The sequence below is a fragment of the Malaclemys terrapin genome, chromosome 1, assembly GCF_027887155.1.
Source record: "Malaclemys terrapin pileata isolate rMalTer1 chromosome 1, rMalTer1.hap1, whole genome shotgun sequence".
Taxonomy (NCBI): Eukaryota; Metazoa; Chordata; order Testudines; family Emydidae; genus Malaclemys; species Malaclemys terrapin.
The window spans coordinates 341,522,591-341,638,704 of record NC_071505.1 but is presented as its reverse complement, the minus strand read 5'-3'; the positions used below and the strand labels follow the sequence as shown (position 1 = coordinate 341,638,704).

The 116,114-nt window shown below is 45.2% G+C and overlaps 1 protein-coding gene across 2 annotated transcripts; it reads left to right on the top strand.

Moving 5' to 3' along the window:
- Positions 1-14,470: 14,470 nt before the first annotated feature.
- On the top strand, positions 14,471-115,700 carry RAB6A (RAB6A, member RAS oncogene family). Of its 2 annotated transcripts, none has more exons than XM_054015875.1 (8): positions 14,471-14,782; positions 79,642-79,700; positions 86,961-87,014; positions 88,952-89,057; positions 91,420-91,531; positions 93,298-93,391; positions 107,502-107,568; positions 112,399-115,700. In XM_054015875.1, the coding sequence occupies exons 1-8, from the start codon at positions 14,713-14,715 to the stop codon at positions 112,461-112,463; spliced, it is 627 nt and encodes a 208-aa protein (XP_053871850.1). In that variant the 5' UTR covers positions 14,471-14,712; the 3' UTR covers positions 112,464-115,700. The 2 variants fall into 2 exon arrangements, with proteins under 2 accessions (XP_053871850.1, XP_053871849.1); XM_054015874.1 differs by lacking the exon at positions 88,952-89,057 and adding an exon at positions 88,781-88,886.
- Positions 115,701-116,114: the final 414 nt, after the last annotated feature.

Sequence of the window (116,114 nt, the reverse complement as noted above, 5' to 3'; positions counted from 1 at the left end):
ATATGCTGCATTTATTTTGTTCCTCCTGACTAACAGGGACTGCTCCTGATTCTAATTTGACATTGCACTGTACTTTGATCTAGCTACATTGTCCCCAAGCAGGACCCCTAAGACAAACGACAGCTTGTTGGAGACCTCTAAAACAGTTCAAGCAATGAATGTTGTTCGTTCCAGGCATGTCTGAGCCACCACTAACATTCCCAGACAGGAGGGCTTAAAAACTTTGAAGCACGGAAATAAAAGTCATGCTTGAGAACAGATTGCTGTAGTTAAGAACATAAGAACAGCCTTACTGGGTCAGACCAAAGGTCCATCTAGCCCAGTATCCTGTCTTCCGAGAGTGGTCATTGCCAGGTGCTTCAGAGGGAATGAATAGAACAGGTAATCATCAAGTGATCCATACCCTGTTGCCCATTTTCAGCTTCTGGCAAAACTGAGACTAGGATCACCATCCCGGCCCATCCTGGCTAATAGCTATTGATGGACCTATCCTCCATTAATTAATCTAGTTCTTTTTTGAACTCTGTTATAGTCTTGGCCTTCACAACATCCTCTGGCAAGGAGTTCCACAGGTTGACTGTGCGTTGTGTGAAAAAATACTTCTTTTTGTTTGTTTTAAACCTACTGCCTATTAATCTCATTTGGTGACCCCCTATTTCTTCTGTTATGAGAAGGAGTAAATAACACTTCCTTATTTACTTTCTCCACACCAGTCATGGTTTTATAGTCCTATATCATATCCCCATCTTAGTCGTCTCTTTTCCAAGCTGAAACGTCCCAGTCTTTTTAATTTCTTCTCATATGGAAGCTGTTCCATACCCCTAATCATTTTTTTGCCCTTTTCTGAACCTTTTCCAATTCCCATGTGTCTTTTTTGAGATGGGGCGACCATATCTGCATGCAGTGTTCAAGATGTGTGAGTACCATGGATTTATTTAGAGGCAATATGATATTTTCTGTCTTATCTATCCCTTTCCGAATGATTCCCAACATTCTGTTCACTTTTTTGACTGCCGCTGCACATTGGATGTTTTCAGAGAATTATCCACAATGACTCCAAGATCTCTTTGTTGATGGGAATTTATATATCATGCCATTGTCAGATAAGGCATTACCTGGCATTCTGGCTGATTCCAACACCCAGAATGTAGGAAGTAGAAATGAGGCATTAAAATCAATCCAGATTTGGGCAGTACTAGTGCAATCATTGTCAAGTGTATTAGAATGATTCTTTACCCCCACTCTCTAAATGATGTTCAGTCTCATAATGTCTCTGTTAAAGTATGTTCCATCTACAGATCTTAGCTTTTTCTATGGCACATACTGTACATATTAAGGCCAAAAGGGGCCATGAGATCGTCCAGTCTGACATTCTATGGCCTGTGATACAGAGGAAGCCAGACAGTTACTCTTGTACTGAGACCAATAACTTGCAGCTAAAGCGTATCTTCCAGAAAGGCATTCAGTCTTGATTTGGGACTTCAAGAGATGGAGAATCCACCACTTCCCTTGGCATTTTTTTCCCAGCAGTTAATCATCTGCACTGTAACTAAATTGTGCCTTGTTTCTCAGTTGAATTTGTCTGGCTTCAGTTTCTAGTCATGGGTTTTTGTTATTCCTTCCGCCACTGGATTAAAGAGTCCCAGGGCTGGTCTACACTGGGGAGTGGGGGTTCGATGTAAGATATGCAACTTCAGCTATGGGAATAGCGTAGCTGAAGTCGATATATCTTATTTCGACTTACCTCGGGTCCTCACGGCGCAGGATCAACGGCTGCGACTCCCCCGTCGACTCCGCTACCACTGCTCGCCCTGGTGGAGTTCCGGAGTCGACGGGAGCGCGTTCGGGGATCAATATATTGCGTCTAGATGAGACGCAATATATCGATCCCTGATAGATTGATTATTACTCGCTGATTCGGTGGGTAGTCTGGACGTACCCCCAGTTAGTGGCCAGGTCACCGTAGTATCTTCTCAAGTTGTAAGTCTTTTGGTTGTGTGTGTACACGCAGTGCCTAGCCCAGTAGAGTTCTGGCCTGTGATTGGCAATACAAATAATAAGAATACGCACAGAAAAGCAGCAAAGTTCTTGTATAGCCATCTTCCTTCTCAGTTACAACCCCCCTCCCATGCACTCAAAAACAGAATCGTTTCCTGTCTTTCCCAGACTCCCTGTTGCACAGCTATGGAGACAGCCCCTGGCTATGCCATGCAGAAGTTGTTACTTGCCACAGAAAGTCATATTGCTCCACCACAACGCCAGCCTCAGCCACTTACTTGTCTGCTCTTTACACAAATGTCATTGCACTTATTCTGTGCCATCCCTCACCTTCCCTGAACTCAGGGCCGGCCTTAGGGAAAGTGGCACCCTGGGTGAACTTGTATTTTGGTGCCTTGCTGCCTCCCTGGACTCCACACCCACCCCATCCCATTGCCCCTGGATCTTACTGCCTCTCACAACCCCCCTCATCTCCCTACGCCCCTGCCAGCCCCCCTCTGGCCCCTGCTGCCTCCCCATCACCCCTGAGCCCCGCTGCCTTCCCCCACATTGCCCCAAGCTCCCTTCCATGGCCTTGCACTCCAGGCTTGCCCTGCTCCTTGCCCCTTGATCACATCGTCCCCATGAGCACACTGTCCTGGGCAGTCACCCGCTTTGCCCACCCATAAGGCCGGCCCTGCCTGAACTGATCCATAAGGCTGCTACCCTGCCAGTTCTTTTGAGAGCCACCTCTACCAGGATGCCATAAAAAAACAGCCGTCATATGATGGTTGGGCTGAGATGCAGTTGGGGAAAGTCTGTAACAGGAGTCGGCAACCTTTCAGAAGTGGTGTGCAAAAAAAGCAAACATGATTCTGGGATGTATTAACAGGTGTGTTGTGAGCAAGACACAAGAAGTCATTCTTCCGCTCTACTCTGCTCTGGTTAGGCCTCAGCTGGAGTATTGTGTCCAGTTCTGGGCGCCGCATTTTAAAAAAGATGTGGAGAAATTGGAAAGGGTCCAGAGAAGAGCAACAAGAATGATTAAAGGTCTTGAGAACATGACCTATGATGGAAGGCTGAAAGAATTGGGTTTGTTTAGTTTGGAAAAGAGAAGACTGAGAAGGGACATGATAGCAGTTTTCAGGTATTTAAAAGGGTGTCATAAGGAGGAGGGAGAAAACTTGTTCACCTTAGCCTCTAAGGATAGAACAAGCAGCAATGGGTTTAAACTGCATCAAGGGAGGTCTAGGTTGGACATTAGGAAAAAGTTCCTAACCGTCAGGGTAGTTAAACACTGGAATAAATTGCCTAGGGAGGTTGTGGAATCTCCATCTCTGGAGATATTTAAGAGTAGGTTAGATAAATGTCTATCAGGAATGGTCTAGACAGTATTTGGTCCTGCCATGCGGGCAGGGGACTGGACTCGATGACCTCTCGAGGTCCCTTCCAGTCCTAGAATCTATGAATCTATGATTCTTCATTTATTCACTCTAATTTAAGGTGTCACGTGCCAGTAATACATTTTAATGTTTTTAGAAGGTCTCTTTCTATAAGTCTATAATATATAACTAAACTACACCTCTACCCCGATATAACGCTGTCCTCGAGAGCCAAAAAATCTTACCGCATTATATGTGAAAGTTCGTTATATCGAACTTGCTTTGATCCGCCGGAGTGCGCAGCACTCCCCCTCCCCGCCCCCCGCGTTATATCCGAATTAGTGTTATATCGGGTCTCGCTATATCGGGGTAGAGCTGTATTGTTGTATTTAAAGTAAATAAGGTTTTTAAAATGTTTAAGAAGCTTCGTTTAAAATTAAATTAAAATGCTGAGCCCTCCGGATCAGTGGCCAGGACCCGGGCAGTGTGAGTGCCACTGAAAATCAGCTCGCATGCCACCTTCGGCACATGTGCCATAGGTTGCCTACCCCTGGTCTATAATTTCCTTATTGATTCATCTCATTACAAACCAGAATAAAAGCCAGTGAACACACAAATGTATGTGTATAAAACAGTAAAGCTTGGCCGGCATTGTTCTCTCCCACCCTTCGAATGTCATTGGATTAGGTGCTAAGGAGACAAAAAAGTCTATTGAAGTCAATGGAAAGACTCCCATTGACTTCAAAGGGGTTTGGATCAGGCCCATATACCCTCTACCCCGATATAACGCTGTCCTTGGGAGCCAAAAAACCTTACCGCGTTATAGGTGAAGCCGCGTTATATTGAACTTGCTTTGATCCGCCGGAGTGCACAGCCCCGCCCCCCCGGAGCGCTGCTTTACCGCGCTATATCCAAATTCGTGTTATATCGGGTTGCGTTATATCGGGGTAGAGGTGTATGTTGAAAGCTTTTTGGGGCAGGCAATAGATCTTCCTATTTATTTGTACAGTAGCCAGCACAATGGCATGCTGATCCTCATCAAGACCCTGGGACACAACAATCGATCAATCGTTATTAATAATAAAAACACGCTGGCCCCAGTTCTCCCAATACAAGACACAAAACTCGCTCTGAAGTCCATGGGATCCAATGAGTGAAGAATCAGGGTCAATATCGGCAAATAAGCAAATTAAAAATAAAGAAAATCTGTTCACTTAAAATGACGTTAAATCCATTGAAAACAGACTTTTAGCTGCCCGGATTCCCCAGCCCCCATCAGAGGAATAAAGTACACAAGACAAATGGCATTAAGATACTGCACAAGCAGGGAGAGATGGAGGCACTCCACCAGTGCCAAGTACAAAGGAAAATGAGAACGCTGGCTCCTGTCCTATTAAAACTTATCTAAGATTAATCACTTTAATAAAGTTCCATTTCCCCCTCAGTTCACTAGCAGCTCAAGGCCTGAAAGAGCCCCTCAGAGAGGTAGTTAGTCATGTCAGAGGCATACAATTCCAATAATCAAAAATAGGATCTACAGTCTTCAGAACACCTTCTAATACTGCTCCTAAATGATGGGCTTTGGTAGTGGTGAGATCTGACTGAGAAAATGCTCAGAGCGGAAAGGTTCATTGTACCTTTCTCGCTCATCAAGCATGTGACAGGAAAGAGAGGAAACAGAATCATGAAGCTCAAAGGAGATTCACAATTGGTGCTGACCCACTCGAAGGGGAGAAAAACGTGTCTACCCACGAGTCAGACACCTGACCACACAGACAACCTGTGTGATTTACGAACTCAGTGGGTCTAGTCGTGGGCACAGGAAGAGAGAGGGTTTTTCTCTACGTTGCTAGTCAAAGAGCAAGTGAAGTGGTTTTGGATGATGTCCCTTTAACAGGAGAAAGGATGGGATGCTGGGCTCATATGGTTCTGGGGCAGCTGAGAGCAGTGGCAGTGAGCAGGCAGCTGAAGAGGAGATGACCTTTGGGGGTGGGTAGTTGAGAAGCAGCCAGTGGATAAGAGAATTGGGAGGGGATGGCTGGGAGTGTGAGTTGGCCCCTGGATTGGGAGTGGTGGCTCAGAATGACAGTTGGGAATCATGGTGGCATCTGGGAGTTAGGAATGCCAGTCTGTTTGGTGTATTTATTATTTAAGTGCTCCCATCAAACAGTCTTCTCTGGGGGCATGAACAGAGTTCTTTAAAAATAATACTAAAAAAAAAAAAGACACTCCACACACTGATTGCAATATTTGTTGAGCCATGTCAACTAGATTAAGGCCAGGTCTACACTACAAAGGTACATCAGTAGAGTTACGTCTCGCAGGGGCGTGAGCAACATAGTTATACTGACCTACCCCTGGTGTAGATGTAACCCACTCAGCTCCTGGGTGTGGTGTTCTGTCCCCTCTAGTGGCACCGAGACCACTTAGAGATTAATGAGGCTGCTACAGCCTTAGCTAAGAGCCACGTGGCTTTTAGCTCATGCATTTAGCTCCAGAAATCCCAGGTTCGATTCTGCTTGCCAACGACTGTGGTCTGTCGGTGTTACATAGACAACGCTACGGCAACAGGAGAGCCTCTCCCATTGACATCTCTCATTGGCGTAGTAGCGTCTTCACTATAATGCTGCAGCCGCACAGGTATAACTACGCGGCACTGTCGGTGTGGACGAGCCCTTAGATAGATATGCTCAAAAATAAATGTACAAAAATGGGTACACCTCCGACATAAAAGCTGTAGTGCCTAAAAGTGCTCTCAGATTTTGGGTGCCACGAGTTCCCGATGGCCAGCTCAAAACTCCTGATTAGCAGAGATGCTGAGGGCTCACTTTTCTAGCTGACGCCAGTAGGAGGTACAGTTGCTTGGCACCCTTGAAAAATCAAGCTCAAACTGTCTCAGATTGGGCCTCCAAAACTGGAGGTACCTTAAACTGGTGGACAAGTTCAACAGTGTTGGCTTCAGAGGACACAGTTAGAGGGCCCTCCATTGAAAATGTCCTTCCAGGAGCCCGTAGAGATTTCAAATCTAGATAATGTTAACAAGAACATATCAGCTAATTTGAATGTACACAAGGGTGCAGGGCATAGGATGGAAGCAAGGGCTGGAATGGGGCTGACTGGGATTACACCTGAGAGCAGGGAGTTGGAATTAGGCCGCTGGTGACTGGGAATGATAGCAATCAGGCAGAAGGGAGTGAGCAAAAGGAAGACAGAAGACGATGTAGTGAGAGCAACAAGTCCCTCATGAAGAGCAGAGAAACGGCCTAATCAGGGAAGAAAGGTTGAGCTGGGAAATAAAGATGATAAAAGTGACCCAAAGAAAGCTTCTGATGCCAGTTTAAGGCTTGGTCCTAATTTCTAAAGGAGTTTATGGATCAAGTCCCAGCTGCATTTCAGTCTATGAACCACTGTGCCAGCTGTGCTTCTCTGGGACAACACAGATAGCAAAGCCCAGGACAAAGCACGTGAGAGCTGGAGACAAAGCATTCTGGGTCTAGGGGATCCAGCTATGGAACAAACTTCCAGAGACAGCCAGGAAAATCTAGAGTCTGTCAGTCTTCAGGAAATGCTGCAAAATCTTCCTCTTTGAAAAAGCCTTTCCACCATCAGAATTACAGAACACTGATCACTGCCACCCCGCCACCCCCCAACCAACCAAAACAGGAAATTCATAACATCTAAAAAAATTAACCGATCACCCCACCCCAAGCAGAGTTTTGGCCCCCACAAGGGAGAAGTGCCAGCGATTCCAGGAAGTCTACCAGGGACTCTGCTATTACTATTGATTTTCCAGGGGTGGGGTTAAGCTATGATGCTGATCGGCAGAAGTACAAGAACAAACGAACTCTGCTCAGAAAGGTGAATGATGTCCTGGGCCCATCTCGCTGCACTGAGAGGCGTGAAGCGCTGGAAGAGCTTCTTTGGACTTTGTTTCTATGGTAAAACAGTTTCTTTCCACTGCTGTTGAATAGCATTGTATTTTGTAAATGGCAATTCAGGTAAATAGGTTCAGGGGAAGCGCTGAGCCATTGCAGCCAGACGCTGTGGGCCTCCGTAGAGAAGCAGGGGTTCGGCATCATCCATCTTTAGTGACACTGAGATCAGGCCTCCTGTGAGCTCTCCAGGAAGTGTTGTGCCATCCCCACCGCTGCAGGAATGTTCAAAGGTGCCAGAGTCACTCCGCTGGCATGGCCCTTCATCGCGGTTGGAGGCTGCAGTGGTGCAGAGAGGCTCTAGCCTCTCCTCCACTGGGAGGCCTGCAGCTGGCTAGCTGCACCCAAAAGGCAGGTGATGTTGGCTTGCAAGGAGGCATGACCAAACAGAGGCAGGGGACGTGCTGATTCAGGGCAGTCCCGCAGCAGCTTCTGCTAGCGAGAATCCTATGAAGCCCCCGGTGGAACTTAAAGCTGCCCCCACAGTTGTGGTGAAAAGCTACCTTTTGGCACAATCTGTATCCTCCAGCACTAGGAAAAGCAAATCCAGCCCTCAGGTTCTAATACCGCCATTATATAAACAGGCATGTCAATTGGTCAGGAAATGTGAGTTCAAAGTCACGTAACTTGTGCCGTAGTGGGGCCATCTGCCTCCTGAGCGCCCCCATGTGGCAGAAGTCACATCAATCTGTGGTGCCCTGCTACCAATGTCCCCCCCATCAAGGCCCCTTAATAACTCACAGTCCACAGGTCATTACAACATTCCTCGGTGCTATTTAATGAGTCCTTACACACTGGCCCTCCAAACCCCGTTTCGGTCACTCTCTCCCCTTCTTCCCAGAGCTAGGTCCCCATTCAATGTCTCGCCAGCTTTACCTGGGTCAAGCTCAGCCATCTGGTTCCAGCTGCCAGGCCCAAACCCTTTTCTCAATCAATCTCAAACGATACATATAAAATGATGGGGTCTAAATTAGCTGTTACCACTCAAGAAAGAGATCTTGGAGTCATTGTGGATAGTTCTCTGAAAACATCCACTCAATGTGCAGCGGCAGTCAAAAAAGCGAACAGAATGTTGGGCATCATTAAGAAAGGGATAGATAATAAGACAGAAAATATCATATTGCCTCTATATAAATCCATGGTACGCCCACATCTTGAATACTCCGTGCAGATGTGGTCGCCCCATCTCAAAAAAGATACATGGGAATTGGAAAAGGTTCAGAAAAGGGCAACAAAAATGATCAGGGGCATGGAACCGCTTCTGTATGAGGAGGATTAATAAAATTGGGACTTTGGGGCTTGGAAAAGAGATGACTAAGGGGAGATATGATAGAGGTCTATAAAATCATGACTGGTGTGGAGAAAGTCAATAAGGAAGTGTTATTTACTCCTACTCATTACACACGAACTAGTGGTCACCAAATGAAATTAATAGGCAGCAGCTTTCAAACAAACAAAAGGAAGTATTTCTTCACACAATGCAGAGTCAACCTGTGGAACTCCTTGCCAGAGGATGTTGTGAAGGCCAAGACTATAACATGGTTCAAAAAAGAACTAGATAAATTCATGGAGGAGAGGTCCATCAATGGCTATTATCCAGGATGGGCAGGGATGATATCCCTAGGCTCTGTTTGCCAGAAGCTGGGAATGGGTGACAGGGGGTGGATCACTTGATGATTACCGTTCTGTTCGTTCCCTCTGGGGCACCTGGCATTGGCCACTGTCGGAAGACAGGATTCTGGGCTAGATGGACCTTTGGTCTGACCCAGTATGGTCATTCTTATATTCTAATCAGAGCTGGCTAGCCCTGGCCCTTAAGGGGCAAGCCACCCCTTACGTGCGCCAGTCTGGCATTTACTTGGTGTGCAATACAAGCATAAATTATACCCCTTTATTGGCATTCTGTGAAAATACAGCCCTAATATAAGGGAATGCAGCTCCCACTAAAGTTAATGGAAATTGCGTCTGCTTCTGCCAGGCCTCTGTTTGCTACCTGGGGATTTGCAGGAGATGCAGAAGTAAGTTAAAATAAGGGGACTGCTTTATATTACACCTTCCTGCCAGCTATTTTCTGCCAACATCCCATTTTCCTCCCTCTCAGCATGTAAATCACACTCATTTTGCACACTCCCTGAATTCCGGAAGTCACACCCCGTAGCCACTTACGCCCACCTACACCTGTTGGCAATTTACGGCTGATTTATGTTACCGCTCAATTTCTGTAGGAGATTTGGGGGATTTGCACTTTCTGACTACAGGCTGAGTGTGACTGAATTTGCTCTTGTATCTAATCTAGATGGCAAGGACCCAATTCTGCCCAAAGATGTGTGGATATAATAATAATAATAATTAATAAGCAATAGCAATAATCCCTAGCTTTTATTGAGTGCTTTTCATTAGTAGTGCTCATTTTCCCATTTTACAGATGGGGAAACTGAGGCACAGAGAGGAGCAGTGGTTTGCCCAAGGTCACCCAGCTGGCCAGTGACAGAGCCAAGAATAGAACAAAGGTATTTTGAGTCCCCATCCAGTGCTCTATCCACTAGGCCATACTGTGAATGCCATTGATTTTGCTGGGACTTTTGCCTATGTTTCTGAGGGCAGGTTTGTTATTTCCAGCCTCCGTTGATCATTTTCTGCCACGTTTGTGCACTGCTGGTGCTCAGTAAATAAGGGATAGTAATGAAAGTGGTACATTTTCTCAGGCTAAATAAAACCACCATGGTAGATCACCGCTTCAAAGAAAGCCACTTGTTTGACAGACTCTGGCTGACCAAGGGTGGCAAGCATTAATGAATAAGGAAGATATAAACCTTTGCAAAGGGGGCAAAAAATGGATCCTGATTTTTGGCCCTGCTTTGCATCACCCACCTGCACGAAACAGCCATAGAGCTGTTTTTCATGGCCCCTGGAGAATTCCCCATGCATGGGGACATCCTTGTATGGCTTGGTGACCTTTTCAGCATCTAGCATAGGGATGTGGCCAGGGAAAAGAGAACATGGCCCAGTGGTCTCTATTCTCTGGCTGCTGGAATGGCCCCTTGCTCTAATTTAGGCAGGGACCAACTCTGTGGCTGGATTTCCCTCTGGCTCAAGGGAACACAAAGGTCGCTGAAAGCCACAATTGTGCATACCCTTGCTGATCTGCACCAAGTACAGCTTGTCCTCTGGACTATACGCTGGGCATCCTCCAAAGGATCAGTTTGGCTGGCAGTCTGGAAAATTCTAATTCCCTCCAGGGTTCAAAGAAAGACAGGAAGGACAAGATTTTAAATGTCTTGTTAAAACAGATTGCACTGAAGCCAAAATGGGTGAGATTTTGCAGGTCTGGAGCTGGAGCTTGGGGAGGGGAGGATGGCAGAGGAAAAAGCTGTATGAGAAGAGAGCGCTGCAAATGCCTTATCTTTACCGGGAGCAGCAGCAGCTGTCTAAAAGCCTGTAGAAGCCAAAGCAGCAGTGACAGATTGTTTTATAAGAATCTGGAGCTAGTCCAAAGTAATTATAGTTCCAAAGTCCAGATCCACCTCGATGGCTATTTCTGAGAGTACAATACAAATGAACACCTTTCAGGAGAAAAAAAATATACCCGCTGCTCAGTTTAGATGCCATGGGGAATTTTTTTTTAATAGCAGGAGTTTTGATAGGCTGTACCTTTTCCTTTAGGTTTCCCGTGCGGGGTGTGTGGGGGGCTGCCAAGCTGTGACAATGTGAGAGATTTCAATCATTCATGACTCAGTTTTTTAAATGGCTCATTGGGACACGGTGCCAGTGCTTTCATCATCAGCGGGATGAGAGACAACGAGGAGGCAGGTAGGAGTGCGAAATTGCTGCTGCAGCTTTTTGGGTGCAAGAGGAAGAGGAAACTTGAAGAGCTGGGGTTCCCTTTTAGCATAAAGGAGGAGGGGGATCATTTGACACAGTCATTGTCAGAGGAAAAAAAGTGTGTTTGAAGCCCAGGAGCGGGTGCCAGGAACTCCTGGCTCCTAATCCACCAGGCTCTCACACTGACTCACTGAGGCCATGACTGCACTACAAACTTTGGTTGATGCAAATTACTTTGCCGTACAGCTGCCAAAGTTTGTGTATTGACCAGGCACACGCAGACTTGACTGCTTGCATTGGTGTTGCACGTAGTCACCAGGAGTGCTTGTGCTGATGCAAATTGCGGTGTGCCATGGGTAGGTATCCCAGTGTGCCATATGCTACCATCTGGTGCCAGGCCTTTTGGGAAATTTTTGCAATGTGTTGTGGGATAGAAATGGCTCTCCCAGGGATCTAAGGGTCAAGTTCCCAGCATGCACCTTTCTCCATCCCATAATGCCATCCGTATCCCATTGGAGGTGCACAGAACACAGACAGGATTGGTTCCCATATGGTTACAGAACTGCAGTAAAGTGAAACAATTTTCAGCTTGTGTGATTGGAGGATATCTGGATGCACATTTAGGGTTACCATACGTCTGTTTTTTCCCGGACATGTCCGGCTTTTCGGCAATCAAACCCCCATCCGGGGGGAATTGCCAAAAAGCCAAACATGTACGGGAAAATGCCGGCTGGGCACTTTCCCTCCCGCGGCGGCTCTGCTCCTCCCCTGACTCTTCGGCTCTGTTTAAGAGCCGAGCACTACGGGCTTTGGGCAGCCCCCATGCCTCTGGACCCTGCGCCACCGGAGCCCAGCAGCAGAAGTGCCCAGCCGGGGGCGCAGGGTCCCGAGGCATAAGGGCTGCCCGAAGGCCAAGTGCTACCGGCTTCACGGTTTGCCGGGCAGCCTCCAGACCCAGCGCCCCCGGCTGGGCGCTTCCCGTCCCGGGCTCCAGCTGCGCTGGGGAAGCGCCAGCTGGGGGCGCAGGGTCTGGGGACTGCCTGGCAAACCGTGAAGCCGGTAGCGCTCGGGCAGCCCTTTTCGCGTGGCTGTGAGTGGGAGGGAGGAGGGGCGGAGTTAGGGCGGGGTTGTGGCGGGGAAGGGGCGGAGTTGTGGCGGGGCTGGGGGTGGGAAATGGGCGGGGCCAGGGCCCCGTGGAGGGTCCTCTTTTTTTATTTGTTAAATATGGTAACCTTATGCACATTATAAGACTGTCCTACATAAATGAGAAAAAGTTGAGGTGCCTTTATTATTCTTTTGTTCCATTCTTTGTTTCTATGGGGAATGCACTATCACGGTCTTCCTTTTAAGCAAATAAAACTAAAACTTAAAAAAAAAAAAAAAAAGCAATGGCTGTTGAAAATAGCAATTCCAGTCCTAATAACCACTCGGAAGCATTTCTTGCTCAATTTATTCTACTTTTTCTACAGCAAGTTACAGTGGATCAGTATATTTGATTTGGGGGAAATGAAGTAACAGCCGCCCAAATTGAGCTTGAGCACTCCTGAATTTTGAGGGTGTTCAAATCTGGAAGGCAGGTGCTAGATTCCCTTTCTGAATATTAGCTACATCTGGAAAGGAAAAGTCAATTTCTGCTTCCATGGCTCAGAAGTGGAAATCCTCCTAAGTGCCTGGTACGGTATCTAAAGCTGCCCAGGTCCAGAGCCTCCCCTCCCTTACTTTTCATTTTAAATTCTAGTGGGATCCACGTACCTCCCTTGGTAGGCTTCAGATAGAGAGGTGCACCGTCCATTTAATCCCCCCAATTCCTTCTTTGGGGGAGAGCCCAGGGCTGGGGCGGCAGGAGGTGCGGGGGGGGAGGGAAGAGCTCAGGGCTGGGGTGGCAGGAGGGTGCAGGTGGGGGCCAGAGCTGGGGTGGCAGGGGGTGTGGGGCGGGGGAAGAGCCCAGGGCTGGGGCGGCAGGAGTTGCTGGTGCGGGGAGAGCTACTTTCTTCTTCCGCAGCAATTCGGCGGCAGGTCCTTCCCTCCGAGAGGGACAGGGACCCACCGCTGAATTGCCGCTGAAGAGCCCATCATGCCCCCCCTTCCCTTTGGCTGCCCCAAGCACCTGCTTGCTCAGCTGGTGCCTGGAGCCGGCCCTGGGGATAGCGATGTCTCTCAGGGGTGTGAAAAATCCACATTCCTTAGAGATGCTGACCTAACCCCTGGTGTAGACAGCGCTAGGTTGACAGAAGAATTTTTCCATTGACCTAGCTACTGAGGTGGATTAATACGGCCATGAGAGAACCCCTCCTGTGGCTGTAGGGAGTGTTTATGTTGACATGGTCCAGCATGGCAACATTTTCAGTGTACACATACCCTAAGGAAAACCCACCCCAGAATATTCCATAGCCCAGGGCCTAGGACACTTTCCTGCAATATGAGAGACCCAAATTCAAATCTCTTCTTCATATCAGGCAGCGAGGGGAATTAAACTTGTGTTTCCCATGCCCCATGGGCTAAAAGTTACAAGGTTGGTAACAGCTGAACGTCTTTGTCTGGCTGTGTTGTAAACGGTGTTTAAAAATTACAAGTTGAAACGATCTGGCAAATTCATGTCAAATTTACTGTGGGAGCTTCAGGCTCAGGTGCAGCTCCATCCTTCCTAGTCTCTCCCTGTAACACATGACAATCTAGTCTCCTGTGGGCTGTAATACTTTGGTCTCATTTCGGTTGATAGGTTTAGTGTGCAGGTGCTGGCTGTTGGCCTGTGATATGTAGGAGGTCAGACTAGATGATCTGCTGGGCCTTTCTGGCCTTAAACTCTATGGCTCTAAATTCACTATTAACAAACAACCTATTTGTCCGAAAAATGTGCCTCCCTCTACTGCTGAGGGGCTCTTTTTATTAGCAATGGGGCGGATACAGCTCTTCCTTCTCAAGGGCATAGCACCAGATGACTCAAAAGATTTTCGGTGGCAGAGCTTCCCAACCCAGCAAACCTTGACAGCAGCCAGCTGCTCGGCTCCCACATCCCCACCCAGGAACCACCACTGCAGCTGGCAGCTGGCAGCAGCAGCTGAGTTGGTCAGCAGTGAATTAGTTAACAGCCTTGATTGGGGTCTGCCCTCGTTAGGTTTCAGGGTTAACGCCTGGTCGAAGGGCGGGAGGGAGCTCGCCACCCCCAGATCCTATAGCGCTCCACCCGGCCTGCGGCGGCGCCAGGCCTCTCCGCCCCGCCCCTCTTCCCTCCGGCCCCGCCCTCTGCTCGCGCTGCCACACTCCGCATGGCCCCCGCCGCGCGCCGCGCCCTGCCCCCTGATTGGGCGGCGCGGGCGTGCGGGCGCGCGCCCGTGTGGGGGCGGGGCGGGCGCGGCGCGCGCCGAGTCCCGGCTCGAGAGCAGCAGGCTCGGTTGCGCTGTGCGTTGCGAGCGGTTGCGCCGCGCTCTCCCCCTTGGTAACCGGAGTGCGGGCGGAGGGGCGGCGGGGACTGTCCGCCGCTGCCAGCAGCCCCGGGGCCCCTGCCTGGCTCCAGCCTCCCGGCCGCCGAGCGCGCGATCGCGGGTCCCGCCGCGGGGAGCGGAGCGGAGCGAGCGCGGGGCGGCGGCGGCGGCTCCATCATGTCGACGGGCGGCGACTTCGGCAACCCGCTGCGGAAATTCAAGCTGGTTTTCCTGGGCGAGCAGAGCGGTGAGTGACCCGGGGCCGGAGCAGAGACCCCCGTGACCCCCCCCCGCCCGCCACTCCCCGGCTCGGCAGCGGGGCCCCGCTGAGCCTCCCACGGGCCCCGGCCTCTCCCTCGGCGGCGGGGCGGCCGCCCCCCAGGGTCCATCGGGCTCTGTCCTCGCCCCCGGGGAGCTGAGCCCCCCTGCCCTGGAGCCGTGGCGGGGGAGCAGCCCCTCGCTGTCGGCCGGGGAGGGCTTCTCGCTCTGCCCGGTGGGGCCCAGAGCCGGGCCCAGCCCAGCGGGGGAGGGACCCTCCTCCTGGGGCGATTGTCATCGTGTTCGGAGAACGACGGGTTGGGAAACTGCTGCGGGAAGCCGCCCTCTGTCCCCACCTCTCTGTGCATTGATTCATTTCCCCCCGTTGAAATGGGGTTGCTTTCTCAGGATGCAGCTGAATGATGCTTGACTGTGATCTTTACCTTTAATGTTCTAAATTCAGCCTCTCTCTTCTCCCCCCCCCCCCCACTCCTCCAAAAAAAATCAACTGGTGTTTGCTCCAGTGGGGTCAAGAGGGGGAAATGAGAATGGCCAGTACTCCTCTGAATGTATTTTAATTACTATCTATCTGGTAATGGGAGGAAGAGATATCAAATAGTGCAGTTGTGATAGAAGCAGCTGTTGATTTCATATGACCTGGGTTTGGTTGGTTTCCTGGGGAGGGTGGAAACAGAGACTGGTAATTCTGTTAAATGGTGGATTTTTTGGGGGAAACTGTGAATTACATTCTAGCAAAGCGTTTCTAACACCTTAAATATTTAATCTAGCAAATGAGAATTCCCTCCCCCTCTTTGATGGAAGAAATCTGAATGCCTGCTTCCTTCTCAGCAAAAGGCCCTCGCTATCTCACCAGTGCAGAGCAAAAACCTGATTTCACTTCCTTGGGAGTGGATTGCTTTATTGAAATATATTGTGTGCATTTGTAAGATGTACTATAATGAGACAGTTTGATTAAAGGGGAGCAAAAACATTTAGTCTCTTCTGTCCCTGGGTGGGGTGGAGTTTGTATCTGCTGCCACAGCCAGCACTAATGCGGTTTGACATCTGCCTGGAAAGGGATGCTAATCCTTTTACCTTCTCTGAAATGACTTACATTTTGGTGTCGCTTCAGTCTACTTTAAACTGTCTTGGTGGTGGTGGGGGACTTCTGTTAAAGCAAATCAAGTCATATACACGGGCAGTGCTCTGCTTCTTTCCTTTGTTGGGAGAGAGCTCCTTTCCATATTATGCTCATGGGGTGAACATATGCCTAACTTGTATATCTTTTTGGGTAAGTAGCCTAATACATAGGGTGACCACATGTCCCTATAAAATTGGGACAGTCCTGATTTTTGGGTCTTTTTCTTATATAGGCTCCTATTACCCTCCACCCCCGTCCCGATTTTTCACATTTGCTATTTGGTCACTCTACTAATACAGAAAGTGAGGTGCTGTCTGGACAGCCATTTTATGAGAATTTCAGGAGAGAGTTGTGTGTAAAGACACTGGTCATACCAAGTAAGTATTGATAAAAATGAGTTAAAAGTGCTTGCTGCACACCCCTGGGATGCTGCTGCTGCCTGTTTTATGGTGTTGCTGATATTTAGTTTGGAAGAAGCCTTTTAGTGTGGGTCTCAAAGGAAGATTTTTAGCTTCTAGTACTGCTTATTACATCTCGGTAGGTATCTTTCTTAGTTGACAAATGAATTTCTCACATATTTCAGTTCTATCCAACATACTGCAGACCGCCTAGTGTCTAAATCTTCCAATCCTGTTCATTTTTGTGCTTGAGCTAATCATATTTGTACCAGAAAGGTTTACATGATTCCCATTGATAATACCACATGCATATTTTGGGGGTAGGGGGGAAAGGAGATGATCGTGAGTACAGTGTAGCAGAATGCTACCAACTAACATACACTTCTGACGTACATGATTAAATGAGGTCCTCATGTACAGTGGAAAAATCACTACTTTTTCCATGCTGTCAAAGTGAGGTTTAGACAGCTCCACGCCATCTTGAGGTAATTGTGTATGAATTATTTTTTTAGTAGCCTATGTTTGACTCTTCAAGCACTCTATGTAATGGTAAGTAGATAAAAGTGCCCATAGTGATGTTCTTCTGTGCAATGAAGATAATGCACATGCATCTTTCATTATGCAGTGGCTCAGTGCTGTGAATTTTAATACTGGATTTTGCCACCATTTAGCTCATTCTCCTTGTCCTTTTGGGGTTGGTGAGTGAAGGTGCAGAGAAATCTAGAAACAAATGGACCCTTGTAGAATAACAGTATTTACAAATCAAGCATCTGTTTAAAACCACTGCAACTGGAATATCTTTTTCACTTCCTGTTTAGCTAAATCATTGTCTGCCTTGTTGGAAGGCCATAATTAAAGGTATCCTCCTGCTGCTCAGAGGAGAACAGAATGCTGCTTTTGCATTGTTTTCTTTCAGTCACTTCAGAATGGCAAGTGAAATGTTATAGTGGGCTCTGTGATTAGCTGGAGATGCATGCCAGGACTAAGATCAGGCCTTTTGTGTTGCTTGCAGTCAGTCTTTTCAATAAATGTATGTGCTACTGTCTTAATTGGAGTTTGTTAAAGGTTTTAATAGCTTGCACAGGCGATGGAGTAATGTGATCAAGGATAATAATTTGCCCTGTGAAACTGGATATGTTTGTGGAGATTTCCGTTTTAAATAAGACACAGAAAACAAAGTTAACAGTAAAAGAGGCAAATCACGTCTATTGTATTAAGCCATATTACAGCAGCCTTCTCCCTAGGCATGTTTGCTTGGACTGCGGAGATTCTTCCTGATTATGCTATTCCTTGTTATCTGCTGCAGGTTCTCCTGCTGCACTAAGATGCTAGTGCTTCTGATTGTTTCTTTTTTTTTTAAGATTATAAACCTCCACCGTCTCCCCATTTCCGGTGTCTCCTCAGTTACTTATATTGCCTGCCATTCATGCTTAGTTGAATCAATACCTTGAGAGCTCTCCATGCTGGAGAAGGAAAGCTGACACACTGCTGCAGTCTTCTGCCAGTGCCGATCAGTCCGTGGTGGTGTGTTGGCTGGATGACATAAAATCACTTGCAGCTTCTTTCAGGGTTTACTGCAAGTTGCTGGTTCTCAGCTGAAGTACATTTTTATTTCCAAACTAGATTAGCAATACTGGCTGCAAATGCTGTGGATTCCTCACCAGCCTGCAATTTATTCCTTGTCTGGCTAAAAAGAGCTCTGTTTGAACCTTGTCTTTTTTGTCTGTGGTATAAAGACACTTGTTAGGCTAGCAATGAGTAAAATTTAACTGGTGCTAGCCTTGATTGAATTACTATTTCCATGATTGCAGATTACATAGAGTTTAGTAGTGTTAAATATGTTAATCTTCCCTGAAAAGACGGAGCTTTGTGCTGAGGATTTAGATGCAGCTAGAGTAAAATATATATAAAAATCAGTCTCCTTAGTACCTTCTGATCTTGTTTTCTTTCAGGTGATTTCTGGCAGCCTAAATGTCTCAAGTTAATATTTAATTGCTATTTCTGAGTCAGTTTATCAGCTAGTGTGGCACAAACCACCCTTATTAAAGTAGTTTTCAAATAAAATTGCTGTGTGCTTGAAAACTCTAGAAAATGTTCAGCAGTCTTGTCCTCTTCATTTTTTGTCTTGCATGCATGCTCCTCCTTTCATTCTTGTTATACGTCACCAGTTTCCTATCTGAGCAGGCAGGAAGAATTGTATGCCAGTGGCAGGTAATAGAAGTATTACTCTTGCTGATTTCATTGCATGTGTTTATACTGTGAGTTTTATTAGAAAGGAAACCTGGAGGGCGTCTATTCAGGGACATCAAACGCGAAGCAAGAAATCACTTGCGTTGGTATGTCAGGTAGGGGTGGGGAGAGAATGTCTGTCTGCCTTTTCCCCAGGCTGTGGATGCTGCCTGCAATGGATGACCAGAAAAATCAACTCTATCAATCTGTATCTATCTTGTAAAGCACTTTGTCACCATGGTATCAAAGTGTTGTGCAACAGCTGGGGATATATTTAATTGTGTTTTGAAATGACTTAACAATTGGGTTAGTTGAGACAGTGCTGGCCAGTATATAGCAGGCCGAGTCATGGTTTCCATGTCAGCTAGCCATGGGACCAGAGGCTTGCGTGTGACTACCTGACACAATGGTGATCTCAGCTTGGCCACCAGCAGCTGAGGACAGCATCACCATGTAACTTGATTCTTTAAGTATGATTAAACTTCCAGTGAAGACAAGTCTGAAGAAGCATTGAGCTTGCCTGCCAAAGATTAAAATCTTGTATCCTTCTCTCTTTCTCATGTTTACCCTGTGTTCCATTGTATTTGGGCTATTGTTATTGAGGAAGGGTTGTCCAATGGTTAGGGCTGCAGCCTGGGATTCAGGAGATCTGGGTTTAATTCCTTGTTCTTCCACTGACTTCCCGTGTGTCTTTAGGCAAGTCACTTAAACCTCGTCTGAGTTCTCCATCTGTCAAACGGGATAATAGTATTTCCCTACCCTACAGATGTGTGGTGACAATAATACATCAAGGCCTAGTCTACACTTAACACTTAGGTCAACCTAGCTACATCACTCAAGAGAGTGCAAAAGATGTAGTTAAGCTGCCCTAAACCCTAGTGTAGACACAGGCTGAAGGAATAATTCTTCCATCGACCTATCTACCGCCTCTCGAGGAGGTGGATTAACTATACAGGGAAAACTTTTCTGTAGCAAGTATCTACACTACGGTAGTGTAGCTGCAGCTGAGCCACTGTAGCGCTTGTAGTGTAGACATATCGTAAGGGTTGTGAGGCAATCTGATACTACAGTAATGGGGGCCAGATACGTGTTGACTATATATCATCTGTTGGAGGATGGCTTCATTAGAGAGAGAGAGAGATCTTGTGTTTGGATCCAAAGACAGTAGCGGTTCTGTCTGCATTTATGCAAATGCTGTCTACAAAATGGATAGAGATTAAATGATCTTCCGTGCCCCTAAAGGTGAACTGAGTTCTAAAAAATACAATTGTTTAAGGGCTTGTCTACACTACCCAGCGATCGCTCTAGCAGGGATCGATAAATTGACTGCTGAGAGCTCTCCCGTCGACTCGGTACCCCACCAGAACGAGGAGCACAAGCGGAGTCGATAGGAGAGCATCAGCTGTCAACTTACCGCAGTGAAGACACCGCGGTAAGTAGATCTAAGTACGTCGACTTCAGCTATGCTATTCACGTAGCTGAAGTTGTGTATCTTAGATCGACCCTGCGCGGTAGTGTAGACAAGCCCGAGTCCACCAGTTAGCCTTTGGATGTAGATATTAAGTAGCTAATCTTTGCCTCACTGTTGTGAGGCAGTGGGTAGATGTTATCCCCATTTTACCGTTAGAGAAGCTAAAACAAAGGTGAAGTACCTTATCTGAGCCTACTTGGCCAATGGCAGAGCCAGGATTAGAATTTAGGGCCCCCGGGCTACTAATTCCATGCTCTTTCTTCCAGACCACAGTGACTTGTTAAACTCCTTAAAGAAGACAGGTAAGATTACATCTGAAAACAAGTCCCTGAAAACATCTTTCCTAGTATGAATGAGCCTAGTGAAATTCCGAGTAAATACCTGCACTCATTTTATTATTTGAGCCCCCTGCAGACCTGTTTATGTGCACAAGCAGACTTGGAGCTCACTCTTCCTAAGTAAGTCTTGCTGGCTCAGTGAAATGCTTCTAAACTATGAGGAAAAACTGTTTTGACTGCAGCTCTAATCCAGCTCTTCACCATGGTAGTGATCCATGTTTAACTTACGTGAACAAGTGGTGAATTCTTAGAATACTCTGTCTCGACTGGCTCCTTGATGGGAGTATGATCTGTTTTGTTCTGCATACCATTCTGAATTCTGCTTCACTGCTGGCCCACTCGGAACCCTGACCAAATCACTGCTGTAGCCAGAAGTCCAGCCTGGGCTGCAGTGAGCCGCTAAACAGTTACATCTTTTCAAAGCTTATTTCTTAGCCCTCTCGAATGCCTGGTCTTAGATTACACTCATATACATTGGTCTTGGGAAAGTCGTGTGCCCCCCCCCCCTCCCCCCCCAGTAGTTGCACACAGGAGGTGGAAGATCAAACTGTTGTTCAACGCTTGTTTTGGAATTTTCTTTTCTTTCTAGAATTCTCACAAAGACAGAGATACAATCCTTAACATATCAACTGCCAGTAGATGCCAGCCCCAACTAAAACCAATACTTGCCCCAAAGTCCCTCCCCTTCCCCCATACCTGACCATTCTACTGCCATGGCAACAAATTACAACTTAACACCCCCAAGTTACATATGCAGCCCTCCCCAAATCATGTCACTAAACTGTTGTTACCAGAACTGCAGCTAACTCCCCATCCTACTTGAATAGGTCAGATTTTAAAAATAGTCAACAAAACATAAAGTCGGTACCAATCCAAACTTCCCAAATTCAGGGTCTGTTGTACCACGAAGGGGAGGGAATCCCAAAGGTGGGGATTCTGCTTCTGCTCCAGGGAGTTAACCCAGCAACCCACACAGCAAGAGCATCTCAGTCAATCTCTACTGCCATTTGTGGCATAGGCTGAGGTGTATCTTCCTGACAGTTGAGGACCACAGAGATGAGCAGTAACTTAAAATGCAGCTGTAACTGACTAGGAAAGAATTGCAAAGCTCTGAGCACTGGTGATCCATGCTCATGGCAGTCACTTGTTACTGCACAAAGTCTCAGGATAGCCCTCAAGAAATATCTCTTAGTAGAGTGCGTGACAGCCTCTCCTGGAAGTGTCAGAAATGGATGCCTATTACAAGGTTCGCACCAGAGAGGAGCAGCTAGAGCTTCCTGGCCTGGTCTGAGTCAAAGGGCACTAAGGCCACTGTGAAAGCCAAATATTTAGGAACTTTGATAGCTCTAATAAGCTATTCCCAAGGCTAAAACATAACATGGGGATTGCCATGCTGTAGGCCTTGCATAAACAATGCAAAAAGAAGTAAGGAAACAGAGGTTAACAATGGACAAAGCATAAACTCGCAAGTGGCCTTGTACATAACATATAGTTAGATTTAAAAAAAAAAAAAGTGAGGAGTTGTTGATAAAGTTGCAGCTTTGCTCACTAGCACACTTTGTAGCTCTTGGACAGTTCATGATCTGTACAGGGATTGGTTACAAACATTAGATTAATCATAAATTAGATCAGTCATAAAGTGCACAATACACTTAATACTATTGATTCATGATTATGTACATTGGATGTGTGGTACCCAACTCGAGTGCAGTTTGATTGTATGCCAGTAAAGAAACCGCAGTGATGAGTCTGGGGTTGAACTGATTTGTTGGATTCCCAAGAACTGGATAAAGTGTTTCCCCAGAACTGGCCAAGGTGTTCTGGATAAAGTGAGTGGAAAAGAGCTCTGAGAGAATCCCAACACATGCCAGATTAGCCGAACAGTCCGATATCTTGTCTTCATCCATGGGCAGAATCAGCTGCTTCAGAGGCATGTGCAAGAAACTCTGCAGTTGGAAGTGATGGAATAACCCACCCCACAAAGAGAGCTTCTTCTAACCTCCCTTCATTTAGAGGTTGGCTTATACTCTGAAACATGTGGGTTCAGATCCTTTCCAGCCCTTTAAAGTCTTGCTGTTTTAACTTCAGATGTTACTGTTCTTCTTTAGCAATGTATTTTGTGGGAATGAATTCCACAGTTAACTGACTGAACCATTGTATCAAAAGATAGGGCAACTTACTCAGTAGTTAGCATAGAGGCCACCTAGGCCTCTAAATGTTTCCCCTTGTCAGCGAGCACAATTTGCATCCGATTAGGTTTGAGTTGCAGCCAATTTACTTTCTTACCGTTCTTGATCTCTCAAATGCTAGGAAAGTAGTGGAAACTTTATGGTCTGCATTAGATGAAAAGGAGATGAGGTCTCCTAAGGGAAGAGCCCCATTGGCAAAGCTGTGAGCACAGGGAAAGCAGTCAGTAACAGAATAAAATTGATGTGATCCTTATCAGTTTCACTGCTGCCAACAAGGTTCTGGATAGCTGCTGTGGAAACTGACAACTCTGGTCAGTTTTCATATCTGTAGGTTGGGAAAGCTCTGAGGCAGTGGAGCAGTTTGCAGTCATGGGAAGACCGTGCTGCCTCAGTCCGCTCTTGGAAAACTTTCTTTGTGGAATTACTTAACTTCTTTTAACAAAGGTGTTAAATTCTGGAAAAGTTGGAGGAATTGGTTCCTTACCCGCTCCCTCTGCCCCTGCCAAAAAAAAAAGGGGGGGGGGGAGGGGAGGCTGGGAGAAAATGCAGTGGATGTCTGGGTTAGAGGGGGAACGAGAGAATATCATTTATTGTAAATACGAAGAGCAAAAGCGCACCGTGCACACGGATGTTAAAGCAGCCGAAGCTTCGAATTCGGTAGAGGGCATTAGAAACGCAGGTAACTGGAGAACACTTTCTATTACAGAGGCAACTGAATCGCCCAGGAACTTAGTCCCTGGTGCACAGTCAGTTCTGAAGAAATGAACGGGGCTGTTCAATTGTTTGTTTTTTAGCTGCCTGATTTGGCTGTGTCTAGCAACTGGTCCACAGCAGATTTTAATTCCTCCTTGTTGTAATAGACATCAGCAGACAAATCCCAATGCTGGAGGCTTGGTACCTTCTTTTGGTCCCTCCCGAGAGCTGCTGTGACCGGCTTGTTCTTCTGCCTTCATGTTAGTGAGTTTGCAGCAGCAGCAGCTTTTAAAAATAAAATGTGTCCACAGCTCACTCAAAATGGCTGAAACTCCAACTAAAGAAAATGCTTCATCCTGCAGAACTACTCTGGAGACTTCTGGGATAGCTTTACCTAAGCAGTGCCTGCTGCTACAGCAGACCATCCCTCCGCATCTGTGGCCACCTCAGGCAGGCTGTGCAGCAAAGAGAGGCTCCAATTAAAAAGGCTGAACAGACTGATAGCCCCAAGGGAGTTTGGCACAGAGCCTCACGCAGACCCAGAGCTTTCATCTCTGACCTCTTGAATGCCTTGCAAAGCGCTTTCTCGAGAGCAGCTGGAAGGAGCCTGCCCTGTTTCCGGACCAACCCATCAACTCGTGCTCCCACAGCCTCTACATCCAACAGCCTCAACCTTCAGAGCCGGCTTCTGCAATCAGTACTTCATGTGCATGCCTTAACTGTCTACTCCTCCAGCTCCCTCCGTTTCCATGACTCTGAAAACTACCTCAGCTTCCTTTAATCCAAATTTTGCCTCTTCTGCCACCTCTAGTGCCTTTCACTTCAGATCATAAGTCTTCCCTGGCAATTATGGCTCCATCCTGGCTTCTCCTTATTTTAGTTGTGTTATAAATCCCACACGCTCTAGAGGAGGATGGGCCTTTTTTTTTTAAAGCGCCCCAAGTGAAACACAAGGCTTGTTTCCTATCAGTTTCTGCCTCCTTTCTCTATCGGTGGATGATCTAATCTGTCTCTACACTTGAGAGAGGGCTTCTGAGCCTATAAGAGCACTCAGAAAAATGTACAGTAGCAGACCAGTCCACTCCACTAAATGAAATGTCCCAAGACCTTTCCCTCCTTTTATCCAGAGAAGACCTCATCCAGTTAAGAATATGTTGTAGGGAAGTGATGCAATATTTGTGTTGTGGTTGTCTAGATGCCCCGGTCATGGACTGTGACCCTGTTGGACTAGTCACAGCACAAACTTGTAATGAAAAGACAACCGCTGCCCCAGGAATTTGCAATTTAAATAAAAATCCAGAGAGAGATGTTCCTGGTCTACTTCGCTGTGAATTTCCTAATTTAATCCCTTTGGGAGAACCTTGAGCTCTGAAAAGGAATTATTTGGGGATCCTCTCCTGTGGTACTTGGTCAAAGTTAGTCCTTCACCCGAGTTCCTGAATGACTGTGTGGATAAATTGGGTGTGGTAACTTTAAACAAACCAAAAAACCTAACCTTTGACATGCGTCTGACGAAGTGGGTATTCACCCACAAAAGCTTATGCTCCAATACATCTGTTAGTCTTAAAGGTGCCACAGGACTCTGTTGCTTTTTACAGATCCAGACTAACACGGCTACCTCTCTGATACTTAGCCTTTGACTGTAAGTATCATAATTGAACGAGGAGTGCTTGTGACACCTTAGAGACTAACACATTTATTTAAAAAAATAATAAATTTGTTAGTCTCTAAGGTGCCACAAGTAAGTACTCCTTGTTTTTTGCTGATATGGACTAACACGGCTACCACTCTGAAACGTATCATAATTGAGTCTTTCTGCACACAACTTGGCCATGTGAGAACGGGTCAGACATTCCAGATCAGCTACTAGCCCTGTCTGTCTGATTCCTGGTTTCAGTGTTAGGCTCTGTCTTGTCTTTCCAGCTTCTTTAATGAGACAGCACAACAGCCCTTGAGGGCATTGACTGACTGCCCTTTGCCTTACATTTCAGGTGTCTTTCAGCAAAATGTAAGCTGCTTGCATTACCTTTCCAGAGGAAGGGAGGGGAGGAGAGGAAAGAATTAGTTGAGTGCCTACCTGAGACGTGCAGGGAGTGTCAGAATTGCTTTCTTTGGTATGTGTCAAATATTTCAGAGATTTAGCTAAGATTCCTTAGCTCTTGTCCCCAAACGCCCCTACTCTACTTGCGCTACATTGATGACATCTTCATCATCTGGACCCATGGAAAAGAAGCCCTCGATGAATTCCATAATGATTTCAATAATTTCCATCCCACCATCCACCTCAGCCTAGACCAATCCACACAAGCGGTCCATTTCCTAGACACTACTGTGCTAATAAACGATGGTCACATAAACACCACCCTATACCGGAAACCCACTGACCGCTGTACTTACCTACATGCCTCCAGCTTCCATCCAGGACACACCACATGATCCATTGTCTACAGCCAAGCTCTAAGATACAACCGCATTTGCTCCAATCCCTCGGACAGAGATAAACACCTACAAGATCTCGATCAAGCATTCTTAAAACTACAATACCCACCTGCTGAAGTGAAAAAACAGATTGACAGAGCCAGACGAGTACCCAGAAGTCACCTACTACAGGACAGGCCCAATAAAGAAAATAACAGAACGCCACTAACCATCACCGTCAGCCCCCAACTGAAACCTCTCCAGCGCATCATCAAAGATCTACAACCTATCCTGAAAGATGATCCCTCACTCTCACAGATCTTGGGAGACAGACCAGTCCTCGCTTACAGACAGCCTCCCAACCTTAAGCAAATATTCACCAGCAACCGCACACCATACAACAAAAACGCTAACCCAGGAACCTATCCTTGCAACAAAGCCCGATGCCAGCTCTGTCCACATATCTATTCAAGTGACACCATCATAGGACCTAACCACATCAGCCCCACCATCAGGGGCTCATTCACCTGCACATCTACCAACGTGATATATGCCATCATGTGCCAGCAATGCCCCTCTGCCATGTACATTGGCCAAATTGGACAGTCTCTACACAAAAGAATAAATGGACACAAATCTGACATCAGGAATCATAACATTCAAAAACCAGTGGGAGAACACTTCAACCTCTCTAATCACTCAGTGACAGACTTGAAGGTGTCAGTTTTGCAACAAAAAAACTTCAAAAACAGTCTCCAAAGAGAGACTGCTGAATTCGAATTAATATGCAAATTAGACACAATTAACTTGGGTCTAAACAGAGACTGGGAATGGTTGGATCATTACACTAATTGAATTTTTTCTCCTCACACCTTCTATGGGTCATGTCGATTATCACTTCAAAGTTTTTTCTTCTGCTGCTACTGATTGCTCATCTCAATTGATTGGCCTCTTACAATTGGTATCCACGTTTTCATGTTCTCTGTATGTATAAATATCTTCTGTCTGTGTGTTTCACTCTATGCATCTGAAGAAGTGAGCTGTAGCCCACGAAAGCTTATGCTGAAATAAATTTGTTAGTCTCTAAGGTGCCACAAATACTCCTGTTCTTTTTGCGGATACAGACTAACACGGCTGCTACTTTGAAACATTTCAGAGATTAATGCCTGGCAAGTGCTTGTCTGAAATGCCTGATTCAGATAGGCCAGACTGCTTGTGGTTGGTCTCTTCAGGCACTTGGCTTTCAAGGAAGAATTATTTTTTCAGTTGAGAACAGGGAGAGCAAGAAGACATAGCTCTGGAGGGTATGTCAACACTGCGCAAAATATATACACACGTACAGAGCTTGGGTTAACTAACCCGGGTTGCTGTCTTTGGTTAAAATATCAGTGAAGACATGGCACCTCATGTTAACTGCTCAAATTAAATCCTGTAAAGGAGCCCGGGGTTGAACTCAAGCACCCAACCTGAGTGAAAAGCCAAGTTGCTGTTTCTTCACTGCTTTTTAACTCCGGTTAGCTAATGTGGCTTAAGAAGACACTTTTTGCAGTGTAAACATACCTCCAGCCATCTGCTAAACTGACCACTAATTCCTCATCAATCTGAATGGAAGTGGGAGAGGAGCTCCTGTTTCATGTCCAACACTTGTGAAGGGGAACATGTTTCACAACTGGCAGAGGACTGAGGCTCCACAGCTGTGACTCACGCAGCATTGTGCAGTGAATTGGCAGCTGCTGAGCTGGAATAGAATTTGTCTCGACTCCCAGTGTAGTGTCCAATCCACAGGACCACAGTGCCACTTAAAAGCAGTTCCTCCTGCCACATGGAATGAATGCTCTTAATTGTCTGTGTTTTGGAGGGTTTTAGAAAGAAGTGAAGAATGGTTCTAATTAATTGCAAGAACCAACAAATGTATGTCCCTCCAGTGCTAGATCAGAAAGGGAGGGGTTTAGCATTATTCCTCCTCGGAAGTGTATTGCTTAAGGGGAAGCACATTTGCTCCAAGATATGCACATGCGTGGTGCCTCATCTAAGCTCGGACAGAGAGTTGTCCTTCTTTAAACAACCTGCTGATCAAGAAGAACTGCAGAATGATCCAGTGGACTGGGAGTCAAGAGATTTGTTTCATTCCCAGCCCTGGCACTTACCTGCTGAGTGATTTTTGGGTCAGTTACTTAATCTCTCTGTGCCTCTGATTCCTCTCCCAGCATTTGACTCTTTAGAATGCAAGCTCTTCAGGACAGGGACTGTCTCTTGCTGTGCATATTGGTCCCCAATTTTAGGATGTCTATCTTATCAATGAGATTCCATCTCGAGATGGTCACTATTACCATGAGTATCCATTGAGCCTGATACCTTCCAGCCCTTAGGAATATGAGAGCCTCATGGAATCCTGCAGACCTTGCTTACACCAAGAGTCTCTAGATCGTTTGTAGGACCCACTGGTGAGAAATTGACAGAGGTACCTGCTGTGTAAACTGGGACAGTCTTTCCTAGCTTCACGGTTATGAAGTCAGTCTAATACTCTGAGGGTAGCAACATCTGGGCACAATGACATTGGATTTATAGGGAGAAACTTTGTGGCAGCCATTAAATATACATTAGTCTATGTAATGGCTTTATGTCTTTAATGGCGTAATGTCTGTGGAACGTGGGTAATTGGGTTTTTCTTTAAAACAAAACAAAAAAACCCATAATTAAGCTTTACTTTTCCTGAGCTGCTCTTTCTAAAAAGGCTGCATTTTGGGGGAATTTAACAAGTGTTTTGGTCCGTGCTTACTTACGTTGGTGTATCATTAACTGGTCTAATTGATTTTCCTGTGTTGCTGTGGAATTGCATCATCTAGGTTAAACGTCTCTGTGTGGCATGTAACCCAGACAGGATTGTGTGCGGCTGTGGTTATCTCAGAGCAGTCCCAGGGTGCTCTTCACAGGTATCTGTTGCCAGTTTGGCTCAGCAAATGCTGCCCAAGTTCTTGCGGCGTTGTATGATAAAGTGCACTGAATTTAAGTGAGCACTGAATGTTCATTCTGCACAATCTCTTCTTGCCTGTCTGTCACCTTCTGAAACCTCAGTCTAAATATGTCTTAAAACTGAGCTAATGTGAAGATTATTCTGAATACTTCTCATGTCCTTCCCTCCCATCCCCCCGCCCATATCTCAATTGTCTGTGATTGCGGCAAGGGTTGGAGAGAGAAGAGCCACTAAGGTGGCTGAATTGGGAAGTTCTGTCCCTTCTGCAGAGGAAGGGTTAAGACCAAATGCTAGTCTTTCCACAATTGGCTAGCGAGTGCCATTCATAGCATCTGTCTCCTTCATAGACAGTGGGAGCTGGAGCTTGTCTGAGCCCATCTTTCAAGCAGGAGAAAAACTGCTGCTGGGTAAGAGGAAAGCTGTTGGCTGCTGGTGGGCATGATTGGCAATGACCGGGCATGGTGGGAGTGAATTTTACTTGCTGGAGACAGGAAAACATTAGGAGGAATTTAACTTGTGCAGGGAATAGAAAGAAAAAATTGCACACGGATTATAGAGCAAGTATGAGCCCTGATGCCAAGTGAATAGTCTACAACACCACCTTCCGGAATACCTTGTAGCACCTTTCTGAGGTACAGTATCCTGATATTTCCACAATTTTCATATGGGGTGGAAGATATTTAGAGAGGTCAAGTGACTTGCACAATGTTGCCCAAGAAGTCAATGGCAAAGCCAGGTCCCCTGATTCTCCTCTTGGCTGCAAGGCCACAGAACATGCTTTCAAGGTTTGTACAGAAAGTACTAAGCAATAGGTTGAACAGATAGACAGCGGCAACTTACAGATTCCACGTGGAAACTGGCAGGGTGGTGATAAAGGGGAATAACCACCAGATCCCCTGTTTGCATTAAGGTGGAATGGCAAAGTCATAGGTAGGGTTGCCTCAGAGAATAATGTTAACAAGGTAAAAGAATGGAAATAGCTGCTAAATGTTTTGCTTCAGAAATATATACCAGTGCCACCCACTCTTACATCTGCAAGCGCATCCTGATTGTTCTCTGCCTCTGGACATTCCCTCGTCTAACATCGCTTTCAGGGCCTGTGAAAAGTCCTTGTGTGTCAAATACTATGATGCTATGAGGGAGGAATTTCTCCCAGGAGACAGATTTAATTTGCTGTATATAAACTGTTGCCATTGGACAAATGCTTGATAATGACCAGCCTTGAGGAGCAAGGGGTTCTGCCAAGCTATTTTTCTTTTATAACTTCTGGGGTGCAATTGTGGATATTCTTTTATGAGGTCTTATTGCTGCTCCGTCGATCAGATAAAACAAGCTCTAGCTCATTAAATTATGTAAATGAAGTCATTGTCTTCCGTCCCCATTCAAAAAGAGAAAATGGAACACAAAGCAGGGTTTGGATACTTGTACCAGCCCATCCACTTGGGGGTGGGAAGGAAGGTGAAAGGGCAGCAAATACAAGACTTCCAAATTGTTCTTTTCATAATCAACTCATTTACAATCCACACGCTTCACCATGGTGACAATGATCTCTGCCTTGAGACTGGTGTTTGCAAAACTACCTTTTGGGCTGAAATCTCTCTTCAGACATGATTAGCCCGGCTTTTATGATTCTCCTGAAGCAGTTGCAGGTTGGGGGGAGGGATAGCTTAGTAGTTTGAGCATTGGCCTGCTAAACCCAGAATTGTGAGTTCAATCCTTGAGGGGGCCACTTAGGGATCTGGGGCAAAAATCAGTATTTGCTAGTGAATGCAGGGGGCTGGACTCAATGACCTTTCAGGGTCCCTTCCAGTTCTATGAGATAGGTATATCTCCATATATTAAGTGGAGGGAAAGTCTTAACATCCTGCTAATCTCAGTAGTGCCTGAGGACCAACCAAGAATGGGCCCCATTGGACTAGGTGCTATACAAACACATAGTAGCAGACAGTCCCTGCCCCCAAAGAGCTTACAGTCGAAATAGACAAGACATGCTGTTTGGAGGAAGGGATATCACGTAAGCAGTGTGATGGCAGCGAATGTCATGTTAGTTCTGTGACTCTTGGGGGGCAGGGGGGATAAATTGTTAGGCAAAAGTCAACATAGTTTCTGTAAAGGGAAATCATGTCTTACTAATCTATTAGAGTTCTTTGAAGGAGTCAACAAACATGTGGACAGGAGGGATCCAGTGGACATAGTGTACTTCGATTTCCAGAAAGCCTTTGACAAGGTCCCTCACCAAAGGCTCTTACGTAAATTAAGTTGTCATTGGATAAGAGGGAAGATCCTTTCATGGATTGAGAACTGGTTAAAAGACAGGGAACAAAGGGTAGGAATAAATGGCAAATTTTCAGAATGGAGAGAGGTAACTCGTGGTGTGCCCCAAAGGTCAGTCCTAGGACCAATCATATTCAACTTATTCATAAATGATCTGGAGAAAAGGGTAAACAGTGAGGTGGCAAAGTTTGCAGATGATGCTAAACTGGTCAAGATAGTTAAGACCAAAGCAGACTGTGAAGAACTTCAAAAAGATCTCACAAAACTAAGTGATTGGGCAATAAAATGGCAAATGAAATTTAATGTGGATAAATGTAAAGTAATGCATATTGGAAAAAATAACCCCAACTATACATACAATATGATGGGGGCTAATTTAGCTACAACTAATCAGGAAAGAGATCTTGGCGTCATCGTGGCTAGTTCTCTGAAGTTCATGTCCACGCAGTCTGCAGCAGCAGTCAAAAAAGCAAACAGGATGTTAGGAATCATTAGAAAAGGGATAGAGAATAAGACTGAGAATATCTTATTGCTCTTCTATAAATCCATGGTACGCCCATATCTTGAATACTGCAAACAGATGTGGTCTCCTCATCTAAAAAAAGATATACTGGCATTAGAAAAGATTCAGAGAAGGGCAACTAAAATGATTAGGGGTTTGGAACGGGTCCCATACGAGGAGAGATTAAAGAGGCTAGGACTTTTCATCTTGGAAAAGAGGAGACTAAAGGGGGGATATGATAGTGGTATATAAAATCATGAGTAGTGTGGAGAAAGTGAATAGGAAAAAATTATTTACTTGTTCCCATAATCTAAGAACCAGGGGCCACCAAATGAAATTAATAGGCAGCAGGTTTAAAACAAATAAAAGGAAGTTCTTCTTCACACAGTGCACAGTCAGCCTGTGGAACTCCTTGGCTGAGGAGTTTGTGAAGGCTAGGTCTGTAACAGGGTTTAAAAGAGAACTAGATAAATTCATGGAGGTTAAGTCCATTAATGGCTATTAGCCAGGATGGGTAAGGAATGGTGTCCCTAGCCTCTGTTGTCGGAGGGTAGAGATGGATGGCAGGAGAGAGATCACTTGATCATTACCTGTTAGGTTCACTCCCTCTGGGGTACCTGGCATTGGCTACTGTCGGTAGACAGGATACTGGGCTGGATGGACCTTTGGTTTGACCCAGTATGGCCATTCTTATGTTCTTATGGGGTGAGGTTTAGTTAGGAGGGATAAGCTGAAGGGGAGAAGGAGAATGAGGGGGTGGGGCAGGACATGGGAGGAGTGAAGCTGAAGTGACGAGACTGAAGAGACAGGGAGAAGGTTGAAACAAACACCCAATTAGCACAGGGCAGAGGTAGTTCAGTCAGAACTGTAGAAAGTTATCTTGTCCCTGTCCAAAGGTCCCTGTTTTGGCTGCCTCTGCAGCTGCTCTGACCAGCTGGAGTCTCTGGCTGGTTCCTCTCTGCAGGTTTTTCACCAAGGCTATCTGGCCGGAGGAAGGGGAGACACCCCTGGATCTCAGTCCCTCATGGAGTGGGTGGGAGGGAGTCTTAAATACAAGCAACCTCAATTGCAGTGGATGCTCCTTCTGCTATTTTAGAGATGCAGACAAGGGAGAAAAGACTTTCACCTGAGATTTAAAATGAGCCTTTTCCAGTTGGCAATATCATAGAAATTTCTGTCCGTTCCAGCTGAGGAATAAGGAGAGTCGGACACAGCTAACCAAGCAAGGAGCCCCGGGAGGGGCAATCCGTTTATTTCAATTGCCATTGGGTTCGAGCTCATAAGTCAGCAAGAACAAAGAAAACACTTACACCAAAGCATTATATGCAGTTGCTTATGATAATTTATTGCTCTATGATTGGCCAAAATTTGCCATCATTACCATACATAATTAGCAAGCTACATGTATCTGCCCCTTATTGTCCATCTACTTGCTCCCTTCTCCTTGCTTATTTTGCAAACTAAGTGGTTAGCTATCTACAGGACGCAGGCACAGAAAGGTCCATTGTCTCCAGGTTTGGAGTTCGGCTACATTTCCTCTTGAAGGAACTTCCTGACTACCTATAGCTGACCCTGCATTTTGTCCTTCTTCTTTCTCCCATGTGTACGTGACAAATTTGCCCCCTGGCAGTTAAGTAGAATAATTTTATATCCGTAGGAAGGAGAGAGAAGACCTTGATGCCAACAGTGGCCAGATGTTGAGGAATGGAGAGGAAAGTGCTAAATGAGCAGGAAAGGCAAAATCCATGAGTGAAGCTGGAGTGAATCCATGAAAGGCTTGAAAAACCAAAGGCCGCCCCTGGATCCTGGCACAGATTAGTGAGCCAGTGGGATTGGGAATGGGGTGCTGTGGCCATGCTGTTTTCTGTACGTGAACAGCATTCGGCATGTGCTAGAGTCTGCTTTCCTCACCAGGAGCCTTGCCTTTAAAGGTGAACTACAGGGCTAAAAATGAACCAGAGATGTGCAGACCTTTTCATCTAACCAAGAAGAAATAAATGTTAGTGTTGCCCCTGCCTCAGTGAAATCTTTTGGAAAATAAGACTAGAGGTAGCATCAGTAATTCAGAGCATGGCTCATAAAGATGGCCATTTGCAGCCCTAAGTGTCATTTTTTTGACCCTCCGTGTGCTCCTTAGTCACCCAGCCAAATGTACTGATTTGTATTTCAGTAGTCCCTTGAGGCTTGCAGTCAGGATCAGGGACCCATTGTGCTGTAGAAACAAAGCATGATAGTCCCTGCCTTGGAGATCTCAGAGTCTAGTTTTGTACCAAGATTTCTGTGCTTCAGACTGTTCCCAGAGTGTTCTGCTTCAGCTGGTCACAAGGTTAAATGATGAACATTAATCCATATTTGCAGTTTTGTAATAACTTCATTTTTATTTATGTAGGTAGTGAAACCTATTAGAGACCCCGAGGGACCAAGCTGTGACTACAGACTTCTTATTACAGATGACAAGTCATAGGAATTGGACATAGGGAGGGTTGGCAGAGGAAAAGACCTAAAGGGACGACATGACCTTGCACTCACGCTGGTCATTAGAAATCACCAGTGTCAGAGGAACGATATTCCAATAGCTTGTGTGCTAGCTTGGGACTTGGGAGGCCAAGGTTCAGTTCCTTGATCTGCCCCAGATTTTTGTGACCTTGAGTAAGTCATTTTAGTCTCTCTGTAGAGTGGGGATAATAGCACTTCCAACCCTCCCAGGGAGAGTGTTGTAAGGATAAATACACTAAAGATTACGACATGATCAGGTGCTATGGTAACGGAGATCATATAGGTACCTTACATCCTTCATGCCAGGAAGCCCTAAATGGCTTTGTTGCTTTTGTTCTGTACTGTACATCCTCAAAGCTAGTGATCATGATCACATGACACTTTTAAAAATGTCTGGTCGGATTAAACTGATCCACAGAACAAATGTAAGCTAAACTCCTTTTATTGGTAGCCGCCATTTATTTCCTTTGGCCCAAGCTGCTGGAAGATGCATCCCAACAATTGCTGACACATTCCGGTCAGTCATGCACTTTCTCAGACTGCTGCTAATCCTGCTTTCCTGCCTTTGCTCCAAATATGCCCCTTCCTTTCTTTAAAGGTACAGTGCTGTGTATTATCACTGACAAGTTGTTCTTGAGAGAACTTGTATCAAATATTGGAGGCATCGCAGTCCATTCTTTCAGAGGCTTAAAGGTGAGAACTTCCAAGAGGTGGAAGGAAACTTTAACATAAGCAAATCTGTGGGTGCACTGTGAAGGGAGGTCATTATTTTAGGATTTCTGCAGTATTTGTTGTTTTTAATTGTGCAAAATCCAGCCTCTGATTTAATCTTCAGCACTTGTTGCACAGCCTCCCCTGAGTCCAATACCAGAGTAATGGGCACATTAGATATACGTTCATTCAATGTTGTGTCTACCTTGTTAACCTAGACGTTCAGGGAAGTACTGTGGCTGTTTCTGGTGACAAAACAAGGTATGTTTACTCATTCGCCACTCACCTTTTATGTTGATGTCAAAGGTGAACTGAGACCGCTTAAATTAGATAAAAATCTGAACCAAACACTCTGAGCTTTAGGGAAGCTCCAATTTGGACATCCTCTCTAAGTGAAATGCAGTCATAAGGCGTAACAATCTAAGTAAGGCCTTATCCCAACTGGGAGCAGAACTATGCTGGCTCCTGCATAGACTAAACACTCATTTTTACAACTTCACCCCCACATTTATTCCCCACTTACCCATGGGGGTGTCTCCTTTTAGCCACTCATTCTCCAGAACTAGGTTTTCCTGTCTTACTAACTGAGGGAGATTGGAATTGTCCCTGCCTCACCACCTTTGGAATTTTTTCTACTTAATATTCCAAATAAAAGGTGTTGCCTTAAGGGTGTGATGTGCAATTGTCTTTTTTTAAAAAAAAACAAAACGTTTGGCCTTGTGCCTTTTCTGAGGTGCCCTGTGTACAAAGAAGATCCGAACATTTTTCCAGAAACAAACTTCTAAGAGTGGCTTTTTTTTTTTTTTTTTTTTAACATTAGAAGAGTTAGGTTTTATCTAGCCTTGAAAGGGTCTATGAATAAGTGAGATGAGATCGGGGGAAAAAAAATATCAAGTGACTAAAAATAAGCGATGGAGAGGATGGGATTTTTTTAGTCACTTTTCAAAACAAGACGAAAAAAAAATCTTTCTTTGTTTATACTTCTCTTCAGTGACTGACAAAGATGTCTTCTCTCCAAAACATTAGTCACTGGAGCAAAATAAGCAGAAACAAAGTTTTTGAAGAGTCAGTCTAAAATCCCCCCCCCCCCCCTCTGTTTTTCATTTTTGCTCATTTGGCTTTTGCAAGATCCTCATCATTTCACTTGTTCTCTAGTCATCATAGCCTAGCCTTCTAGGCTAAATAGGCTAGTGGGATGCTAATTGTCCCATACAAATGTACACAAGTGAACTTAGATCTCTTTCAAGTCTTGAGGGTGGAAGCCAAATGCAATTCAGCGTGGGTGGCTTGTATAATGTGCACTTGATCATCTGTATGCACCATAATTAACCAACAGAAACTGGTTGTTTGCCCACTTCTTATCAACAGTTTACTGGAGGAGGAAGGATGGGCAGTGGTTAAGTCTCTAGCCCGGACTGGGGAGACCTGGCTTCAAGTCCCAGTTCCACCAGGCTAGCTATGTGGACCTTGGGCAAGTCACTTGACCTCTGTGCCTCAGTTCCCATCTGTAAAATGGGGATACTAGCGCCATCCTTTGTCACTAAAGTGTAGTGAGGATAAATACGTTAAAGATTGTGAGATGCTCAGATACTATGATAATGAGGGCAATATAAGTACTTTAGGTAGACCCAACCTTAAACCTGGCTGCAAAAGTGATCTTTGAAATGTCAAATTCTAAGATGAAAAATAGAATGTCAACTGAGCTTGCTAAAAAATATTCCAGGCTTCAGTTGGCTTTTTCCATTGTAAGTATGTTGGAAGCAAAAATGTACATAGTGGGCTAACGAATTATTAGTTTGCGAGATCTACAGTGTCTAACTGGAAGATTGCTTGCAAGGCCCTGCACAAAAAAGGGGCATAGCTCCAAAATTGTCTTCCTCTTCCACTCCCACAGCTTCCTCTGCTGCCTAAAAGCCCCTGCCCTATTCTCCCTGTCACTCACTCCCATATCCCCTTTTCCTCTCCATAACCCTCCCCTCCCAGTAAGCATTTGCTTGTGTAGTTTTTCTTTTCAGAAAGTAGTTTCAATGCCTTCAGAATATTGTGCTGTACTCAGATTGTTTTCCCAAAATAAAAATCTCACTTCAATAGACGCAGATTGGAGCAATATGCCTGTTGGTTTTACTTCAGATTTCTGCCCTGGGTTAGATATGAGCTCAGTGTCTGGGATAGTGCTTAGGTTAATGAGTGTACCATACCAGCAGAGCCACCAGGTCCTGTGATAGTGCATCTTCCAGATGGTTAGCATCTCTCTGTACCTGCTCAGTGTGATCCATTAGATGCGTGAGCCTTAGCATGCCTAATTGGAGAAACAAACTCTTTTTCAAATAACATTTAATTTGATTTTCCACAAAGGGCTGGTGGGTGCTGTGTACTCTGCTGGGAGAACCATCGAGCATTTGAGACACTGGTTCAGTGATGGGAGTCCTGGTTTGCTCATCTGTGAGCAAAAAAACTATTGCCAGAATGTGTCAACTTTAAGAAAAGCTGTTTTTTTCTGAGAGCTGTCACTTGGGAATGTCTTGGTCTAATGTCCCCAAATTTAAATCACTGACCATAGCCCGTGCCCCCATGAGGTGCACTAAATGTCAGGGCAATCTGGTTGACTCGATATATTTTAGAGCAGTTGGAACAGTCAAGCTTTAGACAGAAAGCTGGTCTGACGGTAAATTTGAGTGTTTGTAGAAAGGTAACTAAAAAGCAGGGATAGCACTGTTTCTTTGCATTTTTTTGTTGCTTAATGATGTGAACAACCAGAACACTGGTTCTAATTTTCATCTTTGTCTGAAAGGCATAACATGGCTACCAGGGATGCAGAAGTAGAATATTTTGTTCCCCCAATGTGGGAATCTAGGAAATTAACATTGAATCAAGCTGTTGGGGGCTGGTGGTTGGTTTTTGACATTGTACAGCATTGAGGAAGCAACCGGCCTTTATAAAAATTGTCAGCTGATCCTGCATTCATGGACTGATGAGAGAAAAAAAAACAGGAGTGTTTTTTACTGTCATATCTGAAATGACTTAGCATTCTTTTGGGAGGGGTGGGGTGTGCACACATGTAGGTTGGTAATATGTAATTACCAGTACAGTATCCACCTAACCTGGCCATGCCTGTTTCCTTCCCACCCAAGATCCTGTCCTGATTAAGAGAAGTTGCCATTTTACATTGGCAAGTCTGGAAGGCTGGAGAGTACATTATACTAAGTAATGATCCTGCACTGCATCTGGATTTCTTTCATTTTTGGCTTATTTATAAAGTGCTTGAAGAACTTCATGTGAAAAGCATGATAGAAGCTCAGAGTATTGACTTGGTTGACAGATTAGCTTAAAACTTCACCCCAGGTTAAGCAACACAATTACTTGGTACCAGCTGAGTGCATCCTCATTAGCACAGTGTTTGCAGAAATGCTACTTAATTAATCATTGACCATCACTGTCATTTAATAAATGTAGATTAAAGCAGTTCCTTTGAAGACAACCTGATAGAGCCTTCATGATTAGAATACTCAAAATCACTAACTTAAATTTGATGTTCTTACTCCTTTCTACAAGATCAACAGTATGACCTGGTCTACACTGGGGTGGGGTGGGGGGTGGGGAATCGATCTAAGATACGTCTACTTCAGCTACGCTATTCTTGTAGCTGAAGTTGCGTATCTTAGATCGACTTACCTCCCATCCTCACGGCGCGGGATTGACGGACATGGCTTCCCCGTCGACTCCGCTTCCGTGTCTCGCCCTGGTGGAGTTCCGGAGTCAACGGGGAGCGCGTTCAGGGATCTATTTATTGCATCTAGACGAGACATGATAAATCGATCCCCGATAGATCGATCGCTACCCGCCGATCTGGCGATAGTGTGGACGTACCTTATGTCACATGTGGTTTAGTTCTTTGTGTATCCTTTGGCTCGCTCTGTAGGCCTGCACTGCATATTTGTCTGCTTCTTGCACCTCTCTGCATTTTCTTCCGTTCTTTCTTTGGACATGGAATACCCTCCTTGAGCAAGTCCCTGTCCTCCCACTTGTCAAGAACCATTTTTTGTAATGCCTACAAGAAATTGAACTGGGTCTCAAGCACCTGTGCGATAGGCTCTATTTTTGTATAAAAATATCCAACTGTTTAAGCACTCTGAACCTTTATATGTTCTTAAGTTGTGTGCTCTCTGGAGCAGAGCACGATAGTGGGTCACAGAATGATATTGTAGCATAAAATTAGATACTAGTCCTATAACCTCTAGAAAACATTTACTCTGAATATTAGTGCTTGCAGAATACTGGATTGACTACCCTTTGCCACAGAATAGGCATCGACAGAGGGAAACTTCCTTACTTCAAAATTGATGTGCACTGATGGGTTGTGTCTCTTCTGGGAATTCACTCCTTTGCTAGTCTGTGAGGCTGACAATTAGGAAGGTAATTTTTGGACCCCAGTCAGTTAGGAGCTGGACTGACCCCACCTAATGTATTTCACTGGAACGGAAGAACCATTCATTGGTAAATATTTTAGTAGCTGTTTGGTTCAGACTCAAACCAGGTACAATGATCTGGAGGAGAAAATTTCAAATATCCCATTGACAGTCCTGGGAGCCATACAATCCCCTCCCTATTCCTATTCTGATGTAAGTTTTGCAGTGAGAGTATTGCTCCTCATTGCTGGTACATTGGAAGATACATTTGTAGTGTACGTGCCAAAATTGATCCTCCCACTATTTAGAAATCTTCACTAATTGTAAACTGACATCTCTCATCACATGATGGCATCCTCTTGTCTGACACTTAGTAATTGTCCTCAATTTTTCTGTTGTGCTGCAGTATTTTAACTAGGACGGGAGGAAAAAGTATTACCATGATACCTTTTCAGTTTAGGGAGCAGTAACTCTCGGACCACATGTTATGGTATATTGAGTATTAGGTTTCAAAGGGATCAGTTACACTCTAAGCCTCTTGATTACTGTTTTATTAAACTTCAGTGACAATCGCACCTACCTTGGTACAGAGAATACAGAACACATGGAGCTCAAATGCTCTTACATGTTACAGGGAAAATCTCATCACATTCCTGTAACCCTCTAACAAAAGAGAAAGGGACGATAAACTGAGATAATGCAGAAAGGATCCCAGTTAGAAGTTAGATTTGGTGACGGCAGGTGATGTATCAACAGGCAGTAGCACTAAGCATGTCACTAGTGCTGTCCCATCTAGTGTGCATGTGTTCAGATTGCCTTTGTTCGTGCCTATAATCCCAGGGGGAGCTAAACTATGCAAAGGAGAAAAGTTTAAGGTTTTTGAAAACATTTTAAGCATTTCTGCCCTGGAATAGAATGAATTTTCCCTGTTATCCTATGCCATGGCTCGGGTGTAGAATTTAGTATGGAACGGGGCAATGAACGTCTGTATTTTAAAGCACCAAGGAAAGAAGAAGAATTTTCCCAGGGGGTGTCACTGTGACGGACTCATCCTGCTCATTTATCCTTTTCTGTGTTATTTTTTATAAGCCCAAAATAAACAAAAGAGCAAACTGAAAGCTTGTACTTTTGAATCCATGACTGTCTGTTTAGTAAGTGTTTGGAACGTGAACTTCAATTTGCTGATACTGGGGTACAACTCCTGTAACAACTATGCCATGTGATGGTTTGGGGATCACCCAAACCAGTAAGGGGTTCGGTCACCGCCCACCCTATAACTTTGGGAAGCCTTTGTGCTATGCTGCTATGGTTCAGATTCCTGACCCCAGTAGCCAGCCCACAAACATAAGGTCTCACCAGCCCAGTTACTCTTCGCAGGGTGAATCCAACAACCCTTCCAGTTCTGAGTCTTCCCAAATACACGTTCCCTGATTTCTTAACTACCAGACACTAGGACTGTTCACCCTGGTTTGTCATCCCCACACCAGCTCATTGGTACATGCTCTCCACACAGTTTACATCCAGAGACCTGCTTGGGATAAAAATAAACATAATTTATTTAATAGGAAAAACTATTGAGTTAAAGATGATCTAGTAAGGGAACACTAATGTTTACAAGTTACACAGAAAATAAACGAAGACAGAACCTAAGGCTTTACACTTTGATATGACAGTAGCACCTCAGAGTTCTGAACACCTCAGGAATGGACGTGGTTCGTAACCCTGAAATGTTCAGCTATAACGTTTTGTTCAGAGTTACATTTTCAAAAGTATACAACTGAACATTAACTTAATACAGCTTTGAAACTTTACTAAGCAGAAGAAAAATGCTGCTTTTAACCTTTTTAATTTAAGTGAAACAAGCACAGAAAGTTTCTTTTCCTTGTCAAATCTTTTTTTAAACTTTCCCTTTGTTTTTTAGTAGTTTACGTTTTACACGGTACTGTACTGTATTTGCTTTTTTTGTCTCTGCTGCTGCCTGATGGAGTACTTCCATTTCCAAATGAGGTGTGTGATTGACTGGTCAGTTCGTAACTCTGGTGTTCGAAACTGAGGTTCTACTGTAGATAAAATCTCTTTTCTAATGGTAGTTATCTGTTGCCTTAAAACAGTTTCCCACCATACCCCCTAGCTATAGGAGGGATCCAGCATTCCTGGACAGCCTCCTACCTCGAGACTGTCTCCCAAGTTCTGGATAAAAAAACCTCCGTTCCATTCCTGCTTTCAAAAGGCTTTTTCCTCTCTTCCCCCCCCGAGACTCATGGTTAATTAGAGTGGGGAAACTTTCTCCTGACTTGATGTTAGATTTCAGTTTATCTCCTCCATTTCTCTTCATTAACTCTAATGGTCTACCATTTTATTTTCCTGGGCTGGACACTGGATAGTCACAAGAAGCTGGTTTCATGTAAATAACTAGTTTGGGAGGCGTCTTTCCCAGCTTGACTGCTCACTGTTCTGTTACGAGGTGGAGCTGAAGTTGCACCACAGATTGAGCATAGATTTCTGTAGTCACAAATACATACATTCATAACCACAGACTGCATGCATACCTCATAGTGATCGTCAAGTTCAGAACATTACAAGCTTTCATAAAAGACCTTACTCGATATATTTTTATAGCAGTATGCAATCAGTTGGATTAACTTCTTATTTTGGCAGTTTAACCCTTCTTTTCTTCCCTTGGGGTGTCTGGACCATGATTGTCTTAGTCACCAGAGCACATTACAACTCTGGATCTGGAAGAAGGCTCTTGCTTTATGAATTAGATGTTACTGTCCTGAACCCTTAAACTTGAAGCAAATGCAGACAGGTTCAAAAGAATCAATCACTTTTTAGTGCATCCCAGCTTAACACAGCTTTCCATCTGGCACTTGAGTGAAACAGCTTAATATGGGAGCTTTGGCTAAAAAGATCACGAGCAAGCATTATTGTTGACCTCATTACAGATTGTCCAAATGAGTAGCTAGCCGTGGGGTCACCAGGCAGTGCTACACAGTACTGTGCAAGATTGCAGATTCATGTACATGCTCAGCTGTGTGAAACTGATCATGATCAGCTAGAAAACAAATAATGTGAGGGTAGCTAGAGGAAACTAGAAAGTCATACTATCAATAGAAATGACATGTCTTATGTTAATATTTTGGCGTGCTTGATATCCCAGTGAGTATCATAAAACTGTTGGATCTCTTTGACATTAGGCAGTGAGCATTTAAAGGAATGATTCATGCAGCCCCACTGAAGATCACCATAAAATTTGTGGTTTTGCAGGACAAGCAGAGTCTAACTTTGTTCACATTCTATTGAAGTTAATTCATTTTAGGCATGGGATTCAAGACCTGAATTCTTCTCGTTCTCCACTTTCTCACACTTAGTCAGCTTTTTGTCCTCACGAGGAAGAAAAGCATTTGGTGTTGGGTGATTCCACAATGAGAAGGCATATTTTCATAGGTATTCATGACTTGGAAATTCAGCATGCGCTGTAACTCTGCACAAATCTTCTGGGCTGGATGTTAAGTTTTATGTAGTAGGAGCTCTTCGTTCATTCCTCTTCTGGAAGTGGCATTCGCTGTACAGAGGAGAATATAGCAGTTGTGCTCGAGCCACTTCCATAGAAAGCAGATCGGCATTTTCAATAGACCTTCTATCTTTCGTACAGTTTAATTACTCTTGATCTGTTTATGTATTTAATATACTTATGTACTGCTTTACAACTTCAAAGTACTCTTCAAACAACCAATTAGCTGTTCAAAAATAATACAAGACATTGAGATGTAAAAATTGGATGCTACGAATGATTAACTGCTCTTCAAGGACTCCTTGTGGATTTTTGCTCTGTGTAGCACATGTTCTAAATTCAATATCTGACCAGTGTAACCCCTATGTAATGTGCACTAAAAAAAAAAAAAAAAAAAAAAAAAAAAATCTGATTCACCTCCCTCGATTTGTAACTGTCATCTCTCATATAAAGGTCTTAACTTAAAGTTCTTACAATATTGTCATTTGAAGGTAAATATCAGTCATATCTTTTGACTTCAGTTGGGCTCTAGGTAATGGTCTTCCTTTCCACTACTAAAACTTGTTTTAGCATTTTATTAGGAAGCTGTCTTGGGAAACTATGATTTGATTAGAGGAGAACTAGAATTGAGTAACACGAACTCATTCAGTTTTTCAGCGATGTAGCAGTCATTTCAGTGAATTTGCTTAGTAATCTTAACTTTATGAGAACGCTATCAGAATAGACTTGACCCCAAAATAAAGGTTTTTGTGAACTCTCTTACAACAGCTAAAGCCAGCAAATACTTCCATTTATTTTTTCAGTTTTAATTTTGAGAGCTTTCAAGCAAACCGTTCCCTATAGTGTTTCCAATTGAAATGTTATAACAAATGCATGAAAACAGAATTGAAATAAACTAGGAACTGTAAAAAAAATAAGAGCTGGTTTTTTTTTGTTTGTATAGTACCAAGCACATTGGGACTTCTGAGTGCTAATGCAATAAGTATAAATAACTTGTCTTCAGTGTCTCGGTAAAAATGCAAAGTGTAAAGGGTGGGATCATTCAAAAAATGTGCTCCCTGTTTGGCCAAATTCTGCTCTCATCGAAGTTATTGGCAGTTTTACTACTGACTAAAATAGGAGCAGAGCTAGACCAATGCTGCATGCGTTGGACAATCCTATCCAAACAGCATAAACTGTCAATTGCCTTATTTGAAGTCTTAACATAGCTAAGGAAACTTTAAAAAAGACTTTTGTAAAACATTCTAAACAAATGGAGACCGTTTCTGATTAGGAGCACAAAATAAGTACTAAACATAATCTGTTTCGACCCTTTGGTTTCCTAGTTGCTACCTGACATCCTTTAGGACACCTGAATGACAATCCAAAGGTGATGGGTTTGCAGTTTCACCAGTCTTAGGAACTTTGGCCAAATATGCAATATCTACACATAACTTGAATTAGCTCTCGTTCACAGTTCCATTGGGAATGTGAAATCCACTTTTAAACTTCCCCTAACAGAATTGCTTAGAAGCCTCTTGCATCTTTCAGTGCCAAGGTATCTGTAGTAATGGAATTAAATATAGGATTTATTCAGTAAGGGAAGACTTGCATTTTAAGTTGTCACTTAAAACCAACATATGCTGCTGTTCAGGGAAGGGCAGATTTTCTCCAATCTGGAAATGAGACTTTGCTATGCATAGTGTTTAAATAAAAAAAAACAACCCTTCCTCTCAAAAGCATGGTGAAGGCTGTCAGCAAAGTTAATAAGACTTCATGCGAACTGGTTTCTGTATCCTATTACCATGGTATGGGTATCTAGATTTTCCTGTCTGACATGGACCCTGATCATAGAATCAGTTTGCGGTCTCCAGGATCAGTTACTGCAATATGCTGTACCTGGGGTTAACTGAACGCAGTGAAGAACCTCCAGCTGGTATAGCATACAACTGCCAATCTTCTTACTTGCGTAGAATGGGAAACTTGATCCTCTAATGCAGAACACACCATGCCAGCTCTTGATGGAATACTGAATCCATTTTAACATCCTGTTGATCTTAAAGATCTTTAGTGGGCAGGGCCCCGAATATTTTACACATCCTCTTTCCATGGCCTTGACCAATTATGGCAACTGCACTTCTCAGGTACTTTGGCCTACAGCTTTGAAACTCTCTTCTATGAATGACTAGACTACAGATCCTTTCACCTTCCCAACAAAAAACACCTATCTCTTTAAATTAGCTTTCACACAAGAATCTTCATGAAAATACCATGCACACATCGTTGAAATATTTGAGACAAGGGTAGGATAGTGAATCTTTCATAGTTTGCTCTCTATTGTTTTGCTCATGCTTGCATACCACTGTGGTAGGTACATTACAAATATTTAGAACTTATCAACAGACTCTCTGCATTTTAAATGCCTGTATACTTTCTCCACACTGTCAGAGATTAACTGTACTCCAACAGATTTTTGAAGTGGCCGGAGGTAATGAGGAAACAATGAGTATAATGTTTCTTGCCTTATTAAAGAATGCTCTTCCTGCAGCTTGGAACCCATTATGACTAAAACCATGTGTTTATAAAGGACATGGAATGTCTAAAAAATGAATGAGATTCTGAGAAAGAAACGAGATAAAATTACACCACCAGAAGATGTTGCTTTGTTACATATTTTCATACTGCAGTGCTTTGACTCTGATCCTCTTAACCAGCAACATGTGGCAGATTTTCAACCTCCTTTTTTCCACTACTGGAAAAATACAGTGGAGAAGTGACTCCATTGTGTTGGGATTTGGAAATGCACAGCTGATTTTTGTGGTTACGCTTCTCAACTTGACTGACTGTGATGAATGGCAGTCTAATCTACAATCTGGACAATGGAACAATGTCATTGGCCCATGTAGGTTATTTTTCTTGTCTAGACATGACTACTTACATCAATCTGGTGGCGGTTTTTTGGTTTAATCCAAAATATTTAAAGATGGGAATTTTTGTTCAGATTCCACTCTGAACCATGTGTTTAAAAGAACCCCAAAAGAAGTTGAATTACCCTTTTTGTGTGTAACTGATTACTTAGCACAATACTAACTAACCTCTTAAACACTCTTTCAAATGTTCCTTATTTTGAATAAAAATGCAGCTCATTACTGATGGCTTAATCAAATCTTGTTTTCTATTTATCACAATATATTTTTGAGAGCCACAAGGACTGTGTTGTATCCCAAGGGAGACTTAGCCATGCATTAGTAATTAGAGCCCCAGTGTTTTGTTTCCATTAACTGTGGCAGCATTTGATGTGATTTAAATCATGGTGAAGAATGGTGAATCTTGAGCAGGCTACCTTAATTCATGAGACTTTAAAGCATTTGCATTTGGGCCGAAAGAGTGTGCCTAGATGCTGAAACTACAAATAAAAAAAATTCATGTCCAGCTTTACGTGTGGCTTGTCGGTGGCTTTTAACTTGGGCTGTGCTAAGCCACTAATAATATCCAACCTCAGTGTGTAGCACGGGGTAGGCAACCTATGGCACACGTGCCGAAGGCAGCATGGGAGCTGATTTTCAGTGGCACTCTCCTGGCCACTGGTCCAGTGGGCTCTGCATTTTAATTTAATTTTAAATGAAGCTTCTTAAAGGTTTTAATAACCTTATTTACTTGACATACAACAATAGTTTAGTTACATATTATAGACTTATAGAAAGAGACCTTCTAAAAATGTTAAAATGTGTTACTGGCATGGGAAACCTTAAATTAGAGTGAATAAATGAAGACTCGGCACACCACTCCTGAAAGGTTGCCAATCCCTGGTGTAGCATTTGATTTTTATATCCCACATGAATTTTTCAGCATGGATATCGGTAACTTTCATTTACACTAGTTTTTTTTACACCCGTTATACGTGAGTTGCAAGTTTTTGAAACTATCTTGTGTGTTAGTGAAATAATAGAGCTGGTGCTGGTGATTGCTCTGGTAATACCTAAAGGATGAGATACAAGTGGCTGAAGTCCAGATACTGCAGATGAAAAAGGAGTAATAGTTACAAAACTTCTAACCATCTGTCTTTTCCTCTGTTTTTCTAGTGATTGGTGTTGTCATAATCACGCTTCCCAACATTGTCAATCACTAAATAGTCAGTGAGCGAATCTCTGAGTTGGACAGAATTGAATTTTCAGTTGTGAAAACCTTTGAGGTTCAAGAATATTTCCTTCTGAGGGAGGTGTGCTGAAACCCAGGGCAAAATCCAGCAGCCAAAAGGATAGACTTCTTGTAGCTCTTCTCTTGTGCCTTGACTTGACTGTTCTGCTGCCCACGAGGTGTTCTGATCAGTCTGGCACTGCCCATTGCATTCTTCTGAATACTGGTGCTGAATTCAAAACAAAGCTTCCAGTACCCTAGGGAGTCCCCAGACAAGACCAAATGTTACTGGATTGAGTGGGCCATGGGGGGAGGGATGGAATGTCTAGTCTGCCTGTGATGGATGAGTTAATCTGTTGCTGTCAAGGCTGGTTCCTAGAGTGCAAGCATGCTTCTGTGTGCGTGGTCTCCTTTTCAATAGTAGCACTTACAGTAGCATGTGCAAGGCCTTGAGAAATGCTAATATTTAAACTTCCTATTCATTTCCCTTTTAACTTCTTTGAAATCGTCATTTCAGCCCCCTTACATACCTGATGAAAAACAGAAGACTTCTGAAAAATATTCTGATTTTATATTAGTATTTCTGGTCCCCCCCTGTTTGAAGGGCAACTTGGTCAAACTTATTTTTGGACGTCCCGTCTGCTCCTGCTGTTCACCATCTGATATAGTCCGGTCTAGCCCATGCTCAAGTGTGCACTACAGCAGTGTCACGGCTGTGGTACCCAAGCTCACCAGGCTTAAGCTAGCGTAGGTATGTTTATTTCAGCTGCAGTCATATTCTTCAATTGCAATGTAGACCGCTGCATAGGGATGATAGTGCATCAGTTACATTATATTCTGCTTTGGAAAGCTCTCTTCACAGCTCCAGTACTTCTGCTGTTTGAAGCTTGGCTTACTACAATAGAATGGACTATTGCTCTTTTAAAATGTTCAGCTGTTGATATCCATCAAAATTGAGCTCCACACCTCTCCAGTTCAGTGTCTTTGCTGCTAGGGAACTGCTTGAAATCCTGCAGTAGAAAAAAATTGCAGCTGATCAAGGAGGGCTCTCCAGTACAACCACAATAGCTAGCATAGAACTGTTCCCAGTGTGGACATAGAATATTGAACTGGCATTGTCTCCAGAGAAACTACCTTCCCAGTGATCATGGAATAACTTCTGTGCTGTATGTAGCCTAGCATTTCAGAAAGGATGTGCTTTCATTGTGGATCTCTGCCCCCAGCTTGGATTTGTGGCTGCTTGCATTATCGGAGCTGTGGCCTTCTGTATTAAACATGTAGTATGAACTGATGAGTGCTGTTGCTGACTTCAAGCATTGTACAATGTGCAAAATAAACTCACTTTGAATATCTCTGTATAAAATGTGCAGTTTACTGAATCAAATACAAAACAAAGCCAAGGTCTTAAAAGTGGTGCAAGTTAAATGGTCTTGTGTCTGGAAGAGAGCCTAATAAAAAATACCTTTTCCCACCTTTTGGCTATTGATGATGATTTTTAAGTACAAGCGCCAGTTTTTCCCCTCTCGCTGCCAGTCCTGATGTGCCTAGAAACAGTATTAAAAATGTACTTAAACGGCCCTGAGCTCTTAGATCTGTGGCGTAGTAGACCTTTATCCAGTCATCCTTCAATATGTAGCTGTCAGCTATAGAAATCAATTTTCTTTATATTGTGGCATTTGAATCTTAGTGGATTGATCAGATAAAGGGAGATCCTTGAGAGGAATTAAATTACTGTGCTTGGTAAGGCAATTTCATGTCCATTTGGTGCCATTTAAAAGATTGTGTTTGGAGTTTAACGCTTCGGGTCACTGAGCTTTCCTAAACGCCATGTGAGCGAGTAACTATAAAGTGGTCTTGCAGCTTCAGTGTTTTGAAAGCTTGCTGTTGCGAAACTCCTCATTGTGCTCTTGTTCAAAGTTATTAGTGAAGTGCATATTGAGGATGCTCTAGCAGGTGTTGCACAGAGGTGCACTGGTGCCGGTAAGTCTGGCGCTTGCTGTTTGGAAGAGCTGATCAGGTTCTCCTTTGAGCTCTAGGGAAAACGTTGTTTTTTTTAGTTTTCATACGCTAAATAAATCACGTTCTGAACTTCCCCATGACGTCAGACCTGTTCTGTCTCTGGTGTTCTGGGTTTTCTGAGATAGTTTTGTCAGCTCTTCCTGTTAGTTTCTGATGTATGTTCCTGTGAATGAGTATTTCTGGGTTCCAAATGCCACCAGCGTGGACTGAAGCTGAATCCCTCTTCTAACAGCCAATAAAAGAGCAGCATTTTCATAGCGATAGCCATCTTCTGGGATGTCTCTCCCAATGCACTTCCTGTCTCAGATGGAGTGGCCATGTTCATAAGCAGCTCTTTACAGACAAGCGTCTGCCTTTGTTCCTTCCACTAGGTGCACAATATGCAAGTCTTGCCATCTAACATCCTTAATTGGAGCTTCCAGTAGTGTTGTGCAGAAATGGAGTTCTGTGTAAAGTCTGATGTCTCTGCTGTGCTGGTCCTCCCAGGCAGGGAAGTGACAGACCTCTCCTCTTCCCCTCCACCCATCCAGGCAAAAGGCTTTGTTGTCATTAAGGTGGTCTCTTCAATAGAACATTTTGAAGATCAGCAGAAGCTTGTTCAGGTCACTAAGCAGGCTGTGAAAATTAAATAAATTGCTCCTTCCTTCCAAGGATGGTATGGAAAACAAGTGGAGAGGCTTCCCTTTCCTTGTCATGTACCAAAATAAGCAGCTACCAAAGGCAATTCATTAGACGGACTAGGGCAAGGACTCCTTACTGAAGGAACCTTTTCTGAAACACTACCCCAGACTAGCTGGGAGTTCTTCCCAGGTTTTTGTTGTAGATCAGCCTAGATCTTGTCAGGGCATGACAAAACCCCCATACAAATAGTTGGTTCTCTTCCCAACTTCCTTGCTGTCCCAGTTGTGAGCAGGATTGCTTCTTTTTGGGAAACCTGGGTTCAAATTACCATTCTAGAATTGAGAACCGTGTCCTGAGGGTCAGTACCATCTTCAAATATCTGTAAATACAGTGATGGACCCTTAAATTGGCATGATAAAAGTATACCAAACAGTAGGTAGAGAAGGTAGATTGGGGACTTCTGTTCACTTTATTTCATAATCCAAGAACATGGGGATATTCAACAAAAATTGGAAGGTGGGAAATTCAGAACAGGGTTGTTTTTTTTGTCACATTGCATGATTAGTCTGGGCAACATGTCTGAGGCCAAGAGCTTAATGTGATTCAGATAGGATTAAACATTTAAATGCACATGCAGAATATCCAGATTTATTATGGTAATACCCTGTATTGAAATAACTAGACACATAAGCCCTCAAGTTTTGGGACATAAGCTCCTCCCCCCTCCCCCCCCCCCCCCCCGGAACATTGGGTGTTAAGAGGAAACTTTCTCCCCTGGGGAAGCTTATTCTGTTGCTGCCTGATTTCTTGCATCTTCCTCTGCATCAGCTTGTATGGCCACTACCGGAGATGCGATGTTGGGCTAGATGGACCATATGGGTCTGATCAGTATGACAACTCATATGTTTCTAATACAACAGTGTTGGAGCTTATAAATGAAAGGATGCAAGAAGCAAAATGCTAATTCAGGAATGAACTCTTCTATCAACATGGACGAAGAAGCTATCAAATGACCCCCACATATTCTTGGTCATCTCACAGCAGACCGAACTTGAAGCAAAAATATTCCTATAGGTGACACTTTTTTCTCTTACTCCTGCACTCCTACCCTCTTGTTCCAAAATCTCCCAGATTTATTCTGAAAGAAACATATACTTCAATAGCCAGGGCATCTTTCCCACCCTGCATGTTCCTCGACCACCCACACACGTCTCTCCAGTTCCCCAACTCAGAGCCCTGTAGGTCAGAACACTTGACATGGACTTTCTCCAGGTGGCCATGCTCAGAAAATAGGACTCCCTTATTCCTCCTTTTCAAAGGGTAAACTACACAGGGCTTGTCTAGGCTTACTGTGCTGCAGCACTTAATGAAGACACTGTCTATGCCAATGGGAGAGCTGCTACCATTGGCTTAGGCCATGTTTGTACTACAAAATTAAGTCAACCTAATTTACGTTGGCATATAGCCCCCGCAGTAATTACATTGCTTGTGTGTGTCTACACGTTGCTCCTTGTGTTGGCGGTGCGCATCCTCACCAGTAGCACTTGTATCAATTGAACTGGCACTGTGGGGGGTATTGTGGGATGTCTTCTGAAAGCTAGTAACAGTCGACATAAGCAACACAGTGTCTACAGTGACACTGTGTCAACCTAACTACATCAACCTTGACTCTGTGCCGCTCATGGAGGTGAAGTTATTAAATCGGTGTAGCAGGGCAGTTATGTCGTGGGAGCGAAATTTAAGGTGTAGACACTTCCATAGTTTGGTCAATGCAAGGCAGCTTATGTTGACCTAACTCTCTCTAATGTCGACCCAACCTTAGCTACCTCCTCTCTGGGAGGTGGAGTACCTTTGTTAACAGGAGAAGCCCTCCCATCGATGTAGCTCTGTCTACACTGAGGGTTAGGTCAGTATAAGTGTGTCACTCAGGGGTGTGGAAAATCCAGCCGCAGGCCTGGTCTACACTATAGAGTTAGTTGATGCAAGGCAGCTTATGTCGATCTAACTCTGTAATCATCTGCACTAAAATGTAGCTCCCACCAATGTAACCCACCTACTACACACTGATTTAATAACTCCACCTCTGCGAGAGGTGAAGCACTCAAGTCGACGTAGTGTCAGCGTAGAAACTGCATTGCTTACATTGACTGTTGCTGCCTTTCAGAAACCGTCCCACAATGCCCCACGCTGGCAGTTCAATTGATGCAAGCGCAACTGGTGAGGATGCACACCTCCGACATAACTGAGGTGGACTTAATTTTGTAGTGTAGGCTTGCGCATAGATTCATGACTCTCTCTTCAAGCTTAATTCAGCTGGGGCAATGGCATTCTTTTAGACTGACAGGCAAGAAGCATATGTGGCAGAACTGGGAGCTCACTTCATGTTCACACTTTCACAAAACACCACTTGACTTAAATTAAATAAATTAATGGAGATATCCCATCTCTTAGAACTGGAAGGGACCTTGAAAGGTCATCGAGTCCAGCCCCCTGCCTTCACTAGCAGGACCAAGTACTGATTTTTTCCCAGATCCCCAAGTGGCCCCCTCAAGGATTGAACGCTCAACCCTGGGTTTAGCAGGCCAATGCTCAAACCACTGAGCTATCCCACTTGACTCAGACGAATCAGATGTGGCCTTCAGCCAGACCTTGGAGACTTAAACTTCCTTAGTCAGCAAATCTTCTTAAACCTCCATTCTTCCTTGTCTTGACTCATGATTCTTGGCCCAACCAGGATCTGATCCTTCCCAGCCAGAAAACTGCAATGCAAATGTTCGTTTTCTGTGGTCTGGCTCTGCTAGTGCAGGCACCCACTTGGAAACAAGATTTAAAAATTTTATTAAGATGTTTAAAAAAAAAAAAAAGGTGAACAGAGTTTGAGCATAGAAGTTTCTGGTTATCAGGGAATAATGTACAGATTATCGAGGGTGCAAAGTTTGGTTTAAGATCAGGTGGCATAAGGAATACATAATCTGCAATATCCCCGATTAGGGGTAAAAGGTTGATGGGTCAAAGTACAGGCATTGAGATGTGAGGGTATGAAGTTCATAGAGTGGCTATGTTCGGGTGTGGAGTATGAGTGGATGTAATGAGGAGGATGGATTGACCCTCATTTGGTGAGATTTAATGTTCAGGGCGTTTATGGTTCCAGTTCATATGATCCAACGGAGAAGGTCACTTGGTTCCTGTCTCGTAGTGGGAGAACGATGTCACTCTGGCTCACGCCTCCTGCTACTGTCGGTGGCTGGTGATGTGCTTGATGTAGATGGCCCTGGATCATCGGATGGTGTCTGAGATCATGAGGTGCCGCATGAGCCGTGGGTAGCGTTGACCGATCCCGCAGGTCTGCAGCATACGCTCGTTGCAGGGGTCCCAGGCGCCCAGGGCTCCGACAGTCAGGGCGTCCATCTGCACCTCGTAGCTCTTCGCTCTCAGGGTGTCAGCCAGGGGACGTACTTTTCCAGCTTACGAGCCCGGGCTTCGCGAAATGTGGGGTCCTGTTCTCAAAGGAGACCGTGACGTCAACGAGGATGAACTTTTTCTGGGCCTTGTTGGTGATGACCATGTCAGGTCGTAGCTGGCTGTCAGTACCAGGGATGGTGCAGTTCACGGAGATCTCCCCCAGGCGTGGTGCGATGTCTTTCACCAGGCGGTTCTTGATGGCGTTGTGGCGCAGCTGCCAGGCTCTGGAGTGGGGTTTGCAGCTGCACAGGATGTGGGGTAGGGTCACGTTGGAGTAGCCGCACTTCCTGCAACGCTTGTCTCGGTTCCCGTGGCGGACAGCTCCGTTGAGCGGGACGCAGTTGAGCCGGGCACGGAGGATGAACCGCCAGTTGGCGAAAGGGGTGAAGCCGCCCCCGGCAAGGAATACTAAACACCAATGCATCCTAATACACTAGGCTCCTCAAATGAGCTCATTTCCCCCCCTCCTCAGTTGTCTGTTTCCTAAAGGAGCTACTGGAATGTTAATCACTTGATTACTGGTTACTGGAGATAGGGGAGTAACTGGTCCCTTTCTGTAAATTATGGACGAGCTTAATGGAAAAGCAGCCAGCCAACAAGTAGGCATGAAAATACTTGTTTACATTGGTTATTGCCAGATTGACTGGAACTGAATCCTTCAGTCTGCACAGGTGACAGGAGAACAAAGTGTTTATTTCCTGCTGGCTTATCCATATAGCATTCTTGGTAGCTAGCTCTAAAATGCATGTTTTCTTGCATATCTATATCAATTTACAGTACAAATGATTAAAAATCAGCCTTTGTGAGAGCAGTTAGATACTTTTTCAGTTTGGGAGGAAAACTCTGGTAATCTCAATGTGGCGATTGACAAATGGCTTTGAAATGGTGCCCACCTTCCTTTCTTTTTTTAACGCCGTTTACCTGCATGCAATAGTCCTAAGTTTTACTAACTTCTTGAGGCAGCAGTCAAAATGTGTGTCATAAATTTTTTCCAGGGTACCAATTGTGTAACTGATTAAGGTCCTTCGGGGAGAATTGTGATTCTCATGTGCATCTGTATCTCCTGGAGAGAGAAACACTAAACTTGTCAGGAATGTAAATGTTAAACACAGGACCTTAATTTCTCTAGTTTATACAGTTTACATCTTCACACACAAAATGGAGCCTGTCACCGGGCCAGTGCTCTGGAATTGCTCCGAAGGAAGCCAGTCAGGACTCTGGTGTAGCATGCCTCCCGAGCAATGAGTGTGTCGGAGGCCAGGCAGTGGGGTCCATCTCAGTCTGCTGCTGCTCCTTCTCCTGGTCTTTGTCGTGCTTCCTGAATGTCACCTGGTCACATCCCCTCTTGGTTCTCAGGTTACGATAGCTTACGTGCAGACAGCTGGGCAGCCTCACCTGCCTCAAGGGCCTCAGAAAAAGTCTCCCACCTAATTCCCACCACCTAGGCATTGGTGCTGTACGCAGGGAAGCTGCAGTACACACAGTATTAATACAGGACCGTAAGATTCACATGCAACAGAACAAGGAGGAAAACCTCACTTTGTCACATCGCCATTACTTACATTCTTGGGCTTCCTTTCTATACTGTCCCTGTTAGCGTAGCACTTCGGGATAAGCTGCAGTTGATCATAAAGTAAATAGCTTTTTTTTTTTTTTTTTTTTTAGTGCGTTCATCTGCTAGGTAGATGTCATCCCTCATTATTTCATGCCATTTCACTCCACTCTGTTACTTCCCTTCCTGCTTGTTCTGCACCAGACAGTCATAAATATTCATGCAGACTTCCTGCCATCCATTTAGTCTTGTATACTTAGCTGATAGTCTGCTTAAAAAAAAAACACACTCAGGCTTTGTCTTAGCATATGAGAGCTGAAGGCTGCCTAGTGCTAGTGAGCTAATAGGTTAATGCTTAAACCTCTGTTTTTGTGGAGTTGCTGGGAAACATGAAGGTCTCTTGCGGTCTAGGATATTGCTCAGTTCTGCCTTATTTGGGGCACTTGGTTTTTCCCTGTTAAAATCCAAGTTGATTAATTCAGAGAATTTCAAATATTCTAGCTTCTTTTTACTGCTTTTATTTCTAACCAGATGCAATAACGAATGTCTAGTCTCCTGTTATTTTTTTTAAATAAACTGACTGCATCAGATGCTTGCTCATTTTTCTCATCTTAATGTAGCTGTTCTGACTTGCCAAGTATAGTCCATTTTGGATTAATCTTCTTTAAGGGCTGAGAGGCAACTAATTACAGTATCAAGAGAATAACTGTTAAGATTAGAAGGAAAATGGCTACTAGGTGCCATCAGTCAAGACTGTGTGATAAATTCTCCAACTGTGGGATGGAGAGTGTCAGTGATGGGGAGAAAGGCGCACACACTCTCAAAGTAGCTTACAGCACTGGTTGTTTCATTCATTCTTCTGTCAGGTGGTGCACTTTGACTGAATTCACTGTCATTTTGTAGAACTCCCAGTTCTTGTGATGCTGGAAGAAGCAGTTCTGTTATCATGTTCTTTCCCCAGGTGAGAAATTTTAATGGGCACAAAAGGTAACCAGCTGTGAGTGTTGAAAGATAATGGCAGGGATAGTAACCCCGGAGACTGGAAATGTCTGAGGTGAGCAATACTTACCCTTCCAGTAGACATGTGCTTGAGGTTGGGGTGCCAGTACAGCTTCACATGATGGATTCATAGAGATTTGGGTTTCTACAAGGTTACATTTTGTAGCTGCAAATAGCTCTTGTTGTCACTAGCTTCTGTAGAGCTTCTCCTCATGGCCACTGGTAATTAATGAAAATTCAAGCACAAAACACTTAAATGCATCTTGTCTGTAGATCATTAGTCTGGCTCAGGGGGGCTACCAAGCGGATTGAATTCCAGTGATGCGAGTTCTCAGCTGAGGAATCCTTGGCACTAGATAGTGTTAAGACTTTACTTCCGCAAGCAAGTGCTGCCCAGCCAATCTCCGCTGCCACAATGACGTGTTAGGTGAAAGGTCTCTCATGTAGCTGGGCACCTGGCCATTTATGGGTTTGAAGATAATTACCAGCGCTTTGAATCGTGCCCAGTTATTGGGTTCATTCTGGCCCACTCCACGTGGGGGCAGCTGTCCTATGCTACTTGAGATTTCCATGTGGATTTTGTGGGTTGCCCCTAGGAGTCAGCCTTGACCGCAACAGACACACAAATGACTGAGGTCTGCATAACAAGCACTTCAGACATCCAGAGTTAAAGGGAACTTTTCAGATGCTTGGAGCTGTGGACAGTTACCAAATGAGGGCAGGGAACAGAGCGTATGAATGGAATGGGAAGGAACAGAACACACAGGAAGGGCACAGCTCTGGCCTGTGAAAGGAGAAAGCGTGTTTGGAAGAAACAAAGGCGAGGGAAGAGACTCTACAGGGAAACAGGCAAAAATGGTAAAAGGAGAAAAATATGACACTGATTTTAGGCTGGTGAATTTTAATAGATCTATTACCTAGACTGTTCTGTCAACTGTTTTTAACTTCAGGGGATGAGAAGGTGGGGAGAAAGCAGGTGGTGTAGCAGTCTGCTGCTGTGATGGACTTGAGCCAGCCTACTTCTTTGCATGCATAATTGTAAGAAGCGATTCAGCTGGAGCAGGTATCTTCCTTTTGAACTGACACTCCAAAGGGACAATTATTCCTCCATTCTCCCACTCCCCTGAATTTGAATTCATGTGGACCCATTACTATATCCTTGCTAATTTGTAGAATTTATGATGGCATTTTTCTGCCTTCCTGCTGTGCCACCAACTGATTGTGTCTGAAATAGCTGCTGAGTCTGGTGAGATGTGCAATGGATTTAAGGTCCCTGAAATACTGTCACCATACAACACAGATTTCACTGTGTGCGTGCACACATTGCACCAGTATGTGAATTAGTAGGACTGTGCCACTGATGTTTACAGGATATAAAATTCAAACTATAGGGCAGGCAGATAAACTTCAGATTTATCCTCTGGTTCTTTCCTCGTAGCCTTAATTCATCTTGGATACTACAGTGATTGAGTGCTCTAGAAATACCTGGGCACTGGTTTGTCTAATTCCAAGGGCTTGTCTACAAAGAGAAGTATCCTGGAATAGCTACTTGGCATTAGCTTAAGCTAAAACGCACAGAGGCACTCCTAGTGTAGAATGAGTGCTCACCACAGGAGCTAGTTGTGGTATAGCTGTGGCACTTTAAATTCACGCCCTAACTTATTTTGTAATAGTTTTCCTGGTGTAGCTTTCAGAATCTAGGCCATTATCTCATGTTTGGGCTACAGAGATTTCTCTCCAGCCTGAAGGCAGGTTAACACTCCAGTAGCAAAGTCCATTCAAAATACTGCAGTCAGCATCTATCTTCCTAGTTGTTGTTGTTTTTTTGTGTGTCTCGTCTTCCCCCCACCCCCTTTGGTCCCTCTTGAGGCTTCCCTTTTTCCTCTGCGTTACAAGCAAACTTCTAGCTTTTACTTTTCAAGACTTTCCCCAATGTAGCACCTTGTCCTTACCTCTTCTCGTATCACACCAGATTGATTCTTCCCCTTTGCTCTGCTAACAATGCTAGTCTCATCTACTCCCATAAGCATCTCCGTGATTTCTTCCCCACTGCCTCTTATCCATGCAATGCTCTCCCCAAATTGGTTCACACATATCCTTCATACCCCTTACGGACCTCTTGTTAAGCAGGAGGACTTGCAGATATCTTAGAGAAAGGTAATGGTGTTTTTAGTAGTATTGGTAGTTTGGTGAAATGCCAACAAACCTCAGATAAGATGAAAACTGTATTGTATTGGCAAGCTTCAGCTCCGCAAATTCTCATTGGCCCACAGTTCCTGTCAAGTACTGGAATGTACCTGTTAATTACATCTGTCAGAGAGCGCATCACAGCATCAGCAGCACCAGAAAATGGCGATATTGTCCTTTTGACAGGATTAAATTGATGTATGCCCAGCGCAAGGGCTTATCTTCACTAGACTTTTTTTCTTTTCTTTTTTTACCTTGAGATAGTTGATTTCCAGTTAACATTAACATGCCCGTAAAGGCTCGTGGGGACATTCCCCAAATGTTTGATGCAGACTATAAAATTGTTCTTCAGCCTAGGTCAGTGGTTCTCAAACTTTTTTTTTCATGGACCACTTGCAAATTGCTGAGGGTCTCGGCGGACCACTTAATGATCTTTCCAAATGTTGTCTGTACCGTTAGCTAACTGTTATAAAGTGCTTTGGATAAAAGCGCTATATAAAAAAACCGTAATAGTTAACGTTTTTTGTTTTACAAATAAAAGCGCACAACTCATATTTTAATATCAGTAGTTTTACCTTACTAATGCAATGGATGTGACATCTCTCTCCCCTGCCGTGGCAGCCCGCAAGCTGGGGCTGGGAAGGGAGGGGCTCTCTCCCCAGCAGCCGCAGCCTTGGAGCTGGGGAAAGTCACCTCTTTCTCTGGCCGCCGCAGCCCTGCGCATCCGAAATTTCCCCCACCCCTTCTTCTCACCCCACTGCCCCCTCCCATCTACCCCCTATTCCCTCCAAGGCCACCACCTCACCTTACATGTGCATCTTCTCCAGGGTCCCAGCACCTAATTAGTGGAGCCATGCCTGCTCAACTCCATTAATTAGGTGGGTGGCCCTTAATTCTCTCGTGTGCGGCTGCCCAGGCATGCACCTTAGAGGGAACTATTCACGGACCACCTGAATGGAGCTCACGGACCACTGTTTGAGAACCTCTGGCCTAGGCTGATCCTGCTTCATGTGGGTACCAGAAAGTGAAACTGACTAAACGATGAAATTGACTAGTCTAGTCTGTTTTTCATTGTCTGGGATGAATGAAATACAAAATCTGCAAAATGATCTTTATAATTCTTCTAGGTTTCAGAGTAGCAGCCGTGTTAGTCTGTATCCGCAAAAAGAAGAACAGGAGTACTTGTGGCACCTTAGAGACTAACAAATTTATTAGAGCATAAGCTTTCGTGGACTACAGCATCCGAAGAAGTGGGCTGTAGTCCACGAAAGCTTATGCTCTAATAAATTTGTTAGTCTCTAAGGTGCCACAAGTACTCCTGTTCTTCTTTTTGCATAATTCTTCTAGTTTTAATAATCATATATTGAGTAATACACGAAAATGCAAGTATCTGATTTTTCTTAAATATGGATTTTAACTCCAAATCCATTTAACTTCTTGTATATTTGAAACTTATTGACTGACTTACTGAAAAGGATCTTAAATAACTTCTGAAAAAGGCAAATCTGTTTTTTACAGGAACGGGATATAAATTTACAACCCAGATTTTTAACTTGGCTGGGGGATGAATTCTCTGGAAAAGAAACCCCATTTACTTTGTGTTTACATATACAAAGAAACCCCCTGCTTGTTCAGTATGATGCAAGAACAAATATTATTGTGACCTTATACAGTTCTCCCCAGTGGTAACAGTCCATAATGTTCCCAGATCTCGGAATCAATGGGAGACCCAGTTCAATTCTAGAAACTAGTCTGGAAGGCATTCATACAGTTGGTTACGCACTGGGTGGCCAAAATATACTGTTATTATCTGATACTTAGACATTCAGTATTGCTCTTTCCTGTCCAAGGAAATAAACACTAACGTGAGTTTGGCCAAAGATTTGTTACAGGTAACAGTCTTGAAAATTAAAGATCACTTTTATGTTAGACACAAGACTCATTCTTTAGGGTGTGAAAACCACAAATTGACAGGGGTTAGGAATAAACGTCTATGGGCAGATTTATTACATCATTCTCCACTGCAGGGCTTTTCCTTTCTCTGCATCTTTTGCTACTGGCCACTGTTGGAGACGAGATACAGGATTAGATGGTCCACTGGTCTGATCTGGTATTGCAGTCCATTTACACAAGGAGAGCAGCTTCCGAACAGTGAGAGCAATTTGACAATGGAACAGCTATTGAGTTCCATCAATGAAAAATATTTAAGGGTGAAAACTTCTGTAGGCAAAGCCTGTAGTAAGAAGAAAGAGCGGGACTGTGTGAGCTGAAAGGTCCTTTTCACCCCTACCGCCTGATAGACTTGTGCTATCCTCTTCATTCCTGACAAAATACAACTTTCATCTTAAGTAAACTTAGAAGCAATAATAAATTTCCTGTAATTAAGTAAATAAACGAAGATTGGTTGCTGCTGGCTCTGTCAGCATCCACAAGAGAATCAGCAAGTTCTGCTTCATTCCCCAAAGCAGTAAGCAGAATTTCCACTGCATGATAGTGGAGATTATAGAGGAGGATTTTTTAAAATAAGCTGCTTTAATCACTCTCATATTCCCGTTCTGCAGTGGGAGAGTGGGCTGACAAATCTAAAAATAAACTTCCTTGATGGCTGGCTCACATGGATCGTTTAAGTCAAGTATGAACATGCCCGCCTTTGGGGTTTCTTTTTAAATGAGTCTAAAAAAGGCTTTCATGCATCATTCTCCAGTGTGCTGTGTCTTTCCGCTCAGCTACACTTCTTCCCTTTCTGTGGCTTTTATTTCTAGCTCTGCCATAGCTTCTCTCTCGTGTTTCCAGGCTCTCCTCTTTCTGATCTTTGAGATCCCATGAATGTCCTGTATACTGAGGATTCAAGATTAGTTTGAGACCAAAAATGAGAGAACTTCTAGGACTTGTAATTCACCATACTGCAGCTTTGTCAGTGTTGGCTAAAGTGCAGTGTCAGGTCATCTGATCCTGTCACAAGTTGAGTTAGATACAGAATAGGGTTAAATGACAATAAAAATGCCTGAGCCTTGCACTACAGCTGTCATTAGTGAAGTATACTATTAGTCCTAGTATAGACAAAAGCCAGTAGGAATAGCTTTAGAAATCCACACTGCAGATTCTACACTGAACTATCTTAGGTAGGATGGGCAAAGTGTAGCTTCCTAAGAATCCACACCCTCAATTATCTCCCCTTAAAGGAGACCAGTGAAGTGTGGTGACAGGGACTTAAGTTTCTGCCCTTTTTTGATTCCTTACAAAGCACACCTGAAAGGCTTTTAAAGTTTACCTCTGCTTAATTTTTACCTTTAGAAATAACAAGAATGTCAAGCCTTAGTTTTTCTGGAGGAATTCTTGGAGGACCCAGAGAAATGGATTGGAAGTTTTCCCATCTTTTTACCAGAGAAGGCAGGGGCTATTGAGTCTTTCAACCTATCCTCTTTTTGTCTCCCAGTTTTTCTCCAGGGTATGTGTCGGTGTGTGGGGGTGTGAGGGGAAAAAAAATAGGGGGTTATCAATATTTTGAGTGCTGAATAAAAACCTCTTCCACTCTGAATCAGGTTTCACTGCTCTCTGTCTCTGAGATCTTAACGTTTGCCATCCCTGTTTTTCCTGGAAGACTTTGTGTAGGAAGCTTGAATTTCTAATTTAAAACAAGCAAACCCCTAAAAAAGGGACAGGAAGGATTGTCTGTCTTCATACATCATAAAGAAGCAAAGTGGCACAATCCCAATTTCTTTTTCCCTTGTGGGTCACTTTTAATTACTTTGCCCGAACTCCTTACCAAACTCCTGCCTGGCAACAAATGACCTTCTAATCCTGCCTTGGCAGGAAAATGATTTTGCATGATCTAATGGGTCTTTTCCATCTCTAATTTCTGTGAGTCTCCCTAGTGACTCATTATAGCATGAAACAAAGAGCACTTTTTGTTGCACTGCCAGTAGTGGCCAATAGCATATACTGTTAATGTGGGCAAAAAGGCATAGTAGAGACCTATTATTAATCAGTTTTATTAGTGGATGGCTCTTGTGGGGTGTCTACATCTCTAATATGCAGTGCAACGGAAGCAGAGTAACATAACATCTTTCAGGAAGCAGATAAACTTTAAATGTGCATGGTAATTTGTCTGATCAAAACTGTTAGAACCAGAAGCTTATCACCTTGACTTCATTTGTATCTGAATACTCCAGGGAATGCACGTGTCACTTGGTTCTAGTCTTCCTAACACAGGGCGTTCGTCAAATGGACTTGATCAGCTTTTATGTGCTTTGATTTCCGAACACTGATTTTTTTGGTAAGGAAGTGATCCATAGAAGAGGGCCAGTTTACAAAGTACTGTGTAGAGCAATTTGTTTCTTTTTAAACTTCAAAAAAAGCTTGATATTTAAAAAAGCAATATAACACATAGGGGCTGGATAGCCTAAGGGCAGGTCTTCACTACGGGGTGTGTGTGTGTCGATTTAAGATACGCAAATTCAGCTACGCGAATAGCGTAGCTGAATTCGACGCATTGGAGCCGACTTACCCCGCTGTGAGGACAGCGGCAAAATCGACCTCCGCGGCTCCCTGTCGACGGCGCTTACTCCCACCTCTGCTGGTGGAGTAAGAGCGTCGATTCGGGGATCGATTGTCGCGTCCCGACGAGACGCAATAATTCGATCCCCGAGAGATGGATTTCTACCCACCGATTCAGGCGGGTAGTGTAGACCTAGCCTAAGTTAATGGAATGGGAGTAATAGAGCCTGGCTCAGCTCTAGCCTGGGTTAGTAATGACCCCAGGCCTGATTTACAAAGTTATTTATGAGTCTGTAAGTGCAGGTAGGCACCCAGGGGGGCTTATAAAAGCACCAAACTCCCTTTGAAGTCTCTGTGAGTTAGGCCCTCTCTAACATGCCACAAGGTACCTGTATACATCTTTAGATACCTTAATACCATTGTAAACCTGGTCCCAAGTTACTCCCACCTTAGCCTGTGTGAAATGAATTGGCAGTCTCACTCAACAAAGCATTCATGCCACAAACTGCTGCTCCTTCTGGTACCCTTGTGGTCAGACTTAGCAGAGCTCACAGGCTGAGTGGGACATGGAGACTTCTGTCCTACACATCTGGTCTCTGGGACATACTGGAGGTGCAATGAGAAGGGAGCCTGCATTACTGCTATCCTTGGGGCTTTCATAAATACACTGTCTCCAGCACCTTTTATTAGCCGTGCTGCCTTAATCCCTTCCTGTAAACAACAAAGCATGCTTCCCACCTTTATATATTGTAACATGCTATTTTCTGGTTGCCCAGAGCCCTGCAAGATTGGGGCACTGAACGCTCACTGTAATGGAGTTGAGGCCATCCGGCCGCTCAAGTGATCCTGCCCTTTGATAGTTATGATGTGCAGAATGGTCACACCCTAGCACTATGCTTTTTAAGGAGACATGTACACCAGTTCCCCCATGCAAGGAGCCTAATTTAATGTGTTGAGGAGAGCTGAGTAGTATGAGTAAGGAGGAGGACTCGTCCAAGTCCTGCCTGCTTGAGAGGGGGAGATATGACAGCACTTTAGGAGGCAGAGAAGAGTAGATCTGCCTTAGGGTGATCAGCATCTGCTTTTAAAAGCCCTCTGGGAGATGCATTCTTCTCACTGGCAAAGGCTGTATGATCCTGCTTCTCTTTCCCACCAGTGAGTTGCTGCTAATGGAATTGGCTCCTGGAGCTGGGAAAACATCATCCTATCTCGTTTAAATAACTACTGGGGGGAGCAGGAGGGAATGTCTGTATCTTTCCAGTTCTGGCTTCTGCCTTCAATGCATTTGGCTTAGGTAAATTTTTTTGTGATGGTTTAAAAAGATGCATATTTAATGCTCTTCAGAGGTGCCAGACTGAATATGAAGTCTTCTAGCCCCATGACATAAGAATATACAAATAGCCATACTGGGTCAGACCAAAAGTCCATCTAGCCCAATATCCTGTCTTGCGACAGTGGCCAATGCCAGCTGCCCCAGAGGGAATGAACAGAACAGGTAATTATCAAGTGATCCCTGTTGCCCATTTTTGGCTTATGGCAAACAGAGGCTAGGGACACCATCCCTACCCATCCTGGCTAATAGGCCTTGATTTATCCATGAATTTATCTAGTTCTTTTTTGAACCCTGTAATAGTCTTGGCTTTCACAACATCCTCTGGCAAGGAGTTCCACAGGTTGACTGTGCGTTATGTGAAAAAATACTTCCTTTTGTTTGTTTTAAACCTGACAATTCTAGAATGACCAATGGTTCTGAAAGCTGCCCATCATCTCTCAGTCTTGACCTTCTTCTAGTCTCCCTGCCCATGTGATCCTTGGCTTCTGCAGAAACTGTCTGCAGATTTTCAAAGTGGTGGTGTCTGACACAGACAACTCCACTACTACTTCTTAGCGTAAGTGCACCATGTTTCAGGCGGCACATGACCAGGATTCATCACCGAATTGGGTCTGCTGGTTGGATCAACTAGTTTCCCCAGCTCGGGCCAGGTACTGATGGGGAGTGCAATGTGGATGCGGGTCATCACTAGCAACGGAACTCAGGCCATCAGCTCATCTCGTACCACCAGACTGGCATCAGTATCTCCTATCCCCGTGGTTTGGACATCCTTTAGGGGAGGATCTATAAATGGAGTTCTTCTTCGAGTGCTTGCTCATATCCATTCCATTAGGTGTGTGCGCGCCGCGTGCACGATCGTCGGAAGATTTTCTACCCTAGCAACACAGGCGGGTCGGCTGTGGAGCCCCCTAGAGTGGCGCCTTCATGGCGCTGAATATATACCCCAGCCGACCCGGCGCCCCCTCAGTTCCTTCTTACCGCCCCTGACGGTCGTTGGAACTGTGGAGCGCGGCATAGCTGTTCTCCACTCTCCCTAGCTTAGTTAGTTATTCGCAGTTATAGTTATAGTTCTGGTGTTTATAGTTAAATAGTTGAATAGTTTTTAAAAGTTGTTCTAGTTGTTCTAGTAGTTCAGGGGATTAAGGGGGTCGTCTCCCCCTTTCTCCCCAGGCCGCGGGGCCGGGCTCATGCCCAACGCTCCCGGCTTCAAGCAGTGCGCCTCCTGCGCTAAGCCTATGCCCACGAGCGACCCACACGACTCCTATCTGAAGTGCCTGGGAGAGTCCCATCAAACAGATAAGTGCAAGATCTGTAAGGCCTTCAGACCAAGGACCAAGAAGGAGCGGGACTTTCGGCTCCAGCAACTCCTGATGGAGGCGGCACTTAGTCCGGACGCTCCCCCTACAAGTCAGGCCCCGGCACCTAGCGCCTCGGTGCGCAGTGCCCCGGCGGCACAGGCCATGCCGACCACGCGAATGGCGTCGGACAAGCCTCCCCGGCACCGGACCTCGTCGGCAGCGCAAGCACAGCAAGTGCCTCGACGCCGGTCATTATCCCCGGGGCATAAAAAAGCCCATAAGAAGGGGACCTCCGTGCCGAAGACGCCGGCTCCCCCAGTGCCGGGGGTAGAGCCGAGTCCGCCGGTGGAGCACCGAAAACAGGTGCCTCCAGCACCGTCGACTCCCGCGCCGAGGCCGTTGAGTCCGGTGCAGATAGCGTCCCCACCGAGACCGGCGGTGATACAGTGCCTCCCGTCGACTCCAGAGACCTTCGCGGCGGCGAGAGACTTAATAGCTCTCACGGAGCCGGCACCGACGGCACCGTTGACTCGCCCGGTCCAGTCGAGGGGGAAACCTGCCTTGATGCGCCCTCCATCACAAGGGCTGGACCCTCGGCACCGGTCCAGGTCCCGAAGCAGGTCCCCACGCCGCTCGCAGTCCCGGCGCCGAATATCACCTCGGCACCGGTCGTACTCGCGGCCAAGATCTTCGTCGCGGCACCGCTCTACGTCTCGGCACCGCTATGATCGGCGGCACCGATCAACGTCGAGACGTAGTTCTCGGCACCGCTACGGTCGACGCTCGACGTCGAGAGGCCGCTCCCGGCACCAGGCATACTCCAGGTCCTCGTCGAGGTCCAGATCCGGCTCCCGGCACCGACGAGGTCATCGGCACCGATCGCGGTCCCGGCACCGTTTGCCGGCACCGCGTAGAGATAGATCATCTCCGGACCGGCACCGTGCGGCACCGCAGCCCACGGGAATCGTTTCGACTCTCTCGGCACCGCTATGGCCATCGAGATCGGTGTCTCGCTCCTCGGAGGACCTATCGAGATCGGCATACCCCCCTCAAGGGCAAGCCGAGGATCAGGACTTGGGCCATTGGCAGGAGATAACAGAGGACCATTCTCATGGCCCATCTCACTGGTCGTTTTGGACCCCGTGGGCGTACCATCAGGAGCAAGGGGCTCCAATACCTTCGACCTCTCGCTCGGGTCACTCTGTTAGAAGGGCCCCGGAGTCCACCATCTCTCGGCCGCCGCCAGGGGGCATGGAGGCTTCCGTGTCCACACCACCTGACGCCCTGGACCCAAGCGCAGGTGATGCTCCGGCCCAGGAGCAGGGAGACCAGGACCCTCCCTTGGATCCTGTACCACCGGAGGCATCTTCCTCTTCCTCTCCGGATGAGGCAGTGGCGGGCACATCATGCACAGGTCCACCTCCAATAGATCTTTGGGCTCACCAGGATCTCCTGCGTAGGATGGCCCGTAATATGGACCTGCAGACGGAGGAGATAGTGGAGGTGCAGGACCCTATCGTGAATATCCTCGGAGCGGATGCCCCATCGAGGGTGGCGTTACCCCTGATCCGCACGATACAAGCCAATGCAGCTACGATATGGCAAACTCCTGCCTCTATCCCACCCACAGCGAGAGGGGTGGAAAGGAAATACTTTGTTCCATCCAAAGACTACGGGTACTTGTATACCCACCCCCAACCGTGTTCACTGGTGGTGGCATCAGTGAACGCAAGGGAGCGCCACGGTCAGCAGGCTGCAGCGCCTAAATCGAAGGAGGCGAAGCGCCTCGATTTGTTCGGCCGTAAAGTTTACTCAGCCGGAGGACTGCAACTTAGAGCGGCGAACCAGCAGGCGCTCCTGAGCCGCTACAACTTTAACTCCTGGAACTCTATGGGGAAGTTCAAGGAGTTGGTTCCCCAAGAGTCCAGGGAGGAGTTTGGAGCCATGGTAGAGGAGGGTAAGAAGGTAGCTCGGACCTCCTTACAGGCCTCCTTAGACATAGCGGACTCTGCTGCGAGAACCCTGGCATCCGGTATCGCTATGCGGAGGATCTCCTGGCTCCAAGTTTCGGGTCTACCTCAGGAACTGCAGCAAACCCTGCAGGATCTGCCCTTTGAAGGACAAGGGTTGTTTTCAGAAAAGACGGACTCTCGCCTGCAGAGCCTCAAGGACTCCAGGACAATCATGCGTTCCCTGGGGATGCATGTTGCGGGCCCTCAGCGCAGGCCATTTAGGCCGCAGCCTCAGCGCTTCTACCCCCCCCCCCGCCTCGTCAGAGACAGGACTCGGCCCGGAGGCGAGGGCGAGGTGGTAGAAGAAGGTGGACCGGCCCTCAACCCGGCCAGAACCAGGGGCCACCTAGACCACCTTCAGGCCCCAGGCAGAACTTTTGAAGGTGCGGTCAAGGACGGCGCCCCAGTCATCCCCCAGGATCCAGCCCCCTCCTTTCGAGATCGCCTTTCCCATTTCCACCGTGCTTGGTCCCTTATAACTTCGGACCGTTGGGTCCTTCGCACGGTGGACAGGGGATACGCTATCCAGTTTTCTTCAATCCTCCCCTCCTCCCCCCCTTCCCTGTCCCTCTTCAGGGACCCTTCTCACGAGCAACTTCTTATACAGGAAGTTTCTACGCTCCTTGCTATGGGGGCCATAGAGGAGGTTCCAGTGGAGTTAAAGGGCAGGGGATTTTATTCCCGGTACTTCCTCATTCCCAAGTCCAAAGGAGGTCTGCGACCCATCTTGGACTTGCGCGGACTCAACAAATTCGTAGTAAAGTTGAAGTTCCGCATGGTTTCTTTGGGGGCCATTATCCCTTCCCTCGATCCTGGAGACTGGTTCGCCGCCCTCGACATGAGACGCATACTTTCACATCGCAATTTACCCACCTCACAGACGCTTCCTGCGATTCGTGGTGAACGCGGTGCACTACCAATTTGCAGTCCTTCCCTTCGGCCTATCCTCGGCCCCAAGAGTGTTCACGAAATGTATGGCTGTCGTGGCAGCGTACCTTCGTCGGCAAGGGATACAGGTGTTCCCGTACCTAGACGACTGGCTGGTACGCGGTCGCACCAAAGAGCAAGTTCAAGCTCACGTCCACATAATAGTGCACACATTCAACGAGTTGGGCATCCTACTCAACAAGGACAAATCCACTCTAGAACCTACCCAGAGAATAGAATTCATCGGCGCAGTTCTAGACTCCAGACGTGCACAAGCCATCCTGCCAGACAACCGCTTTGGCACCATCACGAGCCTCATTCAAGGGCTCCAGGCCTTCCCAACTACCACGGTGAGGTCGTGCCTTACCCTGCTGGGTCACATGGCTTCCTGCACGTACGTAACCAGGCATGCCAGACTTCGGCTTCGCCCACTCCAGACCTGGGTGTCGTCAATATACCGCCCACATCGGGACAGCCTGAACATGGTGGTCACGGTCCCGAACTCGGTCCTGACCTCCCTCACCTGGTGGCTAGATCACAATGTGGTCTGCGAGGGGATGCCATTTCACGCCCCACAACCCTCTCTGCACCTGGTCACAGACGCTTCATCTCTGGGTTGGGGCGCCCATCTCAACGAACACCATACCCAGGGCCTGTGGACTGCACCCCAGCTAGCCCTGCACATCAATGTTCGGGAACTGATGGCGGTGTGCCTGGCGTGCCAGGCATTTCTCAATCTCCTACGTGGCCGCTGTGTGTTAGTTCTCATTGACAACACCACGGCCATGTTTTACATCAACAAGCAAGGAGGAGCACGTTCGTCAATTCTGTGCCAAGAGGCCATTCGCCTGTGGGACTTCTGCATCGCCCACTCAATCCATCTCACGGCATCGTTCCTCCCTGGAGTCCAGAACACTTTAGCGGACCGACTCAGCAGGTCCTTCCAAACGCACGAGTGGTCTATCCGTCCGGACATCATACATTCAGTCTTCCAGAAGTGGGGGTTTCCCCAGATAGACCTGTTTGCATCTCGAGACAACAGGAAGTGCCACGTGTTCTGCTCCCTGCAAGGTCGAGCTCCGGGCTCCCTCTCGGATGCGTTTCTCCTTCCCTGGAAAGATCACCTGTTTTATGCCTTTCCTCCGTTTCCTCTGGTCCACAAGGTACTGCTCAAATTGCGCAGAGACCAGGCACAGGTAATTCTGGTCGCTCCAGCGTGGCCGAGACAACATTGGTACACCACACTGTTGGAACTCTCGGTTCAGACACCGATCCCGCTTCCATTATGTCCGGATCTCATCTCTCAGGACCACGGCCGGCTGCGTCACCCCGACCTACAATCACTCCACCTCACGGCGTGGCTGCTCCATGGTTCACCCAGGCAGAGCAGCAGTGTTCGCACTCTGTCCAACAGATTCTGCTGAGCAGTAGGAAGCCCTCAACATGGACCACACCACGTACCTGGCCAAGTGGAAGCGGTTCTCCTGTTGGTGCAAACAACGAGCCACGCCCCCGTTGCAGGCACCTATTCCTCTCATTCTGGAATATCTCCTCGCCCTAAAACAGCAAGGGTTGGCGATATCTTCAGTTAGAGTCCACCTGGCCGCTATATCGGCCTTTCACCCAGGGGAACTCGCGTCCTCGGTATTCTCTAACCCGATGGTCGTTAGATTCCTCAAGGGCTTAGACCGGATGTACCCACAACAACGTCAGCCCGTTCCGACGTGGGACCTCAACCTGGTTCTCTCCAAGCTCACAGGTCCCCCATTCGAGCCACTGGCCACCTGTTCTCTTTTGTACCTATCCTGGAAGACAGCCTTCCTCGTAGCCATCACCTCAGCAAGGCGCGTTTCTGAACTCAGGGCGCTTACATCTGAGCCCCCTTACACAGTTTTTCATAAGGATAAAGTGCAGCTTCGTCCACATCCTGCCTTTCTCCCTAAGGTGGTTTCTCCTTTTCATATCAACCAGGATATATTTCTCCCGGTTTTTCATCCTAAACCACATGCCACTCGCCAGGATCAACGTTTGCATTCCCTGGACGTACGCAGGGCCCTGGCCTTCTATATTGACCGCACAAAGCACTTTAGAAAGACGACGCAGCTCTTCGTCGCAGTGGCCGACCGAATGAAAGGCTCACCGGTCTCCTCACAACGCCTATCCTCCTGGATTACGTCTTGCATCCGGACTTGCTATGACCTGGCAGGTGTCTCAGCACCGCACCTCACCGCTCACTCCACGAGGGCCCAAGCTTCCTCGACTGCTTTCCTGGCACATGTTCCGATCCAGGACATTTGTAGAGCGGCGGTTTGGTCATCAGTCCACACATTTACAGCTCACTATGCACTAGTGCAGCAGTCCAGAGACGATGCTGCTTTCGGATCAGCGGTTTTGCACACAACAATGTCTCACTCCGACCCCTCCACCTAAGTTGGGCTTGGGAGTCACCTAATGGAATGGATATGAGCAAGCACTCGAAGAAGAAAAGACGGTTACTCACCGTTGTAACTGTTGTTCTTCGAGATGTGTTGCTCATATCCATTCCAAACCCGCCCCCCGTCCCCACTGTCGGAGTAGCGGCAAGAAGGAACTGAGGGGGCGCCGGGTCGGCTGGGGTATATATTCAGCGCCATGAAGGCGCCACTCTAGGGGGCTCCACAGCCGACCCGCCGGTGTTGCTAGTGTAGAAAATCTTCTGACGATCGTGCACGCGGCGCGCACACACCTAATGGAATGGATATGAGCAACACATCTCGAAGAACAACAGTTACAACGGTGAGTAACCGTCTTTTTCTCTATGTCCTAATAAAGAGGAGAGGATGGAAGATGATAAAATACAGGTAAGATCTGATGAGAAACAGTCAAAAGAAAAAAGAATCCCATTCAATTACATCTTGTAATGGAAGACAGCTAAAAAGTGACAAGTTTTTAAAGTGCTTATATACAATGCTAGAAGTCTAATTAATAAGATGGGCGAACTAGAGTGCTTCTCATTAAATGAGGACATTGATAATAATAGGCATCACGGAAACTTGGTGGAATGAAGATAGTCAATGGGACACAGTAATACCAGGGTATAAAATATATCGGAAGGACAGAACAGGTCATGCTGGTGGGAGAGTGGCACTATATGTGAAAGAAAGCATAGAATCAAATGAAGCAGTCCAGTATTGTAGCATTTATTTCACAAAGGGGAACTACACAAAAATGAGGTTAGTTAAACAGAAATTAAAAGGCACAGCACCAAAAGAAAATGCCTGCAAGCTGCATGGAAACTTTAAGACACCATAATAGAGGCTCCACTTAAATGTATGCCCCAAATTAAAAAAACATAGTAAGAGAACCAAAAAAGAGCCACCATGGCTAAACAACAAAGTAAAAGAAGCAGTGAGAGGCAAAAAGACACCTTTTTAAAAGTGGAAGTTAAATCCTAATGAAGAAAATAGAAAGGAGCCTAAACTCTGGCAAATGAAGTGTAAAAATATAATTAGGAAGGCCAAAAAAGAATTTGAAGACCAGCTAGCCAAAGACTCAAAAAGTAATAGGAATATTTTTTTTTAAGTCCATCAGAAGCAGGAAGCCTGATAAACAACCAGTGGGGCCACTGGATAATCGAGATGCTAAAGGAGCACTCAAGGACTATAAGGCCATTGAGGAGAAACTTAAATGAATTCTTTGCATCAATCTTCACTGTTGAGGATGTGAGGGAGATTCCCAAACCTGAGCCATGTAGGTGACAAATCTGAGGAACTGTCCCAGGTTCAGGTGTCATTAGAGGAGGTTTTGGAACAAATTGATAAACTAAACCGTAATAAGTCACCAGGACCAGATGGTATTCACCCAAAAATTCTGAAGGAACTCAGATGTGAAATTGCAGGACTACTAACTGTTATCTGTAATCTATCATTTAAATCAGCTTTTGTACCAGACGACTGGAGGATAGGTAATGTGTTGCCAATTTTTAAAAAGGGCTCCAGAGATGATGCTGGCAATTACAGGCCGGTAAGCCTGACTTCAGTAATGGGCAAACTGGTTGAAACTATAGTAAAGCTTCAGACACATAGATGAACATAATTTGTTGGGGAAGAGTCAACATGGTTTTTCTAAAGGGAAATCATGCCTCACCAATCTACTAGAATTCTTTGAGGGGGTCAACAAGCATGTGGACAAGGGGGATCCAGTGGATATAGTGTATTTAGATTTTCAGAAAGCCTTTGACAAGGTCCCTCACCAAAAGCTCTTAAGCAAAGTAAGTAGTTACGGGATAAGGGGGAAGGTTCTCTCATGGATTGGTAACTAGTTAAAAGATCGGAAACAAAGGGTAGGCATAAATGGTCAGTTTTCAGAATGGAGAGAGGTAAATAGTAGTGTCCCTCAGGGGTCTGTATTGAGCCCAGTCCTAGTCAACATATTCATAAATGATGTGGAAAAAGGGGTAAACAGTGAGGTGGCAAAATTTGCAGATGATGCAAAACTATTCAAGATAGTCAAGTCCCAGACAGCCTGCGAAGTGCTACAAAAGGATCTCTCAAAACTGGGTGACTGGGCAAGAAAATGGCAGATGAAATTAGATATTGGTAAATGCAAAGTAATGCACATTGGAAAACATAATTCCAACGATACATATAAAATGATGGGGTCTAAATTAGCTGTTACCACTCAAGAAAGAGATCTTGGAGTCATTGTGGATAGTTCTCTGAAAACATCCACTCAATGTGCAGCTGCAGTCAAAAAAGCGAACAGAATGTTGGGCATCATTAAGAAAGGGATAGATAATAAGACAGAAAATGTCATATTGCCTCTATATAAATCCATGGTACATCCACATCTTGAATACTGCATCCAGATGTGGTTCCCTCATCTTAAAAAAAATAATAATAATAATAATAAAAATTGGAATTTGGAGAAGGTTCAGAAAGGGGCAACAAAAATGATTAGGGGTATGGAACGGCTTCCGTATGAGGAGAGATTAATAAGACTGGGACTTTTCAGCTTGGAAAAGAGACGACTAAGGGGGGATATGGTAGAGGTCTATAAAATCATGACTGGTGTGGAGAAAGTAAATAAGGAAGTGTTGTTTACTCCTTCTCATAACACAAGAACTAGGAGCCACCAAATGAAATTAATATGCAGCAGGTTTAAAGCAAACAAAAGGAAGTATTTTTTCACACAACGCAAAGTGGGAACTCCTTCCCACAGGATGTTGTGAAGGCCAAGAGGGTTCAAAAAATAACTAGATAAATTCCTGGAGGATAGGGACAGCAATGCCTATTAGCCAGGATGGGCAGGGTGTTATCCCTAGCCTCTTTGCCAGAAGCTGGGAATGGGTGATGGGATGGATCACTTGATGATTACCTGTTCTGTTCATTCCCTCTGGGGCACCTGGCATTGGCCACTGTCAAAAGACAGGATACTGGGCTAGGTGGACCTTTGGTCTGATCCAGTGTGGCCGTTCTTATGTTCACATGGAGCTCCTCACAGTTGGGAAAAGTCACCTGAGCAAGTCTGAAAAGGGGAAGACCCTTAAAATCCCCAGTTGGAGACAATTGACTTTTAGCCCTGAAGTGAACATAATTGACTATCACATTGTATACTCCTTCAGGCAGAGGAGTTTGAGCTACAGCATGTGAATAGAACCTGGTTAGCATTTACCTTTTGTTGAATTCTTCAGATCAGGGCTAACCTTATGACTAATATGCAGAGGCAGAAAAAACTCCGGACACTGATTTTTAGCCTCCTTAATATTTTTCTGTCTTGTGCAGGTCAAACAAGTTCCCCGGAATCTGGGTCTGGTGCTTTTGTATGAGAACAAATCTTGATTTTCTTTTCCTTTTATCTGTTTTTATTTGCTAGCCTTTCATCATTTCCAACAGCTCCCTGCTGTGACGTCCCTTACCTCATTATACAGTTCACCATGTGATTGCTGAATCTCACCTTTGATTTTCCTTATTTTGGAGAGTCACTAGAAAGTAAATCTAAAGCAGCTATTTTGGCTTTCAAATATGCTGTTGATAACTAAAGATTTTTTTTCCCCCTAACTGCCAGCTCACTGTACCATGTGTAGGCATTGCAGTGTTGGCAGGGGTAAAAAAGTAGCAAAATAGCAGCTGATTGGACTCTGAATACATGCAGTGAATATGTTAACAAGGTGCCATTTTATGTAGTCACTCTTCTGGTCAGCCCCTCTCTCTGTATAATTGGATATTTGTTTTATGGGTATGTTTTGACGAGCAAAAAAGGTGCTAGCTCTCCAGTTCATAGAATTTAAGGCCAAAAGGAACCAATGTATCATGTAGTCTGTCAGGCCATAGAACATTATCCATTAACCCCTGTATTGAGCCTAATAACTTAGGACTAAAGCAGATCTTCCAAAAAGGCATCCAGTCTTGAGCTGAAGACAGCAAGAGATAGAGAATCTATCACTTCCCGTGCTGGTTTGTTCCAGTGGTTAACTACCTGCACTGTTAAAAATGTGGGCCTTATTTCTAATTGGAATTTGTCTGACTTCAACTTCCAGCCATTGGTTCTTGTTCTGCCTTTCTCTGCTGGATTAAAGAGCCCTTTAGTACCTGCTACTTTCTCCCCATGAAGGTACTTCTACACCAGGGGTGGCCAAACCGCAGCTCACAAGCTCTATGCGGCTCTTTTACAGTTAAAGTGCGGCTTGCGGAGGCCCCGCTGCTCCATTCTCCATCTACTAGATGGAGGGGGGGTGGTGGTCGGGGCTTCTGCCTTGCAATTGGGAGGGGCGGGGGGGAGAAGGGCTTCTGCTCAGCGGGGAGGGGGGGGTTCTCGATGCTTTAGACCTGAGGGGTATGCCCAAACCCCAGCATGCGCCTCCCGTGGGGCAGGAGCCCTGGCAGGCCCACCCGGCTCTCGAACTTCTGAAGATTATTGTATGCGACTCAAGAAGGTCAGTAAGTTTGGCCACTCCTGTTGGAGACTGTAATCAAGTCACAGCTCACTCCTTTTGACAAGCTTAACCGATGTGAGCTCTTTAAGTCTCTCGGTATAAGGCATTTTTTTCAGCCCATAATCGCTTTTGTGGCTCTTTCCTGCATTCTCTCCAATTTTTCAATATCCCTTTTAAAAAGCAGACACCAGAACTGTGTGTTCTGTTGTTTGTGTGTAACTATATGTACTTGTTCCACGATCTGGCTCACTGGTGCCATATACCTCCCTTCTCTTACCTGCTGCTCCCCTGTTTATATACATCTAAGGATGACATTAGCCCTTTTTGCCACAGCATTGCACTGGAAGCTTGTGTTGTCCCCTAAATCCTTTTTTATCTTAATGTGAATGCAGTGCCTTGTTAAGAGGCAGGCTAAGGTGTCTGAAAACTCATTGGTTGGCTGAGTTGTAGCCTAGAGGAGAACATGGGCTATAATAGAGCCAGCCAACGCTGCTTTAAATGTGTGAACTTGCCTCTTAATGAAGCTTTTGAATCTGACTGAACTAAACATGATAGGGTATTTTTCCTCCATTTTGCTGATTGAGACATTGCCAAAGGCTCACACCTGTCTCCTTTTCTGCTTTCCTCTGGATGCTTTTCTCACTGGTTTCCTTCATATTTCCAATTAAATTTCTGTATGTTGGCCTTGTGTGTTGATCTCTAGGCAGCGAGCCTCCCAGCCCAGATCACCAGACTCAGGCTAGTGGGGCTCATAACATTCTAACCCGAGCTGTGTGGACAGCTCTTTGAAGTTGTGGGATGGGCTGGAGCTCAGGGGCTAAAGTCTGGGGGCAGCGGGGGGAGGGAGCTTTCGAGCCTGAGATGCAACTTCAAAGCACCATCTACACAGCTATTTTTAAAGTGCCAGCACAAGCCCGGCAAACCTGAGGCCTTGTCTACACTACCGAGTTTTGTCGACAAAAGTTATGCCGAAGATCAAAAAGTGCCATAATTACATCACTAGTGCATGTTCACACTACGCTCCCTCTGTTGGAGGAGCACATCCACACTTGGTGCTTTATCATCGATAGTGAGAGCAGTGCACTATGGGTAGCTATCCCACTGCTACTCGCCACCTTCTGCAGCTAGGCGTTGTGGGAAGGTGGAGTGGATTGCAGCGCATCATGGGTGTGGACTCAACATCCCATGATGCAGTTTTTTTCTGTCTCAGCATTCCATGGGCTTCCAACTCATTTCGCATCATTTTTCAACAGCCCCTGTTTACTGTGCACCCCCATCTCTTTCTGAAAGGATGGATCCCGCACTGTAATGAACACCTCATGGCTCGTCATGCAGTATATCATGAGCTCCCAATCTGAACCGGAATCAGAGTTGCTTGCCCTATTGTATGCCATGGAAAGAAACAACACCAGATTACTTCTTTGCATTCACAGAGCAGCTGCGCACGGTGTACCGTCGCTTTTGGGCTCAGGAAACAAGTACTCAGTGGTGTGGGATCGTATAGTTATGCAGGTCTGGGATGATGAGCAGTGGCTGCAGAACTTTCGGATGCAGAAAGCCTCCTTTCTGGAATTGTTTGGGGAACTCACCCCAGCACAGTGGCACAAGGACACCAAAATGAGACTGCCGTCTCGGTGGAGAAGCGCATGGCAATCGCTGTGTGGAAGCTGACCAATTCAGACTGCTCCCAGTTGGTTCCAAATCAGTTTGGAGTCAGAAAGTCAACAGTTGGAGCTTCGTAAATGCAAGTGTGCAGGGCCATTAATCGCATCCTGCTATGAAGGACTTTGACTCTTTGACATGTTCATGAAATAGTGGATGGCTTTGCGGCAATGGGATTCCCTAACTATGGAGGGGCAATAGATGGAACACATATTCCAATTTTGTCCCCGGACCATCTTGTAATGGAGTACATCAGTAGAAAGGGGTTCTTCTCTACGGCATTGCAGGCACTTGTGGATCATCGCAGGCGTTTCACTGACAGCGCAGGGTGGTCTGAGAAAGGTGCATGACGCACGCACACATCTTCAGGAACACTGGCTTGTACAGAAAGCTGCAAGCAGGGATTTTCTTTCCAGACTAGAAGATTCCAATGGGGGATGTTGAAATGCTCATCGTGATCCTGGGAGACCCGAGCAGGATAAACTAAAAAAAGATCACTTACCAGGGTTCTCCTCTTCTGCGTCATGCACACCAGAGATGAACTGCTGGGCCTGGCTAGACTTCTCTGGAGTGGAAAAGAGGTCCTGACTCACTGCACCAACGACTACCCTGCCCTGGTCTCTACATCGTCCTCCAATTCAACGTCCTTATCCACGACTTCGCCCTTGGAGTTAAGTTCACGGTTGGCCGCCTCCAGTCCCACCAAAGTATCCACAGGGCTCTTGGTGGTGGAGGTGGCGTCACTGCCTACAATAGCATCCAGCTCCTTATAGAAGCAGCAGGTCTTCAGCACAGCACCAGAGCGATGGTTTGCCTCCCTTGCCTTCTGATATGTCTGCTTCAATTCCTTAATTTTCGCTTGGCACGGCATGGTGTCCCGTTCATAGGTATTGAAGTTCTTGCAGCTGGAGCGCAGCTGGGACTGGACAGCCTACTATCCCCATATACTCAGCAGATCCCACAACTCAGCTGTGGTCCAAATGGGAGAGCATTTGCTGTTTGGAACCGCCAGGGTCACCTGGGAAAATGCAATATGAGTTCTCCATGCCGAGTAAAATAGGAAGTGGAATTTCAAAAATTCCTGGGCCTTTAAAGTGCGAGACACAGATGCCTGTGTACTTGGGTGCAGGACAGTGGAGTTCAAACTGCTGACTAGAGTGGTCAGGATGGGCATTATGGGACACCTCCTGGAGGCTATTTACAGTGACAAAACCAAGCATGGTGTCTACACCAACGCTTTGTCGACCTAACTGCCGCAAAAGGCTCTGCGCCTCTTGTCAAGATGGTTTTATGTTGTCGACACAACTCAGTAGTGTAGACTAGGCCTGAGTCTGTCAACCTGGGAAGCCCGCCGCCATAGGCAGTTTAGACTTGTATCCTGAGTCTCTCTGGCACAGCTGTTATACTGCTCCATCTAGTGGGGCAAGGATTTTTATTGCTCCCCTCTCCCCCTCCCCACCATATTTTGACAGAGATGATCATTTTAGAAGCCTTTACCCTTCGTTGATGGCTTTGCTGTCTGCATTCAGCTTTGATTCTCCTCCCCCAAAAACATATTGTCACGAAACAGAACTTTGTTTAAAACCAGTCCTCTGTTTCAGGTGCTGTATGTCAAGTGTATGTTCAGTGGAGACTGACAGTTCTGTTCCTGAACTGTAAACTGAGATTGATGTGAAAACAGAACTTGAATTGCTGTGACTTAAGGGCAAAAGCAAACTGAACTCTGGCTCCATGGCCCTCCCTCTGTGTAAGGTGAATGAACAATAATCAGCTTGCTAAAAAGGCCATATCTACATTACAGACGCTACAGCTGCATAGTTACGGTGCCATGGCTATGCTGCTGTAACCCTATAGTGTAGATGTGGACTACAGCAACGGAAGAGGTTTCCTGTGCTGTAGGAACTCCACCTTCCTGAACGACAGGAGCTAGGTCAGTGGAAGCATTCTTCATTGACCTTGCTGTGTCTGCACCCGGGGTTACGTTGGTACAGCTATGGTGCTCAGGAGTGTGGAGGTAATGCAGCTCTCCCTTTTTCTCTGTTCTGCACCTCCTGGAAATCACTGCACTGGTGCTTGTGGAAGTACAACAACGAAGCACAGTGCATAGCAGTTGCTTAGCACTAGAAGTACAGTGCAAGGATTTTAAAATGCCAGACTGATGAGGCACAAGAAGGGATTTGGTTTCACCAGCCTAACACTCCTCCACCTCTATTTTCTTACTGACTCCTTTAGTCTAAACTGGCACAGAAATAAGAGCAAGTGGTGGACTAGGTAGAAAAGGAGTTGGAGAGTCAGGTCACTTGTGTCCTCATCCCAGCTTAGCCACTGACATGTGTCACTCAGAAGCTTCGTGTTCTTGCCTGATTTACAATGGATATGTTACTACTTACCTGCCTCTCAGGGAGACATGAGCGTTTGACAGAGTGCTTTGAAATCTCTGGTAAATGCTATTGAATCACCCAGTACTAATAAACATAGTGGTGGAGAGCCATTAACAATGGCATGATACAGGATCCAAGATACAGTAACTCCTCACTTAACGTCGTAGTTTTGTTCCTGAAAAATGCGACTTTAAGCGAAACGGTGTTAAGCAAATCCAATTTCCCCATAAGAATTAATGTAAATGAGGGGGTTAGGTTCCAGGAAAAAAATTTTCACCAGACAAAAGACTAGCTGCAACAGGCTGCTCTTCCTGCAAGCAGTAGACAAAGCAGGCGGCTGCCAAACGACGTTAGAAGGGAGCATTGCGCAACTTTAAACGAGCACGTTCCCTAATTGATCAACGTAACAACAAAACAACGTTAACCGGGACGACTTTAAGTGAGGCGTTACTGTCTGCTGCAAGGGGTAATACACGTGTTGTCCACAAGGGTGGACCGAAGCTAATGTGGTGGTGAGGAGTATAAACTAGATCCTGTCCAGGCGTTTGGTGAGCAGGGGGCCTGCCAACTTCACCAGTGCATTTCCATCCTGTCTTGTGATACCAACTATACTAGTGTCTTTCTCCTGCACAGTGACTGCTGGTTACGTCATGTGCATGTGCAGTGTGAGTTAATGGAGATCAGAGGTGAAATTTTCAAAAGTGAGTAGGGCCAAGATGAACAAAGATGTTTAAGCTCATAACTCCCATTGAAATCTAGCTAGGAACCTAAATACCTTTGTGGATCTGGGCCTAAGTCACTTTTGAGAATGGGCACAGTTGGCTAAATTTTAAAATCAAACACAATAATTTGAAGTTAATGTTGTAGTTGGACTTATTATATTTGCTTGCTTTTTTTGTGGGCATTTAACTTAATTTCTTAAATATCTGAATGGCTTTCAGAAAAATGGTAGTGATTATTGCAACAATTACATCAACTAAGTTCCCTTTTGCCCTTGGCCAGTTTAATTGCGTAGTATTGATGGAATACCAGTTAAAACTGGAATGTCGTGTTGGGTCACTTGTTCTAATTTCACACTAAAAACTGTTCCTTGAACCTGTTTTTCTCTTTTCTAGTGGGGAAGACCTCCTTGATCACCAGGTTCATGTATGACAGCTTTGACAACACCTATCAGGTAATGCAATCAATCTCAGCATTTTATGGGCCCAATCTTGTCAAACCGTTCTTCACATGAGGACTCTACTTGACTCCAGTGAGTGAGGGTTTGCTGATCAACCAGTATCCTAAAGACTGGGAAGAAGCTGTTTGGGACTCGAGGGTCTGTGGAGCATAGAGGGGAGAAATGAGAAGCTCGTTGTTTAAAAAATGTGTGTCTAGCTCCTGCTCTGTGTAGCTCAAAAGCTTGTTTCTCTCTCTCTCTCCAGCAGAAGTTTTATTACCTCCCCCACCTTGTGTGTCCAATATTCTGGGACCAACACGGCTACTGCACCACTGTATAAAACTATTAAGGACAGTTCCAGGCATAGTTCTCTCATATCCCACCTCGGGTTTGCACTGGCAGCATGGTTTCTGACTGCTGGCAACAGAAGGCTGAAATAGTGGTTGCTGCTACTTACTCTGTTCAGCTCTGTAGAGCCAACACAGCTGTGTGTTAGCTGGATTCTGTTCTGGCTGTACATGAGCAAACCATGTTCCGGTTGACTCATGAGCCAGGAAGAACCCAGCTCTCACATTCTAGGTTGATCTTGCAAGGCAGCTACGAAAACCATTGTTTTTGTTCATAAGTGGAGCACGTTTGCTCTGGCAGCCATCCACCATGAAACCAAATGCCACTGTTACAGAGCCCCTTCTCGAAACAAATCCACATTACGTTACTTACTTACAGTCCCATCTCACCCATCACCTGCTAAGCACTTTCCAAACAGACAGTCCCTGTCCTGAAAACCAGTCGTCCGTCCATCCATCCATCCATTTAAAAAAAAAACAAAAAAACCCACCACTACTGTAGTTGTTCTCCACTTAAACTTGTAAACACATTTTTGGGAGATTCTGTCAATAGCCTCCCCTGGCCCTCCCCCCCCGCGCGCGCCTTATTAATGGTTTCTTCCCTGTCTCTCCATAGCTCTCCATCACTGCTGCTAGGCAAGTCAGACAGAACTAAATGCAAGTTCCCATTAAATCAGCAGTGTTAGCAAAGCTTCCATGGTGTAGGATGACTACAGTACACATTAGCCTCTCCTGGGAGCAAACATCCTTACCGATTCTGCCCACAGTAATTACATGGACATGTTAAAGCAGTTCTTTTATTTAATCATCTCTCTTTCCCACAGTACTTTTTTCTTTCAGCTTTATTCTTTTCTCTGTGGAGCCTGTGTCCTAGTTTTACTTGGAGAGCTTTGACCCTCAAACTTTATGTTAATGCAGCTGTTTCCATGGGGAGAGGTCTGATGTAATAAACTAAGTGATTGCAAAATGAATGAGTGAAACTTAAAGTTAGAGAAATCTTGGAGGCTTCTCAAATCAGTTTCAATTTACCTGCCATTGATGTGTGCCTGGCTTTGTACTTGTATGGCACCATTCACCTGAGGATGTTTAGTTTTACAAACATGATCATGACTCAGAGGCAGGGAAACATTATTCCAGATTTTACATAACGAGGGGGGGAGATAAAGTTCCAGCAGGTTAAGTGACTTGCCCAGGATCACACAGCAAGTCAATGGCAGAGCCAGAACTCAGATTCCCTGCAGCCCATTACCAAGTTCTGAATAGTGGAGCCCAGTCAAACGTTCAGTACTGATCTTGAACTGTGTTTGGCTAATTCTAGCTATAGGTGGGTTGACAGATGAGCTTATCTTATGGACCCTTCTGACAAATTTGGGTGCACTGTTTAGTTCTGAAAGCTTCCACAACCAATCACTGGAGCCATATTTGTCAGGTTCAGTTATAAATAGGAAGCTTGTGTTTGATAGAATATTTTTTGCTTTGTGTGAGTTTTTTATTCCCGAGTCGCCAAGTGAGAGGCGTGCTGCTGTTGCCCATCAGTTATTAATAAGCTGGTTTCAGGAAAGCAGCAATTGTGCAGACTCACAAATCAGCAGAGGGTTCCCTGCTGTGTGTTTGGGGAGGAGGGGACACATGAGAAATAAAATGTCACGGTTGGCGAAGTATGTTCATAACAGGGATGGAACCCTTGGCCTGCAGGTGAGGTTGGGAGAGGCTGCATTGTAGATATTATGCAGTGCTGGAGAGCAAGGAAAGGCCAGCCAAGGACAGAGGCCCCAAATTCCTGACCACATTTTTAAACAGCTAAGTAGCAACTTACTGAGCACTTGCTCTTCTGTTTTCATGCTCTTTCTGTATATGGCCTTTCTAAAAAACATGCGGTAGCTCAACCACAAGATATGGGCTTGATGCAACAATTACTGAGTGAAAGTTCTATGACTATGCACAAGCTCATACAGAAAAATAAGGCAAACCTGCCATACCCCAGGGATCTCCAAACTCAAATGACCATTAGGACCACATGAGGACTAGTACATTGGCCCGAGGGCTGCATCACCGACAACCCCCGGCCCTGCCCCCACTCCACCCCTTCCATGAGCCCCGCCCCTGCCCCGCCTCTTCCAACCCCTTCCCCAAAGTCCCCGTCCCAGCTCCGCCCCCTCCCTGCCCCTATTCCAACCCCTTCCCCAAATCCCTGCCCCTGCCCCGCCTCTTCTCTGCCTCCTCTCCCCTCCCTCCTAGAAAGCACTAAGCACTGCCAAACAGCTGTTTGGTGGCAGGAAGCGCCAGGAGGTAGGTAGAGGAGGGGGGACGTGGCGCGCTGGAGGGGGGGGGGGGCGGCAGGTGAGGGGAGCTTGGTGGCTGCAGGAATAACTCCGCGGGCCGCATATTTGAGACCCCTGCCATACCCCCATGGGCAAACACTTGTCATAAAATGATCACTCTATAACTGACCTCCCAGTCCTCATCCTCAAAGGAAACCTGCACAACACCTCCAAAAGACAAGCTGGGAGCTTAAATTCATAACTTTACTAATCACTAAAAATGAGGGTCTCAATAAAGACACTGGATTTATGGCTGATTACAACAATCTGTAACCCACTAACCCTCCTTTTTTATCCTATGACTGCAGAGGTGTTAATGGGCTACTGTACCTTGAATGGTCTCTTAAAACGTGTTAACTACTTCGCTAAATAATCTGTTCCACCTTGTATTTAGCTGTGACGCTCATTTCCCAGGCATGAAGTCCTCTGTATAGCTTGAAAGCTTGCCTCTCTCGCACCCAGAAGTTGGTCCAATAAAAGACATTAGCTCACCTCCTTGTTTCTGTTATGCCAGAGAACAGACTAGAGGATTGTAATGGCCCTTTCTGGCTTTAAAATCTATGATTCTGTAAGCATGTAGAAATGGAGGGGGGATGGTCTTGTGGTAAAGGTACCTGCCTGGGACTCAGGAGATCCAGGCTCAATTCCTGCTCTGCCACAAACTCCCTCTCTTACTTTGGGCAAGTCACTTGTATTCTGTCCATTCCCAATCTATAAAATGGGGATAATAACATTACTCTACCTCACAGGAGTGTTTAGGAAAATACTTGGATACTGTGGTGAGTGGGCCATATAAAATCTAGACAGATACTTACAGTGGATGGGGCCCTTTATTCCATTTAGGTCCACCTGCCTCCTTTAATTTTGCAGTTCTGCCTCACAACGTATCTCTTACCTACAGAACCTGTAACTACTTGTTATTGTGTGGAACCAACAGAAGCACCTCTGTGTGTGAAGAAATGGGACCCAAACTTCCCTTATTCTTGCTCTACTTTAGCTTAATTTCATGCCCACTTATTCTTGTATCTGACAGTAAACTCTAATAGGCTTATAGCATCCTTCTTACTTCAAGTCTGCTAATCCGCGCTACAGGTTTTCCCATCTCTGTGCAGCTGGGGACAGAACCAGAGCTGGCTTGCAATTCCTGTCTTCCTCCCATCAGGAACTTGAACAGATGCCCGGCTTCTGTGTCCTTTCTTTGATTTATGTTTTATTGTATTTAAAAGTTTAGACTCCTAGGCCTTGTCTGCACTTGCGGCAGAGGGTAGGGTACGCGTAACTACATGCTGCAGAGAAAGGCAGATGGCATCCAGACTCACTGTGGGATGTAGCTACCCATGGCAGTGAAAAGCTGTGCCAAGGGGAGGCAGCTGCCCCTGCCAGACCCTTTCCCTGCTGCCAGAATCTTTCACTGCGATGGGGAAACGCACTGGCAAAGAGGAGGCAGCGAAATACTACATAGCAGTGTCGACATGGGAGGCACTGTTTGGCATATAGGGTACATACCCACAGGGTTCAGGCATGTCTTTACTCACCTAAGCGGTGCCTCACCATCTACCCTGCTGTTTATACCAGTGCTAGCTGGGCGTTGGTACGCTACACGCTGCCACAAGTGTAGACCTATCCCTAGACTGCCTGTCTTCTTGCCCTTGCTCTCTATTCTCACTTCACACATTATTATTACATGGCTAGAACTGTGCAGCTGGCCAAATTTAGCTCCTCTGACTCTACTCAGTGTGTCAATATCAAATCTTCATGCTTATGAAGATCTACACAGCATAATGTTATTTCCTATTCTTTGAGTAGGAGATACTGCAGATGCAATGCCACATTAATGGGAGACCACTCAATCTGGGATGCAGAGATATTTGAGTTGCGTTTGTATTTGACTTCCTTTAATGAAGATGGAAACTTTCATGCATAAAGGACATTTCACTTAAAAATTCTACAAGATGTATACCCAGCCCTCAACCTGGCATTAGGGCACAAAGGAGTCTCCATACTTAATACCTTGTGGGGAAATATGTTGCTTTAGGCACACTGGCATTCCTACCAGGGTTACAACTTAAGGTCTTATACATTCCTACTTTTTGGTGTAGGAAAGGCTAGTAAAGACTTCATACCACACAACCACTGTTCCATCCTCTTCCCTAGAAGAATCAAAGTGGCGAAAGGAGTGGAGAACGTTCTGGGTAATCAAGTCCATCCCTCAGCCAGGACCGCTGATCTGCTGTCTTTGGGTACGTCTATACCCAGCCGCTAGTTCGGCGGCTGGCAATCGAACTTCTGGGTTCAACTTATCGCGTCTTGTCTGGATGCGATAAGTCGAACCCGGAAGTGCTCGCCGTCGACTGTGGTACTCCAGCTAGACGAGAGGAGTACCGCGGAGTCGACGGGGGAGCCTGCCTGCCGCGTGTGGACCGAGGTAAGATCGAACTAAGGTACTTCGAACTTCAGCTACGTTATTCACGTAGCTGAAGTTGCGTACCTTAGTTCGATTTGGGGGGTTAGTGTAGACCAAGCCTTTGTTCAGTGTGAAGTGCCCCTAATGATGACCCCCTCATGTCTTTGAGCTAATCCAAGGAATTACTTTTATTAAGATGCCTGTTGGAGGTGGATTAGTGGCATATGAATCTTGCTGGTATATGACAGCTGGGTCCAGATGTTGAGGGACCTTTCCAAATTAAATGCTCTTAAGGTCTCCACAGCATCAGACAGTGTTACATCAAGACTTGTTTCGACTGGGGAAATTTCCCAAAAATTGCAAATCAGACTCATTTGAGCTGCTGTTGTACATGAAGCTCTGGCACAAAGCAGCTGGGACAGTCTTCTCTTTGAGCTCAACCTCCTTTTCACTAAACCTGTTGTAAAAATTATGTTGGTCACCAGGATGTTGTCTTTACTGTGGCTCCAGCTGGATCAATTTGAATTTTTGGTGTGACGCTGGGTTGTGTGTGGTGCAAGATCTTATGGCTTTTCTCTATTAAATATTGTTTAATTGAACAAGGAAATTTGTAAAATGTCAGGGAGAATGGAAACTTTCTTGAGGCAAACTTTAATGTAGCTTTTCTGTTTATCAAAACTTTGTAGCTTGCTTAGCACTGGAAGGGAAATGTTTTAATGTACCAGTCTACTGGGTCCCCCAATTTGTATATTTCAGGGGTTCTCAAACTTCATTGCACTGCGACCCTCTTCTGACAACAAAAATAACACATGGCCCCAGGAGGGGGAGCTGAAGCGTGAGCTGACCCAAGCCCCACCATCCCGAGTGGGGGGGCCAAAGCTGAAGCCCAAGGGTTTCATCATCAGGCGTGGGGCCTGTAACCTGAGCCCCACCGCCCCCAGCGATGGCCAAAGTCTGAGCCCCAGGCGGTGGCGCTTGGGCCCCAGTCAGTCTAACACCAGCCATGACAACCCCATTAAAATGGGTTTGTGACCCACTTTGGGGTCCCCACCCACAGTTTGAGAACTGCTGGTATATTTCATCTGCTCACTTCTAAACTTTGGGACCCTTCACAATTCTTGATGATGGAAAAGCTTTTGGGTCATCACCGTTGGAAATCAACCTCGTTTCTTTCATATACCTCCCTCTGGCTTCCTCCCAAGATGCTGGCTTTCTCTAGTGAGGAAAAGTCTTGTGCATCAAATACTGCAGCGAGCAGCAGAGGGAAACTGAGTTGGATCATGCAGTGTTAGTCAGTTTCCTTTTGCAACTGGCTGGTTGCATGAAAACCACCCATTAGATTGCCCACCAACCTATTGGGAAGTGTGGCAAGCAGATGGTAGAATGCATACAATAAAAAGGGATCTTGTGGTGCATTTTTAGAATAGGGGTTCCTCTGATTTTTTAGGATGAAGCCTTCTTGCATAACTTGAGGAAGACTAGACCCTTAATGGTTTTGTTTCAGTTGACACCATGTTGCAGGGACTCAGCTTGTCTTCTGGGCTTCATTGATATCGTTTAATGGTACTGCCGCATCAAGGGTCACTCTGTTAAAGCCATGGTAGTGTGAGTAGCCCCAGTCCCAGGTCAGTCACACACCTGCAATACACAAAGCTGCAGCGCTGTTTCCCAATCCTGCACTAAATATTAAACGCAGCATCACCAAGGGAATGAAGACTTGGGATCAGTGCTACCAGAGCTGTATTTAACACGGTTCCTTCCTTTCCCCCCCATTTTGGTTAAACTGGCGTCAGGATTTCTGTTGCTATGCTCCAGTAATGTCTAAAGGCACAAAGAAAACCCTGCTGCCGTATGCGTGTCTGTGGAATAAATGACCAAAGTTGTGTTTAGACTGTGGTTAACTTAATTAAAAATGTGTTCTTTTTATGCTGTAATCTTATGCTACTAATAGGCACTAATTTTGCCAAAATCTCTTTCACCTTATTTAGGGATGTACTTAAAAGTCTTGAGGCTTAAAGTGGGAAAAGCCTAACCTGTATCTTACTTCCAAATCCCACTGAAGGAAAGCGCTATCCCACAAGTATGGCCCTCAGATCAGCCTGTGCCAGATCTAGTCTGGCATGACAATTATTGAATACCCTCGAGAGAAACAGATTACACCCATTTCGTTTTTTTATTGAAATCTGACACAATTTTTTTACAGGCAACAATTGGCATTGACTTTTTATCGAAAACCATGTACCTGGAGGATCGAACAGTGAGTAAGATTTTTGCATGATTTTTCTCTAGTCACTTTGAAAGAGTCTGCTATTCTTGGTACGTTTTGTAATCTGTCACAACGTGAGCATCCTTCAGAGTTCTGAAGGGCCTGGAGGTCTGGAAGTAACCCATCCTGCTACCAAGGAGAAGATCAGTGTCCGACTCGGGCGTGGTCCCCTGCTTCTAGCCTGTGCTGTGCAGGCAACCTGGGAATGTAGGGAAATGAGTGTTTGCCACATGAGATTTTTCACAAGTTTTGAAATAAGCCATATTCAGTCATTCTTGATTTGAATAGTCAATATGTTACAGAATTTGGGGAGTAAAGGAGGAAAAAGTGCATGGCTGGGGGAAGGTTTTAAAGAGTCTGCTGTTAGATGGGGTTTTGAAAAGGGGCACCTCCAAAAGTTCCTAATATGTGGCTTTGGGCTGAATATAAATTGGATCATGACTAGAACTGTCAGTGTGTTCCCAAACTCAGCAGGGTTTAACATGTCATTTTAAACAGAATATGTATAACTCATAAATATATGCATGTTTACTCTGTTTAGCACAGTACTGTCTCTGAAATTAAACCAGTGTTCCACAGAAATTAACGCCAGGGTCCAAAATTAGCTCACATCCTTAATTAAGAAATACAGCAGTGGGGTATATATTTGTAGAACACCAATTGTACAACTCTGCACAAGCTGATGATATTGCGTAAACTCACAATAAATATGATTGCATTTTAAGTGATCTGACAAATTAGCATGCTTTTCCTAAAGCAGTTCAGGCCTTAGATGTGTTTCTATATATGTATGTATGCTGGTTTATAGAGCATCTTGTATTTTCTTTCAGAATCTAAGTGGTAAGAGAATTTCATCCTTGTCATCTGTGTTTATCTCTGTTACTTTGCATTATGGCTAAGCCTTACATGCAGCTGAATGACTAGCATTCATCCTCCTTGAAAAAGCATGTTAGTAGCCGCTCCAGTGGCTTGGCAGCAGCTGAAGACTTGCATTTAGAAGTGGTCTTGAATGCGATTCTTCCAACCCCCTGGTCGTACAGGCCTCTCTGGTAGTGATGCACTTGGGCCCCAGGAAAAATGGCAGCAGAGCATGAATGCCTTCTGTGGGCAGATGTGCAGATTGGCACTTGCATCAGGTTTCCTGCCCGTCCTATCTGGTTGGAAAATGCAGCCCTCTAGAAGTGGGAAGGGGCTTTTGAAATACTTCCCACCTCTTTGTGAGTGTGAAATATAGATTCCTCTGGACTCCTTTCTAGACCAGTTTAGGCAAAGAATACACTAGCTTAGGCTATGGCTACAGTACCGCTTACGTCTGCAACATTTATGTTGCTCGGGGTGTGAATATTCCACCCCCGAGCAACATAAATTACACCGACATAAGCACTAGTGTGCACAGCGCTGTGTCAGCGGAAGAGCTTTTCCCGCCGGTATAGCTTATGCCGCTCATGGGGGGGTGTTTTTCTGCTGATGGGAGAGTTCTCTCCCGTTGGCATAGAGCATCTTCACCACAAGCATTGCAAAGGCACAGCTGTGCCATAAGTGTAGAGATGGCCTTAGATACCACTGTGGATGGCAGGGGTTGCCACAAGGAGAGGCAGTTTGCTACTGCTCCCAGTCCCAAACAATCCCCTGCATGAGTTATATTTTTATTTAGCTTTTAAAAAACCAATCAAATAAAATGATTTACTCTTTATTTTTAGTGGCAGTTTGGCTTTTTTTTTTTTTTTTTTTTTTTTTAATTTTCTCCCATCCCACAGATCAGGTTGCAGCTGTGGGATACTGCGGGTCAGGAACGTTTCCGTAGCCTCATTCCCAGTTACATCCGTGACTCTGCTGCTGCTGTAGTAGTTTACGATATCACAAGTAGGTATATTGCACTGGGTTTGACCTTTTCTTATTTTTCTTGCTTGTTTGACTGATTTCGTTAGGTACGGTTGCAATTATGGGACACAGCAGGTCAAGAGCGGTTCAGGAGCTTGATTCCTAGCTACATTCGTGACTCCACTGTTGCAGTTGTTGTTTATGATATCACAAGTGAGTGGGGGGAATTCTGCATTTCTGATACTCTGCTCTGTCATTCTCTAGCCTAGCTCTGCATGTCCTATCACAATCATGTGGTTGTTCTTCATACTGGCATGAACAGGGTTTCCTTTTACTGTAGTCAAGTTTTTAAACCAGGCACTTCTGATCACAGCTGTTTGTAGTGATGTATAAATGGACTTATAAATCTCCCTTGCTGAAATAATACATTTATGACCCTTTCCTATCACATGGTTTGTCCCAAAGCCCTGAGCACTGGCTGGTCTAGTCTCATCTGCTCTTCTTTTGGGTACCATCTCCATCTTTGACTCGGTCTCAAACACCTGAATCACTTGCTTGCATATCTCTGAATTTCTAAATGAGAGCTTTCCCATTGAGACCATTTGAGGACTGCAGCTTGCTTCACTCCATTGTCCTCAAAATCTGGGTGTGGGCTGGGGACGGACATGCCACGTTTTTATCTTAATCAGTCACTTCCATTTTCTGGTATTTAAAGCTCAATGACTAGGGATTTAGCCTTTTAATAATATACTCTTTCATGTCGTACTAAAGTATGTACACTTTTGAGGACTAAAATGTTAGTGCTTTCTCACCTCCACCCTGAAGACTGGTTTAAAAGGCCAGAATAATCCTCATTTATTGGCTTTTAATTTTTAAAGAGCAATAATTTTGTTAAAGGAGAAATAAACCTTCAGAGGTTTTTTCCATTTTAAATCAATAGTGACTGGATGAAATAGTCCGATTCTACCCAAATCCAAACAGGGCTTACCCTTTTATTCATAAATACTCTAGAAGATTATAGCAAGAATAAGGGCTTCCCTTGTAAATTTATTTTAATTGTTATAAATAAACATTTTAAATTGAGCTAAAATTGCATGATGGCTGTGAATTTTGGACTTCTCTGATGACCTCATGATTATTGCTAAGTACTAAAGCAAAGCTTTATGCCATTAAGCTGTTGGCAAGTGATCAAGTCTTAACCATCTAAGACTTACAGTATTTCACTGTACCATTACAAAGCCACCAGTTACCACAGAGATCTCCCTATTTAAGTGTAGGCAAATACTTTGGCATCTCAGATACAATAGCTACGATCACTGAGGTGTATGTTAACTGTTAAATTGGATGGTACAGCAGTTGATATTATTGTTAAGAACACAGCTTTGCAGAAAAGGTTATTGTATATTCATTAATTAATGCCTATTTCTAGAATCTTGTTTTGCAGCGTAGATGTTCATTACCTGTTCTACTAAAGCTGCTGGAATCTGGAAGGGGCTTTTAGTTAGAAAAGTGCCAAAGGATTCTTTTATGTTTGTTCTTATGTAAACAATTCTGAAATTCTTTTGAGGTCAGTGATCAACCCAACAAGAGTGGCTAGTAATTACATAAGCTAAATATTCCTAGGAGAACAAGCCTAAAACTAGTGATCACAAAATGATTAAGCAACACAGTGTATAAATGCTGTTAAATGCTTTTTAAAATCCTTGAAACCGTAGGGCCCTTTGACCAATGCATGTATTCAGTGTTTTTTCAAGTCGTGAGTAGTACAGATTAAATAGCAAAGTTATTAGGCCCCCTTTCTGTATATAAAATACGTTAAACTGCAGCCTGATGTAAGTTTCTACGCTACAGTGGAGCCCCCGCCGATGTAAATTGCCAACTAAATCCACTTACTAACTCCACCTCGGCGAGAGGCGTAGCGCTTACGTTGATGTAGTAGAGTGACGCAGTGTCCACGTAGACACTGCGTTACTTACATCACCTGTTGGCTGCCAGCCCTGTGCAGGGCTGACAGCCAGAGCCCTCCCTGCTCCAGCACTGACCGCCTGAGGTGTCAGCACCAGGGCTGCGGGGCTCCAGCTGTCAGTGCCCCACAATGCCCTACTTCAGTTGGTGGAAACTCCTAGTGAGGGATGAGCACCGCTGAGAGAAGGAGCGTGGTATGAATGTGAACCTTCACTTTAATTACGGCGGTGGCGGTACGTCGACTCAACTTTATAGTGTAGACAAGCCCTTCGTTCAATCAATTGAAATAACAGTTCTTTAAAAGTAGTGATAAAAAACTCTTCATAATTTGCACTCCTGATATTAAAAGTCCATTTATAATTGGATAGTTTAAGTTCAATTGCAGGTGCATTTAAAGCCAAAGGGTAAAAACCAAGACCCACTGAAATAAATAACAAAACTCCCATTGACTTCCCTGGGGTCAGGATTGCATCCATTGATTCTACATAATGCTAATGCACAAATTACCAGAGAATGTGAGGCTTTTATTCAAGATTTATGGCTGTATTGGCAGTGATCTGGGAAGAACATTTTACAGTGACACTCATCTTTGTCCACTCTTCCTTACTAGATGTAAACTCATTCCAGCAAACCACAAAATGGATTGATGATGTCAGAACGGAAAGGGGCAGTGATGTCATCATTATGCTAGTGGGAAATAAAACAGATCTAGCAGATAAGAGGTACGGAGAAATAATTCTTCTTTGTACATTTTTCTTAATCATATTGCCAATCTGCTGTTGATTTTGCTGAGAAAGCTCTGTTTAAAGTGATTCTATTATTTTTGGCCCAAAATCTAGTTTGTTTAAATTATGCTGAAGCCAGATGTGAATAGAAATTTCTTGATTAAAAAAAAAAATCAGTTGAAACTTTATTTAAACACTTCCTGGCTTGATTGTGAGCCCACAGGACAGGTAGGGTGTGTGTGTGTGTACAAACCAGAACCAGCGATATCCACAAGAACCAGGAATTGAAATTAACCAGTCTAGCTTCAGTGTCCAAGCTGAGTGAAATGTAAAAAGTCAATAGCATCAGTGAAAGAGTAAACTCTATTTAAAACGTTTGTTTAATAATCTAGGTTTAGTGCAGGTGACTAATTTAAATGATTATCTTGAATATTCCTTTAAACATTAGTTTGTTTTTAATGTAGTTAAAATTAAAATCTAAAGCATGTTTAGAATTTTGTTTAAAAGAGAAGCTTCTGTTGAACTGAGTGATTTTTCTCTCCCCTTCTCCCCCCCCCCCCCCTTGTCGTACCTACTGTAATTTTTTAGGGCGGGAATTTTTCAGACACACTAATGCAAAATTGCACTGGCATTTGGACATTCTGCTGCCTTGCTACAGTGGATTTATGCTAATCTCTCAATACACAGTGGTACAAAACAGTGTCTTTTTAAAACATAAGCACCCAATGGCAGCATGTCCTTCTGAACATGACAATATTATAGCATCAGACTTGGTTAAAGTGTAAATTTCATGACATTAGCTTCCTGTATGTCATAATGGTGTATCACAGGGGTAGGCAACCTATGGCACGCGTGCCAAAGGCAGCACGCAAGCTGATTTTCAGTGGCACTTGCATTCCCCGGGTCCTGGCTACCGGTCCGGGGGGGCTCTGCATTTTAATTTAATTTTAAATAAAGCTTCTTAAACATTTTAAAAACCTTATTTACTTTACATACAACAATAGTTTAGTTATATTATAGACGTATAGAAAGAGACCTTCTAAAAACGTTAACATGTATTACTGGCACGCGAAACCTTCAATTAGAGTGAATAAATGAAGACTCAGCACACCACTTCTGAAAGGTTGCCGACCCCTGGTGTATCATAAACTTGAGTTCAGGGAGAAGCTGGGTATATGTTGAGGACTTTAGGATATTTGTTTGGAAGATCGTTAGCTCCTTTAAACAAAATAAACTTAAATACTTTAACTTAAATACCTTAAGCAGTTTTTTCATACTTTCAGGTTACATACAATTATTTTGAAAGATGTTAAATAACCATGTTAAGATTTAGCTAAACAGGTCAATAATTGCTAGTTAGCACAGCCCGAGAACACTTAATTCTTATCAAGCCATACAAGTGTAGCTTCCTGGCAAGAAATTTAGAAAATGGCTAGTGGCCACCTTGGCTTTATTACTGAAAAGCTTAAAGTATTGTTCCATAGAAGTGTAGGGATGGAAGGGATTTTGAGTGGTCATCTCGTCCAACCCCACACGCTGAGGCAGGATTGAGTATATGTAGACCATTCCTGGTAGGTGCACTGTAGAAGACCAGCTTGTATTCTGAAGTGTTGTGCCCTTCCTATGGTGGGTGTCTGGAGACAGTACCTAGCAGGTATAACTACATGTGTGTTGGGACTGTGGAGACATCTCTTGGGCTGGAGGCAAAACGCTAATTGTCAGGATGTTCATATCATTTGCTCTTATGTTCTTCTCTTCCCCAGGCAAGTGTCCATTGAGGAGGGAGAGAGGAAAGCCAAAGAGCTGAATGTAATGTTCATTGAAACTAGTGCAAAAGCAGGCTACAATGTAAAACAGGTAAGTGACGGGGGGCAGTTTGTGCTGTGCACTCAGTCTGCTGGAATATTCTTACATCCTGTGATGAACCAGGGTACAGCATGCTCCATGGCGGTGGAGATAAGGAAACTGGCTAAGGACCCTAGAGGAACATCTACTCTTCAGTCCGCAGACAGCACCTCCGCAGGGTTTTTAGCTGTCATTTGAAAGAGCCACCTGCAGTAAATTGCATGGAACCCCATTTATCCACTTTGAAAGGATGGATGATTTGTCTGGGATTGGAACCATAGGACTCTGGGTATTCAAAAGCTGATTGGACTAGTTAGCATGGTTGAAAGTGTGGGAAGTCTGGGGTCTCTGACCTCTGGCACTGATTTTGCTATGGGACTGTGGACAAATCAGTCTGACTACATTTCACCTGGGGTAAAATAAGAAGAATAATTAAGCTTCACCAGGATGATAGTTATTTGGAAGGCACTAGAAGTGTGAATGATCATTCTCTGACCTCCTGCCCATCCCCTCCAACTACAGACTGATAGACTTTAAAGTTGGGAAGGGTAATCTAAGAGCTTTCTGCAGGGCTGCAGCATTCAGATGAGTAGCTGCCTTTTAAATGCTGAACTGCCAAATGAAGTTCTTTCTGCCTGTTTAATTGAAGATAAATTTTCCATTTGGCAAATAGCTAATCAGCCTAAGCAGTAAAAACTACAGCACTAACCTTGTGTGTTTACGTGCAATAAAATCCCTTTTGTTTTTTTCTTGCCCATGTAGCAAATATCTGTAATTGCAGAATGTGAACAAAGGGTTAGAGCCATTCGTGTTCACTCAGAGGCCAGAGCAAAGATGGGGTATGGCGACACAATTGCTTTACTGACTTGGCATTTCTCATACATTGCCTCTAAGATACTTGACAAGCAGCCCTATGGTGAAGGGTGGTGAGGTGTTAAAAGATGTAGAACTCTCCTGTTGAGATATCTAGGAATGAAACTGCAAAGCATCTAATGTATGAAGCACAGAACAATCAATGTACATTAATAACTGTATAACCCTATTGTATCAACTTACTGCACAATTATATACCCTAGTCTTGTATACACGGTGTATCCAAATTAATGTGTCAAATACTAAATGCCCCCTGCACACCAAACGGTAACTTATTACATAATCTTTTACCAGTAGTTAGCTTGCTACATGATTTCAGTGTTAAAAACGTGGTAAGAAATCAAGCTGTTTTGCTGTATTTCAAATCTGATTTTTACGTGGTCTTGCCAAGCACAAAATACTTAAGTAAAATAGAATATAAGTGACCATCCAGGGGGCGAACAAACATCATTCTGTAAACAGAGTTTGGCTTCCAATCAAAGGCTCAAAGGTGATTGTATGGGAAGCCTTGAATATTCTGAAGTGGTTATTTAGGAAGGGGCTGCCTTTTGGAGGATGCAGGTTTCACTCTAATGAGAAATGATGGTGACCACTCACTTTTTGGGGGGTGGGGGGAGAAATCCTCTGGACTTACCCAATTTATATTCTCCTCAAGGTTACTGTGACTCCCTGTCCAGGCTAGGAGGACAACATAGGTCTCCAAGAGCTAGCTAGCTGTGTTGGACAGGGACATCTGGGTCCTCCGTGCAGTTATGATAACCCAGAGAAGCCATTGGATAAACAAGCCTTTTACAGCATGTGTCTGGGCTTTATCTGGGCATAGATCTCGCATGAGCAAATGACACAAGGTGCAACTAAAATAAGCACTTAATGAGGTGACCACAGGGTATGTCATTAAGGTGGTGGTGGTAGATCCATTTAATGCATTATGTGAGGGCAAGCGTTAGCTTTTTCTACTGTTCAGGAACTTTACTGATCGGATTGTCAGCACAAAGAAGTTATTTCTGTAGTTGTAGCCACAGTTGCCAACTTTCACGTGGTAAATAAGCACCCGACTTTCACAATAAGCCAAAAATCAAGCTAATCCTATTTCAAAACAAGGCCAAAACAAGCCAATCGCTAAGAACCCTAACACTCTGTGAATAGATCCCCCCCCCGGCGTACAGTCTGGACTGTGGTGGGCCCGCTGTGCACCCCTGACTCTCTCCCCCTGCTTGCCCCTAGCCCTTGCTTCCTCCCGGCCCTGCTTGCCAGGAGCCAATCAGAAAAAAAGAAGCAATAAGCTACAAGCCAAAAACTAGCCAACAAGCAATTCACAAGCCAATTAAGCCAAAAACAAGCTCAATTTCTGTTTTTTGTTTCTTTCCGTGGGTTTGACATGTCTGGTTGTAGCCCCTTTCCTGAAAGCGAATTTTAAGAAACATATCAAAGGTTCTGTGCAATCAAATGCCTTTAATTTCTTAGTTTTACAAATTGTCTTGCAATTAACTTTAGCTAAACCTGGACACAATTTTTGTTCTATTTTCTGAAAAAGAAGATTCAAAGGATCATCAATAGGATGGTTTTTTAAACTATTGAATAAACTAAAGATTTTTGGATGCAGCAGCGTTTTTGTTTAGTATTGTATTCAGCAAATCACAACGGATGATTTTAAATCACTGGAGGCTATTACATGGCATTGGGTGCCATCGTAATACAGATGATTAATAATTCATACACCTGTCAAATCTTCATGTGGAAATGGACAGAGGAAAGCTTAAGTGAGCTCTAGCTATAAGTGAAGTCAGTGTAAGCAGTACACTCAGATGGGCACTTGACAAGAATTTAGGAGGAATTGTTCTTTCTGTGGGTTTTGATCTTCGTAAAGCAGATGGGATTTAGATTTTTAGAATCTTCAACAAAGCAAGCCCAGAAACATTGCCTCAACGTCCAGTAAAAGCTGTTGCAGAAGCAGGTCCCAAAAGGGAAGAGACAAGAAAGAGCATTAGTCATTCAGTTTTCCATTTTCTTTGCTGCTGCTTTCATTGAATGATCTCAGATTATCTTACTGAAGTGACAAAGAAATTCTACCCCAGACAAAATGGGAAAGGTTATGAATAGCACCTCAAAATGGGTGCAACCCCTATGACCTTCTGTGTGAATCACCATTTTTACTAAGACGGTATGAATAGGGGCAATCAAGGTTGACCTTCCCATGGCTGATAACTTCTGTTCATAATAATGTGATATGAGCTAGCTCTGCAGAATAATTACGGTCTTAATCTTCATACAGGAAGTTGATTCAAGTGTTAAATTACTTTAGTCCTGAAATGCATATTTTGGATATGTATAATGAAATGCATTTATGTAAAATTCTAGATCAATCAGTACTGCATATCACGCGTTGAAGTTAAAATGAAGCCTAGAATAATGGCAAATCACTAATTTGCCCATTTCAGGATGGAAATTCGCAGAAGATTTTAGCAGTACATTTAGTATGCAGGTTTGGTGCAAAATATGGTGGCTGATTGCATTGATTAGGGAATGTGAACTAATCTTTGTCTACTCAAACTGGTGTAACGTAAGACCGTTTTTAACTCTGTTACAATTCTGAATGTAAATTGTCAATACCTCCTTCAGCCACCATAATCATTCCTGAAGGCCTGGCAGGTTAGTCCTGCTTCCAGCCTGTCTTTTCAGGGCAAAGTCCTGTTCCAGTATCTAAACCCTTCAGGCTTAATGCTTAGTTTAAAGCTGGCACAGTGGATGACCTTGGAACAAAACTTTGCAAACAAAGTTATTTGGACACAAACTTCCATTCTTGTACTAGTAGATCTTTCAATGGCTTTCTGTACCTTTGACTATAAGGTGTTGACTCAAATACAATATGTAGTAGGAGTGAATGGAACGGCGGTTAGCTGGATCATCTTATTCCTTTCAGATCCCTAAAATTCATGGTGAGCTCCTACTTCTGTTCCTTAAGGCGTCACATGTAGCACTCCACATGTTGAGTACTTTCATCCATCCTCTCCAGCATATACAATAACTCCCCACTTAATGTTCTCTTGCTTAACGTTGTTTTGAACTTACGTCCCTGCTCAATTACAGAATCTGCTCCATTTGAAGTTGTGCAATGCTTCGCTATAACATTGTTTGGCTGCCTGCTTTGTCCATAGCTGGCAGCCCCCCATCAGCTTCCCTGTGCCCCCCCCCCCCACAGCGCCTCCTGTCCGCCAGCAAACCCTGCAAATCAGCGCGCCCCCCCCCTCCTGCCTGCAGCAATCAGCTGACTTGTGGCGTTCAGGAGGGAGGGCGGAGGAGTGAGGACTCCACGTGCAGGTTCCCCCTTCCTCCCCTGCCTCCCGAATGCTGCGTGCCAGCTGATTACCGCAGGCAGGAGGCGGGGGGAGCCTGCACGCTGAGTCCTCACTCCTCCCCCCTCCCTCCGGCCCCCCTGAACGTCACAAGCCAGCTGATTGCCATGGGCAGGAGGCAGGGGAGGAGCGAGGACGCAGGCATGCGGGTGGGGGCTTGGGGAAAGGGGTGGCGTGGCAGGCCGAGGGTTGAACCCCCCGCTTCTGGTACTTGCAGAGTAGGGGAGACTGCCGCTGCTGCGCAATATGCTTCTCCTAGCCTACAGCACCTTCAGCCTCCTTGCCTGCCTCATTGTCTCCAGTGCCAGTGGGCTGTGCCTGTGTGGGGTAAGATGGGGGCACCTTCCAACTATAGTACTGTACTATATGGCAAAAAAAAAAAAAATTCCCTGGAACCTAACCCCCCCATTTACATTCATTCTTATGGGGAAATTGGATTCACTTAACATCGTTTCACTTAGCATTTTTCAGGAACAGAACTGCAACATTAAGTGAGGAGTTACTGTACCTCACATTGAGACACCATGAATTCCAGTGTCTCTAATATATGTGGATGACACTGAGCTATGTGTCCTTCTCAAAGCACCTAGTCTCATAGGTCTTATTGGTTGAGCAAGTGCCTGGAAGCCACAGTAAGTTAAGTTTGAACCAATCTTGGAATAAGTGAGGGTAAGAAGGAAATATTTTGGAATCTATCCAGTACAATAAACTCATTGATCAAGAGCATCAGCCTCTGGTTGTTAAGAGCAGGGTGTCTCAGCGGTCATGCTGAATTTTAATGCTATCCAAATTTTGTTCTCAGCACTTGGGCACTGTGATAGATGCCTTACAAACCTCTACAATGGTTCAGAAGTGGTATTTGCCCTATATGTTTTGAAACCATTCTTGAAATATAGTGTGTAAGAAGTTTAATCTCTGATTCCACCAGGGCAAACTAATGGTTAATGACATCAGGCAGGAGACAGCAGCCCCAAGACTTTGCTCTTAGCTTCAGTCACACCTGTGCTAGCCCTTGCCCTAGTGTATCTACTTTTGTGCTTTGATCTCTGGTTCATTCTGTGTTGCTGGAAAGCAGTGAAGAGCTGGAAAGGGTGCAGAGCCTGGGCTCATTCCACCCCTTGTGCAGCCACAGAGGTCCCTTGCTCCATGGTGCCACTAGCATGCTGCGGGGCTGCCACATCTCATGACTGCGCTCTGGCAGTGAGCTCCCTGCCTCTTCCACCAGAGAAATGCAGGGAGTGGGTTCTCGGGACCTGAGCATGGCAGTCTGGCTCAACTGCACTTACGTAATGTTCAAGACGAGGACAGAATTGACCTCCTGGCTTCCCCTCCCAAAGAGACTTTGTGGGGCTCCCCTTCCAGAGTAGTGGCTCTCCCCCTTCAGGCCCTAAAACCCCATTTGGTTTCCAGGAGAAGAAAGGAAACATGAGCCCACAGGAAAATAGTGCATTTAACAGAGCCCTTCCTGTCTTGAGGAGAGGAGTGGAACGCATGTTGGTTAAGCAGAAAGCCTTGTTCTCCAGTGGTTCATAAACAATCAGGTACCTGACTTGATTCAGAGGCATCTGGGGCAGTTGGAGGTATAACTGTTTGCAGGCAACTCAAACAGGTGGAAAAGGTTTGCACCAGCAGATAAACTAGCTTGGAAGCCTGGGCACATGAGGCGTTTTCAATTGCCTTGGTTCCACCTGGTGTTTGCATTTCTCCATCCCCTCCGGAGGAACAGCTCTAATAAAGAAGCTGATGGGACAAGTCTTGTCCAGTCTCCTAGCTGCAGATTCCACCAAGACTGTGTTTCTCTCAGGCTTCTATTCTACTCCCAGATCTGTTGGTTCAGGGCCCTCTCCAGACATGCAGGTGCAGATTTCTAAAGGTATTTAGGCACTGAACTCCTGTTAAAATCAATGGGGGTTAGGCTCCTAAATACATCTTAAAAATCTGAGCTCCAGTCCCTACACATGTGACACTCGTCCTGGCTTGGGAAAGGAGAATACCTGAAGGAAAACGGGGTGGTGAGCAGCGTTTCAGACACCCTTCTGGCTTGAGGGATGGTCTATTCCAATAGCCTGTTAGAATCTTGGTAAGGGTGCTTCCTGCAGTTAAAGTACTTACATCAGAGCAAAATTATCCCTTCTGCTGATCTAGAATTCCTCTGAGTTTCAGCAAAGCCCCCCAAATTTCTTATAGATTCAAGGGGCCACTTCAGGATTAAGGGGAGGCTGGACTGCTTGCTTAGATTTATTTAACAAGAATTCTGCCCTACTGCAAAATTCTCTTTATTTGTTCTATTTGCTGGCACAAGCAGCACTATAAAAGGCTTTGAGATTTATCCTCTCCAGGGTGTCTCTCACAGACTCTTACAAATCAACAAGCCAACTGAGCCCAGAGTACATTAGAGTTCACTCCACTGGCTCTGGTGAAGTCTCAGCAGAGAAAGGGGAGGTTTCTGAAGAACTCTAACGGCAGCTATCTGGTACGGTCTACATATGTTCTCAAAGAACGTCAGGCTGAATGTGGCATCAGGTGATGTGGCATTTGACAGGATGGGTTTCTCGTAGCAGTAGTTGAAGAACCACAGCCCCATGAGGTAACCCTGTTCTGTAGAACGGGCCAAGTCTAACAGTTCGGCACTTTCTCCTGTCCCTGGGATTTTTGTCTTTAACGGGGAGGAATTGCTATCTGTTTCTCATCACTGTCCCTGTAGAATGAGACCTCTTCCTAATCACTGTTCCCCTGGGACAGACCCCAAAGTCTCAGGTCTAGTACCTGGGACAGAGACCACCCTTCCCTTGCCATGTTGCTGAATGGACAGTGAGGGAGAGGAGGGTTGAGTATGGAAAGAGTTGAGTGCCCCTGGTTTAGAGAGAGGTCTATTTAATGTTCCAGGCCTGGTTTCCTTATGCTATTCTACACGGTTAGATCCCCAGTTCAGGTGGATCCATTCGCTGGCACAGGAAGTGAGTTGAAAAGATCACGCCAAAGGGGTGGAGTATCTGGACTCTACCGAACTGGCTGCTCTCCTGCCTGATGTCACTGGAGGAGGAGCGACCCTTCAGTCTGCTGTGGCAGAATGAGAGGTGAAAACTGCCTGGGAAGAGATTCTCCTTGTGCCTGTTGCTCTTTCGTGCTCCTGTGTTTCACCCCCTGCCTTTGAAAGGTGCCAAGTGTATGCGGCTGCCTGTGAAATTCCTAAGTCAGCGAGAGAAAATACACTGACTGCTGATGTGGGTACGGAAGCTACTGTGAAGGAATAAGGTCTCTGTGTACGAGGCTGCTTTCTAGCCATCCTACTTTCCCTAATTGGATTTATTCACACATGCTCTGGCTGATAAGCACATGGTTCATAAAAGGGAAAGTAGATTTTCTTAGCTGCCAAATTCCCTTTTTTTAGTCCAATAATGTTGGTTAAAAATGTAGCGAAAGGCATAATTTTTGTGCCTTGCCAGACTGTAAAGAAGGGATTGCTGTATTAAACTTATCCTGGCTGTCAACAGCTGGCTTTAAATGCCATAATCTAATCAGTTCCCATCAACAGATTCATTTTTTAAAAATGTTAATTTTTGACTGAATTTGTGACCTTGACTTTCAGTGCTGGTGAATATTGCTAGCGTGGGGGTGGGAGGGAGGACTTGTATTCCGCACTTCAGTAACCCCTTCCTTCCAGGGATCTCGGAGCACTTTAAACAAATCAGCAGAGTACACTGGGAAAGAGGGATTCTCCTAAAAGCTGAGGCACGGAGAGGTTACATGATTTGCCCAGTATCATACAAGAAGTCTGACAGAATAGCAGCTATTTGTTGGTGTTCTCTATAGATCCTATTGTGGTAGGGCCAGATTTTCTAAAGCGCTCCACACCCACAGTTGGGGTCAGACTTTTAGACCGGTTCAGCTCCTATTTAGGAACTGGAATAAGTGGATAGATTTTCAAGATTACAGCATGTTGGGTGCTGAGCTTTTGAAAATCAGGCCTGTAGGTGTCGACCCCTCAGCTCCTTGTCCTGCGCTCTAACTACAAATATCCTTCATCCTCCCATCCTTTTTTGTCTCGCGTCTGTTTAATTCTCCTGAAAATAGCAGGTGAACTTGTACCTGGTTCTGAATCGCGCAGTGCCTAGCAAAACCAGATGGAGTCCTAGGATACCTTAGCTTATAAATGTTCACGTGTCCCTCTAGGTCGGGTTTACCTGGATTGTGAGCTCCTCCTTGGAGGTCCAATGCCTCCCTTCATCTTTCTCATCACTTGCCTTTACAATTTCATCTTAAAACCACTGCTGCCTGCTGAAGTACAAAGCCGCTGCTCCTCTTTCTTGACCCCCTAGTTTGCATGTGGGGAGCTTCCAATGGCTTGTTCTGTCTCCTCCTTGGTTCTTGCCCAGCATTTGGCTATTTAGAGGTTCAAGAGGGGGGTGGTGAGGATGGTTGTCCAGCAGTTAGGGCACAAGGTTCAATTCCCAGTTTTGCCACAGACGTCTCCTGGGCCTGGGGAAGTTACTTAGGTGTTGTGCTTCAGATCCCCATTGTACAGATAGAGAAAATAGCAGTACCCTGCCTCCCAGGGTAATTAAAGAGAGCGAAGTACTCGTACTACAGTAACGAGGTCTGTAGTACAGGTACCTGAAATACATAGCTGGGCGATCGGATTGATGACGACTTTGAATTTCCCTTTTCAGAAGTGTGTACTTTGCCCTGGCTGGTAAAATAGCCATAGGAGGGCACTTGAGTTTTTTTCATTTTGAGTGTCTCGTCATCCATTCTGTGAGCATCCTACCACTTTTCAACTGCTGCTGTGCATCTAGCAGATTTATTGAGCTGTCCATAACCAGCAAATCTGCCTGAGTAGTTCAAATTATTTTTCTAATGTGCATTAACTTGCATTTGTCCACAGTGAATTTCATCTGCCATTGTGCAATCCATTTGGCTAGCTTGAAATCCCTCCGGAGTTACTCAGGTTAGATGAACCTAAATCACCAATCACTCACTTGTCTGTGAATCTTGCCAGCTTGGTAGTTTCCCCCTTCCTCTCCCTCCCCTTTCTCCAGATCATTTAAGAATGCACTAAAGCTTACTACGGCTCCTTGAGGCATCCAGCTTTTTGCCTTGTTGAAAATAAACATTTTATTCCTTGTTTTCCCTCTTAACCAGTTTCTCATGCTTGGCAGAACTTTATCCCTCTCCTCTTGGCCCCTTAAGTTTCTTTAACAGCTTCTTGGATTGAAAGTCTGAATGATATCTGCCGGTTCTCTCTCTGCTTTTACTGACATCCTCGAATAATTCTAATATGTTTTCTACCCCATGCCCACACTTATCTTGGAGATTTGGAATTCTATTTTTAAGGTTCAGTGGTGTAAATCTGAGTCCACCCCTCCTGACTTTCCCAAAGAGAAGAACAATGCTTGTGTGGCAGAGTAGCCATCTGTAACCCGGAGGAACAGAGTAGCTAGGTCTGTTTGTATATGGGATTTGGTTGAGTATACCTGATGTGGAGTAATAGGTCTTAGTTCACTTGTGGGTTACTTGGGCTTTGCCTATAATATAGAAGCCTTATTTTTGGAGCTCAGGGAAGAGTCTTTTCCCCAGCATAGATCCTGAAGCCAGACGAGGCCTTTTCTTTTGGACTACCAGGAAGATGTGAGAGTGGTACTAGGCCAGATTAAAAAAAACATAGAGAGCGGGCTCTCTTCTCTGAGAATCTGGATTAAATGTGCCTGAAGTGAAGGGTGAAGTTGAAGCATCCTTGAAAGTTCTAAAGGAATAGTTCTATTTTTGTGTCATTTGATGCACGTCCTTCACAAATGAAATGCTTCAGCATGGGCTGGGTGACTGCCTCACTTACCTCCAGATCAGTTTGCCATCCTCCAGTACGGTATCAAGTATCAGGGGTAGTCGTGTTAGTCTGTATCCACGAAAACAAAGAGGACGAAATGGGGTGTTTTACCCATGAAAGCTGATGCCCAAATAAATCTGTTAGTCTTTAAGGTGCCACCAGACTCCTCGTGGCCAGTATGGTATAAGGGTTCAATGGTTGCTAATGTCTGTTTTGGTTGGCTGCTCGGGCCCTTCATTCTTAAATTCCTTCTGCACTCTTGGCTTGATACTGTTGGGCCTGGTGACTTCCTGCTCTTTAATTATTTTGTGCCCGCACCTTCTCTTTTGACACCTCCATCTCTCACCTTCTCTGTGTCGTTCCAGGGCTGAGAATGCTGAGAGCATCCTGTTGAACAGAAGTGATCGCTAGGCTACATTGCCCTGCAGCTCAGTTTATTATTTATGCAGCCATCATAAATGTTCATGGTGCTTTTAAAGGCAATTTCCCTGCCCTGAGGATCTTGCCATCTGTGTTCAGTTTTTCTTGTGCGAAATGTTTAGAGGTGACTGCGCTTTCAGCTCCTAAGAAACACGTTCACTGTGTCTGAGACAGAGCTGCAGGACTTCTTTCGGCAGAGATCTGGCCCTGCAGAGGCCACGAGACCTAAGAGAGAGCCAGCTTCTAATGATGCTTTTACAGGGGTGGGAAGGCTGCCACGTCCCCTGACAATGGGATGATCCCGACGAGAAACTTGTGGGCCTTTTGATACGAGTTTGATGTCAGTTTGTATTGCAATGTGATGATGAAACAATCCTGCCCCAGAAAAGGCTAGATTATCTAATAGGACTGCTCTACATCCAGAGGCCAGTCATGAGGGTGGCAGCCGTGAAGTGAGACTTGCATTCCTTGCCGGAGGGAGACATTCATTATAGGACTCAACTGAAAAAGCACATTGGTGCCTTAAATGTAAAATTTGACCAGCTTGGTAGTGAATGCTTGGAGAACAAATGAAATGCTAGGCAGGAAAGGATGAGTTGGTAAAGAGGGAATTCAGACACTGCCAATAACGTGTGACCACGTTTGGCTTATCCCAAAGTCACTACTGAAAGAGAATAAGGCATTTCAGTTCTGGAAGAGCAATGGGCACTAATATAATACTACTAGACTCTTAAGACTGGCAGAGGAAGAAGAGATGGGATCTTAAGTAGCTTCTTGGATCACTGGCTGTAAAGATTTCGCCTCTCAAGGAGGAGGATCAATTTTACATTGAGAGAGCCGACCAAATCCCTCTTTAAATATGAATAAAAGCAATGGGGTTGGCAGGGCTGTCTGCAAATGATTTGATCATAATGGCTATGAAAATCCTGCTGATCATACGGGAAAGAGGGAGACTTTATCTCTCCCCGACTTCCTCCTGCGATCCAGGCAAAGTGCCAATGTCTTTCTAGTTTAAAAAACGGCCTCTTGAAAAATGCATTGGAGACAGTGGTGCTTTTCCTAGCAGTTACGTATGAAGTATGCTGGCAAGACTCTATTTTGGGAAGCAGGGGTTGGGGAATGGATGTGAGACAGGAGCGAGAAATTGACCATCTGATAGGATGTCTTGACACCAGAACTCAAGCTGGCCGGATACTTCAGTCTATTTCCCCTCTGTATATTAACATGCCAAATTGGTTTAATTATTTCCTGATCAGCAAGTCCTTCCATCCATTCACACGTGAGAAGAATAGGCATTTATCCTATAGGCTTCCTTGTCCGCCTGTTTCCCATCCACTGCTGATGGACAGTATTGTTAAGCATCTGACAAGCTGATGTGCTTTGTCAGTATTTCTTGTCAGTGGCTGCTCTTTATTGCTTTATCGTAGCTGGTGTACGAGAATTCAGTTAAATCTATCAGACGTTTGACTGACTGGATAGTTCAGGGGAATTGCGGGAGGACCTGGAGACCAGCACCGGGATACGAAGTTTTATACTTCTAGGTCATTGGTTCAAATCCATCCCAGATCGGTGCTTCAGCCATCAGAGTCTGACTGGGCCTGCATGAAATAAGTTTGTTCTGTTCTCAGTTCATGTCCTAGTGAACATTGCGCATGTGGTGGTGGTGTTGGCTAAGGACTGAATGGACATAGTCGATTTTTGAGATGGTCCCTTCTTAGCGGAAGTGCAATGTGCTTCAGGTGGCACATGACCAGGATTCATCACCGAATTTGATCATTAGCTTCCCCGGCTTGGGCCAAGTGCGACGTGAACACTGATCCCTCAAGAACAGGGATGAGATGTTGATAGGAGCTGTGGGGGGAACTTGCTTTGCTAATGCCTCTCTTATACCTCGTTAGTTTGGCAGCACACCTTGTAGCAGCCTGCCACCGAATCAGTAATGACAAACTGACATAGGGCAGACTCCAAACGCAGTGTGTAGCTCTGCCCTGGGACGATCATGCCTACATGTGATAGAGGTGAAGGGTTGGTCTGTTTTATTTCAGCAACATTTGCATTGCTGGTCATGCCAACAAAGTGGTGTTGAATTTCATTTCAGCATTGTTTTCAGGCAGTAAATTCATAGTATGAACAGGTTCACCCCGGATGTCTCTCGAAGTAGCTCTCCAAGTTCTTCAGTTTCCTGCGGAAGCTGGGTTATTGGAGTAGATGGAGGAAAGCCTCGTGTTATCCAAGGAGATCGGTGAAAGAATAATGGGATGCCTTCAAAGGGACACTACTATAATGCTGACACAATGACCGTGGGGTTCAGATACTTGGTGTCTGTTTCTGTAGCAAGCATTGTGTCTGCAGGTTATAGTCTCGGGCTCCTCAGCAGCAGTTGCACGTATGTGCTCAGCCAACTGACTGCAAAACTCCCAAGCACCTGGAATCTTCCAGCCCAGTGCGCATGGTGTCTACTACTGGGCATGTGGTGTGTACACTAGCATAGATCCCATCCTCTGCTCTTGCTGGGGTTGTTACGCAGGGGCTACAGAAAGAGGAAAAACAGGTAATCTCGTGCATCTTCTCTTTTCACACCCCAGAGGCTCAGACTTGAGTCTGTACGTAATTCCCAGAGGTATTGGGGGAAACAGAATGGCGCTGTGGAGGGCTGTGCCAGTCTCATCTGCTTGATGTGGCTGGTTCTCCCAGTGACTCTGGAGAACACGGTTCAGCATGGGCACCATCCTTCAGTACATGATTCTCCTGCAGGAAAATATCAGAATTCCACAAGGTGAGGGAAACATTTCCCATGTCACACATGAACTCCGATGTACAACGTTAAGAAATACGTTCTAGACAGTGGACTAGTGAATGGGATTGGTGGCATAGGCCCCTAGTGGCAAACGGTTGCAGGTTGTTGTCTGCCCAGAGGGCTGGGGAAACGCCATCTGGCAGACCCCGCACAAAGCCGAGCTCCACGTTACAGGAAAGATACTGGCTAATTGTAGAAGGCAGAGAAGAGGGAGAAAGGTAGGTTTCAGCGTAGTCCGTCGCTTTAAAACACCAGGTAGCTGGACATGCCAATGGAAGTGTGGTTGGACAGGTACGAATTAGAGGCAAGAAGTATGCACAAGTGGAAATGACAAACAAGCATCTGACGACGAAAACGTGGCAAGACTCGCCCTACACTTGTGGCATACGCTCTCCTGCTAGAACTTGGCATCTGTCTAGCGCATGGTACGTCGCTCTGAACGTGTCCCCGATAACTAACACTTAGCTTCCCATGGAGTTGGCAGGCTCTGAATTCTCATGTTACACATGGGCAGACTGTCCGAGGTGAAGTGATTTGCCATAACCAGGATTGGAACTCTGGGGTTCCTGTCTCCCACATGGAGTTCGTTTCCAAAGACATTCATGGATTGTTTAACTGTTACTACGTAGCTGGTGAGTCCAACTAATGTAACTTCCAGTGTTAATGAGGATGTGCGCTTCCCGGTGTCCCAGATCCAAAGGTTACTGTGGGTGTTGGTCTCTTAGGGTAGCCAGTGCAGATTTTGAGATAGTAGACAGGCATGTATGAAGTCATTCTGTTTTGTCCGGCAGAATTGGAACACGTTGTCACAAATGTTACTATGCTTTTAATCAGTTTTATCTTTCTCTTTTTCAGCTTTTCCGACGTGTGGCAGCTGCCTTGCCTGGAATGGAGAGCACACAGGACAAAAGCAGAGAAGACAGTATCCTTTACGTGTTCGAGCCATAATTCTGTGGATGTATAGCTAGGGGTTTGCACGCATGGGGACATGCAATCCCTGAGTAACAGACGCAGGATGGGAGAGGGAGAAGTATAAATATAAAACCTGCCCCTGGTGGCCATCTGCCTACCTGTTATTAGTTGGCAACTTGCTTATTGGCATCACAGAAGCGTGTTGAGGAAAGAGTATGATCCTTACAGACTAGTTCAGCAAGGCTGTTCCAAGCTGTAGAAGCAGCGTGGAAGAAAGTGCCCGGAGACTTGTGGAACAAGCTGTAAAGAAGCTGAGGGAGGTTGAGCCTAGGAGCACTGGTGGAGTGGAGGGGTGAGGGTTATGCAGTGACGTGAGTGGATAGGTGTAGGGATGATCAGCTGGGAAGTGCCTTGGAAGTGGGACAAGAGGCCTGAATTTAATGTGGTGGAAAAGGGGATTAAAAGGAAGCTGACATGGTCAGATCACCAGGCAAGGGAATTCTCAGACCAGCATTTTGAACAGGTTGGATGTCACGGAGGCTAAAGAGGAGGAGTTTGCAGTAGTGAGGAGAGAGCCCCGACAAGTTTGGTCTGGACAGAGAAGGCTGGATCTGAGATGTGTTTTATAGAGCAGTAGTTCTCAACCAAGGGGCCAGGGACCCCTAGGGGGCTGCGATCAGGTTTCAGGGCGGCTGCCAAGCAGGGCCAGTGTTAGACTTGCTGGGGCTCAGGGCAGAAAGCCGAAGCCCCACCACATGGGACTGAAGTCCAAGCCCCTGACTCCTGCCACACGGGGCTGAAGCCGAAACCTCAGCAATGCAGCTTTGCAAGGCCCCCTGTGGTATAGGGCCCCAGGCAATTACCCTGCCTGCTACCCCCTAACGCTGGCCCTGGCTTTTATATGCAGAAAACCAGTTATTGTGGCACAGGTGGGCCGGGGAGTGTTTATAGCATGTTTTGTGGGGAGGGGCTCAAAGAAAAAGGTTGAGAACCCCTGTTCTAGAGGATGAAGCTGCAAGTCTCGGGTGCCAAACTGAGGCCCGAATAACAGGAGATCAAAGCATTGTCAGTGGCTAAAGAATGAGGAGGGCTTAGGGGGGACGACAGCTGAATGGAGGCAGGTCAGGAGTGTAAAGGTAGGTTTCTGAGTAGCCTGCAATAAAGATCACTCATTGTCGAGAGAAAAGGCTGGAGGTGCCCTGACAGGAGCCGCTCTGAGAGAGGCATAAGGGGATTTCCCCAAGAGGTGCTTTGCTCAGAGGTAGGAGATCCAGGTGATAGTCACGAAAGCCAAGGCAGGACAAGACCTTGAGAAGTCGGGTGCAATCAGCAAACTCCGCACCACCTACAACCCTTCAGTTGCAATCAGTCTCTGACCTCTTCCTGGCCACATCTTGGGACCTCTTCCTCCCCCATCATCTCTGCTTCTCTCGACACTGCAAGGAAGAAGGGAAATAGGTCTTTTATGAGTATGGGGGACATGAGCATGCTTATCTCTAGGGGATAACGCCAAAAGGGAGAGCAAGTGTTGAGAAAGAGAGGGCATAAGAGTGAGAGTGGATGGATTTTTTGTGGATGGTGGTGGAGGAGTTGGAGGGTGAGGTGAGAAGTAAGAGTGGAGGAGGAGAGGAAATCACAGCAGAGCTTGATGATCTTGTTTGAAAAAGCGGGTGGAGGATAGAGGGGAGGTTTTAGGGGATAATCTGGTTCAAATACATAGCTGGCATTGTGAGCCTACGAGTCAGTGAAGGTGGAGCTCTGTAGTACTGTTTGGCAAGGAACGAGGCAGGAACTGTAAGAGCGCACACCTGCAGTGGAGGAAGTAAGTGGATCAGATGTGAACAAGGCCTTTTAAGCATCACATTTGTTGCGGAGGAAAAACCATGATTTTAGCAGCTATAGATTGCAGCTGCTAAATCCTGAGCTGTGTGAGACGTGTACTTGATTAATCAAGGACCTTTTCTCAGCAGCACACAGCTGACAGGCTAATCAGTGCCCATTTTATTAATAAGAAGGCCAGTGTTAGATCCTCAGTCCCTGCATGCGGTGACTCCTGCTGCCTCCATCGGGAGTTATATCCAGTCTCCAAATGGGAGAGCAATAAAGCCACTTCCAGTTGGGCTTTCTGCAGAGTGCAGATAGCAAAACTTGTCGCAGTGTGTCCTCTGCTGTAGACGCAGGTCAAGACCAGTGGTGAGTTTTTTCCCCCACTGCCTGTTTACAGAACCATGTGGGTTCAAGGAACTTGGGCTAAGCATCAGGCTTTCATGCTCCATAACTCATCTGCATGGTGTTGGCAGAGCTGTAGTTTTAAGCATCTTCCTCAAACAGCTTCCTCTTAACTGTGAGAGGATTTAGAGACTCAAAACTACAAGACAGAACTGTAACAAAGGACTCTTCAGTTCTTTGTTTCTTGCTGACCTCGTCCTTCCCCATTTATCTCCTTCCATCCCTTGTAAAGAAAAGCTTCCTCCCCAAGAGTAGATACTTGGTGTTACCAGCTGCACGAACTGCGTGCCACCCCGAGCTCGCTGAGCAGAGACGGGTTTGAGACTTGTGCTGAGCTGACATGAATCGGCGTGTTTGGGGGGCAGTGTTCAGCGTTCCACCTGTGATCTCTGGGTGCACTGTAGCGATGGAGCGTCAGGTTTGGGGATCCGAGCACCAGAAAGGGAGCCGTTTAGTAGAGGCTGTGTCAGAGGAGAGCGTTTGAGTGACCTTGTGCCATTGTTCGCTATTGGCTGTCATTGCAAGGGGTAGGTTTTGCTCATTGACACCAGTAAGCAGCAGTGAGAGAGTTGGGAGAAAGGATTCATGGTTCTTTCCCACAAAGGTGTTCTCAGCACCTGGGAATGGTGCGGTAGTGTGAGAAGGTCAGTGCTCCTAAACCCCATGATGGGTATGGTAGGAAAAGAGATGGGGGATTAGAACAAGTTCCTCTAGGAAGTTCCAGGTTGACTGAAGACTCACTACTGTGTACAGTGCATTTAGTGTTCCTGGCCATGGAGTAGATGCTATGGGTATAAGTAACGTGTCTGTACTTGGGGATTGTCTTTTTCTGATCCAGTCTAGGACCAATGCCAAAAGTTACAGACTCAGTTAACAGTGCCACAGCAACCTCTAAACCTGGTAGATTGAGAGGCTGGACCTTAAATCTCATCTTATTACCCTCTTCTTTCCCCCACTGCAGTTCTGACGCACAATTGGCAATTTCTGGGCAGTGACTTGTGAGTGATTGGAATGCCTTATGTTAGGGGTGTCAGACTCCTCCTGCAGTGAGAGCCAAATTACCGTCTCACACCGTGAACCTGGAGTTCAACTTTCACTAGTCCTTTGGGCACGTAAGCCTCCTCACTTTCACTCTTCTTTCCTGCCCCCTCCCTCTGTCACATACTGCTCCTAGATACTGGGGCTGTGGGGTGGAGTGACGGGGGGGGGGGGCACTCTTTTCTCTGAGGCTGGGGTACTTAGAGCAGCAGGAAGCTGTGGGGTGTGGGGGAGCAGAGAAACATCTGCTCTCCTGACCCCATTGCTATGGGGCTCTGCAGTGGCAGCGAGAGGCTGGGAAGAAGTCTCTTTACGCTGGGACATTGCAGCCCTTGTAGGTGCTCAAGGAGAAGGGGAGTGAGGAGGAGGAGCGCAGATGCTTGTGACCAATCAGGTATGAGCTCTTAAGCTCCTCCCACTTCAGGGGTCCAGCCCTGTTGAAGTGCAGGCGCTGCAGGTCGAATGCCTTGGAAGTGTGGAGGCGGTTGCAAGCTGGAAGGAAGGGTCCTGAAAGTGGGATCTGCCCCGCATGTCATGTGTTTGACACATGGGCTTTATGCCATTAGAGATCTGGGTTCCTGCTTTCAGAGGAGATACAGCTGCAGTGTTGGCTTCAAAAAGATGGCTACTAAAACGGCAAGATAATCAGGACAACTCCTATTTATAATCCAATCTTCACAGTTTGCCAGGCCTAGGAGACAAATACTCTGTACCAGTCGCTCTCCGTCTTCCTTGGCCCACAGAGTGGTTGAAAAATTGTCCCGGAGTCCACCATAGCCCTCAGTCCTCTGTAAATGGAAAGGATTATGGGCTTTGGGCCATGGGGGGGAGGTTTCTGAAGGGGGGTGTGGAGAGGTTAATGCTGCTGAGATGAACTGGGCCTTCCTCCCCTCCCTGGAGCTGCACACAGGGAAGGGGACCTGCAGGAGCTGCTCTCTGATCGGTGGTGAGAGCAGGGCCGAGGGAAGGGAAAAGAGAGCAAGCGTCTCTGCTCTTGCTGGGCTCTACTGGCCAGTGGGTGTCTCCCCACCAACTGAAAGCTGCTGTAGTCTACCACTGGAAAGCCTGGACATACAAGCCATTGTCGAGCTAGCCGTGCTTTAGAGACTGTCCGAGAGCTTCAACCTGCGTGCCTTTCATTTCCTACTATACAGATACCTTGGAAACAGGAAGAGGTGATTAGGAGACAGCAGGGAAGGAAAGATCTTATGGGGCGGGCACTGCATTTCTAAGAGCTTGGCAGGGACACCCCACGCCTGGCCTGGGCACGCTCTTGGGTAATTAGCACAAATCTCAAATCAGTAAAGGGGGCTAGGAAATCTACCTTGACTTGTGTCTGAGGCTGGGATTTTCAAGGGAGGTGCCCCATTGAATGCCAGTGGGAGTTGGCGCCTAGCTGTGTTAGGCTTCTCTGAAAATGCCAGCCGAAAGCCCCACCTAGAGGCAGTGCAGTGAAATATGGCAGAACGAGGATGACTGTGCCCACCAACATGGCTGAGCAAGGCTGGCTTTGGACCCAACAGGGCCAAGGGGGGAGTGCTCCCACTTGTTTGCCTTAACTTACTTCTTCCAGTGATCGACATAAAACTGGAAAAGCCTCAAGAGCAGCCCGTCAGTGAAGGAGGTTGTTCCTGCTAATACCATGTTGCTTCTCTTACCTTTCTCCAGAACATCACTGCTTCCCCTCCCTTTACTCTTCATTGACTGCGGTGTGAATATTGGCTTGAACTGTCCCCTTTCAGTAATAACGTATTGCAATTCATCGTTGCTGGCTGTCTCGTGGAGATGATCTCTTAGCTTCACAAGCGCGCACACAAAAGAAAATGTCAGTGTCTTCATTATTTATAAGAAAAAAATAAAGCCAAAATATTCCAGCATATTCCAGTTATAACTTTAAAAAGATAGGTACAATTTCTTAATATTTGTTCCTTTTTTAATGTTATTATAATGCTCTTTGAAATGATGGAAATCGAGTAAGTTTTGAATTGGACTTGGTCAAGAGGAATGTGCAGAATAACACTTATATCTTACCCACTTGATTTCGCTATCAAACTGGAAATGGCTAGACAGCAGTCAAAAGAGAGGCAGAGTTGGCTTTTCCTTAAGGATTAGATGCTGCCCTTTCAATATCAAATAAACAAGAGCTAGAACATCCTCTATGCTGAGATGCTCTGAATCTTTTTTCAAGCCCCAAACATTTTGGAAACCTGAAACTTTAGCAGGGTTTTGATGCTGAAAAAGGCTACTGAGTCCTTTAGTCTTTGCAGAGTCAATATGAACAAATTTCCAAGAAAGCAGACCCAGAAATACTAAGTGTCTTTCTGATATTGATAAATGGCTCTTTTGGGGAGGGACACGTGTGCTAACGAAACACTTTTGCCGAAGACAAGTAAACAGATGTCTTGGATACACAATTAGTTTTAAAAGCATTTTTTCTTTGATGTAGAACTCCAATAAAGTAAATTATTACTTGAGAGATTGGAACATGACGTTTTGGCTATTGTATCGGGGAGAAAAGCAATTTTAAAAAAAAGGAATTTTTAAACAAAGTTCAGCATCAGCACTAAAAACAATTTTGTCAGTGGATTGGCGTGTCCAAATTGTAGCAGAAAGACAAAACAGCCTTTGATGGAACAAGTAGAAATGTTACAATACTTGACAGTTAATATGGGGTGGATCGATTGAGGATCAGCTCGTGGGTTTCCTTATCATGGTCCTAAGTAAATTGGGGGCGGGGGGATGTTTACTTGTGAGCCTATAGAAGTAGATTTGAAAGACCCTAAGTAACAAAGAAGAGAATTTTAATAGGATGGAAAGAAACTTATGATTATGCAGACGTATGCCTTTAATTTTTAGCATTTTTTATGTTGGGTCTTCCAAGTTGGTTTAGTTTTTTCATTAGATCTGTATAGTTTGGTTAAATAGCTAGTAATTTAGTTTTATATTTAACTAAGCTACAATTAACCATTTTTCTTTGATATTTATTTCTCGGCTTAATTTTTTTTACTATTTTCAGTATTTTTTGTTTTGCTGAGGAATCCGTGTAGAGTTTTGCCAGTGTTGCAAGATGTAGCTATCCAAGAAACACAGAGAAACCAATACACTAGACGCGCACCCTTGTAATCTTTACTAGTCCTTGTGAAATTGCTGTGTCAGTTAATAAACACAATTGTAAATACATTGTTTGCAGGAAGAGTATTGCTGAGTTACAGTGCAGGAAAAAAATTCCCAAGTCTACCTTACACGCATTACTTAATCGACGGAGTCTAAAGATGGAATCGAAAACACTCAGACTCCTCCCTTCTCCCCTTCCCCCACTGAAAATAACCAACCCTGGGAGAATAATCCCCCTCCCCCACTGCTGTCACCTGGCAATATGCAGAGAACGTGTGGAATTCTGCATTCTGCAATTGAATGTCAAATCAATACCTGCCCGGGGTTTATAATAACTCTGCATACCAATAACTTAACATTAAAGGCAAAAATGAGATGTAAAGTGCTTTTATAATGCAATATTAAAGGCGATTTTTTTTTGACGTGGCATGTCTTGAAATAAACAGTGAAATATGACGAAGGATCATATTCTTTATTTCAAAGAAGCTGATGTGGGGAGGAAAACCTGGCTACTTTTCCTGTATTGTAGTCGCCTTTATTGTGCAAAAAACAAAACCCCCATCTTGCTGCTTTTAATATTCAGTTTTCTTTGGCTTGGATTCTTAAAGTAATTCAGTTTGTTCTGTAAACAAGCGCAGCATTTTTGCCTCCAATAAAGTATAAGGAAAACACTAAAACACGGTGCTTGAACAGCAACTCTTCGCCCTAAGCTTGAAACGTTTGACAAGCCAGGCCCTAGATAAGTCAGATGCAGGGCCGGCTTTAGGAACTGTGGGGCCTGATTCGAATACCCGGCGGCGGGGGGGTCCACTTCGGGTCTTCCGTGGCACTGAAGGACACACACCCCTGCCGCCGAAATGCCACTGAAGATCCAAAGCAGACCACTGCCGGCTGAGTAAAAACATTAAAAAGGCGCCTAAGGCGCGGGGCCCGATTCAGGGGAATCGGCCTAAAGCCGGCCCTGGTCAGATGATTACTCAAGCAAGTAGTCCTTACTCAGCTGAGTCATCATCCTTATTTTAATGGGGCTACTTGTGCAAGCTATGGGCTGCTTGTTTGCGTAAGGGTTTGCAAGATCAGCCCATTAGGACTTGCCTTTGCCTGAAAATGAGTGTTAGAACCTGACCTCGAGGAGTCGTGTCTTGAACATGTTAAACACTTTGTGGTTGCATAAACCAGGACAGCTCGTGTGTTGAACATTTTCAGTTGGTCGTGGTAGATTCCCACTGAAACCAGGGCATACCTCTGACTACCGGACTTGTTTAACACAACTTGTCCCTGCATCCACTGACTGCAATCGTATAGAACATCGTGTTAGCTTCCATGACTCCCAACACATGTTCCAATACTACCCCGTTTTCTAGTGAAAGGAAGCCCCCGGTAATGTACATGGAAGCAGAATGTTTATTGTCTGTACGGTGCTTCCTCATTCCAAGTTGTCTAGCTTTTCTTTTCATCCACGCTGCCAGTTGACCCATGAGAATAGGCTCGTTTTTAAAGACGGTTTTAAAACAGTAAAAATTTCCGCTTTGTTTCTTTTCCCCTCCCCACTCTGGCTTGATGATGTACAGTACCTTCTGCAACTGTCCATTACTCACTTTTTGTCTTGATGCAAAGTAGTTGAATAAATTGTAAAAGGGGGGAAAAGGTTCCTTCTCTTCTTCATGTTGGAATGTCACTGGTACCTCAGCTCTGTTTGATAATATAAAACAACAAAAATTCCTTAGCGCTTGAACTAAATAAATACCTGTCTCATTGGAACTCTTTGATGGCTCTTTTCTCTGAGGACGTGGTGGGGGAAGGAAGGGACTCTGATTTATTTACTTAGCAGGAGGCTTGGATCTCTTTTCTCTTGGAACAAGAAAATAGCTCTATCTACCTCCTCCCACAAAGCAAGCTTACTGTGTCCATGAAATACTCTCCAGTCTAAGCTACTGTGCCCTGTTCTGAAAATTTAATTTCACAGAGAGCATCACTTGTGCTTGTCTTGTAGCACAAACTAGAGCCGCTTTTGCAACGTTAGCTCTTGGCTGTAGCAGTCACTTTTTCTCTCCTTCCCCTGCAGCTGGTGACCACCTTGACCTTGGAAGTCAGTAATCTCCTCTTTTTTTCTGTTTTAAAATCCTTGTAAAGAAAAAATGGCCGTCCCATAAGCAGGTAAGTTGGTGGCCAGCC

Bases quoted from the DNA above. Each gene is read 5' to 3' on its own strand.
- RAB6A (XM_054015875.1), top strand. From the start codon at position 14,713: ATGTCGACGGGCGGCGACTTCGGCAACCCGCTGCGGAAATTCAAGCTG. The intron at 89,058-91,419 runs GTGAGTGGGGGG...CTTCCTTACTAG, and splicing joins TGTTGTTTATGATATCACAA to ATGTAAACTCATTCCAGCAA. The intron at 91,532-93,297 runs GTACGGAGAAAT...TCTCTTCCCCAG, and splicing joins ACAGATCTAGCAGATAAGAG to GCAAGTGTCCATTGAGGAGG.